The sequence below is a fragment of the Protomyctophum parallelum genome, assembly GCF_964188405.1.
Source record: "Protomyctophum parallelum genome assembly, chromosome: 14".
In the NCBI taxonomy this organism is placed as follows: Eukaryota; Metazoa; Chordata; class Actinopteri; order Myctophiformes; family Myctophidae; genus Protomyctophum; species Protomyctophum parallelum.
In genome coordinates, this window is record NC_139709.1 from 26,184,077 (window position 1) to 26,328,255 (window position 144,179).

Genomic DNA, 144,179 nt, shown 5'->3' on the forward strand with positions numbered 1-144,179 from the left:
GGGGGGGAATGGAAGGCGGTGCTTTTCAGAGTAAAATCTGCCTCTTATGCTGGGCACTCTAGTGCCTTTATTTTGAAAAATTCCGGGGCATAAAAAGTGTTAAAAAACGATCGCTGTTTCTTATTGCAGTATTGCAATACCGTACTTTAGATTTCTCATCTACAGGTTAACATGCCAAGAATGGAGCATGTACAACATAATTATTGCAGCCAGTGTTCACGTTACTGAATTGGAAATGGATCACACAAAGTATATTATTAGTTCAAAGAAATGAGTATATCGGTTCAAATGAAGCTTGAATTGAAGTGATCTTGGATAAGATGTAAGTTTATCAGTTTCCTACCTTGTGTCTCAGTGCTGGGATGATTCTTTCATAGAACTCAGGATGGGGATGAGCCTCCTGAAACACATGTACGTGTGCATGTACTGTAGGTTAGATAGATGATGATGATGCTATGATTATCAAACCACTCTGCATAAGAGCTAGCGACATTCCTACATTACTGTAAGTATAGGTTCAGGCATGGGTGGATCAATTATAAATACTGTACATGAACCAATTTATAGGACTCTTCAACTTATTCACAGGTACTGTATAAACAAATGGGTCAGACAATGGTGCAAGATGTTGCTCTATAAAAATACCTTAAAATTATAATATATTTGCCACTAAAGCATAAATCAGCCCTGAGACAACAAGCTTTGGCTGATCTTGCAAACAACAAGAGAGAGATCTAAATCCCATGCTGCTACATCAGATCACCACAAGAGCACAATGCGCCAGAGTTTGATTTGGTTCACTTCACTCCACTAGCACAGATAATTAGCATTACACACACAGACGCAAGACACACACAGACGCAAGACACACACAGACGCATAGACACACACAGACGCATAGACACACACAGACGCACACACACACACACACACACACACACACACACACACACACACGCAGCAAACACTCTCTGAAAGGTAGTTTTGTAATCTGTCTCAATGTCCCGCCCAAACCATTATTAGATTGGTTGAAATGTGGACAATGATGAACACAGGCTTTAACTAAACAATAGGTATTTTGTGCCTAATGCAGTTGACCTGTTCATCAAAACCAGAGGATAAGTACTAGAGCTGTATCAAATGTAATCTGTGACTGTCTTGTGCAAAATGTTTCATCACATTGCTGTTTTAAATAGTCTCATTGTGCCTTGGGTAAGGCTAAAGATACTCCTGCTTGCGAGTCAATAAGTTTATGTCTTGCGACTTAATGACCCGGCATGAGTCGATCTGCAAAGTTGCTGAGATTTTTATACTTTAGATCCTTGTGACGACATTTGGTTCTCACAAAGCAGTACAAGTCACGCACGCACGCACGCACACGCACACACGCACACACACACACACACACACACACACACACACACACACACACACACACACACACACACACACACACACCTTAATAAGCATATCCAGTTCCATTCTCAGGCTCATCACTTCCAGTGTTACTGTGGCAACCTGGCACACATCAGGCTCCATGACATCATCAGGGAAGCTGAGGCCATCTGGCTGCTGATTGGAGTAACCATAGAGACACAGCACCGCCCTCCCTCCCTGAGAAGAGGAAGATGAAGAAATTATAAAGAATGAAAGACTGTCTGCATTTGACACAAGGAGTCTCTGATATCCTAAATCTGACTAAAGCAACCGATTCCAAAATGTTCAGCTGGATGTCGCTGAAGCTAATTTGTAAAATAAATAAATAGATAAAAGATCTAACTTAAATGTGAAAATAAGCTCAAACAAGTAAAAGAAGAAACACAGAACTGTACCATGTTTCAATGTATGACTGATGTTAAACGAACAAATTCACTTACTGTAATGTAATGGTAGTTGAACATCATAGATTATCACTAACAAAATGTAAAATGAAATATAACTCATTCAGACTGAGCAACAGTAAGTAAATACAATATACTGAAGAAAACCACATAATTGGAAACAAATCTAAAAGCCCATAGGTTAACGGTAACCATGTACACCTTTCTTTTATGTGTGCAAACACAATTTATTCTTAAGATGTTAACCAAGAGAGAGAACACGCTGGGGGGGGCGTGTTCTCTCCTCCGTGTCATCAGTGCCCATACCCGAGGCGGGGTTGGCGAAAGGGCCTTTCTGTGTGGAGTTTGCATGTTCTCCCTGTGTCCCCTAGGGTAGGTACCCTCAAAAAATGGCGGAATAACGTGTTCCTTCCACACGCTACGTGGAAGGAACTCACCCTCCCTGTCAGGTGAAAAGAAGCAGCTTGGACTACTCATGCATAGAAGAAAGCATGAGGTCAGTCTGCTGCCCTCCCCAGGTTGGCAGAGGAAGTGTAGCGCCCAGGATTAGTTGTTAATTAAATTGTGGAATAATCCTTTTTTTTTAAGATGTTAATTGTTAACCAAACAGGAATTTCACGCACACGCACACGCACACGCACACGCACACACACACACACACACACACACACACACACACACACACACACACACACTATCTCACTCCAGTGTCTGTGCATTGAATGCGACAGACTGTACCACTCCTACCCTGAACGAGCCAATCATCAACGGACTAGAAGCTGATTTCTTACCTGTATAGCATCGACTGTTGCCCTGAACACTGGATTGTTGTGTTTCACAGTCCTCCAGTACTTTGGCCTGTTGGGGTTGGTAAGATTACATCCATATTTTTCAAGGATGTTCAACGCTGTAGACAATCTCTGAAGAGATGCCAAGGTCTGGAGGAGAGGAGGGGAGTGGGGAGGAGAGGAGTACAATTGTATTATTTAACTTAAATAATCAAATGCAGCCCTCTTTAGTATGACTAAAGAGTCTCCAGGATTGTTTGACAGGTGGCGTCAAATTAGCTCATGTCGTTGAGTTCAAGTGCACCTGTCCTCTTTTGTGACACTCAAAGCAGAAATGTCCCTCCTTATATTCTCACCTAAAACACAAAGCGTCTCACCTCTTTCCTGTTGCTGCCAAAGCTGTTTTCAATCACCATGGTCTCTGCAGCCATGTGACAATACTTGGAGCAAGGTGGCAGGGGCAGGTTGGCCATGGCTGTCACACCTACCCTCACCTCCACCACCGTACCTCCCGAGTACAGACAGGCCTCCGCTCGTGCCCGCACCTCCTGCAGCTGCTCTGTTAAAGACGCCATCCTGAGGACACACACACACACACACACACACACACACACACACACACACACACACACACACTTTAACTTTGTCTTTGGAACTTCTGTCTTGCATTCAATATCCAAGCCCAGACATCCCCACTACAGGCATGACCCTTGAACTAATACCCTTAGCCTAAAAACTATCTCTGAAATAGATCTGTGAAGGTACAATCCAAGTTGTATGACCACTCGGAGTCTCGGACTGACTCACTCTCCCGACAGAGAGGCAATTGCAAAGACATCCGGACTGCGATAACTGTAATAATAATAATCCAAGTAATTAGTTATTAGTATTAAGATATTTTTTCATTTTCGGCCAGCAGGTGTCCGTGACACCAGTGTTGCAATTTCTGGAAGAGTACTAGTGTATGGAAGCATTTTAGGGCCAAATGTTTTGATCATTTAACAGAAACCGTACACACGGGGGAAAATGAAATTGAAAAATAAGAATTTAACCTAGATATGCTAGTTATGGTATATTGTATTAACATAGGCCTACTCTAGTCTAGAGTATGTACAGTATAGTGAGGGAGTGACATTTTAAGTGAGAGAGACAGATGACATAATCAAGTCAACAGTTTCTGCTCAGGATCTCATCCAGTGGTTGAATGAAATTAATGACTGACTGATTTATGTCATATTGGGTGCAGTATGGAGGGATAACTGTAGGCAGTGATTTTTTTTCATCACTATATGGATACTGTATGTTTGATGGTGCTGAGGAGGAAAGCTTGGATACAGGAGATAATTCTGGTACATGGGACATCAGAATGCACTACTAAGTGGAGGTGTCATGACTTGAGCAGAGCTATAAAATTCATGGTAACATCTCATCTGTGGCAGATGTCACATACATTATAATAAACCCAAGCATCCAACTCATCAACCTCGTAGTATTACTCTCAAAGAGCACAAAAGGTACACATGTACTTTCAATACCCATCAAAAATAAATACAAATTTCTATGCATTATACATAAAATCTAAATAGGCAAATTTCCAAATATTTGTGTAGCTCACTGTGGTCAGATAGTGATATAACTCTGAAGTAATCCTACATATTTAAGGCATAAAATGAAATGTAGTGCTATGCTGATCTCTTCAAACGTAATCATAACGTACAGTGATTCACTTCACAGTTACAATGAAATACCATGCCATACATATCAGCTGCCTACCGACACAGCCGCAGTGAAAACACCTTCCTTTTCTAACTCACATTCATTCATTCATCCTCCAACAACGCCTCGATCCCTGCGTTAAATTGAATCCAAACGCAATACTGTGTTTCCTAAACATGCCTGACAAGGCGAGATTCGCCGACAAATTGTAAAAGAAAGGTTGGAGTGCAGGGACGATCAGCTGAGCACAGCCAGAGCCAGGCAGGCATGTTGTTGTAAACAAGAGGGTATAGTCTACATCCCATAGACCCGAGGGATGGTCATGCAGGGATGGTTATCGTGATTGGCTAGCTTGTTTTCGGAGGAAACAATTAATAATGTATAATAAATTAAATATAGTATGTACACATTTAACTACAACAACGCTAGAGATAGCAGATTATATACGATTCTGGCCATTTGTGGAAAAAATAAAATACGTATTTTACACATTGTTAGTTGGTTGATGTCTGTAAACTCGCCTGATATTCTACATCGCTATAAAATAGTATTAAATAAACTAGCGCGTTAAAGCGAGCTAAGCGCTGTTTGATCCAGAGAAGGCTATTTTGTGTCAAATTGAGAGCGCTGTTTAGAGACATTGGTATCTACTATCTAGTAGCCAATCACAGCGCGATCGTTCCTCCGGCCTGTGGGATCTAGACTCCAGCAATGCCGTATGACAACCGTGAAACGTCGTAAAGGCGGCTGTTGCTGGTGGTGCTGTTCATTTAAACTACCGTAATAAACTCCACTGACATCTACTGGTGAATGGTGATCAATACAATGCGTGTTCCCAAAGAAAGCAATCAAAGAAGCTAAAGAAGGCAAATAAATGGCCTACAATAAAGCTTAATTGTGTCCATTCCCAATTAGACTTTGACCATACACATACAGGCTTGGCTAGGGATAACCTAGCCACATACTTACTAACCACATACTTCCCACAGATTACAACCACACACAGAGATTTTGAAAACATGACCAATGACAAAAAACTCCCATATCTGCTGGGCGAAGTACAACAATGTGCAAACACAGCAGCAAGATTTGTGAGTTGCTGATGTTGATGCTGAGTTGTGATAGGAGAAGGATATCAAATGGAACACAACCACCGTAAAGTCTAATCATTGTGTATATGCCTGCACTATACCTGCATCGAGTGATCTTGGTACATAGAAGTTGATCTATTGAAGAATCTGACAAAGTACATAATTTTTGTTTTTGTTTTGATTGTATTGCTGTATTGTTGTACTGTTCTTTCTGCTTTGGCAATGTAAACGTATGTTTTCTCATGCCAATAAAGCCCTTTGAATTGAATTGAATTGATAACAACAGCCAGGATAGATATAGTGGACATTGCCATTGCATGGTACCAAGGAAGCAGAGGATGGAAGGATACATACTGTACAGGTGTGATTGTGATCTCTCAGTCTCAGCTGAAAGTAATGAAGGTGATTGGCTCCAGCACTCTCAGGTGAGGTGATAAGACTGAGTGGAGGATGATGGCTTGGCCTCATCTTGTGCGCACTCATCAACTACAGTGACAGTCCCCTTACATCACCTTTTTCACCTGTAAGTTTAATTATGTATAAGATAAGTCTAGATTTAATAATAGTCTGAAGGAACTGGGCAGATTATCTTTATCACTGCTCATATTTGGCAACACATTAATACAAAATATCACCACAAACAACTTAACAAGCATTCCTCATCCTCATAACAGTTTAGATATTCTGCATAATAGTGCATATAGGTTGCTTGTCATTATAGACTTAATACATTTAACTTTTTCTTTTTTCAGTTTTGCGGTGTATTTAACCTTGTCTCTCTGCCCCTGACAAAACAATGGCAGGCAAGTATGGCTATGAATGCTAAATTGTGTCCCTGTAAACCAGCTTTTTACTTTGATCTAATGAACTGACATTCCAGTTCTGTGTGTAATGTAATCCATCATTGGACGGATCACTTTTGGTGTCCCAAGCAAACATCTTCCCCACGCTGTTGATGGCAAATGGGTTTAAAACCAATCACAAAATATGGAGTCTCTATTGCTTATTGGTCCATGTTTTGTTTTCTATCTGCCTTTCTCTGTTCCAGACATGAACAATTTGCACTCTCCGGGAACAGGGCACCACCACCACCACCATCACCCCACCAGACCCTTTTCATATGTACAACCAGCCAATCAATCTCTCTACACATACCAATGGAACATGAATCCATACAGCCAGTATGGCCTATCTGGTAAAATAAAGTCTTCTATCTATCCTCCTCATTCTTTGATGCTGTTGAGATACAGGGATAGAGGACTCTGAATATAATAATATGAAAGAAAAATCCGTATCACTACTGGAGTAGCCTACTTTGAACTCTTTGTTTGTGTGTGCGCTCTCATGTTGACATTTTTGTACCTTGTCTCCAAACCTAGCTTTGCCATATGTGCGTCCGTATGTGGCACCATACCCATACATGTCTGGGTGTCCAGGATATGTGATGCCTCAGGCCCCTATGTATCCTGTTGACTACAGATGCATGTTGACCCCTCAGCATTATGCAGCTCCTTCTGCCAGTGATTTCCACTTGAACCATTATGTGCGTATAAAACTTGTTCAGACTTTGAATATACATCAGCATTATATATCTTTCTCATTTACCAATTGGTTTATTGAATCAAATATACGTCTAGTAGTCATTTACTCACTCACATTTAGTCACTCACTTCACACCCGTGTACTGTGAAGTGAGTGGTGAAACTCTGTGTGGGGGTCCCCAGAACATCAAGACCCCAAGGAACGTGCCCAGGGGGCTGGCCCGGTTCCGACAAGCCGGGCCATTTAGGACGCGGGCGTCCAACGAGCCGGGCTATTTCGGACGCGGGGCGAGAAATGACAGTTACAATGTGGGGGTCCCCAGGGGGTCCCTGTACTGTCACACGTGAAATCAATATAGGCTATACAGTTAATATGTGCGTGTGTTAGGATGCACAACAGTGACACTTGGTGGTGAAAACAAACCAAACGCTATTTCGTGCTCAGACAGACTCAGCCAGGGACCCAGGCAGGGACAAACATAGGAGTGGTTGCACCACTCAAAAATGATCATGTAATTTGTTCTTTATAGAATTTTAAGAGGGAGACGGCAAGTTCTGAGGTCCAAACGGAGCAGGACGATCCACTCAACAAGCTCATTGGAAGTCTGGATGGCCTCAGTACCAACGAGACCCCAGAGACGGATGAGGACCTAACCGCATCTGTTAAGGATCTCTGCCATCAGATGGAGTCTCCTCCTGACAAAGAAGTGAACAGGACAGGTGAGACATTCAAATTTCACTTAATTGATTCACTGATTGTGTGATATCTTTGTATATGACTGTTTGGTCAATAAGTGCTATATCAATGGCGTTTCTGTATTCCAGAAATGAAACCTCTACCACAGAGACAGCCACGTGTAATTGGACAGACGGAAGCCTTGTCTAATGACTGCATGCCCCAGCCACACGCTCATGAACCAGCTGTCGGCATAGACAAGGCAAGGTCCTACACACCAATCCAATCCCAGACGTTAACATGTCCCCAAATTCCACGACAACCCACAGCCAGCAACTGCACCACTCCAGAAGTGAACGGCCCAAACTCAAGTGGACAGAGTCTGATTGACACATCTTGGGCATCAGGGTCTGGAGCTCACACTGGGGATTCAGCCTCGCATGAAACCTGGTCCATGGGGTCAGGAATCGATGTGCTTCCCCTCGACAGTTCCTCAATCAACGGAGAAGACTACCGTCTTGAGACCGAAAATGTCACAGGTCGTGAAAAACTGGATTCTCTGAACGCAAATCCTGATGTGTCTTCAGATGAGGAGAACAGTGGACGGATGAAGAACCAGAGCTGGGACATTACTGAGAATTTGTCTGAGCACAAATTCCTGGCATCTGCTCAGTGTCTTCTTCCACAATTCCTCCACAATCAGGTTCATGAATGCAGTTATCGCTTTTCAATAATAGATAGATGGCAAACCTATTAAAATGAATAGGTGCATAAGGAAGGCCACATACTGTAGGTGAATCAGAAACCATAAAGTTGTGAAGCAATGGGTAAGAGAAGTTCAAAAGGGTAATATGGTAATCAAAGATTCTGTATTTGCAAATGCAGACTTTTATAAGTTTATTCAACCATCAGTCACTATAAGTTAATATATGATGTCTATTTTGTTTGGGCACAGAGGCATGTATGCTAAATGTGTCTTTCTTTCCTAGGATCAAATGCTCCACCTTGCTGGTTCACAAGATAATGTGATTGGTGAGGGAAACTTGGGGGCAGAACCTGAGAAGGATCTGCCCTATCGCATCCTTCGATTACCCTGTGACAAGGTGAGATATGATTAAACTATTGATCCCTGAAAGTTATGGCTTTCCAGCAGCCAGGAATAGGAAGTGGAATAGAATGCAAGGAAAAGTTGTTAAAAATGTTTTTTCAAAAATGTGTATTGTGGCACCCACACAGCAAATTTACATAATATATAGCCTGGCTAATAAGCCAGACCGAATCAGCTACATAATATATGCACAGCATGTAATGTACAACCAAATTCTCTGTGTACATGTAAAAGTATGTATTTATTAGATATATTTTTCAAACCTAATTAACTCAATGACACAATTATTACCACTTTAAATAATCAAAACACTGTTTGGCAAGGGGGAGGGACATTGCATATTTGAGTGATCTGCATAATGACCTTCAGACCAGTATATGGTATTCTATGAACATCCATTTGAGACCTCCCGATTAAGTCCATCCAAGTTCTGCAATTTGAAACGGGAATAGGTCTGCATGTAGCCGTATTTGGGAATAAATTGGTGAATTACTATTAAAATGGTTGGGTTGATTCCAGGTGACCACAGGCATGTTGGAGCAAGAGCAGTCACTGTGGTTCATTGACTCTTCAACCCCTCAGAGCTATGACTACTACTGCCATTCCACCATACAGGTCAGTTCAGTCAGTGTCATGTTGATAGGTGATGTGCTCAAGCAATTTTACGGTACCAGTGTTACTACAAGTATGACAGTTTTCACTAACTACCCTTTTTCACTAGATAAAAACAAACTAGATTAAAACTAAATACTAAGCTATGATGATGACTAAATATACCTACAATTTCAGTAAAACTAGACTAAAAGGTTAAGGAGGGGGCTAGTGGAGAACTAAGACGAGTGACTTTATGCTTGAAGGTGTTGCGCCTAAAATGGCTGATCTACAAGCTCACAACGTCTCAGCATGACAGGGTGATGACCTTATGTCAGACCTCCCGTTAGTCCGACCCGTGCAGCGGGTTACAAATCACCCGTGGCTAGGCTAACCCGTGAGGTTAGGGTTTGTAGGTTTGGTAATGGTCGGACTAGGTCAGACCAATGCCACGTGACATGTGAGCTTATAGATCTGCTATTTTCGGCAATCGGCACACAGCGCAGTTGACTAAAATCTTGATATTTTGTCAACTAAAACTAGACTAAAACAAAAAAAAAATACTAATACTAAAATGTGACAAACTACATGGAATTTATTCAAAAGACTGACTATATCTACATAAAACACTAACAATTTGTTGGATGTTGCAATCGTTCAACAAATATTTATCTCAAAAGCTTCATTGTTGGCTGTCGTATCCAAAACAAATAGTGATTTTGGAACTACTTTAGCAAAATCCCACGAGGAATGCAGTTTGGCGGTTGTAATTGTAAGCAGGTCACAATTTAGACGGTTCACTACACACGGCTGGTTAATGCTTGTGATTTATTATAGTCACTCAGGATTGATGTAATGTTTATAAACTAGCTTTAGAATAATCAAATGATTCCCATGGGCTAAGAAAGCTTATTAAATGGTCCTACATCATCAGGAAAACCTGCTAGTAATGTGTCCATAATCCATATGCAAGTACTATTTTGACATGCAGCAGATTCTGCATACTTTGAAGAAGCTTTTCTCAGAGTATCTTTTCTATTATCAGTGTGCATTATCTTTTTTAACATTGGTGTACAAACATTGGCACATAATACACCTTTTACATGGGTTCATGGCTGCTCGTCAACATCTGTATAAACACATGTGTTCAATGATTATTATTTTTAAGTAAAAGTCTTGGTACGTACTGTTCTTGTTTGGTTAACAGGGAGCTAATGAGCGCCAGAGCATTTTGAGTCTGTCCATCGATGAGCTGTCCTCCAAGGACGAGTACTTCTCTGCAGAACTCTGCAATGACCTCACAGGTGGCGATCATAACCCTTTGTCCGGCAAGCCTGTATACACAGGTGTTGGGAAAATGGCAGCCGAAACGGACTACTGCAGTCAAGATGCACGGTTGGACAATCGCTTTTGGTCAATGGCTCCATCCTTCAAACGGTCAGAAACGTTGCTTCATATCTGTGTTTGCTGTGGAACCAGTCTGCAGAAAAAGAACACAAGGATGGGAAAAATGGGAGGGAGTCTGCCGAGTCTAGACAGGTCAAATGAGTGGGCACAGCAGGGAGCAGAGGAGTACCGAGAGGATGAAGAATTGAGCGAAGAGATGTATCATACGCTCTCTGATCACTATCCTGGAGTCAGATCTCATGTTTACCCTCTTTATCCTCCTTACCATCACCCCTCTTCCCCATACCTATATCCAAGGTGATCGGGCGCTTTTACATTTTTTGGAGTTGGCTGTTTCAGATAATTTTCTTGATCTGTTGCCCATTGTCGTTTTTTTGTCCCTGAATGAAAGATTATTATTTTTTTGTAATGAATTAACAAAGATGTTCATAGGTCCAGGATTATGCATGATTATGAGGAGCGCAGAGAAGGACAAGAGATGGGTGTCCCTGATGAGCAGCAGGACCATGGTTATGCCAGGCACCCAGAATACCGCACCGCAGCCCCAAGGACAAGCAAAGCTGAAAAGTTTAAAGGGAAAAGGCAAAGAAATGGCCCTCCCAAGACTTATAATGGTAGGATTATTAGGTGTGACTATTTTAAGGATTTCTTTAAAGATGAATAACTGTTAAAAACAAAAACAAAAAAAAGATTAATAACTGGGAGGCAGAGTTCCCAGGTTCTCCCTTGGGCTATGGTTTGCCTTTACCTTTAAAGTGCAGTTTACTAATGTTTTCCGCCTCATTTCAACACCTAGAGAGCAAGACACAGAATCCAGTTAGAATTAATAAAGTGTTAGAAATTCACGTCCTCCCCAGAATACAGGTTCAAAGTCGTTTCATTTCTCTAATATTCTTAACCCTCTTTTACTGTATATAAAGCCTGGAGAGAACGCCCAGCTGCATCAGACCCAGACAGCTGTGGAGACAAATATAAACCCACGTTATCAAGGTCAAATAATGGGATGCACGAACAAGGTGAGCCTGTCGTACAGAAACGCATCAACTTTCCGAAGATTATTCTGAAATTTAAATTCAGTTTGGCTTCCTTTCTGCTCATTCTATCCATGCCCTGAAAGTGCAAATACCAAAAAAGTACTTGATAAAGTAGACTTGCACTCTACAAAAACTCTAAGGAAGACTCCTTGGACATACATTTTCATTTATGTGCTAAAAGATGCAAAAAGCGACAAACGTTTCTGTCATACTGTAGGACCTTCGTCAGTGCTATATGAGATAATCAGAATCAGAATCAGAATATCTTTATTGTCATTGTACGAGACAACGAAATTGATTTGCAAACCAGCTCAGTGCATTTAAAACAAAAGACATAATACTCTATATAAAACACAAAATACAAACATTTAACGCATATTGCACAGTAAGTCCTTCTAGTTCATAAAGTGTCGAGTGTCAGGGTTCAAGTGTCAGTGTTTAGAGCTATGACTGCTCTGGGGTAGAAACTGTCCTTCAGTCTATTAGTCCTTGTGTTGATGACCCTATAGCGCCTCCCTGAGGGCATGAGTTGCAGCAGGTGATGACCTGGGTGGGATGGGTCCTTGAGGATACTGTTGGCCCTCCTGCTACAATGTCTTTTGTAGAGGTCCTCCAATGATGGAAGGGGACATGCCATGATCCTCTGGGCAGTGTTTATGACCCCCTGAAGGGACTTTCTTTCTGCCGCCGTGCAGCTGCAAAACCACAGAGAGATGCCGTAGATCAGTACCGACTCAATGGCACATCGGTAGAAGGACAGGAGCACACTCTCCATTAGGTCCATTTTCCTCAGCATTCTGAGAAAATACAGTCGCTGTTGACCTTTCTTCTGGAGCGCAGTGGTGTTCATTTTCCAGGTCATGTTGTCCGAGATGTTCATGCCCAGGAACTTGAAGTCTGGGGCCCTTTCCACCTCCTCTCCATTGATGTGGATAGGCTGGATAGGCTGAATATTCTTCCTCCTGAAGTCCACTATCAGCTCCTTGGTCTTGGAGGTGTTGAGAATGAGGTTGTTTTTCTCACACCATTCTGACAGCACTTTCACCTCTTCCCTGTACGCAGTCTCGTCCCCTTCTGTAATGAGTCCCACCACTGTGGTGTCATCCGCAAATTTGATGATGGCATTACTAGGATGGATGGGAGTACAGTCGTGGGTGTAGAGAGTGTAGAGTAGGGGGCTCAGCACACAGCCCTGTGGAGCACCAGTGCTGATGCTGAGTGCTGAGGATAGATGGGGTCCTACTCTCACTCTTTGAGGGCGGTCTGTCAGAAAGTTTCTAATCCAGAGGCAGATGTGCTGAGAGTCCCAACTCCAGTAACTTGGGGATTAGTCTGCCCGGCACGATGGTATTAAACGCAGAGCTGAAGTCTATGAAGAGTAGCCTGGCGTAGCTCCTTGGCTTTTCCAGATGTGTGAGTGTGGAATGGAGAGCTGTCGCTATGGCGTCTTCTGTAGACCTGTTGGCTCTGTATGCAAACTGGTGGGGGTCAAGTGTGGATGGTAGACTAGCTGTAATATGTCTCCGGACCAGTTTCTCAAAACACTTCATGATGATAGGTGTAAGTGCCACTGGCCGGTAGTCATTTAGGCTGCTGACATTTGCCTTTTTTGGGAGGGGAATTATTGTGGAGGACTTCAGACAGGGTGGAATCACGCCCTGTTGTAGGGACTGGTTGAATATCTTGGTGAAGACACCCGCCAGTTGGTCTGCGCAGTCCTTCAAAACCCTTCCTGTCACACCATCCGGTCCTGCAGCTAAAACATAAACATAAGCATAAACATGGTGTCTTAACATGAACATCTGAATGTGTCCCGTCTCTTGTCTCTTCAGTGCACGTCCAGCACAAAAGGCCTCACCGTAAGACGTGGCCTGAACACGAGTACAAGGAGAGTGAGGAATCTCGCTCTCACAGAGGCAGAGGTAACTTAACCACATTCACTTTGTAAATTGCTTCCATGCATGTGTGAGAAAAAAAAAGATGTTTCACACTAGTTAGAAAAGGTTAATACATACAGCAACATGCAGTACAGCCACTAGGTCTAAACTCACTCCTTGGTTCGTTTGTTTACCAGATAAACACTAGTGTCCATATCCGGGAGGGGGGGGGGCACATTCAGTGAAAATAGATCTACAAGCATGCAATGCAGCACGTTGGCCTTTTTTAGTGGGGGGGGGGGGGGGGGGGGGAGGGGATAAAAGGTCTACAGTTTGTGTAATATACAACTACCGGTACACAACTTTTTGTTGTTTTGTAATTTGCTCATAGCGAAACATAACCTGTCACTTCTCACCCACAGGATCCACAAAGAAAAGAAGCACAAGATGTTAACTTAAATATTATATTCTAAATATTTATTATAAATGTATATCTTAATTTCTCACTAAGAAAAGCGCACAAAGCACTCTACTGTATTAACCTGACACTAATGATGTTGTAAATGGAGATTACAGAGTACAGATGTAATGGCAGTATGTAGTATTGTTGTAATAGAATAGATGCTGCGCTGCATTTTCACAGTTCATTTGTTGACCATTTAAAACTCTTATGCAAGGTTTATCTTGATAGGCTAAATCAGATGTTTCTACTGGACTACTGTATTTTCGGTAGGGGTAATCGGGTTTCTGCCAATTCTGCATACTGATTTCCCCTATCCTGCATCTGTAACATAAATAAGGTTTGAAATCCATATTGGTGGAATGCTCTCCCAGCATTGATCCAGTATAGATAGTCAAATCTCTAACTAGTGTTAATTTAACTTAAGAGTACGATCTCTGAATAGCAATGTTAATGGATGGCCAGTACTACAAGATGTCTTTGGTATTGTCATCTGAAGTTGAGCAATTTAACTACACCATGAATTCGAATTCAACTATCGGGGTGTAAAATGGACCCGCAAGAGTTGAAAGAAATCATTACTTTGCGTCTTTTATATATGAATACATGAACAGTGATTGCATTTAAAGAATGGGAAGCTTGCTTCTATTAGGTCAGTGTCCTTGCTTGCCTCCTCTCACAGTGTCTGTGTTAACAGAGACTTGGTCTGGAAGGTGTAGACCCAGCCTCTCTTAACACATAACACTCCTAGTTTAACCTGGCAGCACAGAAGGTCCTGGCCTGGTGGAAGAAAATTAGCCTCAGGCTGTATTGTAAAATGTGTACATTCTGCAAAAAATGACAGGCAAACTAAGTACCAGTATAGCGGGTAGGGTACAGTTGGCCCTGTCTGTGGGATCTCAATTTAAAAGTGTAAAAAACAGTAATTTGCTGTACATGTATGATGTAGACCATAACCAATCGTAATGTATGATTTCAAGCCAAAACAATATATGGTGGAAAGAACTGAACTTTTATTTATTTTTGAATCTTCCAGTTGATTATACTGTATCTGAACTGTGAAAATGCTGTTTGATGTAAATTTAAAAAAGTGAATGAAGTGTATCATGTGACTTGAGGTGTGCTCAATTTTAGTAGTCCCAGACTTTTTAATAGCTCCAAATGGAGACGCTGTGGGCTATATGACCACAAATTAAATTGCATCTCATGTTCCCCTCAGCCCCAATTTATGTTTCAGCAAAAAAAGAAGGAAAAAAAAAAGAGTGATGTGACATGACATGATCTTCATTTGTCAAAGCATAAAGGGGCCATAGGCCTTCATGTCACATTTCCATGTATCTAGAAAATGTGCATGGCTTTAATCTGTCTCTCGTATTAAAATGAGTCATGTCAAGCTTTTATACAGTAAGAGTGTCGACTTTCATCAGTGCAATGTTAACATGGGTGACATGAACTTGTCGGATGTTTGCAGTTGTATTGTGTGCCATTAAAATCCTTGCACTTTAACACTACCAAACTGGCTGTCCTTTAATATACACTGTTTTGGTGATGTCCACTCATGATACTACTATACCTGCACTTTTGTTTAGATTTGTTTTGTTGCTGACTGTAGGTGTGCTAAACGCTTGATATTTACATTTCTAGATAACAACCAATTTGTACTCTGCTCTAATGGATTTTAGACTGAGGTGTGTGTGTGCTCTTCATGTGGCACCCAAGTAAATAAAATAAGTCAGGACTGTTGTCTGAAAAACATCAATACAAATGTTTACTCTATGTTAAGTAGATTACTATAACTTTAACACAGAGCAGCTTAAGTATCTAAAACAATATAAAAAAAAATTGCCCCAATTGACCTTTCCTTCCCATCCCTCTATTTCTCTCAATATTCTCTCTTGCTCTCTACTCCCCCCTTCTCTGCAGTCTGCAATTCATCCACTCAACATTCACAGCCTTGCTGAACGTGCTGTCGCAGAGTTAAAGTGTGCTTCGTTGTGACATTATTCCATACTGGTGAAGAAATGTTAGGGTAAAGCAAATGACATGAGGTAATCTCGTTAGCTGACACTTCACTATCTGAGATAAAATGATTGATTTCCTGTTCTACCCTGGATTTGAACCCAGATCTCGCGCACGAGCTGCGCAGAGACTGCTTTCTCAGAGGAGAAATGTTAAAGTATTCAATGAAGACATTCTCTCAATTGTTTGTCAGGTAGAGCCACAATGTCTTTAGTTTGATAACAAGGCCACACAGAGGGGCCCATAGAGTTACAGTGACGTTGATTGGGAAGCCTTTCACAGAATATTCACAGGACAACAGCCTTTTACTAGTAGCAATTAGCCCTTCACCAAGTCCCTCCCCAACCCGTCCAATAAGCACGTTAGCAAGGAGACAGGACAAGCTGTCCTCACCCATTGAGATGCATGTTAAATGATGGGATTTCTCCATATAAAATAAACCTTCAAAAATGTCTTCTAAATCTAGTCAACCAGGCCTGCAGTAGGCTATGCACTGGACAAATGTGCAGGACATTATTTAAATAAACTAGAAATACGATGAAATGACAGAGGGAGAAATCAACTTTTAACGACCACCCGACATGTTTCATGGTAAGACTACGGTCATTAGTATTATTGCCAGATTCACCTTGGTGGGTCAGTTGTAAAAGCTCCCAAAAGAAATTATTGACAGAGCGGAAAACAATATGTTTTGGCCTCAGGGGCCTTCGTCAGCTACCTGACAGGTTTGCTTTGATAACAGCCGTAAATGAATTTGTATTGTTCAGTTTTATGTCTCACACCTTCCTCTTGACAATACAACCTATATTCTCTGTGGGGATCAGGTCAGGCCAGTTGGCTGGTCAGTTAAGCACAGTAATACCATGGTCAGTACACCAGTTACTAGTAGTTTTGGCACTGTGGGCAGGTGTAAAGGAAAATTAGCATCTCCATGAAGCTTGTCAACATACTGAAACACAGTGATGGCTGTGTGGCTGTCTAAAAAGATGGCTGTGTTGTTACATTTTCGATGATATGAAAAAACTGTGTTAGTTTATAAGTTCATTGAACATCCGGTACAAGATTGCCACCCATGAATGTCGTGGCACATGCCCAGCATCGATCGCACCCCTTCCAGTTCCTTGCATAACACCACTGGAACTGAAATGTATCTGCAGGGTTTAGATCAGGTCTTGCTTATTGCAGATAAGGCTTACACTTTTGATTTATAAATGGTGGCCTTTATTGTTTTATTTATTACTGGTAGGGTTATTACTGGTAAACTATGCGTACCCAGTGCCATGCCAAGAGTGTATCAGAGTGTTGTGTTCATATCTGATTGGAAGATTTAAGATTAACTAACCAATAGCAGCACAGCTATACCCCCAGTATATAGACCACACCCCTCACAATTAGCTACTTAAAATCAGGTGTAGCTTTTCTGCTGTTTGATCAAATGATTTCTGCATCATCTGAACTTTGAGGTTGATTTGGTGTTAAAAGGTAATTTATTTTCAGTTGCATTTGTTGTACTGTACATGCACCAATGGGAATCATAATGGAACATGTTGAGGAAGTGATGCGCACAGCATTTGTCTGAGGCTTATTTTTTATCTAATGGACAGCAATTGTTTGCCCACAGTCAATTACCAACCATAATTATTTAATTCAAAATGTTTATCATACATTATACCTATCACATTCTTTAAAGGTTATCATTTAGTCCTATGCCCAACATTACTTACTTACTTCAGAGTTATAAATGCCAAATCCACATTGAATTTTGGCCACATTTCATGTAGTGGATTCTTTATGCTACTAGAGCTCTGAGACTGAAGTTCTAATAAGTTCAATGTCCACTCCACATACACATTTGTTGCACTATACTTTAAATGCACTATATGCATTTTGTCTAAATCTCGTACGTCTTCTAGTAGATTTCCAAGGAATATTTGTAAATGCATGGTTTTACACCTTGATGTTTCTCTCACTATACATGCTGCATACTGTAGTGTACATAGTTACTGAATTCACTGACTGTCACATTTCATAGAAACAAAACACTTATTCAACTGTGGAGAAGAGAGAGGTAGAAGGATGTGATAATGATAAAAAAGAGAAGGATCCAGGCACACAAAGTTAATAAATGAGGAACGCCTTTATTTAATTAAAAGGCAACTGCCAACATGTTTCAATGTTTCAACAGGTCTTCATCAGGGCAAGAATGCCCTGATGAAGACCTGTTGGGTCGAAACATGTTGGCAGTTGCCTTTTAATTTAATAAAGGCGTTCCTCATTTTGTGTGCCCGGATCCTTCTCTTTTTATCTCTATCACTTATTAAACTGTATTGATGTAAACTCTGCATGGGCTGTAATTATAGGTTAATGTAAACATTAGGGTATTGACTACTTGTTCAATTTGGCCTGGTATTAACATGTGATCTGTATCCCACTATCCAGACAAACGTATCTACAGTAGGAAATGTCATTTGATCAATGTTTGCATAATGTTTGCTATCCTCATTTGTAATTTGGATCCATTTCTTTTGCACATGCAATGGAAAAGGGAGGTGGCAAGTCTGTTGACATAATGGTTAATTTCACAGCTTGTGGCCTACTTAAAGCTGCATGTACTGACGTGTGCTTTGAGGTGTTCTGTCAGTCATTCACTGTGTGGTGAGGAAAGCGGTGATAACAGTTGGGAGCAGGGATCATGTCTGGGTGCTCCTTGTGCTGACATTCTTGTCGAGGTAGCAAATTATCTTTGCGGTTATAGCACTAGCAGCCTTGTTGGATGTTACACCCAATACAATAGGCAGCTAATAAATTATCCCAGGCTGTAGATTCTGATTCTGTCAGACTGGTTGAGATAATGGGTGCCAATAATCAGTAGGTGCCAGAGGTTGCTATGCATTCTCCATACATACCAGGATAGTCAGGTGAAATGGCTTTGACATCATAATGCAGCTGCAGTCAGTCTGTAGCTCATCTAATTACTGGTATTTCTTTCTCTTTTTTTTAAGATTTATTTATTGATAATGCAGATATTTACCGCAATGAGTTACAGAATCATGATTTCTTTTAATTTTTTAAACAAGACAAGACTAACTCAAAAAAGAAAAGACAAAAACAGTAAAAACAAACCCCCCCCACCCACCCCCCACCCCAACCCCAGAAAGGAAAACTACACAGCTCTCATTACTCTGTATTGTACACAACACCTCTTGAAAGCAACAACTCGGATAAATACATGAAAATAACAATATAAATAAAAACTCAAACTAAATCAACCCAGAGGAGATATTGAAGGTAGAACCTCAAAGAACCTGCCCCATATTTTTTCAAAAGTAGCAGGCCTTCTTCTTACATTGTACAGTATCTTTTCAGTGGTACAGTATAATTACTGGTATTTCTAATAACACTTTGAACACTTTTCTTTGTAGGTCTGATATGGAGATGCCACGGTTTGCGAGCGCACTACCTCAATCTCATCCTGTACCAAATGGAGCAAATGCAAATCCTCAAACCCATAATGCTGTTGGTGCACCACAACATGGACAGCATGGCCCCCGACACAGTGGTCCAGATCCCTACGCGCCCCCGGAGCCCTCGGCTCCATTACCTTCTCATCCTCAAGCCCACCATCCCCGGCCTTACTTTTACATCCCCTCCATGCCTCCACCCCCTCTACTCCAGTACCAGTGGCCCATGCCCTACCCTTGTAACCCTTATTCTGGATTCCCAGGCTCTGGATTCCCAGGCTCTGGATTCCCAGGCTCTGGATTCCCAGGCACAGGATTCCCAGGCATGGGTGAGTGTTATTTCTTCCCCCTCCCCCCTAATTCTATGACCTATTCAAAAAGCATAAGAAAACACATCTGATAAACCTGTCATCCCTCTCTTCATTCTAAGGCTACGGTTTGGTCATGCCCCCATTCCTACCCAACCCCTACATGGAGGCTCCGGGCTACATGTTTCCCCAGTCGCATCATCTCCCACCAGTCGACTACCGGCGCTTTCACCAAACCCAGGTTCCTGGACCATACCACAATCCGTACCAGAACCGCCGCTTCCGCCCCCCTTCTTATGTCCCCAGAGAGATGGTGAACTCGGAGGTGCAAACTGAACCGGCATCGTCGGCAACATCAGCCAGAATTGGAGGCCTTTACACAGAAAGAAGCACAGAATCAGGACGTGGAAGCATAGCAACATCCTCCCCAGGCTCCAGCTCAGGAAGGCTGGCCTGCACTGAGGAGCAAAATGACTGCCCCTCTCCTGATCGCAACATCAAAGAAGACTTCCAGGTTGACGGGCAAGGTTGTGACAGAAGCACAGGCCTCGCAGGGGAGGTTTTAAAGCCCCGTTTGGCCAAGACTGGACACTCATCATGTGTCAGTAAACCTTTGGAAATGCAGAAAAGGAATAAAGGGAGCGTTTGTGAGGACATCATTGCCCCAAGTGTTCGTAGGAGCATCGGCAACTGTGATGGGTGGTCGGTGGCGTCCAATGACAGCTTGGTGCCTGTCTGTAGCTCCTCTGACCGAGAGGAGGAGGATGTCGTCGCCAAAGAAAGAAGAGTCCCCTCCACCACCCATTATGAGAGCAGGGAAAGATCTCTGGAACAATTGGTAGACCAGCTGTGTGAGAGTGAGGACCAGATTCCCACACATGACAAAACTGTGTCTGAGCAGGAAACCATGACTGTACATTCAACTGACGGGAGGCGCCATAAGTCAGTAGAAGACGATGATGAACATGGTACTAAGGAGAGGGAGCCCCTTATCCGTCACGAGAGTGTGTCTGAGAGTAGAAAAGCAAATGAGTCCCTGTGGTCGGTTAATTCTGTCACGTCTTACAACCCATGCAGAGAGAGGGTGCCCCAAAATGGATTTCTAGATCAACTTAATGAATCTCACAATGTCTTTAATGATGATCCTGGTTCACTTGAAGACTCCATAGATGTCCTTCCCCGAATATACTCTGAGTCGAAAAAAATGAATCAGTCTGTATGGTCTGTGGAGTCATTGGTCCCCTACTTCCCTACTGACGAGTGGTTGATGCGGAATGGCATGTTGCAGTCTGATAGAGTTGCTGAAGAAGTTGCAGATGAAGGTAAAAATTATCTGTTGACAAATGGCAGCAGCTTAAAAGCCAAGAGAAACAGAAGGCTGAGTCGTCGCTTTTCAATGTCGTCCGTCGAATCTGTCTCGGTGTGTTTGCCCTTGGCTGGCTGGTTCGATCAGTGCAGCCAAAATACGTCCCCCCTGTTATCCCAGCAAAATTTGCCTTTTATTAGCCCAGCCCATGAGTTGGGCCCACATAAGACGGCGTCTGAAATTAAACGGTCCGAAACAATAGTTGTGAACCCAACACGAGGCCTGAATATGGAGCCTTCAGAAAGGGAGGATTCTCTGGCATTGCCTGCTGTTGTCCCGAAAGAAATGAAGGCATCCATTCCTAGTGCTGAAGGAGAGCAGGATGTCTTTGAAAAAGGGTTTTCTGAACTGAAGCTGTTTGAAAACATTGTTGAACATATTGCTGCACATGTTTCAGAAGGCTCCACAATGGGCCACAATAGGGTCCCCCTGACCTCCCAGCAAAATGTTGATATTTGCATTACCCCAGCTGTTGAGCTAGGCTCGCATGAGAGACTAGAAATGGAGTCTGAACAGATTATTGAGAACCCAGCACGAGGCCTGAATATGGAGCCTTCAGAAAGGGAGGATTCCCTGGCTTCACCCGCTGTTGGCCCCAGCAATATAAATGCATCCATTCCCAGTGCTGAAGAGGGAGACGAGGATTTCTCTGAAAAAGGGTCTTCTGAACCCGAGGCTAATAAAAGCCCAAACCAGGGAGCTCTGAATGTTACAGAGCATGTGATGGAAAGTTCATGCTCTCCAGAGCGATTAGAATCCATGTTCCCCAACAATCCAGCAAAGGAGAAAAGCCCATGTGTTGGTCAGCTGAGCACCAACAATGAAGAAAAGGGACAAGACTTTTGGGAGCATAAGCTAATTAAGCTGGAGGTAATTGCCCAGAAATTGGACGATGTGTCTCCGTCTAAGGCGAACATGCATGACCGTGGGGTACAGACTGGACGCTGTATGGTACCAAAGCTCAAGAAAAATCCTGGTAAATGTCTTCCTATACTAATTATTGTTTTACTGAAGGTATGTCACATTTAAGGCAACTAGGAACAGGTTTGCCCAACAGCATGAGATTTCGTTGAACCAACACCTCATGAGATGAAGTTCAACGCTTTGAAAATGGAAGACCCATTAGCACTGAACTACAAAGCATTGCCTGTTGAAAATGCACTTTTTACCATTTCATTTTTACCTCTGAACTACATTATTTAAAAAAACCTTGCTGTCGCCCACAGACTCGAGGAAGATGCACAAGACAAAGGTTGAAGAGGACACTTATGAGACTGGACATGGGCAGAGAAACCCAAAGAAGCATGGGCCACGCAGAAACTGGTCACAGGGTATGCTGCCTACTGCATAACGTGTTGCAAAAATGTCATCTTAATGCCAAATGTAATAGATTAGCATGTAGAATTCTAGCTTTAATGTATTGGAAATTCTATGTAATATCTCTTCAATAGATCACAGCAGACGTTATGCAGACTGGAGCAGCCAGGAGGAGCAGCCAGGTTACAATGATCCCTGGAACAGACCTGGGAAACCAAGAGGTCAGTATTGCAGCCCCAGACCGATCCACTGACCACCAACCCTTAGTTTTTCCCGCGCTACACAGATCATATTTTCAAATACACAAACTGCTCAAAAGTTTGTCAGCATGATTACACTTGTATAGCTGACAAAATGAAGGAGCATTTCACCCATGTTTAACTTATTTTGTATTAGTGGTCCTCCTCCACTAATGCAGATCACAAAATGGTGCAAATGTTGATACAGATTAATGGTCACTAGATAGATTATAATGTCATGTCATGTGCAACATTCTTGGACTGCAGTCTGCAGTAGAGCTCAGATGTATCATGATTATACATGATACAAAACCACAACATTGCTGTAATTGTAGTAGGTAGGAGAGCAATAGGTTGCCTGCTACAGTGTTGCGAAACCGTCAGCAGGTTAAACTTATCATAAATCCACTTGCTTGTACTTTGAAACAAGGGCTGTTGCTGCCTATATGGCTCGAGTCATAAGTAGGCTATAGACTACAGCTATACAGTAAGCCTAACTTATTAGTGACTTTACTTACATTTATGGAGGTCAAATAGTTGCACTGTGAAGTGTGGACATGCCATTTTCAAGTCTGTTTTGGCAAATTCTAATCAATCGTTCTCATTACAGGTGGCAATAATGGACTGAAACAAAGATGACTGACCGCAGTGACACTGACTTGACATGATATCAGTGCACCTTTTTTATACATTTTAATCCTAAAACTAAAAATTAAATTCTATTAAAATGTATGCATTTTAACCCTAAAATGTAATGTCTAATTGTTTTCAATAAATTGTGTAATAAACCTTTTTGTACTAATGTAAACTGTCTGTCACATGAAGCTTTTACAATTTTACTTTTTGTTTATCTACATATTATGGTCGACAGAAGCTTATAATGTAGGCGAAGTATATTTACGTACGTACCTAGTTGGAATGGAAACGCCCCCACTGAAGCACACTGGTCTGAACAGCCTTATTTAAGGTGCGGCAAACTCACTCACTAGTCACTACTAGCCTACAGTCAAAACAACCGGATTGTTTTTGTTTTTACAAGGCTCATCTTGTCGCTTTGCATGGTATTAAAAGAGAAGGTAAGTTTGCGATATTGCTACTGCTAGGCTACTTTTGAAACCTAAGTGAGTCAGAGGTTATTGGGCTACTGCAGGACCGGCTGCATTTGATTTACAGATTACTTAACTTGAACTTGCAAAGTTGTACAGCGTAAGTGTTTGTCAACATTGCTTTAATGGGTGGGAGTCTGGGACTTCGTTTCGTTAATGTTTACCTTGATTTTGATAGGACATAGCCTACCTGCAATGTTGCCTCAAGAGATTTATCTGCTTTTGTTTTGTTATAAATTAAGAATAAGATGATTCATCATTCTCAAAAGATTGAGTTGACGTGGGTATACAGGAACTTACGATATTGCCATTGGAGTCTCCATTTCAGAATTAATTAATTTAATTAATTAATTTTGTTAGTAGCCTAGTGTGTAAAGAAATTGAATGTACCGGTAGTTTAGTTTCCTGGGTTCACATAACAGTCACTTAATGAAGTTAAATGTGGAGCTCATCATGTGAGCCTTAAGCAGCAGTACAGTTTATCCATTTTCACAAGGTGTTATGGCTCTTGACCAACTGGTTTGGTAAGTGCAAAGAAGTGTTATTGACATTGCACATAATGTATCTGTGGACTTATCATAACCTTACATAGTAATTAGCATATTTGTGTACAATTTACAATTTAGGCATTTAGCAGACGAGCGACTTACATTAAGCAAGAACAAAAAGCACTGTTTCGGTTTCCATTTGTATAAATGAAAAGTAATCATGTATTTTTACAAATTGCATATTTGTGTTTTTGTGCAAAACTTGAACAAGAAAAGGATCTTGTTCAATTAAAACTGATCCCTAGAATATAAGATACCATGACACACACACTTTTCTCTAATGCTGTGATCACTCAATTGGACTATTACATACTTACTATAATGTAGTTAATCTTAGTAATCAGTTAATCAGTATTAAGAGGGGAGTTCTGAAATGCCATTCACTGTTAGTCTTCTGGGGACATCATGGCCCTAACTCAACCAAAACCAGATGATAAACTCTTAACAAATTGTCATCAGCCATGATTTTCAGCATACAAAATAGTTTCTTGATGGTGCTTTTTTGATCATCAAACATCTGTGTGTAGTGTACTTTGCATGGATATCCTGTTGACACACAAAAATACAATTCATTTTATATCCCTGAGTGTCAGGTCTTGGGTCAGATGCCTGTTCTTTGTCATATAGTGGGGAATGTTACCTTTTGACAGTACACTTATCTCATCCACACTGTTTACAGGAGCATAAACATGGGATTAGGCTACACCACTGCACTGAATAATGGATATATCTTCTCTTTACTTTTGCAGAGCACAGTGGAGCCAGACAAACGTTTTACATGACATCAATTTGAAATGCTGTTTCTCTTCTCTGCTGTATTTTGAATCAGGAAACCATGAGACAAAAGGAGATAGAGATGGAATCTGTTTGAGACAGATGACACAACTTTATTTGATCCTGCATTTATCCTCGTTGGGAAATTGTCTCTATGCTGTCACAGAGCCATGCATTGAATAGCATTGTCACCTCATCAAGGACCTTTCAGGCCACTTCCCAGTTCTAAGTGCATTTGCTACACTAACTGTGCCTGCCCCTCCACCCACACCCCCACACTCCCAGAGCAATAACATCAGAAGGACAAAGTAATTGACCATGGAAGGTGGCCCCTGTAAATGGGAGTGTCAGATATGTCTGAATGAATATAGTCAGCATCGGCGGGCCAAGCGGCTGGCCTGTCGGCACACCTGCTGCTCGGCCTGCTTGAGCCGCATGGTCACCGTCACACACGCCGAGGTGAGGGTAGACCAGAGAGGCGCCGCTCTAACGTATGGACTCAGTCACACGGAGAACGCTCCCCACGCGCAGATTATTCACCGCTATTCAGAGAGCATGGAGGCCAACGGGAATGACGGAGAGGAGAACAGATGGCATGAGATGATGCGACGGAACGAGTCTGAGAGCAGCACCCAGCCCACAGATGGTCCAGTCAGAAACAGATCTGCGGAGGTGGCTGTGGACAGTGTGGGGACAGCGCAGACAACCAACATGACGAGGCCGGAGTTTCAGACTTCAATCAGCAATGACCAAATGATGATTGATCAAGGTGTGACGAACTTCAATGGCACTGACCTAACGGAGGATCAAACCGGGGAAAGGCCGGGTTTGAGCGAGATATGGCTACAACGTCCAACCGGAAATCAAACCACTCGGCTAGTCATCGTCTGCCCCTGGTGTCGTGGTGTCACAGTGCTTTCGGACGGTCCAACCGCCGACCGTCTCCCTGACGATGAGTACATAATGGGTGCTGTTCCCATGACGTCGTCCCTGGGACACCTGTTGGCACCAGAGTTCACCACTGTCTTTATGTTACTGTTACCCAGCACTAACTCCTCCCTCTCGGTGGGCAGTGACAGAGACCAAGTTTCAAACTCCGGTACAATCATGGCCGGCTTAAACCAGCTTCCTCCGGGTCCTATGAGAGACGCTGCCATGGGAACAATGCATTTCCACCGAGGCAGAGTCCTGGAGGGAGGGAGCGTCGAGCCCGGCCGAGCTGTGCCGTTTCTTCCAGGGGGATACAGATTGAGGTCCCTGCCAGGAGAAGGACACTCCACGATGTGGCGTGCGAGCAGAGATGGAAGGTGGACAGAGAGAGAGATGGAAGTCCAGAGAGAGCGACTGAGGGAGGACGAGGAAGGACAGAATGAAAGGACTGAAGAAGAGACAAAGTCTCGTAATATCTGGACCAGCATGTGCGCTGTAATTACTTTGGGCCTGGGTGTGTTCATGCTGATTTACATTGTCCTGCATAGCGTGACCTGTTCACCCAAGCCATTCACCATGATAAATTGCAGATAAGTTATGATGGTGGTGCCTCTCTCTCTGGTGCAGTTTACCTCTTACCACATCCCCTCCTCCCTTTACTGTTTACACATACTAGTAGATGATACTTACATAGGTAAATGTGCAATATCCTGTAAAGTCTTTAAACTCAGTGCAGTATTCAATGTTTGAGTAAAGCTATCATAGAGGAGAGAGGGAGATTGACAGTTCAAAGTTTGGTTGTCAAAGTAATCCTTAATAATTGCTACTGTACACATTATGATATACAGTAGAGTCCTCTGTCATTATGTTAACTGCGTTCCTCTACAATAGTAGTCAGAGTGACTGTGACTGTTCTTTTGATGGAATTACCCTTCTGTTCTCTGAGAACAAAAATGACAACAAGGCAGTGTCACATAATGGGCTGATGCATAGATAGGCAAGATAGGGTATAAATAGGAATAGACAGCAAACATGTTCCAACAACAAGTTTTTATTTAATGTTTTTATATATTTTTATTGAGGGCCTACATTATCTTGATAAAGGAGAGCACATGGCATCAGAAATCCAGCTTTATTTATAGAGCACATTTAAAACAACAAAATGCATTGTCAATATGCTTACACAGCTTAAAAGTGATTCAGTATAGTCATAGTATTATTATATTATGCACAGATGATGTGGGGATACATTTAAGTTAAGATGTCTGTCATTAACCTCAATATTAAAGAACATATGCCTACTGTATATACAGTACAGGGTATTGTATTCGATTTACAGTAGAATATCCATGAAGTTATGTTGGTGGTATATGTTACTGTGTATATATACTCTGGTATTGTGAAACCCATCTGCACTACTTTAAATCCACCATTAGATTATAGTGTTGCACCATAGCAGGAAATGAGTACAAAGCAGCAGTGAGTGAAAGTCTAGAATGCAGAGGTCAGAACTGGTGGCCTAAGCGTACGATTTCATCCAAGAGGAAGTGGACGTCTTCAGGCTGAGTAGCTGGGTTGGAGAACACACACCTGAAGAAATTGACTGTGGATCCAAACGGCTGGTATCCAATCAGAACCGTCCCCTGCTCCATCATCATGGCTTTGATGTGAGGGGCCACCTGAGGACATGTGTAATGTTAACCCATTCTGACCTGAGATCAGATTCTAAAAATGTCTTCTACGTCCTGACAGTTTTCATTCTGACCTGAGATCAGATTCTAAAAATGTCTTCTGTCAGTCACTCTTTGATTTTTCAAAAATAGCAGACCTACAAGCTCGTAGCGCGCCACTCGGTGGTGCGTGATGAGCTTGTAGATCTGCTATTTTTCAATAGCTAAAGCATAACATAAATGCTAACACCAAAATGGGTTCAGCCCTGTGGCTGCATTACTGTATGCCCCAATTACACGCACATCAACAGTGGGTGCTAGGCCAAAAAAAACGTTTCATTTTTAAAAGATAGAACCTGCACACACCGGCTTCAAGGCAAAGGATGCCTTTATTGAACGAGTCTACAACGTTTCAATCCTCGCAGATATTCTTCAGGTCATTGCCAATCAGGTAATGGCCAACTTAATAGATTGGCATGAGGATATATTCAGCATGTTATACTTATTTATTTATTTTAATCGAAAAAGAGGATTGCATCCTGTGCCAGAAAAATTGATTTCAATAAATTAATTCTAATTTGTACTGGGTGTGTAACAATAAGTGTGTTAACACAGGTATACCTCATTTAGTGTTACTTTACATCAAAGTGGAAAGACTTTAAGGCCATTTACATCAACAAGAGTTTAGACATTGCTTTCTGAGAGCTCACATGTTCTGTGACGCTTGTGTGATTTTATTTTAGTACGGCAGGTCACATGTGTTATATAACAAACTTTGTTCAAATTGAAAAATGTATCTATATGACATCACGCATTGATAAAGTACAGTAGTGAGCGCTGTACTGACCTTGTGTAACCTTCTGCTCCTGTCAGGGCCAGGTGGAAGCTTCTTCAGACTGGGTGGAATGTACCAAAAACACACATTACTGTGCTCTGGCTGGAACATGAACAACAGGAGAGGATTAGTGGGAGAGGTAGAAGAACACGGGATGGGTCGAGAGGGAGACATCCATTACAGCATGTGATTGGCTGAGAGGCCATGTGGAAAACACTTGATAAAAGTTATTTTTTAAGATGGGATTTCTTACAGCCTATATGTGCTTGGTTTGGTAACGTACTACGAAGTCTTACTTTGCTTTTGAACACCAGTTCAAAGTCGTCCCTCCTTTGGAGTTGATCATAAAGATACTCAGCATTCTCCAGACACTTGTTGACCTGGGATCCAAAACCCTCAGTGCCCTGGCAGAGACGAGGACAGAGGTAGAGAGAGAGAGGGAAACCAAAATGCCTGATTTATACATGTATACATTGTGCTTGTAAATCTGCACAACTAAGCCCAAATCAGGTGAAAAATGCTGTAAAAGTCACAGAGACAAGAATGAAGAGCAATAGAGTATATGAAAGGAGTACATGTTATAGCTAATAGAGATAGTACTTCATCACCTTTGCTTTCCACATGAGCCAGAGTTTGAAGGCATCTACGTGTCGGCCACACTGGATGGTCTTATCTCCAGTGTCATAGGAGACGTCATAGTGTTTGTCTGTCTGAAAAAGGTAATCGGCTCCAATCTGGTTACACTCCTGTAGCAGTCCCTAGAGGCGGCAGACAGGGATAGGGTCTATACATTTCACACAAAAAGGGTGAATTGCACATAATATCAACAACATAACAAAACTTTAAACGTATGTACATCATTTTGTCTATTCACTCTGCATCTCAGAGGTGGGCTGTGGACAGTTCAGAAAACTGTCTACCAATGACATCATCAGTGGGGCTAAGTTTGGATGCTCTGCTGAACAGGTCAAAAAGGTTGATGTCACCATTAACAGAGCCCTCCAGATCATAGCTGGTTGCCTGAAGCCCAGCCCTGTGTTTCACCTGCCAGCCCTAGCGAGAATCGCCTTGGCCAGCAGGAGGCTGCTATACCCTCTGCAATGGGAATTAATTCACCAAAGATGAAGGATTGACAAAGTTCTTCAGGGTGAAGTATTGAGAATTTATTCAGAAGATTCGGCAGAGTAACAACATACAGAGAGTGAGGAACAGGCCTCCTTGCCTATTCGTATTCCATCAGCCCATCCGGGCGCAAGCCTCCTCAACCCCATTCTCAGACAGTCCTTATAGTCTTGTCCTAACAGAGATGCCACACTGAATGTCCATATACGGATCTGCGCTAAACATAAGGGCGACACACAAATAAGTATACCTTTGCTGACAGTGTGGAGGAGTCAAGTCAGCTGTTTGATTGACAGCTGCATGAATTAGACTGAGCACATTGGTGAGCAAAGAGACTTAATGGAAGGAAGATGAATACACAATAATGCATATATCTGGCACTGTAGTTGGCATTCTAAAATTCCCATTACAGTACTTGCAATGGAAATTAATGGTCTCACTATTAGTAAGTAAACAACATCAGGAAGAACCAGGACTCAACCATCAGGATTCGGACTCCATTCTTTATTGTATATGTCATCACACCAGAGAGAGACTAGTGTCTCCCTCCAGAGCTTCCCTCCGAACTCCCCACACACATCCCCAACACATATTTTATCCTTTCAGCAGTGTACAGAGTTTTAGGAGTAACAAGAGATGGTCATTCCTTAAATGGACTCTATAGGTTCACATGAGTCAGCAGTCTCTAATGAGTGTGTCAGTGAGGAACAGGTGGTAATTAGAGGGTTAAGTATCATCTACTAGTAGGCTACATTCAATGAATCAATACCATAGTGTTTATATGCATTTTTGCCACCACACCTCGCATTGGCATCGCAAGCCCAGAAACATTCCTGACATGTCCTGCATGACACTACAACGACAAGCAGACTAAAGTGGCCTACCGCCGCCATACCTACAGTAATGCTGTTGCACCATCCAATGCGTTGCCACCATCCAATGCGGCAACGCATTGGATGGTGGCAGCTTGGAAGTTGGAAGCAGTAGTGGGGAAACAACCAGACCCACATGAATCCATCGCTACATCTAGGACCCGGGGGATGGCATCAAAGATGAAGATCTACCATGCCAGCAAGCAATGGCCCCTGATGAACCCAACCCACTGGGGTCGGAAACTTCAAATCATTCCTTGAAGAAGTGGGGCTTGGCAAATGGCACAGCATGTGAGTGTGGTGAGCTTGAGCAGCCTGCCGAACATAATTACCACCTGCCTCCTATAAAGACCAGCCTCTTCAACATAGGACCAGAGACGAGGGCATGGCTGGGGTCCAATCTGATTATCTGACGATACACAAAAGATGTGGAGGAATGCTGAAAAGCCATTGTTCTTGTATCAATTAAAACAGTTTTAAGTCTTGTTTGAAATTACCACTGAAGATGACATTAGTATGCACATTTTCGAGAACACAGTCGTCAACCTCTGAGACCCAGAGCATGTAGACAGAACAGAAATGTAATGTCCCACTCCCATAGTGAGCATTATTGAGCCATATATGGAGATGATTTTGAAAAGTTTCTTTATGTGCAGTAGGCTTTCAAGGACAAAAAATCTAAGAATTAATCCAAATATCTAATGGCCTATATGGTCGTACTCTAAATCTCTTTTTGATATTCAGTTGCTGAAAATCGCACCTAACAACACAATAGTTATCTAAAAGAACGCTTTATTTGTTGCTATAGGATGCTGATATAGGATTCTAGCCTAATTGAATTATATATATATTTTAAAATATTTAAAATATGGATCCATTGTTTAGCAAAGCAAAGCTGCCTGGAACTCTACACATACATAAATAGTAAACATAGCTAAATAAAATAATTGACGTAATTATTTCTCACTCTCTTCTTGACCAGAATGACGGAACATTGCAGGGGGACACCCATCATTTTGTGGGGGTTCCATGTTACAGACCAGGCGCTGTGGAGAAGCATGACAAAAACAATAGAAATTGTTAAAGTATAGGATTTCAATGGATATGGTTTAATAAAAATGTCTCTGGTTTGGATCATTTTAAGCAGACAAATCGTAGTGGTGATAAAAAACTGCAAATTCAGTCAACTCATATGAAACATCATTGGCAATGTTTAGTCTCTGAACTTGTCACTTCCTAAGTTCTTGCAAGCATACACCTTAAAGGTTAGGAAGGTACGGATCAGCCAGCTCACTGTGGGGAAGTATTTTAGGTGAAAGGTGACGCAGGTGTAATTACCGTTCAATGCCCTCAAGTTTGACCTGGTGTCTCTTTGACATCAGCAAGCCCCCGCCCCAAGCTGCCTAGAGGGACAGAGAAGAGAGCAAATGAGAAAAAGATGAGAATGAGAATGATTTGACTTTCTGTACTGATTTTCTTTTCTTTATTTCCCCAGTATTACAATCCTTAGTGGATGTGTAGCATATTTCAGTGTGTGTACTGTCTACTCTATCAGAATCAACTATATTGTCACATCACAGGTTTACACTACAGGTGTAGGTGATTTTTATTTATTATTAATTTCTTTGCACACTTTTTATTGTGAGAACAGAGGAGGATAGAGATATAAGAGCAGGAGAAAAACACAGGCTAGAAACAGGTCAAATACTCAAAAAGATATACAAATAGCATATGTTGCAACAGGTACATGATGTTTAGAACAACAGCATCATATGCAATTGTGTGTGTGTGTGTGTACATAAACGTGATGCCAAGGCAATATATATATATTTTTTAATAGCAGCAGGTGCATTGTTCTGCTTGAGTTGAAGCAGGGTGTGGTTTTCTGTTAGAAGATCCACTAGGTGGTGCTCTTGTCCAGCCGTTAACACATTTCAAGAATTGAAAAGACTGTCAATCAGACTTATGCTTATGACATCTAAATTAGTCTAATTTAGATGTACAGTACTGTATGCTCTTCTCTATATCATACAGAGAGACTGAGGTAACACAACATCAAATTGCTGTGTGAACATTTAATCCTGCAAAGAAACGTTTCACATATTGTGCTGCGCTGCATTATTTATTTTTAGATGTTGCTTTATTTGGGTAGGGCAGTAGAGAGACTGGAAAGGGCATGCAACACATCTGGATCGAAGCAGATGCATGCACCATAATTATATTTGCATGTGAAATTAGCCAATGCATGCTTGCAATGTTAGCTTTGGTCTAATCTAGACGTACAAGACAGCAATGTCTATTTGTGCAATGTCCAATGTGTAAAATGTGTGTGTGTGTGTGTGTGTGTGTGTGTGTGTGTGTGTGTGTGTGTGTGTGTGTGTGTGTGTGTGTGTGTGTGTGTGCGTGCGTGCGTGCGTGTGCTGAACGTCTGTAGCCTACATCAACATGCAGCCACAGTGAATGCTGTTGGCAGATATCGGCGATGGCGTGGAGAGGATCGAAGGCTCCATACACAGTGGTACCCGCTGTGGCGTTGACATAGAATGGATCCCAACCCTGGAGCCAGAGGGGAGTTTTTATACACACATTTATTATTCATTCATCTTACAGAAGTGCACAGTAATGCCTGACTTATGCTCTGTCAGCATTACGTTTACGCTCCGAACATAGCCGCATAGATACAATTATGTATCTATATGTATCTATAGATACAATTATGTGCTCTTTGGCTCAAAAAGGTGGAAACATCTTGACATTATGAACTATAGGCTGACATTAAAACGTTTATGTGGACTTTATGAAGAGTGGGACAGTTTTGTTTTTTCTTGGTTGATGGCAGCTACATGTATGCAACAGAAAATGAAAAGTCTCCATCCTCTACCTACCTTATCTTTAGCTGTCAGTATGGAAGCCTCTAGCGCAGCAGGAATCATCTTCCCTCTTAACAACACATACATGACAACAGTTTATTACAACTTTAGGAAATCTTACCTGGATGACCTTTTTCTCATCTGTTATTATTAGCTGTTTTTGTGTTTTTCTTATGAAAATCAATAAATGTCTATCCTACCCTATATATGACTGTACATTGAAGATCATCTACACAGCTAGTTTGGTATGGGAATTTCTACAGGGGAAAAAGGATGGTTCATTCTGTCTAGCCTCTAAATAAACACATCAGTACACAGGTAGACAAAGACACACACAAACACACACACTCCCATTACAGTTTCCTCCAACAGGTGTGCAAACATTTCTTTTGTTCAATATTGCTCTCAGTCTCCACTAACCTTTCATCACATGTCACCACCACCACATTCTCACTGCCAAGCCCCAGGGCTGCGGCTGCTTTCTTCACAGAGTAGTGGCTCTATACAGAATAGAAAGTAGGAATGATCATCGTCATTTGTTCCACTAGCCCTGTGGGGCAAATAATATCAATGCTATTCTTGGAACAAACAATAGGCACTTTTCTTTGATCTTAAACGTTCAAAAGACTTGGTGGAAATGGTGGAATTAGGCTACCTTCCCACTCCACATGAGTTAACCAATTGCACTTTAAACCTACCATCCCTCTTTTGGCCATATCATGACACATGTTTTTCCAAAAATGTCCACATTTTAAAAAATAGCAGACCTACAAGCTCACAATGCGTCACATCACAAATTATGTGAGGCACTGTGACCTTGTAGATAGAATATGTTCACTAGTCATTGTATGCAAAGTACAATATAATATACTGTAGCCTACTTTGGCACAGTGAAAAGAGTCAACTCAACACTTACAATGTAAACGTAAGGCAAGCTAAGCATACCTAAAAATAAATGAAACACAATACTTGTTACCACGTGTGTTATATTACATGTTCTGAGGTGAAAAGAGCCAGCCGAGGCAGTGCCCTCATCCCACTGGTCTTCACCTCTGGGTAGAAATGGTACCTGGCTACCAGGATGCTGTACAGGTTGGATATTGTTCCTCCTTTGGGAAAATATAGATATGGTTTTACAGTTATATCAGTGTTGAAATCATTATTTTGTTAGTACTGATACCTGACATTGAATTTAGATCAGTAATAGCTAATAAAAAAGTAAAACAGTACATAGACATCCAAAGCCTGTTATTATTATTACAGGTATTAATTATTAATCGCTATGAAATATTTAATTTTATGAATATAATTTACAATTCATGTGCAGGATTCAAAGGTAACCTTTACCAAGTAAACAACGTATTTGCACATATTTAATGTAGAGTAGTAGAGTAGAGTATCTTCAGCAAGACATTTTTAAGGTGTATCGTCATTCATCACATTTCCCCATTTGGGGTAGTTGTTGCTATGTACCAAGTAAACAACGTATTTGCACATAATGAATTCCTCCACTCATCCGTCCATCGGTCCATGTTTTACCTGGGCAGAAGATACCATCTCCCTCATCCTCAGCCCATCCCACAATGCTTTGCATCTTCTTCAGTAGAACTTCCTCCATGAGGATGAAGACTGGAGAGACTTCATATGTAAACCTGGTAGAATAGCTTTCATTAGCTCCAATATAGATTTATTCACCAGCGCGTTTCAACCCTTTGATATCAATTATTTATTCTGAGTTTGTTTTTTTAAATATATTTTTTATCCCACGATTTTGTAACCCATTTTTCACCCCTGTGTCAATCATCTAATGTGATCCTGGGCTCTACACACCCTCCACCAACCTAGTCCCCATATATGGGGGACAAGGGGAGAGCAACAGACTTGAACTCATGCTTCCTTCATGCCTGAGTGTCCAAGTTGCTCCTTTACACCTGACAGGGGGGAGTTTCCCTGGTTGGACGTAGCGCATGGAAGGAACACGTGAACCAGTTCCTTTCCCCTCCATCAGGCGCCCCGGCTGGCCAGGGGGAGGCAGTTTAGTGACCAGGATTACTGCATGTTTTTTGTGAGGGTACCTACCCTAGGGGACACGGGGAGAACATGCAAACTCCACACAGAAAGGCCCTTTCGCCAACCCCGCCTTCGGGTATGGGCACTGATGACGCGGAGGAGGAAACACGCCGCCAGCACCCACAGCGTCCCGAGCAGAAATCGAACCCAGGACCTTCTAGCTGTGAGGCGACAGCAGAACCAACTGTGCCACCGTGCCCCTATTATTCTGAGTTTGAGCCACAGACCACCATGAGATTTAGCCTCTCAGACCCAAAACTAAAGAATATGTTGGGTCCCTGGACCACTGGTTGAAAACCACTGATCTATACTCCATTTCTTCACAGGCATCAATATAGTTTAATCTTGTGTCTCTTATCTGTAGCTCATATCACTAACGTCTTTATTTCAACAGGAAGAGATCCTGTGTCTTTATCTTACATGTTAGTGTTGGCAGTAGAGGTCAGCCACTCGCCTGCTAAGCCAATCATATCCAGACCTGATGACAGCTGGTTGAAGAAGCGGGGATGTCCTGTAGAAATGGTCAAAAGGTCAAAGGTCAGAAATCTGCCCTCTATCATGGGAGGTTCACCTATGTTCCGAAACGTTCGAGTGAAAATAAATAAATCCCATTCCCTCATCATTACTGCTTCAGTTTGTGTTCGCTAATGGATAACAACACAAGCTTGGACACAAACACAAACACCTGGAAATTTGCTATGCACACACCTGTTTTGACACCGTACTTGAGTGTGTCCCTACAGTCGACCAGTATCTGCTCCAGGGCCTCTGGCTGGTCAGGCAGGTCCAGGCTGAAGCCCTCCAGACCTTCTTTCAATTGGTGGGGTTGATGAAAGTCCAGCACCTCGACACACAGGGAAGCGTGAAAGTAAGACAGTCAATAAGTGCTATCAAGATCCCTCGGGCCATTTCTCATTTGGAAAGGATACATCCTATCAACTCGTAGAGGCAACTCATTCAGGCAACTCATTCAATTATCAATTCTCTAAAATGTGAATGAACAATGTCCGATTTTCATTCAACAACTTTTATATACATTATACATATATACATTACCATGGCTTGTTCTGGTTCTGTGGCTCCAGCTACTCTGAGGAAGTAGTAACGGGGACGTTCACACAAGCAGATGCAAAAGATACAAGGCGCAAAGATAGATTAGATTATTATTATTATTTTGCAGCAGCTACAAACTCGGTTTTGCACTGTAGCTTCATATCGCTGGCTTCCATTGAAAATGAATGGTAGACTTCTTAGACTGTATCTTTGCATCTGCCTGTCTGAATGCAGTATAACTGTATAAGGCCCGCTGGCCTCTACTGGTAGCCTGTAATTGACTCCTCCCTCCTACACCCTACATAGTCCTGAGGACTCATCCCTAACCAGTTTATCCTGAGAAACCCTCAGCTTTTCCTGAATGAGTCAATGATTCTTGACAAGTACAGCTGAACTAGACTGTTCACCAGTATAGCCAGTCTCAAGTAGATTGGCCTTTGTGGACAAGAACATGTGAACCTTGAAGGACAGGTATGATGTCACCATGCAGTATGAATAAAAATGTATACCCATGTACCTTGGAACTCCTCTGACTGGATTTGCAAACATAACCCAGTAGGATATTCACCAGCTCCTGGAAGAAACATCTGGTCGCTTCTTCACCTCCTAATGCTGGGATGAGATCTGGGACCATGTACACGCACGCACGCACGCACGCACACACACGCAATCACAGTACACATACAAGACATTTTCACCTACTTTAAAAAGTAGGTGACTGACATCATAGACTGCCCACATAATGTCCAAGAGCTACATGGGAGTCATGTCATTATTGACCCGGTCTTTTACTTTGCTCTGTGGAGTTACAGTGTGAATTCAGGCTTGTGTTGTTATTGTTGTTGTTGATGTCATGATCATCATGTAATGTCGATAAGGGTGTCATTCTAACATGTCCTAATGGATGTCTCAACTTTACGCCAGAAAACCTACGCACGCACGCACGCCAAGCACGCACTCACTCACGCACGCACGCACGCACGCACGCACGCACGCACGCACGCACGCACGCACGCACGCACGCACGCACACACACACACACACACACACACACACACACACACACACACACACACACACACACACACACACACACACACCTTTGCTGTAGATGTTGCTGAAGTCCGTAGGTCTCTGGGTGTTTTTGCAGGCCAGTGATGCTTTGTGTTTGCCCCTGTCAGTTTCATTAGTGGAGCTATTGTCTATGATTCTTTCTAGAGAGAGGAAACGGAATGAAAACAGACTCTTTGAATAATAATAATAATAATAATAATAATAATAATAATAGTGTATAAACAACTTTATTTCTTCTTTTCCTTTCCATTCCTCTGCCTCCTCTTCTTTCAAACTGACTTTGTTGGAACTGCCAGACGGGAGGCCTCAGTTGCAACCTCAGCATCTGTTAATAATTCTGATATGTTGTTTACATGTCATGTCAAGTTGGCTACTCCATCATATTCTGTTGGTCAGCACAGACAGAACTTTAGCCCCGACCGTGTTCCAGATAGGTCATTCATATTGTCACCTTACTCTTCAGTCTTCATATCATCATTTTACCCTTAGTCTACTGCCTGTTTACTCCGGGTTGTTCTCCTTATCATCATTAATGTCATGTCATTCATGTTTATGGCAAAAATATGTTTTCATCTGTAACATTTAATATCTTGTTCAGTCGCCATACTGTCTCTTCTCAGTCACCAAGTTATGGTAGGCGCTGTTTTTGAATGTAACATGCAGCTGCCGTGTTAATTTATTTCTATTAGCATCCTTCTACCAATATACTCATCCCTCCTTTGTACATGTTCAAACCATCTCCGTTCTGGCATCTCTGGCTTTATCTCCGAAACATCTGGCATGCGCTGTCCGTCCCTCTGCTGAACTCGATCGTTCCAGATCCTATCCATCCTTGTGACTCCCAGAGAGAACCTCAACATTTTAGTCTCTGCTATCACCAGCTCTGCTTCCTGTCCTTTCATCAGTGTAACTGTCTCTAACGATTAAAGTGAACCGCATCCAACATAGCTGGTCACCACCGTCTTGTACACCATTCCCCTTCATTCTTTTCTCCACCTGTTACAACCTGCTTGCATTTGTTTATTCACCCCTTTCCCACATTCCCTGGAATGTTGACCCTAAGTACTTAACCCATTTTGACCTGAGATCAGGTCTAAAAATGTCTTCTACATCCTGACAGTTTTCTGAAAAAGCTTTCTATGTCAGTCGTTCTTCGATTTTTCAAAAATAGCAGACCTATTTTTCAATAGCTAAAGCATAACATAGTCATAATGCTAACACAAAAGGGGTTTCCGCCCAAAAGTCCTCCACCTTATTTACCTCTACTCACTAAAACAGAAGTTACAAAGTGGCGCATTTTCTAAGTAAAATAAACGAAATCCTAACAGATGAAACGAGGAACAACCTGTAGTCAGACATGCTACTTACTGTATTAACATAACATATTGGTTAAAATATAGCATTTTATTAAAAAAATAAAAGTTGAAAATACCAAAATCTAATAGAAATGTTTAACTCATTGTATGTCAATTACTATGTAACTTACATAGTAGAACATAATACATAATAGAACAGTCTTACCTGGCACCTGAAGGAAATCCATGATAAAGTATTTTACAAAATAAAAAACTATTCACTATTCACTCTTTTTGTACTCCTAATACCAGTTGAATTATGCAAGTGCCTTCGAGCAGAAAAGATCCTCAATCTGAAAAGCTTTGTGCATTTAAATAGCGTGGATGTGAGGAAGGGTGTACTACTGTTTGGTTAGGAGGGAGGGGTTTTGTGATGTTCTATATTGTCTGAATGAGCTTAGTTTGCATGCTAAAATGACGACTTATAGAGCTGTTTCACAGTACAATGCAAGTCAATGAGGAGCATCATTTGAATTATAATAATCACCTTTGGAGTTACAGTACATTATGGACGGCAATGGCAGCCCAACTGAAGCAATCATAAAAATGAACAAAAGGTCTTGCACACTGCTCTTGCGCAGCAGTATCAGTTATTTATTCAAACTAAAGTGACACTCACTTTGAATAACTGTACGTTTTGTTTGATTATGAGGTGTTTGAGAAACAGATTTCAACAATGAGTGGGCCGATATTTCTCAATCACAGGTTGATGTAAGGACACAACTCATAAACACTCGTGTGGTCCTTTAAAGTTTTGTTTTCATTTAAATACATAAATTGTTATCGTGTGACAATACTGCCATTTGACAAGCGCCTATGATAAAAAAATAAATTCAAGAAAAGGGCACATACAGAAACCTTTACTTTTTATTTAGCACACATTAAAAAAGTGAATCACACTATACAAATGTTTGTCTGCTAGCTGCAGGTAGCGGAGCAGAATACACACTTTTCCCTCTTTTACACTAGGAGGTAGATGCAGTAGAGGACTGTAGTGTCAGAGTCACTCAGACATGATATTGGAGGATGGACATTTCACTGTTCAGGTTTGTGACATGTTGACCGCTTAACACCACTCTGCAATCGGACTGCATTTGTACACGCAAATGTGTTGTGGCTGTGCCAATTCTGTCTTTTACCATCTCGCACTTTATGTATTATGAGATCTAACAGACCAGGATGCTGAAATGCTGCCTTCTCGGGACGTCAGTCTGGTGAAGTTTGGATCTTTATTCAATTAAAGACATTTCCAGTTGGGTTCCAGTGTGCAAGAAGTTAAACAGATTGCTGGAAAGTAATCAAATTAATTACAAATACTGCTTATCAGTCACAGTATTTATTTACAGGTGCCTTGTAATCTTTTTGCTTCAACCCATGGTTCATTTCAGTTTCTTCCTCGCTAATCTATGGCAATGCTGCTTCAATCCATCAGTATTCTCCTCCATTAAACCCAATGATGCGCATGATTCTACTTGTGACATGGCTTTCACTCGGTCACTTCCACACACGCTTAAAGCCGAGTTATACTTTCTTTTGCATTGTGTATCACACCAAAAATAGCTGCTCTACTGTGAGCTTGTTGGCTATTTTAGGCGCAAAGACACGTGTGCGTTCAAGTATAAAACAGTCATTAATTCAACTATACCCAAGGCATTGCAGAGATAAAGTGAATAATTGACGTCTTGCTTCAAATGTATGTAGGCAGTAGCATGCAAACCCCGTAGACTCAGGATACAAAATAAGGAAGATATTTTTGATTTGCAGGATTGATATTTCTTCTTTTATGTTGACTTGCAAGGTAAAGATAGAGGGGTAATGTCTTTGTCTGTACTATTTACAGATTTTTGAAACATGTTGAGATCTAGAGATGATCCTGAGTGGTTCTAATGAGATATGACTGACAGTCAATGACGGCACCGAGTTCTCTCAAGGGAGGGCCGGTTGTACAACCCTATAAGAAAACAGAACAGTCCTGTAAATTGCCCTCTTCAAGTGTGGGTGTCTTTTTAAAATTTCTGATACAATTTTACGTGCTTGCATTCCCGACATCATCGGCTAAAATGTCCAAAGGAATCATTTTCGCAAACTTCTTCGGGAGATGACCTCTGGAAAAAGCAAATAAAAACAGAACAGAGATGGAAAGATGAAGAGGAGTGGCTGGACTAAGCCAGGTAGCTGTAGGTGTCCTTTTCCCCGTCCACTCGTTCTAGGTATTCCTTCTCGATCAGGATGTCGATACATTTCTGCCGTAAAACAAGTCACCAGAAAAAGGAATGAACCAAAACGTGTTAAAACCAAATTAATTTCTGACAGTCCTCAATTATCAATCATTCATTGCCAATGACGTGTGTTTTCGGTGTTTACCGCTATATGGCACTCTTCGCTAACATATGAGTCACACAGAGATCATGTTAATTTCCTGTTTATTCCATTTTGAAAAAAAGCTATTTTTCTCCCCGCCCTGGATTTTTCATTCACGACAATCTGTTTGAAAGCTAGTAAAGTATAGAACGAGCGCTGTGTGCAGTTGTCCCATAGGAATGCACGGGAGTGTCACTTGATAAATTAGGTAATGACAGGTCCTCACCTTTATAACAGGGACTCTGGGTTTAAATCTTGAGGAGAGCTGGTTGAGGACCTCTGCCAGAAGCTGTTGATGTTTCAAGACTTTCCTCATCTTCATAATCCGAACAATAGCCGCCTGGACGGAGGGAGGAAAAGGAATATAGATATTAGTGAAAGAGGATAGCCAGCACATAGAAAGTCAGAGGGACAGAGGAAAAGAGAGGGTGAGGTGAGATTCACACAGTTTCTAAGGCCCTGTTGAATGAACAAAATTAATTAGGAAACACAATAGTTGAAAATTATCAACAACCTTTTTAGGTATAGCAAGTAGCAACCGAGGTAATTTTAGTCAAGAATGACAGGAAGGCATGGGCATTGATGGGGGATGACCATAGCCAAAGTGAAACAGTGATGTAATTCTCATGGTTTTCTCTGGTGCTTGCCTAAAATCTGCTCACTTCCTGGTCGCTTTTCAAGCCCACTGGCACTTCTTATTCCAATGGAGTAGCCAAGATCTATCACTACCATATACACCATGAGCATCATATTTACTTTTACAATTTCTGACAGGCTCGATCAATACATACACTCAATTGTTAGGGATAATTGTCTCCACCAGATCTGTCCGATATTTCATATTCGATCCTAATTGGCTAACATTGGTTTTCAAAGTTTGCAGGACTGGCCGTTTTGAACAAAAAGCCTCAAATCATGAACGCAGCGTGCAATTTATGTAAAATCTTTCACGCAACAGGTGAAGTTTTTAACAAAATGCCTCAAAAAATCATCCAATTGCCATCAAAGGCATAAAAACAAATGGCACCCTTTTCACATTGGCCTATTATAGCGCCACCAGGAGGCCACAACCTGACCTGCCCTGGTGGAGACCCGTGCCCCGAGGGGCACTTTTTCTAGTTTTGTCTGCGAGGGTTTGTTAAGCTTTGGGAAGTAAAATAAAAAAGCCCTAACCACACCAAAGGGTCACCAAGCAACTCTTTGGGTCCAAACGGTTGCAAGGAGTTAACGCTAAAACCGTCTCGACCCTTTGGTGTGGTTTGGGCCATTGAATTCCATGCGTTGAATCACTAGGGTCAACGTCCAACAAGACATATCACACCGCAGGTACAACGCTAAAACCGTCTTGACCCTTGTTGTGGTTAGGGCTTAAGAGTGGTCTGAGATAGCCTGGTTAATAAACCAGACCGAATCAGCCGTTGGCAAAAAGAAATTTGCCTGCCGGCGGATTACGGTCTGGAGAGGCTCAATTGTACGCCCATTTCCTACACCAGAGAAATGGGGCGGCCAATCGGGACACGGTATGCAATATGGGCGGGCTTTGGTACAGTGACTTTCAATGCTTGAGACCTTTGACTGACAGTAGCTCTGACCAATTGCGTCAAAGAGAAAATGTTTCAACCCGCCCCCCCTGGAAATGAAATCCAAGCTGAGCCTCCCCAGACCAATATCCCGCGGTCCGTGTGATATTAGTCTGGTTTATTAACCAGGCTAGGTCTGAGAGGCATTGAGTTTAGGTATAGGGTTAGGTTTAGGCATAGTTTTACTGATGTTAAGGGTAGGTTTAACCGTTTAAGCATAATTTACTTAGGTTACATTAGGAATACCAGGCTGTGCAGTTTTGCCGGCTGTATGCCCAGGGCGAGTTGGTAAAGGGGTTACTCGTTTGGTATTCGGCAAGAGTACTCCATAATGCTCCTGACATGGGTTTTATAGATGTTGGCTCTGCCTTCAGCATCAAGCTTGTTGGCCAGTTTACGCAGTGCTCCAAGACGTTGTCTAGCGCGTTTGCAGATGTTGGACGTTGGATGTTGGTGTAACAATATACAATTATAATAACACTTCACAATCATAATCCGTGGAGACCCTTGATCCACAGCCTGGGCGTCCACAATCTCCATTTAGATTAGAAGCTTGTTCACCTCTGATCCACCGACCCTGTATTTAAAGTCTTCCCTAAATGCTGCCACCTTTATGACTCTAATGAAGACCCCATAGGTCGAAACGTTAGTCGTTTTCTATACTAGCACCTAATAAAAAATACTTAAAATGTCTGTGCTGCTCCAGTGTCCTCTCCTCCTTCTGCAGCGGTATTAGTCCTTGCATGAACTAGTTACCTTGTGACAGTGCATTCCTTTAAATCCTGGCATGCTCTTTATCCTTATCTAATCAGTCTTCATATACGTACAATGTACATGATGGCTTATCTTACTTTTTTCATTGTCATGCGTGACATCACAACAACTATCGAAGCTACCTTACCAAGGTAGAACTTGTAGAACTTGATCTCCTGACCTCAAGTAACATGCTGCTCCAGAGTGTCCTCAGGAGCAAGCAATCTCTATAACAACCATATGACACACACCCACTTACCTCTGCACCTAAATGGCCCTTTGCTCATGTTATGTAACATGCAATGGAAGCACTAACTGTACTGATAAGAAATTATTGAAATCACAAATATGGCCACATTTAATGCCTGTGTTTCTTTTTTAATAACTTATATTCTAGTATCATTTTAAAAATGTGAGTTTATTATGTATTTCTGGTACAATTATTGATCACTAATTTTGTATGTCTGCAAAAATGAAATAGTTACCACTGGTCTAAATTAGAATTTAGTTTCCACCTGGGGTACACTATTCTGAAATTTAAGTTTTTATATCTTCTCTCAGTGCTCGATTCTTTATTGTGAAGCTTGGAACTTGGTATTGTATTTTATTGTTGATTAGTCATCTTTACAACAAGGTATAGCTTGTAAGGACCGGGCATTCTTGGAATGAGCAACACAGCTAAACTTGTGTCTAGTGCCTCCAAAACATTTGCAAAAATGGCAAATGGTTGGTATTCACACTTGTTTTGTGTTATGTAGTGCTATATTGGATCACTCCAATATATGACAGTTCCTCTGCTAGGCTGAGCCACAGAGCGGACTTATTATTCCCGTGCTATTACACAGGAAGTGACGTGCGAGCGAGCCGGGGCCACTTTTCCCCCGCACGTCACTTTCACTTCCTCTTTCTTTCCTCTGCGATTGATCTGAGTGGGCTGCAGAGTGGTGAGAGCTCTGTGTTTACCGTGGAAGTGTATAGCTCGCTCTGAGTAGCTATCCTGCTAGCCCCTCACTCTAGTGGGTTGCCTTCCTTGTCGCCCTGACTTCTGTGATTTTTCGACCTAGGGTTTTTTTGAAGCCAAGGATAAAAACACTCCGGTTCACCGTGCTAACGGTGATACGAGCCAGTCGTTTTGTGTTGCGGCGTCAAGAGGTTGCCCTTTGACTAGCTGTCTGTTTCTGTCTGTCTGTTTGTTTTACCGGTCCCTCATCGCTTTTCCGGGGAGAAAAGAGATGCCACGTGCGTTCTCCGCTCCCCCGTCTTGATGCTACAACTCGCTCTCCATCGTGAGCTGTTGTGAGACAACTCCAACAAAAGAAGAGTATAAAATCGACCATTAATACAGGACTAAACACTCGGCTGCAGTACTCATTCACATTTCAGTTGCACAAGCATCACATACAGTACTTGTTGTTTTATAATTATATATAATCTATATAGTATATGTTGCATATGTAAATATATATATTCTGTCCTGTCACTCCGTATAAAGCCAAGGGCTAATAAACAGACGGAAGTGTAAAAATGGCCAATGTGTGTTGTTTTCTTCCTTATTACTGTGGGAGAGTGCAATTATCCAATCCACTAAGCAACTCAAAGGAAGGGTGAATACCAACTATTTGCCATTTTGACAACTATTTTGGAGGCGCTAGCCACATATTTAGCGGTGTTGCTCATTCCAGGAATGCTCGATCCTTACAAGCTATACCTCGCTGTAAAGGTGACTAAACAAAGATAAAAACAATTTAAATACAATACCAATTGGTATAAATTAAGGGGAGAAATAAGTCAAATAATCGACCAAAGTTAAGTTTCCGAAGTTTCCGAGTTTATCATAACGAGCAGTTAGTAGTTAGTTAGTAACCCAAGTTTGTGCTGATCGTGAGATCAGGACCTGAACCTAAAATTTAACATATCAGAACATTATGTATCCTAAATGCACTTTGTATAGGCTGAGTGGTTGGAAAAACTTGACTTGAGACTTCAGTAAATACTGTTAACAGACCTTGAAGGTGGCAAGACTGTACCTGTATTAGCAACTTCCTGTCCTCCTCAATGTTCTTATGAGTCGTTTCCTGTTCCTGCTTTTGCTCAGTCTTCATTGGCACATTGATGTTCACCCGCAGTTTCTTACTGGGAGAGAAACAGTGCAGAGAGTAGGGATGACATCAGCACAGCAGGGACATTGAGATCCTACTGGTTAAGGCCCCTGATCCAATGCGTACATTAGAACTGAGTTGATCCAACTCCAAATATAGTTATGTGAAGCAGTGATACGCAATTCACAAACGGTATGAGAAATATTTATCAACCAGGATCCTAGTTAACCCTAAACAGGATCTAACCCTAACCCTAGACACAGGATCTGACTTTAATTTTGACCTGATGGTCAAGTTCCTGAGCAACCAGGCAGGCACAATGGTAAAATGTTATCACCCCTTGCATAGGAAACCAGGTTCAAATCCGGTGTAGAAGAGGAAAATTACATAGTGCAGAACCCTCACCCTCAGATGACATAGATAGAGCCCATACATCATAGTAAACAATGATCGGGTCCAATTCCAATATTCGATATCAGCTCGGGACATTCCTAATTTGGTAGACTTTATTGAACCCACACATTTATTTTCTATTGTGTATTTATTCATAAACATTTGAGTACAAAAAGCTAATGGTGCAAGTATTGTTGTTCCCAATAAAACATTAAGCCCTACTGTCAACTCATGTACTAACAATAATAATTGAAAACAACAAGAATCCTAACCATGCACGAGTTCATGAAGGACTTACTTCTTGTAACCCAGGAACAGTTTGATGAGAGTGTCTGGTTTGAACTCTGCCTCATCTATGTTGGCATTTTCATCCTCAAGCACCTGTACGTGTACAAAACATGTGGAATATTAAAGATATATAGTTATTCATGTTCAGTTGTATGAAGTCATGTAATCAAGGTGGTTTATAACACAATTAAGAGAAAGAATCACCAAAAGCAGAAAACCTGCAACACTCCAAATTAGATGAATAGTCTTATAGGGGCAAGGCTCAACAACGCTGAGGAAGGCCCATCAGGCCCAAACGTGTCCCTTGTCCGTCAGAGGTAAATAAACCATGTGATTTATTGTGTGGTGGCTATTCCTTCATTCCCATTTATAACACAATGGTAAAATTTGTTCAGTTCAGACATTCGAGACATCATCTACTTGCTTTGACTAAATATATGTCCATTCAACTAAAATGACCACTGAACATGAAAACATATCCAAGAATTACTAAAGCCATACAGAAGTCTATTAAAATGGCCATAGCTGAATGGGTACAGAGCCCGCCTGAGAAGCCTCTATAGCCTTTATTATTTTAGCCAACTGGCTGTGAACTTACCAGTAATTTAGACTTCAACAGGATTTGTAAGACTTGCACCAAGATGTCCTGAAAGCATAAGAAAATACATCAATATGTACTTCCTAAAAAGAAATGCACCAATGTGCAAAGAATTTGAGGTGATGATGCATTAAAAGGTACTGATTATGTTTTATACAAAATGTTTGGTAGCACTTTACAATAATGACCCGTTATAAAGCATTTATAAACGTTTATAAGCAGTTTGTAGACTATTAACAAATCATTAACAACCTGTTTGTTGACATTCATAAATGATTACTAAAACCGTTATAACTATGGTTACAAATCATTTATAAGGTATTAGTAAGTAGTAAACTATTTATTAATAAGCCATTTATATACATCTGTAAATGATTATTAAATAATTTGTAATGACCCCATTATAAACCATTTATAAACGTTTATAAGCCGTTTGTAGACTATTAACAAATCATTAACAACCTGTTTGTTTACATTTGTAAATGATTACTAAAACCTTTATAACAAATTTACAAATAATTTATAAGGTATTAGTAAGTAGTAAAACTATTCATGAATAAGCCAAGTATAATACATCTGTAAATGATTATTAAATCATTTGTAACTGATGTTATATAATATATACAAGCTATTTGTATATTACATGTTTAACATACTTTGTAAAACATTCCTAAAATATCTATAAATCCTTAGTACATGTTATTAAGTGGAGGAGGACAGTCATACTCGGATACGAGTGACCGCCGATGATGATGACAGTGACGACAGTTCATCATTTACAACTGTCTGTTAATGTTTGTTTGTTGTTGTTCATGTTTAACATATGCTTTGTAAAACATTCCTAAAACATAATTATATAAATCCTTAGTACATGTTATTAAGGTGCCTATAGTAAAGTGACGACAGTTCATCATCTACAACTGTCTGTTAATGTTTGTTCATGTTTAACATATGCTTTTTAAAACATTCCTAAAATATCTATAAATCCTTAGTACATGTTATTAAGGTGCCTATAGTAAAGTGACGACAGTTCATAATTTACAACTGTCTGTTAATGTGTTTGTTCATGTTTAACCCTACATCATTTTATGTTGAAGATGTTGTGTTGCATTGTGGGTAATCCTCAGTACAGAGGAACTCCATACTGAGGGTAAGATGGTCTCCTGTTTGCTCAGGCACAAACAAATTAATTACAAACATCTAAGCTTCATATAAGTGGCCAGATATGCACTCATGTTTACATAGTGTTATTCAGTAACATTCGTTTTTGTATGACATGGTATCATATGAGATTGTTTATTTAATTGTTTGAAAAACGGTTAGCATGTTAGCAAGCTGTTAGCTGTGCTGTGTAGCCTGTTTTACATGAGAATTCACTGACACTCCATGTAAGTGAATTCTCAAAAACAAATGTTACTGAATAACACTATGTAAACATGAGTGCATATCTGGCCACTTATATGAAGCATAGATGTTTGTAATTAATTTGTTTGTGCCTGAGCAAACAGGAGACCATCTTACCCTCAGTATGGAGTTCCTCTGTACTGAGGATTACCCACAATGCAACACAACATCTTCAACATAAAATTATGTAGGGTTAAACATGAACAAACATTAACAGACAGTTGTAAATTATGAACCCTACATAATGTTATGTTGAAGATGTTGTGTTGCATTGTGGGTAATCCTCAGTACAGAGGAACTCCATACTGAGGGTAAGATGGTCTCCTGTTTGCTCAGGCACAAACAAATTAATTACAAACATATATGCTTCATATAAGTGGCCAGATATGCACTCATGTTTACATAGTGTTATTCAGTAACATTTGTTTTTGAGAATTCACTTACATGGAGTGTCAGTGAATTCTCATGTAACACAGGCTACACAGCTAGCTAACATGCTAACCGATTTTCAAACAATTAAATAAACAATGTCATATGATACCATGTCATACAAAAACAAATGTTACTGAATAACACTATGTAAACATGAGTGCATATCTGGCCACTTATATGAAGCTTAGATGTTTGTAATTAATTTGTTTGTGCCTGAGCAAACAGGAGACCATCTTACCCTCGGTATGGAGTTCCTCTGTACTGAGGATTACCCACAATGCAACACAACATCTTCAACATAAAATGATGTAGGGTTAAACATGAACAAACACATTAACAGACAGTTGTAAATTATGAACTGTCGTCACTTTACTATAGGCACCTTAATAACATGTACTAAGGATTTATAGATATTTTAGGAATGTTTTACAAAGCATATGTTAAACATGAACAAACATTAACAGACAGTTGTAAATGATGAACTGTTGTCACTTTACTATAGGCACCTTAATAACATGTACTAAGGATTTATATTATGTTTTAGGAATGTTTCACAAAGCATATGTTAAACATGAACAAACATTAACAGACAGTTGTAAATGATGAACTGTCGTCACTTTCATCATCATCGGCGGTCACTCGTATCCGAGTATGACTGTCCTCCTCCACTTAATAACATGTACTAAGGATTTATAGATATTTTAGGAATGTTTTACAAAGTATATGTTAAACATGAACAAACACATTTCCCAAATATACAAATAGCTTGTATATATTATATAACATCAGTTACAAATGATTTAATAATAATTTACAGATGTATTATACATGGCTTATTCATGAATAGTTTTACTACTTACTAATACCTTATAAATTATTTGTAAATTTGTTATAAAGGTTTTAGTAATCATTTACAAATGTAAATAAACAGGTTGTTAATGATTTGTTAATAGTCTACAAACTGCTTATAAACGTTTATAAATGCTTTATAACGGGTCATTATTGTAAAGTGCTACCGATAGGGGTATCCAAAAGGTGAATTTAATTGTAAACCAGCGGAGGCAACACTAAATTAGTTAGTGCTATGTCAATGTATTCATTACATGAGTATTTGATTACATTGATAAATATTTCTCTGTCTCAAGGTCTCTATTAATGATCTTCTCTTCTTCGTTCATTCTGCTGATTACAGTGTAAACAACCAAAAATATTTTGGTTTGTACGTGCATGTGTGTGTAATCTGTGTATATACAGATACTTACAATTTTGATCTGCGTACTGTCTGTGAGCTGTTGGACAGAGTAGATATCCTCACTGTTGTACTGTAATAAGATGGCCATCTGGAATGTAGACGCCTAAAAAGACAAGACATAGGACAAGTTAGTCAAATAAACAAGATATCAAGCCATATCTTTTCCACCAGCATCATCAAAACAGTATCAACAAATAGTGTTGAAGAATATTACATCCATCTATCTATATATAAATGCACCTTAGTTAGTGTGTATGTGTGTACGTATTCCACGTAACTAAAGAACCATTTGCCCCAACGACTTCAAATTCGACACACACGTTTCACACCACCACAGGGTGTGCAGTGCCCAGCCTTGAGTTGGTCTGACCCACGGTTGTCCAGCACCGCCACAAAAGGCCTCTGCCCAGGCTCTGGACAGGGCCCATTTCCCCTAGATCTCCATATATGGAGCTGGCCTGTTCTGACATCACAATTATGTTCTGACATCTGCATAGATTTAGGCATGCCTGACAAAGAACTCCATATATGGGACACAGACATAATAACTGGGTGGGGAATTCATTTACAACTTGCATCGTTCCAAGTAGGCCAGTGGCCAACGGGCACCACTCTAGTTACAATTAATTGCAGGAATATTTATTTAAGTGTAGCAACCCACTTGAGCAAACCAGCAAAGGCACCATTGTTAAAGGCACAAACTACATATTTTGTCAAAATGTGGAATTATTTTCTTAAAAGATTCTCAGTAGTGATATAATGATATGATATAAAGAAATAATGTGACTCCCAAGCACAAGTGTACTAAGAGTAGTAATTTAGTGTAGCAGATGGATGTACCCTTGTGTTGTGTGTGTGTAGGTTTATGAGAAATACCTGCAGTGTGTATCTGTTCTTGAAGCAGTTGGTGACCAACTCTCCTTTGGAGAGGTGATAGAGCCAGGTTAGTTTGCGTCCACTGTGTCTACTGGCATAAAAGGCTGTGAAACGCTGGTAGCTTCGTTCTAACTGATGGCAGAAAGAGACGAAATGTTTGGTGCAAGAAAGGAAGGGTCAAAAAGGTAAAGTGGTGCATATACTGTATGCCACCTAACTTCTCCAACATGTTAAGTAGGACATCTATGAACACATTTTGCATACACAAGTTGTATGCCCTTCATAGTACACAGTAAAAGTGTTGATTTAACTCAGTGTACAAATGAAACCAAATATTTAAATAATAATAACCATACTACTACTACTACTACAAATAATAATGATAATATAAGCATTTATTTTATTTAACCAGGCTTTACCAGTGAAAAACACACTGAGACTAGTGTGAACTGGCATAAAGCATGTGCCATACCTCTGAGGGGAGAGCGAACGTACAGGACTGCTGGAACGGCCAAGAACCTGAACTCAACACCTGGATACTGAAGTCCACTACATCACCCATGTAAAGAGAAATCAAAATAGATATGAAGAGAGGCTGAGGAAGGAATGTTTCTTGTGTTAACTTCACATCCTAGGTGCAGTTGCCCCCCCATATCCCCCGCCCCAAACACACACACACATCCATATGAATGCACATTTACAATGTGCATAGTGAAGTGAGCATGTTTTCTGTTCTATAAATTGCTTTCTTTACATTTTCTTCCCTGTATCAGGCAACATGTTTGGTTCTAAATGAAATGTGTGACACAAATGAAATTTACGTTTGCCCTTTTAGCAATGCATGGACTGGCTGCGTGTAATTTAAGTGATATAGAATCATGAGAAGCAGGGCTGCTTACAGTCTAAAGGCTCTGAGTTGACGAGGTGCTTCTTGAATTGTTCATTGAGGTCTTTGCTCACTCCTATGTCCTGGAACATGCGCTGCAGTTTAGACGTGTACTCAAAGCCACATGCTTGCTGTGGGACAGATAAAGTACATGGAAGCATAAATTGTAGCTACCGATATAGTTACAATGTTTCGGCAACTATGAGAACAAAATGGGCAATTATTTCACTAGTTGCAGAGATTGTACAATTCACAAGAGGATGTACCTTGAGTTTGGAGATCATACTAGCCTCGGCATCATCACTAGCGCTGTTCTGGTGAACTAGTCTCTTGGCAAGCATTTTAGCATAGAACTTCTGGAAGACATCTTTATCTTCTATGTACTTGAACACCACCATCTGTCCGTGGGATGAGATCAGAACAAATATGTACCCCAGTCCGTTGAATTGATGGTTTTGATGTGATTAAAAGCAACACAGCTGCAAACAAAATAATAACAAAAAAATGATCTGTTGCCTTCCATATACTATATATTAATATTAGAACAATTAATATAAACAAAGTGAATTACAGGTGGTATATTTTTTCTTTTTAGATCAATGTCCAAGTACTTTGCAGCTTTCTCTGCTGAATTCTGCTCGGAATACGGCAAAACCTTCCCTTTGTATTCCCATCAAAATTTCCATCTGGGAGGCATATTGTTCACTCTTTACCATGTTGTGGAAAATTAATGTATGTTATCTGGGTATCATAATAAACATAGCCACGCTGTAGCACTTTTATATTACTACAGACCACCTGTTTTCTTTTCCTGGCCTGTATTAGAGACCGGCCGTTATTCATAATTCGTATCATTGATCAGGTACCCAGGAACTCACCACTTGGTTGAGTGTGTCTTCCAGTTCAGCCTCTTCTGGATTTTTAGAGCTGAGAAGACGATATATAAAATGACATTTTGACCAATCTGTACAGTAGAGTATATATATTTTTAAATTAAAGATGTGTTTTTGGCTTTTCTGCCTTTATTGATAGTATCAAGTGAAGATGGACAGGAAAGAGGGAGAGAGAGAAGGGGAGAGACATGCAGCAAAGGTCGTCATGAACGGGACTCGAACACACGACACGCTGTCAGGCCAAAGCATGTGGCATGTGCCTGGACCACTTGGCCAGCGAATGCCCCACAGTAGAGTGTTTTATAACTAACTCTGCAGTGGTGGAGGTGAGACTGGGAGGTGGTACTCTTCTAACGATAAATTAGACCCTGTGTTCAGGTAGGAAATCCACTGGTTGACAATTGGCATCGCCTGATGCTCAAAAGCACAATATACAGTATCCCTGTTTGTGCAGAGTATCCAGAATACAGTATAGATTTATAAGGACCAACCTACCTCTTCTTGAGCAGGGAATCACAGTATCTGGCCAGCAGCTCAGGTGATTTACTGGATGACTGAACCATCTTGGTCACAGCGTTATTGTTGATGAAACGACCGCAGGCCTGAGTCACAGACAAGAATGCAGCTATAACGCTAGTCTGAAAGAATTGTGTTTCATGATATAGGCACACACAAGGTTATGGCAATGTCTCCACATAGACATCCAGAAAATAGCAAAACAAGGTGTGATACTCGCTCGATTTTATATATCTCTGCTGTCGGGAGGAAACCTCATAACTCCAAAATGTTCATTTTTCAGGAAGTCAAGAAAACCTTATAATACAGCCTCATCAAAGTTGGTGTTATATATATAACTTTATATATTGTCAATTACTTCCATGAGAGGGGGAGAGATGGTGGAGTTAGTTGCTTTAGCAGACATTTTGAGGGTCCAATGGAGTTAAGGTTTTAATGTAAAGATATTAGGCAAAGTTGGCCGAACTTAGGCTAAGTTGGTCGTCATCAGATCTGATGATTACTGGAGACTTTAAAAGTTCCAAGTCATACGACAATACGACATCACTTATTTCACTACTGTGAGAGCAGCAAAGAGCAACCATGAGCAGTCTAACCTTATCAAGTGCAGCTACGAAGCCAGCATCGTTGTTAAACGCTGACATGACTAAGGCATTGTATTTCTTGTGGACATCGAGGATAGTCTGGACGTACATCTTAGGGTCCTGAAGGAGAAGACATGATTCCAAAGATGAAATCATGTTAGAATGGGTCCAATCACTAATGGGAAAAGCAATTGAATCAGATACACTTAGTTGACCTTACATTGAGAGCGGAGTCACCACACTTCTCGATTGCAGCCAGCCCCTGATTGTAGATATGCGTTTCTAGCAGCTTCTTCAGTTCCCCAAGACCATCGGTGATCCGAGAAACCAAGTTATACATGCGTCCCAGGTCTGAAGGAGGGTTGGAAAACAGAGAAAGAAAAATAAAAGATAAGGGAAGGAGAGAGTGAGCAAGAGTCTTTACATTCTTATTTCATACTTTTCCATTACTTGGACACTTATGGTATAACCTTCACATTTGATAGCACCAGTGCACCATTTGACAATAAAAAGGATAAAGAATCGAATAACAACTTGTCAACTGTAATCTACACTCAAATTGTGTGTTACACAGTTAAAGCACCAATTGACATGATTAAACAAATGAAAAGATTTTCCCCCAAAACTGTTGCTTATGCTTACATCTCAATTCTCAACATCCCATTACATTGTTTGCTTCATACTACTTTATTTGTTATTAGTTATTATTAATCCATTCCTCCACCCCCTACCTACCTTCATTCTTGTCGGCGTCAAGTAAATTCTGGAACTCAGTATGGAAGATCTCTAGGTGTTTCTCTATGAGGACCTGCTCACACTTCCTGGCCAGTTCATCCTGGGTGGACTCATGGAGGTAGACCTGAACACGCCGCTGCTCTTCTAGGAGGCGGCCTTCCGCCTGGTAGTAGAAGAGGAGAGGGAGAAGGGATGCACAGATTAAGATGCATCTGATATGAACTTATGTGGGAAACGGTCTGATTAAACTCATATTTATCTTTCTGTGATGTCCACGCCCCACCATTGCATAGTAACTCCCAGCACCTGAGCTGAGCTGATAGGATGCTCTAAGAGCAACTTGTTTGTCTGTGATATCAAAATAAAATAAATTGTATTTTCTTCTCAGTCTCAGTCTAAGGAGTATCCTTAATTTTTCATGCAGCGAACAAGTCTTTTTCTGCCAGTTTTCTACCACCACACCTGCAGTAAACCTGGAACAAAGGACAAAGAAAGGCGCAACAGTTTCCCTGTGCCAAAGGTCTGACTAAGCAAGACCACACAGTGCTTTTTCATCACTCACCTTCTTCATGTACTCAGTAACAGGGTTTTGCAGGAGGAATTCTGTGCTCTCTCTGGTGTAGAAGCGCTCTGTGTCTGCGAGGAACTGTATCTCAAAGAACTCCTTGTACACCGACAGTGTAGGGCCTTTGGCAAATGCATCGTCCTCATTTAGACCCAACTCCACTAGATACATGAGAGAGACAGCGTTGGTACCCCACCAAAAATGCAATAGAATTACAGACAGCATCATACATATACATAATGAACTAGAAAATTCGCAAATTAAAAAAATTGCAGAGTGTGGTTGCCGCAGTGGCTTACATATGCCCCTCCCACTAATATTGCCAGCCAATTATAATTTCAAGTCACACCTTAGATCATGTGTAAGTAATTCGGAGGGGATTTAACCCCCAAAATTGCTTTTAGAACTTGGTTGATTGAACCATCCCGGACATGTGATTCAAATTTGGGATGGATTGGACATTCCGTTCGTGATTTATGGCATTTTTTGTGATATAGGCCCCTTCTAACTTCGGAAGACGATTACGGCCGAACGATACGCACTACCAAAATTCTGCAGTTGGTGTTTTAATCGGATAGGTCCAGAGATCATGTGTGCCGATTTCTGTGAGATTTGGACAAAATCTGTAGGAGGACAAAATTCTAAATGGCGGAAAATCTATCATGACGGAAATGGGCGTGGCCTATATGGGGAGATGCGTCATGACCCAAGGAATCCATGGAAAAAATAATTTTGTATAGCGCAACCATGAGGCCGACCGATAAAATTTTAGTGTTAAATAATTTTAGTGATAATGTTGAATTTATCCTTTCAGTTAAGTTTAGCATGCGTGCGTGCGCTTGCGTGTCTAGCCTAATTGCACAAATAGCAGACCTACAAGACCTACGAGTCGTGTGAGCTTTCTAAAGTTTAAATCACGTTTATACGACAAAGTATGCCAGAGTAATGAGGCTGCAAAAGTGAGGTTGATTTAGAGATAAAATCCCATACATTGTCTATGGGAGGAAGAAATATAAATAAAGTTAAATATTTTAAAAAGTATAAACCTTTTCAAAACAACTTTTTCACCAATGAAAGTTCAAAGATAGATGAACATTATAAAGTTTAAATGAAGTTTCAAAGTGAAAGTATGACGGAGTAATAAGAGCTCAAAAAAGTTAACTGTGAAAAATGGGACCTTTCTTCCATCGACTCTCATTATAAAAAATGTAAAAAAAAGTTAAAAAGTATAAAAAGTATAAAACTTTGTGAAAATAAAAATACAAGCACACATCACTGCAAAGAGCTGAACAGTTTGAAGTTTTAACTAAATTTCTAGTGTAAAGTATGTGGAAGTAGTTAGGTGCCAAAAAAAGGGTGGAATAAAGAAGAAGCAGAATAAATATAGACTGGCAATAACTAGTGTGTGCTCGCTGTGGCGAGCCCACAATAAAAGGGTAGAAAAGCAATAGTATGGTTGCCCTTAGGGCAACCACACTAATAATAATACGGAATAAAGTGTTACAATTACTAGAGTCTGGTTGCCCTTTGGGCAACCACACTAATTAATCCAAAGCACTGGTTCTAAGCCAAACCACTTTGAGAAAGGGTGACCCCCCCCCTTCCCCGGTACGCCCAGTCAATGTGTCAAACTGTCGAAGTGTCCCTGAGCAAGATACTTAACTGCTCCACACTCGCTGTATTAATAGCACCCACTGCTCCAAATATTTCAAATGGATAAAAGCGAAGGACAAAGGCAAGTGTAGAGCGAAAGAATACCCCAGAAGCTAACTACTATAGCTAATAACCTACCATAAGACTGGACCACCCCGCTGATTAGTCTGGTGTTGATGGGCTCTCCATTACGTTCTTTCTCGATCAGGTTCAGAACAGCATTGGTTACCTGAATGAAAAATGCAAGAACTGTTTAACTGTATTAAAGCAACAAACAATGCACAAATAATCTGCACACAAAACAACACAAACTGGACTTAAGCACACAAAACAGAAAATAACAATGGTATTATAACATATTTTACTGACTTTAACAACGTAATTTCTCTGTGTAAGCAACAACAGCCAATACAGTGATTTGGTTAATGGCCTTACCTGTTTATTCAAAGGTCTAAAAAGGCATTCTCTCCACGTCACAAGAGCAAGCTGCGATGAGAGAAATCAGTTGTCAAGATCACAGCAAAATGCTGGACTGTCCACTATCTCAGTCTTTGTATTTCTGAAGAACTTTACAGGTCTTAAAGGGGATCTTGAGCTTTATGAATTGAAAAATAATTTCAGCATTCAATCTCAGTCTTTAAATGAAATGTCAGAAATGAGTCTCACTGAGTAAATTTCATAGATGCCCTTGCGGCCTTCGTCACACTCTCGTCGAACCCAGTGGCGGTTGAGGTAGGCACAGATCCCATTCAGCACCTTACTGGAGAAACGGTAGTCCTCCCACTGCTGTGTGTAGAATTTCAACACCCCCTCGTCCATCAAGTCCTCCCCATCCTGACCAGAGGGGGGGGGGGGGGAGATGAGAAGATGAAGGATTAGCAGCAATAGAGGAGAAGAGAAGTAAATGGATGTTGAGATGGAGATAGAAGAGGGGAGGAGAGAAGGAATATGTTGAAATCATTTGGGGGAAAAAGAAAGTGAAAGGAGAAGATAGACATTTCTCCAGTACGTTCTAGGAAGATATCCAACCAAATTGGCACATACCGGTAGTCAAAGTTTGCCAACACAATAGGCAATATTATCATTTAAAACACTGCATGCTTGTAGTTGATAGCAAAATATATCAAATTACATTTTTATATTGTTAATCACACAGGTTTAATGGGCAACTAGTAACACATTACCCAGAGCATATGAGAAAGATTTTTTGACAATGTGCATCCATAGCAATCTTTTAAACATAAGATGCTTCAGTGCAATTGTAGCTCTACCTAGAATGACCCAAAGTAACAATGTTGGAATAAGGAAGCAATCACTATTCTACCTTGAGGAGGTTGATAAGGTAGGTCTTGAGAAACTCCTTGAGCCTCTTGTAGAGCTCCAATCCAACAAACTGGGCTCCTCCAGGAGTGGTTGATTTTTTAGAAGGCTTGTTGGAAGATGGGGGTCCAGCCCCACGTGCCTGGTTTGACTGGTGAACACTCGTACAATAGTTATATACATGTCTAGGGGAGGATGCAGTCAGGGCCAAACAACCAAACATTATGGCAATAAGGATTTAAATATCAGCTAAAACCTTTTCTAAACTTTCTCTCTTTTAGTCCATATGTAATCAATTTGAAAAATACAATTTTTCTGATTACCTTACTACATTGGTCATATTCAAACTCCTGAACTCCTCCCATTCTGGGCAGGAACCCCTTTTGGTGTTCGAACCCTTCTGGACGGGAACCCCTCTTGGGGTTCTGTACAGTATTCAAACATTGATGCTGCTATATAAATATTTGACGTTTTTCAGCCTCAGTCCAAAATGGGTTAACATCTAAAATGGGTTCCCACATAATGTGCTGAAAACACTTCCCAAGATTCTAGTGAGCCCACTAGTCTAGGTGCGGCACAAACTCTATTGCGTGAAACAGAATTTTCTAGCACCTTTGTTGGCTTTAATACATATTACATTGAGGCCACATAATCAACACAAACAGTGTCTCTAAAACACAGTCTCTCTCACTTTGTCTTTTCTTGTCAGGCGTGGATAAAGGATACGTGTACAGTTCCATGTATCGTGACTTGGCCATGCTTTGTCTGGTGTAGACCTAGTTAAAAAAACACAACACTGAATAACAATTGAAAGGTATTGAACTTCAGACAGATCGTAATCCATTACAAACATTTTATCAAGCATTTATTTATTTTAATGAGCACAATGTCAAGATTAGAATCCAAACTAGGATATGAGGGATGGTAGGAACCAAACCAAGATGTTAACCAGGCAGCCGTTAAGCTACAGAGAGACACAAAATGATGACGACAGACCTGCTGTATTCCTGCCCTCAGGTCATCCCAGATCTGGTCCAGGCCGATCTGTTTCAGACCATGTGGGTTCTGGTTTCTGTTGGACGACATGGCAGCTTCCTCCTCTCCACCGAGTCCACTTTCTGAAGTCTTGGGAGTGAAGCGGTGTCTCCTTAGTCCTCCATAGGGGGCCAATAGGGAGAGGTGAAAGGACAGGTCTTCTTGGAATAACCCCTGACGTTCAAGTGGCTATCAGGGGCCCATGCAGCCTAGATAACTGGTAGATAATGGAACACATCACAGTTAGGCACCACTGATTGGTAAATGGTGCATTTATTTATATAGTACTTTTATCCAAAGCGCTTTACATAGATTGGGTGACATTCACCCACCGATGGTGGAGGAAGCCATGCAAGGCACCAACCTGCACATCAGGAGCAATTAGTAGGGGTTCAGAGTCTTGCTCTGGAATGCCCTGACCCCCTCCCTCAAAAAATCCAAATCACTTGCATCTTTTAAAACGGGCCTGAAATCCACCTTTCAGCAGGCCCAAGGGAGAGGAAATTATCATGATTTCCCTCATTGTATATACAGTGTTTTAATTTTTTACTTTGTTGTCATGGATTTGTTGTTTTTTACCTATACGATATTGATTTCTGTTGTTATTGTTCATGTCTGAGTGTTTGACTCTGTTGCCGTTTATACATAATGGGCTGTATTTTGCGTGTCTTAAGTACCAGGTCTTATTCCCTAACTTGAGTAAACTAAAGACCTGGAGGCGTGATCAATGCCATTTGGCTATTCTGAGTGGCCAAAGAGCATTGATCACGCCTCCAGGTCTTTAGTTTACTCAAGTTAGGGAATAAGACCTGGTACTTAAGACACGCAAAATACAGCCCTCTGTCTAATAAACTATTTAATCAATCCGGCTGCTCTACCGGCTACTCTACCCCTGAGCCACTCCCGCCCCAGGAGTGTCTCCTTAATTCTTAAAACTTCTGATGGGGTGTTACAACTTGCGCTTTCACACCGGACATGTTTGGTTCGTTTAAAACGAACCATGGTCCTTCACCCCTTTGGTTCGGTTGGTGTGAACGTGCATCCGAACTCTGGTGCGGATCAAAGAAACGAACCATGGTCCGCTAAAAAAGGCCGGACTCGGTTCGCTTCCAAACTAGCCCTGGTTCTTGACTATCGTATTCATACGAGTCAAGGCGTAACTGCACCCTGTTTTTTGCGCTCGCTACATTTACAAAGAATCCGTATATATAAACATTCGGATTACAAATATAAAGTACTCACAAGTACACACAGTTAGTTGCTGCTCCAGCGATTAGAATTGCTGCATCCCACGTTGTTTAATAAAAAGCATTTTTATCCGAGCTGTTATTTTGCCATTGGCTTTCAACTACGCGCCCCTATCGGTCGGGAGGAGGGTGGCACTCGGTGTGTTCGATATAGGTACGCTGACCGCCCTGCCAATACAGACTAATAGGCGAGTGCGCTCCCGGTGTGGATTTCCCAAACGAACCCCGTTTGAAAAAAGCTTTTTATTAAACAACGCGGGATGCAGCAATTCTAATCGCTGAAGCAGCAACTAACTAACACCCGTGGGATAAAAAGTGAGTACTTTATATTTGTAATCCGAATGTTTATATATACGGATTCTTTGTAAATGTAGCGAGTGCAAAAAACAGGGTGCAGTTATGTATGTTACGTAATGACTGTCATGATAATCGTCATGGCAGTCATGTATCAGGGCTACTTCCAAACGAACCACGGTGCGGTTTGTTAATGGTGTGAATGCATTCGGACTTTATAGAGGAATAATAGGCTACAGGACGATAGCCAAAATAGCCGTCGGCAGTTGTGAGGCTGCATTAATAATTAGTTGTAAAAGCATGTATTTTTTACGGGGATCACTATTGATATGACAGCTGACAGTCTGATTTTAATAGTAGACGCATATATGTCGAGGCGCACTGCGCAGCGCAAATGTAATGGCAGCGTGGTTCACATGCGCAAAAATAACAGATGTAGCCTACAAGTTGTACAGATGTACAAGGAATGGTATGTACGGTATGGTAAATTTGGAGCACATCTCTCTCTCTCTCAGCGCATGCAAGCAATTATATCTACAGGCCTTTAATATAGCCTATCTATGCGCTCTCTCTCTCTCTCTCGTAATGACAGCACAGGAAGACGCATGCAGCCTCTGTGCGTAATGTGACTATATTGTTAGATTGGAAGACAATACAGTCTTGGAAATGAGCGAGATATGCCTAAGTAAAATGTCAGTGGTCTTGGCAATTTGTGTGCGATCCGGGGCGACGGCACAATAGATTTTCATTCATTTCTCAGATCATTGTCATGTCATTGCAGTGCAAACCATTAAATATAGCCTATATTAACTTCATAGGCTATTGTACAATATGTGACATATTTCTTTCACCCGGTATTATTGATGTGAGTTGATCAAAATAGTATTGCCTAGGCTATAATGCTTGACTTGTAGCCTAGGCTATACAGTAGGCTATATAATGCCAGCACAGTCATTATTCTCTTTCTTTAAGACTAAAGGCAACCCTTGACTTGATAGTGTGTGTGTGTGTGTGTGTGTGTGTGTGTGTGTGTGTGTGTGTGTGTGTGTGTGTGTGTGTGTGTGTGTGTGTACATGAGGGGGAGAGACCCGATATATATGGGAGAGACGCAGAGACAGAGAAATATTTAATGTTAAATAGGCTATACACAGGTGGTCCCAAATGATAAATTGATTACATCACTATAGCAAAAGACGTAAAACTAGGTCAACTCAATTAGCTGCAGCGGAGCTGTTCTGACTTGAAGCTCAATACTAACTGACCACCTTCAAGTTTAAACCATAAGATGACATGGAAATGCCCGTTGATTTGATGCGCAGAAATATATATCTAATCGGGTTACGGTGCACACATGGAAGAAAAGTCCATTTTATCGGGGATACCTTGTTGTAGGCTATACGTCTCCGTGAATTGTATGCATCAGCAGCAAGCACATTATTGTTCAAACACCTGCTCCTCTGTTCATCTGTTGCTCTTATTTGGCTAATAAAATAATTAATATGAATGAATGCAATAGCAAGTTGTTGCTGTCATGTTGCTGTTCTCTTCTCTCTCTGTATGACTGAAGGTTGCCCCAAAATATGTAGACAGTGATTTCCCCTCATGTTCTTTTTCCCCTCACCATTTGGTTCGCTTAACATGTCCACGTGTCATTTGTTTACATATTTGGTATGCTTTACAAAGTCCAGTGTGAACACCAAACGGACCAAAATCAAAATGCAAATATTTGGTCCTTGGTCCTTGATCCGGACATTCTAAGCGAACTTTGGGTGTGAAAGCGCCCTTACAAGCATAAATAAAATGTTGGTGTTAGAAGATGCCCTAAACCCTGAACTCCTTTAACATCTAACTGATCTAACAGTAACAGATTCTGGGTGCAGACTTCTTATTTTACTACTTCTACTTCTTAGATTAGATTATTTGAAAGCTTTCCCCAAAAAAATCTGCTGCATTTCCTCAATATCACAAAAGCTTTTTCCAGCTTCACATTCAGCAAGGACAAATAAACACTTGCAAAATGAGGGCTCCAATGCAACAGATGCTTTATTGCACCACAAAAAAGCAGTGACGTTTTAAGCTCAAAGCTCTTGAGCGTTGTCAAGCTTTTTTTGGCTCTTCACACTGGAGCCCTTAGTGTGCAAGTGTTTATTTATTTGTCCTTGCTTACTGTTTGTCTCTCAGCTCAAATTTGGGTTGGGGATGTGCATGTTGTTTTCCTTTTTTTCCAGCTTCACATAGAAAATGAGAGAATAAAACATTGGCTGAAAATATAGGGATTATTTTGATATTGATTTGATGATATTGCCTTTTTAAGCAAATGTCGACCAAGCAACTTCTGTAGATGCTATCTGCATCCAGTTGCAATTCCCTCCCTTGATATCATAGCACATTTGCAAAACAGAAAAGTCCTACTCAGCAATATTGCAATATAGCTTTGGCTACCCTCTGTGTTCCTGTCAAGTCTTTGTTTAATAAACATCCACTCCAGAATTAAGTGTCTGGTGCTAGGAATCTGGTGCAACGCACAAGTCCTGGACCTGGTGAGAGCAGGAGTGGACCTTGTGAGACGTAGGAGGTGCCTGGACAGGAGTCAGTCAACCCACAGAGTCCCCAGAGGACTGATCGAGGGCAGCTACTGGGACGTAAGTCGGGGCTTGATCAGGTGATCAAGCCCTGACTTACGTCCCAGTAGCTACCCTCGATCAGTCACCTGAGTGAGGGGTATGTTGCTGCGAGACCCGAAACCTTGATGACCTTGGGATACATCACTGAGGATACGTTCCAGGTACATCCATGCGATGTTGTTTTCGTTCATAAACATCCACCATACCGTTATGACTTATGAGCAACCTTTTGGCAATAAAGACAGTGATATATATTAATTTATTTTTATGATAATGTGTTTAAGTTTGGAAGTGCTTGTTGTGCTTGCACCCATATTTGTCTAAGGTGAATTTTTATTAAACTAAATCTTGACAGATACATACAAAGAAGCAGTTCAAGCTGTTCATACAGGTGCAATATTGGAAGGTTTATTGGCTATAGACTTATACCACTGACTGGACAGGGCAACAACCAATTGCATCGGTATAAAACTACAAAATTAATGGTGTCATGTTTTTTTTAAGTAAACAATGACATTGAGAATGAGAATGTCCAAAAATGAAAATAACTTACAGCATGCATACTGCTATAGTTTCAATTAAGGTGTATGTAAAATTAGTTACTATAGATGTAGGCATACCGAGTTTGCACTCGTTCCTAACGAGAAGTCCTACTGACTAACTTAACAGTAACTCAGCAGCACTAACTCATCTTGCTTCGCTTGCATTTACTTTGTATTCGTAGTTCGTACTAGCTAGTACAGCCATTAAAAGTTAACAAACCAAGACATTCTATTCACCACATCACTATTGTCACTGGGTGAATACATGAGGACATAATAACAGGTAAAAACACCAAATAAAAGATACAACAAAACACCAAACAAGCAGAACAGGGGCCTATACGACACAATTTGTACCCCTTGTGCGACCCCCTTGACAAGAAGACGATCAAAATGCCACATTTTCGACAGAAAACGGCGTCGAAGGGGGTCGTGTCGATGATCAGTTTTAAAGCTGAAAATACGTCATTTTTCTCGAGCGAAAGGCTCGTGTTGTGACGGAGTACATTAGCCTTTTAAGGTGTTAGCGCTTCTTACCATTGTCCAGATTGTGTTCTCTCGGCGATCCGAACAAACACTATAAGGATGCGGATCGACTTAAATTCGATCACACTTTGTCATCCAAGAAAACGTGTTTTTCTGTCAAAACACAACATTAGCCTCGAAAATTATTTACTTTCACTGCCACAACAAAGCTGAAGGGTGCACTTCCCGGATAGTGTTCACAAAATGCATGTCCGTGTAGAAATCACCCTGGCTGGAACTTTGGTTCCGTGTCCCACGCGCATGCACACACACACACACACACACACACACACACACACACACACACACACACACACACACACACACACACACACACACACACACACACAACCAAACAAACATGTTTAAATTACTCCTAAACATTTTGCCAAACATCAAACACTCTCCTATCCTCCTGGTGGAGACCAGAAGGGCACTTTTTCTAGTTAATTTCTGCATAAGGGCCCATTTAACCATATAATGCATTTGGATGGCAAAAAAGGCAGATCTGCAAGTTCAGTGTCTTGTGCTGTGAGTTTGCATATCGGATATCCAAGCCGTGCATGCATATTCCCACTATAGGAAGAAATGCCACTTGACAGTTTTCAAATCAGCCTCATGGTGGCGCTACAACAGGCCAAGTTGCGTCTCTCTCTCTCACACACACACACACACACACACACACACACACACACACACACGCTATCATCAATGTTTTAATATGTTTCTCATATCACAGCCACCCCCAAGAGAAGTGTGTGTGTGTGTGTGTGTGTGTGTGTGTGTGTGTGTGTGTGTGTGTGTGTGTGTGTGTGTGTGTGTGCGTGCGCGTGCGTGCGTGCGTGTGTGTGTGTGTGTGTGTGTGTGTGTGTGTGTGTGTGTGTGTGTGTGTGTGTGTGTGTGTGAGTGTGGGGGGGGGGGGTCTGAGTCTCTTAATTAGGGCCTATTAAGATACAGTCCCCCTTCTCTCTCTCTTGAATAACCACCAATATAATTAATTAATTATATACCAGTATTTAATATTTTTCACAATGCTTTGTCCTTTGGCTGGCTTCCCACACCCATGGCCTGTACATAATACAAACACACACACGTATGTGTTTTCTCAGACGGGTGACTGGCATCTCCATTAGAGTCGCTGCTTCTTCGCTTGGAAAGGAGCCATGACATGAGGCAGCCACAGGTGATTCGGCTCATCTGGTTAGGATGCCTCTCAAGTGTCTCCCTAGGGAGGTACATGAATACACATATTTTACAACCGTTACATTTGTCTCTCTGACCATCATTAAAATGTTTGTTTTATAGGCTACTCTCTTAGAATATATTGATGTAGTTATTTAGGATGAAATAGGCTAATAAATAGCCTATTACTATTATTGTTGTTTTTGTCATTATTATTGCTATTATTTAATATGTATTATTACGGTATTATTGTTATTATTATTATTAGCATTTTTATAGAGACTTAATTTGTTCATAGAATCACATAAAGAACAGAACAGGTGACATGGAAAAATGTGTTGGAAATAGCATGAAGTCGAATCCAGTCGAATGGGATTATTGATCATGATCCAAATCTACTTGATCATGGGTGGGGCTTCCCTTGCTCGGATCCATAGCTCTAGCCTCTAATGCAAAGGGCATTAGAGCTATGGAGCAGAGCTAGGCTTCTCTGTTCGCCTTGTGTTTCACCGCGTACACAGTTCAGTTGAGTTTACACCAGGCAGGGACTTTGGCAGCCGCTGACGTTAACAAAGAAATAAAGGTTCGCGGCCGCGGTCACAGGCAGCTCATGTCTTGATGTCTATATTCTGCTCAAAATGCTAACAGATTAGGTTTTTTAGACAGTATCAACAAAACCAACGAACCAACATAACAGCGTGGTTTGCGTTGCAACAATGGGCGTTCTCTCGGAATTCGCCGTCGTAACATTCAGAGTAGTTTGGTCTTTCGTGCTGGCCGGTGTGAAGTGGCTTGTTGGTCCAAAGGAGAAGAATGTAACGGGTCAGATCTGTCTGATAACCGGGGCCGGTGGCGGCTTGGGGCGGCATTTGGCCACGGAGTTCGCCCGTCGGGGAGCAACGCTGGTTCTTTGGGACATAAACAGTAAAAGCAACGAGGAAACTGCAGAAATGGTGCGACAAATCCACGAGTTGATCTCCGTAGGTAAATTGCCTCATTGGAGACAACTTCTGAATTGTCCTTTTCTTTTTCAATGTTATTTAGTTCCTGAAATTGCCTGGGCATGTGTGAATGACAACGTAATAATATATTCCTCATGTTTCCCCCCCCCCCCCAAATGTAACACGTACGCGGACGCCCCCTGATGTCCCTGTTTGTACTTGAACCCATTGTGAGTTATGCAAAGGCTATACAAAGACAAGACAGTCTGACATTGTACTTGAACCCAATATGAATGATATAGCCTAAGCCTACACCCCCCCCTCTTAATTCATACCCCCCAATTTTCTTTTACCAAAGGCAAGATTTTGTTCTATATTTCAAGTCATATGGAGGCTAGAAGCAAGTAAGCACCCTACGTTTTTAACACTTTTTTTATCTCCTCCTTGAGCACCTGACTGATCTCTCTTTCTCTCACCAAAGACAATACTTTCACCAACAGTAAAATATAAAGGAAATAGGCCAATTATACCACAGTATAATTGGCCTATAAAAGGGGGAAAAGCGACCGATAAGAACACAAACAGATTATCTACATATTTATACAGTACTTGAGATAAGATATAAAGGTGCGTATACTGTGCATGATATTTGGACATATTTGGACGTGCTGCACAAAAAAGTTCAGTGCATTGTAGACTACATGGGATTAAAATGAAAAATGTCAGTGCGTGTCGATCAGGATTTTATTGTAACATAACATTTAATCTCATTTATACATTTATTGGCCTACAGTCAAGTGCCACACAGTACTGCATCACAATTCGCTCGATCATAAACATAAAATGGCACTTAATGCCTGGCAAACAGTGATAATTGTATTCTGGTTAATGCAGATTGCAGGGCTTTTCCTGGCATGAAATATTAGCTGATGCTCCGGTCTCAATGGTACACTTGGCCAACATATGATGTACACTACAGTTGAGTACACTAATACATCAGTGATAACTGAAACCAACACAAGAGGTGATGAATGCCGCCATGGTGCGTTTTTAATGGAGGGAGTGTCATACCTCCTTAGTGCTCCTTTGCTTCATTTCATTCTGTTGCCAATGCCATTGGTCAGAAATTGGTGCAAACACCACCAGCCACCATTGTCTCAAAGTGTCAGGTATAGTCAGTCCCCACTGGGTGGAAATCCTTCACCTACCAAATGGGGCCTAGTGAAGATGCTTGATGTGAACTTGTGAAGTAGCTGTAGACACTTACAGAGGACACTGTGTGCACCGGAGAGGAGACCCAAGGGATTCTTTCCTCCTTCAAACTGTTAAAAGTTAAAAGGGCAGGCACTAGAGATCACAAAAGGATCGAGCATTCCATTCCTGTAGAATAGATCCATGACACCCCTCTGTAAACATAAAGAAATGAAGGTAGAAACAGATTGTACACAGTATATAAACATGGCGCCAGGTGTTTTATCTGTCACAGAACTGGGAATTTCTGAAATCCTCAGCTACTCTTCTCCCTTATGGAAGTTACTCCATTTAGTCAAAACGTAAGTCTCAGCTCCCGTCATAGAGACCCAAACCACTGCTTCCACCAGCTATTGAATCATATTTAACTGGGTGTCACACTGTGGCTAAATTGGTCTTTCCAACATAGTTGATTAATTTCCATGGCTGTAGTTGAGATTCACTACATTAAATGGCAATGATTTGTATGTTTGTTTTTATCAGTGGTTACGACACAGTTTGTCTTGTTTGTAAGCATATACGGTTGTGCTTATTTGCAGATTCCCTAAATGCAGAAGATGGCCGTTTGTTTCAGCCACAGGTACACACCTATGTGTGTGATGTGGGCAAGCGGGAGCAGGTGTACCTGATGGCAAAGAAAGTGCAGCATGAAGTGGGAGATATAGATATTCTCATCAATAATGCAGGGGTGGTATCAGGGCGCCACTTGTTAGAGTGCCCCGACCATCTAATCGAGCGCACCTTGATGGTGAACTGCCATGCTCTGTTTTGGGTGAGTTGAGATTAAAGGGTCTCTGTATTTGTAGAAGAATTAACTTTCTACAGAGTAAAATGAGCTCACAGCAACCCCACCTACTATGCATGACTGCTGGACAGTAAAATACAGGAGTTCTTCAAAATTGAGTGAGGATAGAGGTATGTGTCAATAAGATATAGACCTATACTTCAACGAAAATCACTTCTATTTCTGGGCAGGAATAGTTTGACCAGCCACATTAAACAACGATTTAAACAGGGCTTAGTATTTTAGTGTCATGATGATTACCCTCTTATGTGTACAGCCCCTTGAAGAATTATTTCAAATTGATAAGATGCATACAAATAATTTCACTCCCAAAAATGTCAGTTATTACAAAGTACTAGTGTAGTGTAGTACTAGTGTAATTCTGCTACAAAATCAGGTATATTTTAGAATACTTTATAGTTTATACCTATTTTGCTCATGCTTCCTCTTTATTGAATATATGATCTATTCGTAATTTCAAGTTGTACATTTGTACCAAACAAAGCTTCTGAAATCAGTACTGAGGTCATACATCACATTTCTTGAACTACAGCTAAATTGAGTAGAATGGCATACTAACCAAGTATTCTTGCCTCTGCAGACGTGCAAGGCATTCCTGCCCAGAATGATGGAATTGAACCATGGACACATGGTGACGGTGACCAGTACAAAGGGACTCTTCTCTATGGCAGGGATTGAGGTCAGAATGTCACAATTTAATCTGCATTGTAGCTGTTTATTAGTAACGTATTTTCAAACATGTGACTGCATGGATTTCAATGGGTAACTACCAACTAATTATGCTTATATTTTACATATTCATTATATTGCTTAGTTTTAGTGACTAAAACTGTAGAATGGCCAGATTTTCACAGTGTATTATGTCTGTGGCATATGCAATGCAGTTCCCAAATGTGTGTGAAAAGTGTTATAACAGCAGTGGGTTTGATTTCACCCTTTGGACTTTTCTGTACCATTCCGAAATTGTAGTCTCTTTTTAAATGTCCACAGTAGGGATGCTTTAAAAACATGGAATCTGATCAAAAACCTGCTGTGTGTTGCAGGACTACTGTGCCAGCAAATCTGGAGCTGTGAGCTTCCACGAGTCTTTAAGTCATGAGCTGAAAGCAGCAGAGAAGGATGGCATCAAGATGACACTGGTTTGCCCCTCTCTGGTTGACACAAACATGTTCAGTAGATGCCAGAATAGGTAGGTGAATACTGAACAGAAGTAATTAAAAGGTTAAATTAGTGTGCACAAAAAGTAAAGAATTTTCTTTAATGAAATTGAATGATTTATTTTGTTTGATTCTAATGAAAACAAATGAAGACAGAGATTGATAAATAGCCTGTCCAACTATTTGACCTCAAATGGTCTTTTACTCATGACATCACCAGCAAAAGCTCTTGTTTCAAAGTACAGTACAGGTGAGTGGATTTATACCATGGAACGCAAGTTACGAATGTAACTATGGTTATGTGAATTCCTGGATGACTGCCAGTAGGCAGTAAACAATAGTGAATATGCCTCGCGCTCCGCGCAGGTCGAGTCTTTATATAAGCAAAGTCATGTGACGTGTAGGCTGCCCGTGCGTCCCGGTAGGCTATATAAAAACGTGACAGCCCACACCCGGCCTCTTAAGAATCTTTTCGCCCTGAAAGATTCCGAGTGACCGTTATTACTGGCAGTCATCCAGGAATTCACATAACCATAGTTACATTCGTAACTTGCGTTATGTTTCATTCCTTACTGACTGCCAGTAGGCAGTAAACAATAGTGGATGACTCATACCAGAAGTGTCACGAGGAATCGAACCCACCTACTAAACTGTCGTAGCAGCCAGTGGCAGGATCGCAGACGTCAGTGAGGATCCAGAGGCCACATCAAGGCGATAGAACCTCAAGAACGTGCAAGGGGCTGTCCAAGACGCCGCCGCACAGACGTCCGCCAGTGACACCCCTCTCATCGCCGCCCAGGACATGCCAATGCCCCTGGTAGAATGGCAGATGACATCGGAGGGGGCAGGTTTACCAGGTGCTTCATAAGCCCTTTTAACCGCATCCACTACCCAGTGGGATAGCCGCTGTTTAGACAGCGCGCCTCCTCTATTCCTTCTGCCGTAGCACACAAACAGTTGCTCTGAGCGTCTAATATCCCGTGTTGCCTGAATGTACAGTTGCAACGCGCGGACTGGACACATTAAGTGGGCCCTTTCCTCCACCTCGGATGTAAACGGGGGAGGATGGAATCCCGCCAACTCTATGGCTGGGTTAACATAATCGGGGGCAGAACCTTAGGCAAAAATGACACATTTGGCTAAAGTGTGACCCCAGTGCCGCTAGCCTTCCACCGAAGGCATGCAGGGCTAATAGAAAGTGCGTGGAGCTCACTCGCACGCTTAGCTGTCGTAACTGCTAACAGAAAGACAGTCTTAATCGATAAATTGCTCAAGGACGACCCAGCCATAGGCTCAAGGGCGCCCTGCTCAATGCCCGCAGGACCAGAGGTAGGTCCCAAGCTGCAGTACGCCTCACCCTAGGGGGGGCGTAACCTCTTGGCACCGCGCAGAAACTGTCACCCAGTAATGCGCACCAAATGACCTGCCATCAATATGGCTATGATTGAAGGATATAGCGGCCGTGTGCACCTTCAAGGTGGATGCCGCACGGCCGGCATCAAGTAGACACTGTAAATAATGTACGTGTTGTATAGGGAAAGAGACTGGGTCCAGACCCCTGTCGCTGCACCATGATGAGAAAGCAGCCCTACCCAAAGCTGAAAGAGGCTCGGCGATGGATGCCACAACTTCCTGTCCAGCTGGGACAGGAGGTCTACACTCACTGGAAGCTGCCATGGATCCCCGTCCAACAGACTGAGGAGCGTTGAATACCATATTCTCGAGGGCCACCTGGGGGCCACCAAGAGAACTTGTGGTCTGACGATCCCACCCTGTGAAGCACAGGCAACAACAGGGGGATCGGGGGAAATGCATAAAGGAGCGTTCTCGGCCAAGCGTTGGCGAGAGCGTCCATCCCGAGTGGGGCACTGGTCTCTGCCAGGCTGAACCACATAGGAAAATTAGTCGTGCCTTCTGAGGCGAATAGATCTACGTAGGCTACCCTGTGCCGATCCCAAATCAACTGTACCACCTGGGGGTGCAATCTCCACTCCCCAGGGGGCAGTCTCTGACAAGACAGAAGTCTGCCACAGAGTTTGCTCTGCCTGGCAGGTGCATAGCCCTCATCGAGGAAAATAGAGGATAAGCCCACGTCCACAGGCGATGGGCTCCCCTCAGGGACTCCAGAGACCTGATGGTTGACATGAAACACCACTGAGGTGCTGTCCGTCTGAATGAGCACGTGCTTCCCCCTGAGAGGGCAAGAAGTGCTTCAGCGCCAAGGAAACAGTCCGGAGTTCTAGCACATTGATATGGCGTCCTCTCCATCGAGAGCACCATACCTCCTGGACTGACCTCCTCTGCCATACCGCGCCCCATCCTTGAGGCGAGGCATCTGTTGTCACCACCTCTCGTCTCGCCGGGACCGAGCCGAGAGAGACTCCACTCAGCAGGAATGCATTGTCCCGCCAGCGGCGGAGATAACCAAGGCACCTGCGAGTGACTCTGACCTTGACCCGCCTGTGTAGACAGGGGTCCATGTGAAGGCCATTGAACCACCTCTGTAATGGGCGTAGATGTAACAGCCCCAGAGGAGTGATTGCTGAGACTGCGGTCAGCATGCCGAGTCTGAGCTATGTTAGGACGGTCAACTTCGCCCCTGGGCGGAAAGACCGCAGGAGGTTCTGTAATTCTCTCCACCCTCTGTGCAGTAGGTCGTGCCTGCATCGATACCGAAGCTAGGGACATGCCGAGGAAGGTGGTCTGTTGCGTTGGGAGCAACGAGCTCCTTTCGAGGTTTACGGTCATGCCCAGTACCTCGACGTGAGCGAGGACTCTGGACGTCACCTGTTCCGCCTCCCTGAATGAGGGGGCGCAGATGAACCAATTGCCTAGGTAGGGAAGTATCTTCACTCCCGACCGGCATAGCGACGTTAAGGCTGCCCTCATACACCTTGTGAAGATGCGGGGAGCCAGAGACAGGCCGAACGGCCAACTGGTAGACTTTGCCTTGAAATGCAAGGCGGAGGTACTTTCTGTGCTCTGGATGTATAGGCACATGAAAGTAGGCATCTTTGAGGTCTATTGTGGTGAACCACTCCCCCTGTGTGATAGCCTGTAGGACGTCGACTGTGCGAAGCGTCCAAAACGGAAGTACCTTGAGGTACACATTTAACCCTCTCAGGTCTAGTATAGGCCTGAGAGACACCTCTTTCTTTGGGATCAGAAAGTAGGTGGAGTAGAACCCATTGTTCTGTGAACGTGGGTGAACCGTTGCTATTGCTCGTTTGTCCAAGAGCTTGGTCACCTCTTGAGACAAACACTGGGCCTTCACTTGGGTCTATGACTGAAGTCACCCTGAGCCGTGAGCCACATCATTAAAGTCGCCCAACTCACTCCCTGGCCCACTCTCCAAGATCTTGGACTGGGCGAGGAGCACAGAGAGAGAGAGAGTTCCCCAAATGGGCCATTGTGCAGCAGAACCATATGCCCTTGCCAGCAGGTCATCAGTGCTGCACACTGCACACTGAGACAGCGGGTTCTTGCCTTCAGTGCCTCATCTGGAGAGAGAACCAGCGCCGCAATGCACTGGTCTACAGGAGGCATGCGAACCAGTCCATGCACTTCTGCCTTGTCCATGGAGGCCAGGGTCCTTGCATCCTTGCCTCGGTGGGCAGATGCACCCGGCTCAGCCCAGCACTGCTTCAGCTGACTTAGGTAGTGAGGCGAGGGTGGGACAGCAAAGGGTGGCATTTTAGTGGCGGCAGCTCGTTTTAAGAACGGGTTACTCGCCCCCTGAGCGGCTGACGGGTCGTCCAGCTCAATCTTAGCCAGGGCAGCACGCAGCGTTGAACGCAATGTGCAGGGCCCGATCCCCAGCTCAGTGCTTACCGAGCTTCTGCGGGAAGTCTCTGAGCCAACCTCAGCCTGCACACTATCCACCTGGGGATCACCCTGAGACCCCCGTTCGGGGGAGGGGTCCCCCTGGGGATATCATCTTAGTCATGGAACATAGAGTCTGAAGCTCTAGTTGACATGGCGTCGTCATCATCAATCATAATCTAATTCTAGATGACTATCGCCCTCCGGCTCCTGGACCGCCTGTGGCGGAGGAAGCGGTGGCCGTACCATTGCCTTAAGGCGCTCCATTTCCGCCCGCAAATCGTCCATTTCATGGCGATATGGAGCAGTCGTGACAGCCGCCGTTGACCTTGCCAGGTGACCGCGCTCTGCGCGAGACCCGCGTTTGCGCTTCACCTTCTCATCAGAAGGGACCCCAGCGGGGACCCCAGAAGGTGGGAGGTTTCCCTTGAACAGGAGGTTCTCCACCTCACGCAGCCTAGCCTCTCTCACAGAGAGTGGCAGAGTGCCACAGTTCATACATGGGTAAGTCAGGGCTTCCCTGAGATGCCCGACACCCAAGCATGATGATGTCGGACACAAGTCATGTCCATCGTCGACTTGGAGCTGAGCGCTACAGGACGTACACGCCATAGCTCAGTAGTCTCAAGCCAGTTGTATAGCCAGGCAATACCAGCGAGAACTGTACAATCACAGAACGCGTCAGTAACCTCCAGCAAACCGAACAGCTAACTGGTCAGGCTAAATGGCCTGCTGTTAGCTTAATGTCAATTAGATACTTAACTGGGCAATCCCCGCGAGAGCTGTGCAGCCACAGAATGCGTGGGAACCTCCAGTAACCAAAGTTTTTTATTTTATTTTTTAACAAATTAAGTTATTTAGATGAATTAATTAATTAATTAGATTAACCATCAACCAAAAATGTCAATGGGACATTCAACTAGGCAATCCCAGCAAGGACTGTGCAGGCACAGAACGCATGGGAACCTCCAGTAATCTGAATTTATTTATCTATTCTTAATCAAATTAAGAATTAGATAATATTAGTTTAATTATCAAACAAATGTAATCATAAATCTAACTAGGCAATCCCAACGAGGACTGTGCAGGCACAGACCATGTGGGAACCTCCAGTAATCTGAATTTATTTATCTATTCTTAATCGAATTAAGAATGAGATAATATTAGTTTAATTATCAAACAAAAATGTAAATCAGACATTCAACTAGGCAATCCCAGCAAGGACTGTGCAGGCACAGACCATGTGGGAACCTCCAGTAATCTGAATTTATTTATCTATTCTTAATCAAATTAAGAATTAGATAATATTAGTTTAATTATCAAACAAAAATGTAAATCAGACATTCAACTAGGCAATCCCAGCAAGGACTGTTCAGGCACAGACCATGTGGGAACCTCCAGTAATCTGAATTTATTTATCTATTCTTAATCAAATTAAGAATTAGATAATATTAGTTTAATTATCAAACAAATGTAATCAGACATCTAACTAGGCAATCCCAGCGAGGACTGTGCAGGCACAGACCATGTGGGAACCTCCAGTAATCTGAATTTATTTATCTATTCTTAATCGAATTAAGAATTAGATAATATTAGTTTAATTATCAAACAAAAATGTAAACTAGGTATAGGCGAGTGCTGTGGGAAACCAGCAGCCTGCGGCCAACACCCACTGTGTGGAGGAAGCCCTTCAACAACACTACTCTATGAGAGTGTTTGTAGCTAGCTTAATGTCAATTACATACTTAACTGGGCAATCCCAGCGAGAGCTGTGTAGCCACAGAACGCATGGGAACCTCCAGTAACCAAAGTTTTTTGTTTTCAAATGAAGTTATTTAGATTAATTAATTAATTAGATTAATCATCAAACTAAAATGTCAGACATTTAACTAGGCAATCCCAGCGAGGACTGTGCAGGCACAGACCATGTGGGAACCTCCAGTAATCTGAATTTATTTATCTATTCTTAATCAAATTAAGAATGAAATAATATTAGTTTATTTAACAAACAAACAATTATAACTACTGTAGGTAAACTAGGCGAGTGCCGTGGGAAACCAGCAGCACGCGGCCAACACCCAGTGTGTGGAGGAAGCCCTTTAACAACACTACTCTATGAGTGTTTGTAGCTAGGGATCCTCAAGACAACCAAAGAGAAATGGTGATAATTTGACAACCACAGCCTTGAGAGGACAACAATTTGCACTCTCGGCAACAGCCACAGGCAGGATGTCAACAACACGACACATATAGTGTCTTAACAACTCTTTGGACCTGCAAATACAGAACTAATGTACAGATTCTAGGAGCTATACACTTACCTACGATACTCACGTCAGGTAGCGAGAAGTTCAAAGAGGCCGGGTGTGGGCTGTCACGTGCTTATATAGCCTACCAGGACGCACGGGCAGCCTACACGTCACATGACTTTGCTTATATAAAGACTCGACCTGCGCGGAGCGCGAGAGGCATATTTACTAGTGTTTACTGCCTACTGGCAGTCAGTAAGGAATGAAACATAACCGGCAGTTTTCAACATTGTGTATTGCTTTCCTACATTAACAGCCATATTATGGTTCATGTTATGGTCATTATTATACATGACTTGATACATCTTCTGAGTTGTTCCAGTTCCCAGTACCCATGTTCTTTGCTATTTTACTGTCTTGTATGTTGACATTGTATAAATCACAGATGGACCAATAATATTGATATTCTCAGAATGTCTCATAATTGCTGCTTGCCGCTGTATTTATCAATGCCATCATCCTCACAAACTCATTTGTAAATGCATATCTTTTTCAGGAAGGAGATAGCCCCACTGCTAGCAACACTGAGACCAGAGGAATGTGTACAGAGAGCCATGAGGGCCATTCTGACCGAGGAACCCATGATTTGCACACCGCGGAGCATGTACACGGTCAACTTCCTGAAGGCGTGAGTACACAACTACACTTACCGGGGTTCTCCCTTCCATTTTCTTGTTAGGACAACGTAAGACAGTGTCTTGCTTGAAGCTCTAATCTCTTTGAATTATGGCTGAGAGTTGATGAAAATTCCATGGCTTTGGGTTTATCGATTCATTTTAGTGTTTATTCAATCATTCAGTGTGCCCTGTACGTAAATATGTTCATGAAAAACATTTGTAGTTTTGCCTTTTAAGATTTTCAAATTCAGTAGCCACAGAGAAAGTATATTCTATCATTTAATAAGTAATGTTGATTCTGCAGTGATGAATCTCATCTTTTTTGTTCCTGGTTGTTTTTCAGTGTTTTACCTTTTGATGCCGTTGTCTGCATGTATCGTTTTCTGGGTGCAGAAAAGTGCATGCACCCTTTCCTACAGCACCACGGGGAAATGACCAACAACAACGAATCCCGGCTGGAAGACTAGCAGGCTTAATGACTTTTCAACCTGGCTTGTGGTGTGTCCCTATATTGGGCATCATGTAATTATTATTGTCAAAAATGTCAAGAAATGGCCAAACTAGAAGCTCAAAATGCATTGCAGTATAATATGTTGTGAGCTTGTAGATAGCCTTTTTTCACTATTCGTAACTAATAAACTATACTTCATTTTTTACTTTTTATACATCCTTGAATAGTTTTTTTTATGGGTGGATTGGGAGAGTGTCTGTAATTCGCTGTAGTTTGTGCACAATAATTTGTTTTTAAATGTGAAGCACGTTTGAGTTTACCTGGTATGAAATGTGCTACATATAAATGTACCATGACTTGACTTTAACATTGAGAGCATTGGGTTGGTGAGTGGTGACATATCAGGGTATCTGGAGAACTTCAGGGTATCGGGGTAGCTGAATAACTTCCATAAAGAAGATAATTGCTGACACTGCATATAGGATTGTGTGTCTGTCTGAAGCCTAATTCATGCTTCTGTAATGCACATTTTCAATGGAAAAAATGTAATGAGTCATGTTTCTTCTCTTGTGAAGTTATATTTATTGACACTCTGTCCTACTAGATCAACATTCCTAGGATTTATTAACAAAAGGGCTTTAAAGATCATCACACACAAGACCTAGACATAACAGGATTGTATTTAAGACATTACATATGAACTCTCTTTAACAGGATTATTAATTTTGGTGTTTAATGTTCCCTTTTCTTCTAAAGACTGGCAGTAAACTATAGTATCCCTATTATGGGTCATTAATGTGAACATTTTGTGAACTGAAAATGGCAGATCTAAAGCTCACAACGCGATGCGTTGTTAGCTTTAAATGTGCTGTTTTCATTAAGTGGCTAAGCAAGACTCCTTCACGTTTCCTACTTGAGAATGGGATTAACAGCACTACTGTATTCTGACAACTGAAAACATATGTTTTGAATTACAAGACTTAAAAGATGTTTACATTGTGTTCACTTTATATCTTTTAGTTTTGTTTTTCAGCCAGCCAGTACTGTATACCATGGAGCTGCATACCAATACAGAGCCTAAATAGCCACCATGAAACTAGTGGTTTCTTATTTAGATCTGATCACCAAACAAACTTGTAGACGAATACCCTATACCACATAAATACATTTAAATATTGTGAAAACTACAATGTGTTTGTACCATTTGTGTTAACAAAACCCAACAATGGGGGCTAATACTAGACTGCCACTAATGCATAATACTGTGTAGATGTAGGATGGAGACTTTTTCAAAGTTTAAGGGTTTAAACTTTAACTCGAGTTTATTTGTTTAAACTTTCATTAAATTCCATCTAAATTGGCAGTACGTACTGGGTGGTGCATTTGTGTACTTGGGCTGCACATACCCATGTATAAGGATTGTGTGTTCTATCCAAACATATCCAATCGTTACACCATATTTATTCACCATATATGTGTATGTATGAGCGTGAGAGTTGAGATGGACTAGGAGACCTGTGGTAGGCTGTCATGTGGTTGTGTAGGGGTGTGGTCATAGTCTCTGTTTAAGCTCAACTTTCCATACAGGGTCTCTAATGTAGCCAACACTCTGTCTTGGATAGAGTTGACCTGCTCTGCTGGACAGTACTCATCTAGACTGGACCTGAAAAACACACACATGCACGCACAAAGTTCATAAGCTGTTGATAAGGTCAAGGAACACATGAGAAATGTTGTCTAAAGTACTCCAACTTCCACCTAAACATTAGTTCATCAAGACTCTTCAGCTCAAGATTGACATTTATTGCAAAGCTATTGTATTTAGCTCGTCGGTATGGCTCTGCTCATGTGATATTTACAGATTACCTGTGCAACAAGACATATTCTGATATCAACACAACCCCCAGAGCAGAGCACGAGATACAATTATTCCATGAACAATTGAACATTGATACAATATAATAATCATTCTAATTCTAATAACGAGAAACTTTAATACAGGCAGTCGTAGGCCGGAAAAGTGGGGGAGATTTCACACCGACGCTGTACAATCTGGCACTATACAACCTGCTTTGACAGCTAAGCATGTAGACTAAGCAGAGAACTGAGGCTGCTTAAAAAGACCACCTAATTTGCACAGAGGGAATAATGCGCGTGAATGAGAATGTATTGTAGATTGTAGAGAATGAGAATGAAGAGAGTTGACATGGAAAATGCCTGAAGTATGCTCCATCCTATCAGAGTGCCTTTATGACATTAGAGAAAACGTGTTAATTATGTCATAATTATGAACATTATGAAAAACTAGCCAGATCCTTTTACTTTTCATAACAAAGCCTATTTTCAATTCTAAATGATGAGATTGAAAATTAGATTGTTATGTACAGAAAAAACTTCCATAGTGTGTTTTTAGTTACCTGGACATGGTGACCATGGTGGGTTTGGGCAGGGCTTTTAGGATGAGCTGGACAGCCAAGATGAGCCTTTCTATCTCCTCGTCAGTGCTGATGTGATGGGGCAGCTCGGAGTAGTCACATGTCAAACCTGCCTGATGCACCTTGAGACATTTAAATGATTTAAAGATTGTGTAAGTGATATTATTTTATTACCATTTTTTTGTTAAAAGGTTAAGGCTCTATACTGTTACTGAACAAACAAAGTCTCGAGCTGAATTAAAACAGTTGCACTGTGTTTAAAAAAGTCACATATTACGTAAATTATCCTTTCATTGTCAATGGCATTTCATGTTTGTGTTGACACAAAAAGCCGATTTGTTCAGACATATGACTTCCTTTCATTGTCAATTTACGTAAATACTGGCTTGAGTCAAATCTAGTTGTACAATAGCTGAAAATGTTCAAGTTTAAATGGAGTGTGTAAGTTAAAGCACATAGAAGTAGCAGGATTGCAGAAAAGGTGCAAGAAAAATATTATTTTAACATTCACCCCGATATACAAAAAGTATAAAACATTTCAAAAAGTTGTATTGAAGCCCACAATTCCAAATGGGACTGAAACCCTGCCAAAATATGGAAATGCCTGACATCATAGTACAGCACAGTGTTCAGAATCAGATGTTTGCGCATCACCCAGCAAACACCTGCGGCTGAAGTGGTGGTGGAAGGAGATCGCTCCTCACATCCTCTGCAACATCATAGTCAATTGCTGATGTCCCAGGGGCCGCGATGGGATCTTGCGTCTCTGATGAGAACCGATGCATATGTTCCTGCACCTCGTGCTCCACTCCGTCAGTCCAGTCAATGAGATCACTCTCCAGCTTCTGAGCACCCTCCATGACCTGCTCCTGTTGCACCCCCACCTCTGTCAGCAGGTTTAGTCGCTCATGTGCCTCGCTCAGAGCTGTGCTGCCTAAGGAAGCGACGGATGTCTCTATAGCCTGTGGCTGCTGTGGAGATGCCTGGCCAGATATATAGAGCTCAAAATCCTCAGAGCACAGGTTCAAAGACTGGCCATCTATCTTCTCAATGAAGGCCACTGCACAGCACAAGTTTGTGAAGTAGTAAGCATCTTCCCCAGTCAGGAGCCTGCTAGGGTTACAGAAGCGGGTGATGTACTGGATGTTGGAAAACAGTCGTGGAGGATTTGCCTTCAGCATAATGTAGATGAGAGTGGGGAGGAAGTCGTCTGCAGACCCAGCCTCTTTTTTGGTGGACTTGATGGCTTTCAAGATGTGCTTGCTGCAGCGAGTGATACATGCTAGCTTGTCCTTAGGTACACGCTTTGAGTCTATCTCATTGACATCTATGATGGCCTCAACTACACTATCTGACACCTCTGGGATGTCCTCATCCACAGGAACACACAGCATCTCAATGGTGACCCAGTGCAAGGCCTTAATTCTCTTCTGGATGGTCAAGTCATTCTTCTCGTCATCTGTAGTGTCAGGACAGAAGACTTCCTCATACAGATGAATCATCATATACTTCTCTACTTTATCCATAATGCTCTCTATGTGATCCGATGGACCTTCAAACTGGGCATGCAGATATTCTGAGAGGTTCTGGTAAAAGTCCTGGACACATTCTGATAACTCATCAACACCCAGACGTCTCTTGTAAACCATACTCTTAGTGAAGGCCAAACACCTTTTGAAGATCTCCCTACCTGGCTTCAGAGGTTTGAGGAAGTCAATGAATTCCTGAGTGGTGTGGTCTGTATCTATAAAGGGCCAGGGTTGAGTCACCACAGGGTGAAGGTCTCTTTTAGGTGGCAATTTTGTGTAAGATGTAAAAAACCTTATGACCTCCTTGGTTTGTTTTTCCGCAAAAGTTCTGACCTCCTTGGTTTGTCTTTCCACAAAGTCTCTGAAGGGCGTAATGGTTGACTGTGCTCTTTGGTGTCGGCTGGTATAGGACTCTTTCTGAAATCTTGCAGCCAGTTTCCAGTCTTCTTGAATTTGTTTCTGTCTGGATTTTAGATTTTCCTCTCGCCAGCACTTTGAGCACAGCCCATGCCAGGCTGTATTGCCAAAGAAACCGCATCCCTTTTTGCACAATAGTTCTGACTGGTCCAGATGGAAGCCACGGCGTTCTGACAGCTGGCTCATTATTATCCCTTTCTCAAATCTCTTCAAGTCCTTACAGATAATCTAGGTGCTGCAAAATGTGTTTCTCACACATTGGGTTGTCCACAATGTCAGCTAACTGTACGGTTTCTCCCGCCCAGGCATTACTAGATGCTAACCATTTGGGGTTAGTGCGTTAATATGTGCTTCGTAAAGCATGCACAACATGGCAGTGAAGCTAGCTGTACAGTTGGGTAGCAGCTGGCAATATAAACAGAAGTAAATTAAATAAAAGGAGAGCTAACACTGTTTTAATAGCTTACTACTGACATTGTGCATGTATTAATTACAAACCCCTACAGAAGTTATCTATGACATAAAGTGACGTCAGCCATGTCCATATTTGGACAAGGTTTCAGCCCAAGCTGCCTCTCCATTGACATCCAGTGTAAAAAGTTGAATTATGTTTAAAAAACCTATAATAATAATAATAATAAAAAAGAAAGATAAAAAGATATAACATTAATTTTAAGACCCCTCTTGTAGCTCCAATTTTAAAAGAAATTGATCGACAGTAAATGCCTCAGACAAAATACCGACACATTCACATCCCTATTCTACAATGTTCAAGTTGTCTGTCTGTAAATCTGTCTGGACAGATTATGCTCTTTATATGGACATGTATGATGTGTCATACGTTTGTCGGATAGCCTGGCAACGCAAGCCCAGAGTAATCTAGTAAGAGTGGCAACACTAGCGTTGACTCCCATTGTAACAATGGAATGCGGAAGTGCTCATTCTATCTCAATGGGATAGTTCCAGCCATAGGAGCAATGTTTGGAACTATAGCCCATAGGCACCCGCTTTGCGGCGAGATCAAAGCGTGTTGCTACTCTCCTACTCGCCAGCGCCAGCGAAGCTAATAATGTGGCACTTCTTGTATGTACTGTGTGTACAGTTGTAAATATCAAGTATTGGGTAACCGTGTGCATTGAATCATATAATAATGTGTGGTGTGAGTAAGTTGATGTGTGTCTATGCCTATTACCATTGAACCTATAATTCCCATAAAGCTACAATTCATTATTAATAAATATTATTACCATTTCATAATCAGGTGACTGGTTTCTCTTCTTCAGACTTGATACCAGGTGGGTCAGGGAAGTCATCCTGAAATATGGAAAACATAGCGAGATACTACAAAAACTAAAAAACACACGGATGCACAATGTGCAACTCTGTAATCAAAATCCCTTTTACCAGATAGGCTTTTAATAAATCCTACTCATTATTTGTAGACTTCTTTATATAGTATTTCATTTGTAAAAATAGTTTCACTGCAAGGGGGAGTTACATGACAGAACATGAACCCAATATTATTTCATTTAGCAGTCCAGCGTAGAAGATAGAAGTGTAAATGCAAACATTCTGGTTATCATAGATAACCATAAGATAACCTGATAAGGTCATTTCCTATTAAAACTATTTTTGCATTTGAAGACCGTGTGGCATTTCTTTCTTGTACTATGATCGGCCCTTGGTTTTTGCTTAATACGCACCGATCACTTTGTAAGTATGCAAAAGTCTGTTTTAGTCACCGGTCTAGCAAAACCATACATTAGATTACCCAGGGTTACTGGCCCAGCGTGCGACGGTCTCGTCGCCATCATCCTCTATGAGATCAGCAAACGTTGCCTCTAGGTCCTCCAACTGATGTGTACGATGATACACACACTCGCTAAGCTCCTCCTGGTCCAAACACACATTTTTGCATTACTATACTGTGAATTCCTCAGTGTTCATTTAACTGAGATTGTACAATGTTGTACAAACTGATACATTGACACAGAGGACAAAGTGTGTATACTTCTGCAGACGCGCAGTGATTCATTAATTCACATTCAGGACATTATTTTAATTATTTGATGTGACAGCTGGTGCAGCTAATGGTACTCATACAGGCTATCCCTCCAATGCATTGCATCACCTCACAATCACAGTAAAGTATGTCGTGGGTGTTTATCACTGTACTGAAACTCACCTCGGCAGCGTTTGTGCTGGGTCTTCGAAAGCTGTAGAGCTGTTTAAGAATGGTGTATTCTTCCTGGAAAGCACAACCATCATTGAAACCTCAAGTCAATGCAATGTGCAGTATAATAATAATAATAGTCACAGCCACCCATGTTAAAGGAATAAAGTACACTGTGAAAAAGTACACAAAGCAAACTGTGTCCTATGTAAGACGGCTAGCCTGAAATGAATGGTGCTTTACAGAAGCTGTGAGATGCTAGAAAAATAATTTACTGTGTGGCATGACAGAATATAGAGAGGTGTACCTGTGTGTATAACTCCTTGAAGGGATTCTTACAGGAGAAGAAATCCAAGTCAATGTCCAAGATGTATGGCTCTGACTCTTTGAGAAGTGACAATAACTTGTTTACAGCATAACGGATTGAGCCTTCATCATCAACATCACCATCATCATCACCCTCCAAGTCTGTTGGTTTACCAAGCTGTTCTTGCACTTCTGTTGCATTATGGTTGTTGCTGCTGCAAGACTCTGTAGCTATGCTGCCCTCCGTTGGCTCTTTCCTGCCTGAGCAAGTGTTGCTTCCACTTGCCCCAGGCATGGTGCTATAGAAGGGCTCAGGGTGGCTTCCTTCCCCAGTCCCCTGGAACACTGTCCTGGGTTTCTTAGCTCCGCACATTTCCCTCCCAATCTTCCTCTCTAAAAAGATAAACACAACACCATAGAGCAATGTTAGGCTGGACCAGCTTCAGTTAGTTAGTTGCCTTGTTTGTAAAAAATAAAAAGAGAAAACTTGAGAAAACTAACTATCCATCCAATGTCCCACTTTGATAGTCATGCACAACTCTGGGGTGACCGAAATGTAATTCAAACCGAGGAGTGACAGACCAATCTATCCAGGGCTATTTCTTTTTTTGCTGTGGCAGATTTGTCAGTTTTTTGGCTAGTTTATGTACAGTAGGTACCTGTGTATTTCCTGTGGTTTGGTTTGACTGGATTGACTTTGACCACATCCAGACTGAGTCGTTTAGCATTCTCCAGTTGTTCTTCTGGAACATACAGGCCATCACTGAGGAAGTAGTCATCTGTACTGGTCACCCTGCGGAAGCAGAGAGAGAGGGGTGAGGATTAATACTAATAATTTATCTATTTATTATCCTTGGAGATAATATCAATAGCAGTCATAGGCAAGCATACAGCTGTATCAACAATGGTGAAAAACATTAGAATTATTTTTTATTATTAGCAATATTTTTTGTTTCAGATTTTAAATATCTTATCAATGGGAAGTGTGTTACCTGAGAGTGTTGGTGGATGTGTCTTTACCTATGGCCATTCTGTGCTCTCCTTCCCTTATCTGCTGGGCCCAGTATGGATGTAGCCAGGCTACAGAGGATATATGGTCGGCATATACCATGGGCATTATCCAGTTCTCAATACTCAACTCACTGAAAAACATAAAACAATGCGGTGGCTATCCGGGGGTATATAGACCATCTCCTGCAACATATCCCTTACAGTGCGTTTTAACAGCGGGACACATGAATTTCATTGGCTATCACCTAATCGCCAGCTATCACTGGACGATGCCACCCAAAAGATAAATTATTTTCATCTTTTCGGGAGACGTTCTTCCGCCCCCTTTTCGACCATCGCCTGTTCGCCTGCTATCACCAGTTGACAAATCCCATCCCATTGACAAATAATGCACTTCAGGAAAATCCGTCTGGCTGTCATAGATAAACATATCATTGTGATCATCATCTTTGTGTATAGCACCTTTGTGACAGTTGAAAATCCTTCATATAAACAACATAATTAGATTATTATTAATAATAATAATAATAATAATAATAATGGAAGTAAAATATAAAAGCAAATTAAGTCTGCAGAAAATGTTTTAAAGGACTGATTTAAAAGAGAATACTATTGAGTTTAGAAGGCCATGAACAAAGGGTTGCAAGACAGTTTGTAGTGCCCAGAAGGGCCATGCCAGATGATATTAGGAAGTGTTCTGGCTCATAATTCATAAGGGGTTAAAGATGTAGTCAAATCCTGACATCAAATTGGGATGATGTGCTTTGCACAGAGTAAAATCCAGTTTCAAGTCGTCAAGTCTGAGTGTAAAAACAGTCCCATACACATACAATATGCTTTTTACAGACACATATAGGCCGCTTTTCCACCAAAAGAACTTTGATTCAAGAACTGGTTCCGTTCTACATTCTTGTGGTGCTTTCATGGAACCGGCGGACATTTTTTGGTTCCAGTTCTGGACCAACATTTAGGGTTCTGACCCAATTCATTTTCAGTGGAAACACTGGTTCAATATTAGGCGAGGAAAAAGGACCGAACCGGTACCATTCAACCCCAGTGGAAGAGGCCACAGGGTGGTATTTAATCTATTGCTGTCACGATTCTCCAAACATTTTAATATCACACACCTGCAAGCTATTAAAGAAACTAACTTCTGCCATGTTCTGTTTTTATTGCACTGTGCACTCTTCACCTCAAACTGCTGCTAACATGATTGCACTCATTGCACTGCTCATGATAGGTCTCTGGAGTCTATTCCATTTGATTTGACGATTTTGATTGATTTTCTTTTTTTTACGATTTCGGTCAATTTATGTAATGGAGCTCAGTGGGCCAATTCTAGAGTTGATATGTGTGCACTGTAGATGGACCAGACAGTCACCAGTTAGTTTTACAGCAGGAATACAGTCAGTGTTCGGAATAAAATAAGCAGCCTTAGCCTAAAACCTTTATCAAGGCCAACCTGCCACGCACATGCTCATAATAAACTATAGCCGTTATTAAAAGGGCAAAGAGAAAAGGTCCATCTATTCTCTAATCTACTGTACTGTACTGTAAAAAAAGAAAAAGAAAAAAAAGGCATTGTACCTGAGTAGAGCATCCTTATCAAATACCGTGTCCGCTGGCATGTTGACAGGGATAAGGAGATCAGGGTGGGAGTCCAAATGAACCATTTTAATGTTCTTCAATGGGAGATGTCTGGAAGCTATGGCACGATAGATATGAGATACCACCTGATAAAGTAACAGAAGAACCAGACAATTATATACATAATGTTACATATCATAATTCATATATCATAAATGTAATATAAATGGATGCAGTGCATCTGCACACATCCATTCATTCACACACAACGATGGACAGTGGACAGCCACTGGCACTCTGGCAGCCAGGATAGCGGTTCAGTGCCTTGCTCAAGGACACTTCGAGATGATACACAGAGTAGCGGGCTGCGGGCATGTGAGGCTGTGAGCACTATCCGATTCCCACCGCTCACACACCTCCTATGTAACGAAATCAACCAGTCAATGAAGACAACGAATATATCTTTATTCTATCATTATTATTATTATCACTCACGTCGTGGTGATCTTCAACAATCCACACGGGTAACTCTGGGTAGACCCTCTTCAACGGGGCGACATTCATTTTTGAACAAACGTTAACGTTGATAATTAGCCTACTGCTGACAAGAGATCAAATGAAACACAATCGAAGCTACTAGCATTTAGCAGCAGCCGACCACAACATGGGTATTGGGTAGCTTTCTTCTTCTGCTTCACACAAATGTGTGGGTTGTACTAGGTGCATATCGCCTCCAATCGGTCATACATGGGATCATCATGTAGTGTGTGTGTGTGTGTGTGTGTGTGTGTGTGTGTGTGTGTGTGTGTGTGTGTGTGTGTGTGTGTGTGTGTGTGTGTGTGTGTGTGTGTGTGTGTGTGTGCGTGCGTGCGTGCGTGCGTGCGTGCGTGTGTGTGTGCGTGCGTATATGCATGTATTTATGCAAAACAGCGCCCACTCGTGTCGCATGATTCGATGTGTGGCCAATTTTCGGTGTAGCTGCCAGCCTGCCGTCTAGTCTATATTATTAGAGGGCAGAGCGCACCTGTGCAAATATACACCTTATACGGTGCATGCCTGAGGTACGCCGTCCCTCCGAACCCTCTCTACTGACTGACTGACTGAGCTGACCCAGTGTTTGCTGATGGAGCCTGCAGAGAATGCAGCCGCCGGTGGAGTTCAAGTGAAAGACGAACTCGCGGAGAAATGCCAGAAATTATTTTTGGAGTTCCTGGAGGAGTAAGCACGCGACACATGTAGTCTTGATTTAACTAAACATATGCATCATTCATTCATCACATGATGAGGAAACTATGTGCCATCGATGCGCGTCTGATATCTTGAATCATTGACATAAATAATTTATATAGGCCTATATATATATATATATATTTTTTTTTTTAAATCAATAGAATCGTTTGAAAAGAACAAGAGCAGCTTGGGGGATTTTTGTTCATGATCATGTAGCCTTGTTGAAGCCCAAACACAGTGACAGTAGGTAGGCTACCTAACAGGGGTCCCCACGCCTGCACGTCCATTCCTCCAGCTCTTTAATAAACATATTTAATCTGTTATTAAAGAGCTGCAAGCTGGAGCTTTAAAAATACATTTTCAAGTGGGTCACTATCACCAATTTCATCCAGTGTGGGGAGAGACCCCATTTAGCAGCTTCATAGTGTTCCAGTCCAAATTGTGTGTACTGTAGGCTACTCATTTATTTGTTTCATTACTACCACCAATGCCACATATGTAGGATGTTCTATCTCATGATTGGATAAAATTGTTATCCAGAACTGAGCAATTATTTTCTGTTTACTAAAGAGCTGGAGAGACTGTGAGCCCATCTAAAGTAGCAATGATTACTAGATCAATGTATCAGAATACATTGCTATTTTTGCACAAATTTTAACAACAAAAAGGATAACCTACTCTTAACCTATTACGTTTTTGGTTTCAAGATTTCAAGGCCCGACTGGTGAGATATTGTACCTCCAGGACGCAGAGGAACTGATTAGACCCGAGAGGAACACCCTCACTGTGAGCTTCACCAACATCGAACTCTTCAACCAGCAACTTGCAACCACCATCCAGGAGGAATATTACAGGTAATTGAATAGAGTCCTGGACCAGTAAGTAGTCCAACCGTTTCTGCATGTGTTCCAGTCTCCCTGTAATGTAATTTAAAACTAAAGTAATACCTGTCTGTCTATGCAGGGTCTATCCATATTTATGCCGGGCTGTGCGTCACTTTGCCAGAGACCACGGCACAATCCCTCCAGCCAAAGAGTTCTATGTGTCCTTCTCTGAATTTCCATATAGGCAAAAGTAAGTTATTCCAGCCCGGTGAAACCTGTCCAGTTTAGCCATACAGTATGTCTGTTATTTTGGCTGCAATAGGTTCAGAACAGTTCAGCCCTACTGAACTGTACTGAATCATTAGCTATGATTGTGGTGGGAGAAGTGGTGGAGAGTTCTTCATGGAGTGATGATGGTGGGGGTTACCTTCAGGCAGCAAACCAGACATTTATTTTATGGAAAATAATCCTTAAATGATTATTGGTCACCTTATTGCCCTATTATTCAAGTGTCATTGAAAAAATGGCAGCTCAGTGTGTCACTTCGTGCCACGCTGCAAGTTTGAACATCTGCTATTTTTCAACAAAAATATATAATCTTGAAAAAAAAGTTTGAGAATTACTGATTTAGAAGGCATTTGTAGAATCGGCCTCGGGTCTTATTCAGTTATAGCCTGATTATCAGACTGTAGCTTTCTTGAAGCTTCAGTCTGACATTGTCTCCTGTCTGAGCGATTTCAAGGGGGAGGGGATTAGAATTTCCCTCAACCAATAGCCATTGTTGTTGTTTTTCCCTCCTTCCTCATGTGTGTTGGCTGTGTGATGATGGTGATGACGCTGAAAACGGGCCTCGGCGCTGATTGGTTGTACGTTAGACCCACCCCCACCACCGATTCTCATTGGATAATACATTTTTGTACTGAAGAAATTATAGGTTCACAGCACAACACCATCTGGATCCAGGCTAATTCAGTTATACGTGCCCCCTCTTTCGCAGGATCCGAGAGCTGTCCACAGCACGTGTTGGCACACTGCTCCGTATCAGTGGGCAGGTGGTGCGGACTCACCCCGTCCACCCGGAGTTGGTCAGTGCAACGTTTCTCTGTCTCGACTGCCAGTCCATCATCAAGGATGTGGAGCAGCAGTTTAAATACACCCAGCCCAACATCTGCAAGAACCCTGTGTGTGCCAACCGAAAGAGATTTTTGCTGAACCCTGAAAAGTCTCGCTTTGTTGACTTTCAGAAGGTATTGTGTCTGCACGTTGTATTTGGTTACTTTATTTTATTAGTGCAGTGGGAGGCTCTCCCAGCACTCTGTGAGAACCCACAATGTGCAGAGATTTGTCTATGGTGAAAGCCTTGAGTCATTGCCTAGTCTACTCTAAACTATGGAGTCAGAATATAACACAAATCGCCATTGTGTATAACTGATTACCGGGTAACTGTAGTCCCAGTTTTCAGAAGGTGACATAGCCGTTTCCTGTTCCAGTTAATTTCCCCATAGCTTTGTTTGATTGGCTCAGCAGCAGGTTTGAACCGGAAACGCACTACACCTTTTAACCAACTGCCACTAATCACATGTGAACAGATGCATAAACAATATTAACCATTCCTTTAAATTCAATTTAAAATGAGTTTGCATCCGTTCCTCGTCCAGGTACGTATCCAGGAGACCCAGGCAGAGTTGCCCCGGGGCTCCATCCCACGCAGTGTGGATGTCGTTCTGAGAGCAGAGGTCGTGGAGATGGCACAGGCTGGGGACCGTTGTGACTTCACTGGAACACTCATAGTTGTGCCTGATATAGCCATGCTGCATTCAGGTACATAGACCCTACCAGTAGAAAAAGTAATGTAACTCTAAACCTAATTAATATTTGTTGATAATTTTCTCTCTGCTCTGTATCCTCTCCATTCAGTTACTCGTTCAGAGAGCAGCAACAGAGTGGCAGGGAGGGAGGGATTTGAGGCAGACGGACTCCAGGGACTTAAAGCTCTGGGAGTGAGGGAACTGTCCTACAGACTGGCCTACCTAGCCTGCAATGTCGCTCCTACCAACCCGCGGGTTAGTATCAAATGCAGTTAAGACAAACAAACGTTGTTTAAGTTTGATTCAAGTTGAATCTTTCCTCGTCATTTGTAATGTTGGGTAAACTCAGCACCTATGCCGTTTGATTGCTTCACATCTCTTCCACATGCATACATGCTTTTTGTCTTCTGGTGCCCTGGCCAAAAGAATAAACCCTTTAGCCATGTAGAGAATGAAGGCTTTATTAGCTAAACTGTTTGTCAGCTTGGGGGTAAAGAGCTGCCGGCGGAGGAGCAGACGGCAGAGAATGTAAAGAAGCAGATGACTGTTGAGGAGTGGGAGAAGGTGTTTGAGATGACTCAGGACAAGAACCTCTATCACAACCTGTGTACCAGTCTCTTCCCCACCATCCATGGTACGCCATACTATTGTTCTTCATCAAATCAAGCTCCCTTGAATCAATTTCACCATTTTAAAATGTTTTTCAAAAGGAACGGTTTTGAAAGTTTCCACTTTCCACCTGACATGACAGCAATGGTATCGTATATTCCATGGGTCAGAAATCACTGATCATGTGGCTGTGGCTACATTTTTATATCGAATTGAACTGCTTCATGGGATCAAAATCTTGCACTGTGTGTTCTGCTTGCTAGGTAATGATGAGATCAAGCGAGGCATATTGTTGATGCTTTTTGGGGGCGTCCCCAAGACTACTATGGAGGGGACATCCTTGAGGGGGGACGTAAACATTTGTATTGTTGGAGACCCCAGCACATCAAAGAGCCAATTCCTCAAGTATGTTCACAAAACTTCACACCAACGTACTGTACACATGCCATGCCTTTATGACATTTACCATCAACTTAGTTGTCTTTGCTTCCTAAAAGCTAAGCTAATTGTATCTTGTAAGTCTTATTGTATTGTTGACTCATACATATCCTTGTATGAGGATCCTTGTATACAACTCTAGGTTGCTGTTATTTATGGAGCTCCCAACAGAGTGGGACCTAACCTGAGTTGACCGGAGTTGGTAATGCCATTACATTTTACGGTTGTTGTCTATTGTGTATCTCAGACACGTGGAAGAGTTTGTTCCTCGTTCGGTCTACACCAGTGGGAAGGCGAGCACTGCTGCTGGTCTGACGGCAGCTGTGGTCAGAGATGAAGAGTCAGGAGAGTTTGTCATTGAAGCAGGGGCTCTCATGCTGGCAGATAATGTAAGAAGATTGTAGTGCTGCAGTGGATTTTCACAGCCATTACATTTGTGTCTTTCACACGTTTTTAATTTTATTTTTTACTGTCCTAGATTAAATGTGCATGATTAGTTCCAAAGAGTAGCTGTCTTGAATTGTTCAGTGTGATTGGGTAAGAGAATGTGAATTCAGTGGTGCAATGACTAATATGCTACAAAGTCTCTAAATATTGCTTTGTCAGCTAAATATCCCCTGTTTGTACTGGGAATTGTTATACAAATGAAGTCTCTGTTTCTAGTCCATGTTGCCACTTGATAGCAGAGACAGTGGCATGAGTTTACCTCTCAGGATCAGCTTTTGTTGTGTTAGCTCTCAAAGTCACTCTTTTAGCACAAACTGTTTCCCCATTATTTTTATTTCTTAATTTACTAAATAACTGCACAACGGAGCGAAATAATTCATGGAATAGATTAGTTTGCTCATAACAAGGTAAGAAAACGACTCAAACCTCTACAAAAGTGGATCTTACCCTTAAGTGATTTTATACCGTAGATTCAGTTAACGCAAATAACACATCGGCCCAGCTAGGAGTCAACCTCCTGGCATGGAATGTGTCTTTTTACCTGATGCCATCCCCTGTGTTTATACTGTCTTTAAAATCCGATGTCTTAATATTGCCTCTTTCCCTCATAACAATGTCCACTGTTTATGTGTGTGACTTGGCCCTCAGGGCGTGTGCTGTATTGATGAGTTTGATAAGATGGACCTCAAGGACCAGGTGGCCATTCACGAAGCTATGGAGCAGCAGACTATTTCCATCTGCAAGGCTGGAGTCAAGGTTCTAGTCATAGTCACACTTGTTTTTGTAGTGGTGGTTTAATCAGAAAATATAATTTAACATTTGAATACCATTGATGAAAAAGGTTGTTCATGGTCCAGTCTGGAGAATAACCCACATTTCCTATCCCCAGGCCACACTGAATGCCCGTACGTCCATCTTGGCTGCGGCCAACCCCATTGATGGCCGTTACAATCGCGCCAAGTCTCTGAAACACAATGTCAACATGTCTGACCCCATCATGTCCCGATTTGACCTGTTCTTTATTCTGATAGATGAGTGCAATGAGGTAAGGCATTCCCTAAGCAGTCAATTCAACACCTTGATACATGTCTCCTAACCCCCCCCCCCCCCCCCCCCCCCCAAAAAAAAACATTTTCATCATGCCCTATTGACTTTAACTTCATTATCACTGTCTGTATGTTTAAAACCATCTCTGTCTGTATTTACACCTGCATCAATATGCTCCTTGAAGTCCAGTTACCCAGGATGCATTGATGGGAAGGCATCCTCATATGCTATGTTTGTAGTATTTATTTACTAGAATACAACGGTTTTGTGTGTTCTTGCAGGTGACAGACTATGCTATAGCCCGCCGTATTGTCGACCTCCACTGCAGAAATATTGAGTCTATAGAGCGGGTCTATTCTACAGATGAGATACAGAGATATATACTGTTTGCCAGGCAGTTCCAACCCAAGGTCAGTGTCCTGAGCACGTTTGGTTCATTTCTCCTATGAGGAAACATTCAAGGACACATCAAAGCTAAAAAATAAAGTTATAAAAGATATGGACCCAGGAGGACTTTTATCACATTATACCCAATTAGCCATGTATTCTGCTTTTCTATGCCTCTCCACAAGTATGCCTAATAAACGCACGCAATAAAATACTGCTGCTGTCTGTTATATTTGATAAGAGATGTTACATTTAATGCTGTCAATAATCAACCGCTGCAGAGTCGACGCACCTGAATAAATGTAATCAATGAATCAGTGGTGCTTGGATTCCGTATTCAACAAGGCAGGCAGGCAGCCATATAAACAAACATTTTGCAGCTTAACGGTACAATAAAGAATGCTTTTGAAAAGTTTGATCTGGTGTGTTTGATGCAGATAACACCAGAGGCTAAGGAGTTTGTGGTGGAGCAATACAAACTCCTGAGGCAGAGAGACAGCGTAGGCAGCACCAAGTCAGCCTGGAGGATCACTGTTCGACAGCTGGAGAGCATGCTGAGGCTGTCTGAGGCTATGGCTAAGCTATACTCCTCTGATGAGGTACTGTATGCACACCAGCCTACACAAACTCATTCAAATATTGTATTGCATTACAGTGTCTGAAATTGTGCAAAACTGAGGTGGTGGTCAGGCGCTTTACCACTTTGCTACCCAAGTGCCTACTTTATTTGATTATGATGTTTTCCTTAAAGCTAATTTATGGCATGAGTGTCGAACGGTATGGTATGGTATGGGTGTCGAATGTTTTCGCAGTCCGCCGACTATGTCGTATAAAATCAAAGTTCTGTTGTGTACTCTGATTGGTTCCAAAGACGAGCTAATCTCCACTATTGCAGAGATGTGAGACTATATTCACTTTCTTATTTACATTTTCGGGCGAGGCTGTCGGCAAGTCACAAATGGTATGAAGGCTCAAATTTCAGAACATGAGAGACGCAGTGTGACATATTACTCCAAGCATAAATTGGCCTTTACTCTGCACTGTCTCAGTCATTACTACTGTTTATGACAGTTGTAGGACTTGTAGTCCCAGATGTAGTTCTATAGATGAGCTCCCAGACTCAACGTGTCACTGTCGGTCCTTAACTACTACTGTAATAATCCTCAGGTCCATCCAAAACATGTAAAGGAGGCCTTTCGTCTAATCAACAAGTCCATCATCAGTGTGGATTCTCCTGACATCAATTTTGACCAGGATCTGCAAGACGACCCAGACATGAACGGTGACTGATGGGTTAGCGGCCAATGGGGAGACTGGTTGGACTTGGGAGTTGGGACCTAAAAATGTGTCCATAAACAATTTTCCTTCACGACATGTGCTTCAAGAAACCAGGCAGTACATGACTGTAAAACTGATTACTACAATGCACTGTCTGCAATGCGCTGTAAAATGGTCCACAATCGATTGCTTTGAGGGGGGATGCCTCAGCCTAAACTAAAGCATCCCCATTTTAAAACTTTTAAACATTTTAAAAAGTCTTTCATCCTCCTTTATGACACTAAGATATAAGTGTACTTGTAAGCCTATTTTTATATATTTTCTCATATTGAAGAACCGAGTGCATATGGAGGTCTCATTTTCTAAGAATGCAGTACATTAATGGATATTATTGGTTGATAGTCCAAAATATGTTTGAGATTGTTTTTTTTGTTTTGTTTTTTACTTGTCAAAGGTTTCACCTATAATTACATGCCTGGATGGATGCCATGTTGAACTGTGATTTCAAACTGTGCTCATTTGTACAGGCCAGAATGGCATACCAAGAAAGGAAGTGAACGGAACCAATGGGAACAATGCAGAGAGTATGGACACAGAGCCAATCAAAGAGAAGACTGCTGCTGCCAAGGCTGTCCTGAAGATGACATTTTCTGAGTATCGTCGGGTTTCAAATCTCATAGTACTCCACATACAGAAGTTGGAGCAGAGTGAGTGGCCGATCCAAAAGATCATGTTCTAAAAAAGAGAACCTGACCTTTTATCAGCCAGGAATTGGACATAAAGCAAGATTCAAATAAAACCATATAGATGCAGTCCATTTGTATTTTGTTTTGGTGACCATTTTCTTAGCAGTGCTAGTGCAAGGTAGAAATGAGTAAGAATAATTATTCTATAATTCTATTCTATATCTATAATAATAAATCTAATTCATGTCACATAAAATTTCCATTCAGCGGCTCAGAAAAAAATAAGTATTTTTATTTAGAGTAGCTAATAATATCTTTACTGCTTTCTTTCCTCCCCAATTTATATTAGTCATTATGCTAATGAAGTCCTCCCACACATGTCTGTGTTGTCACTGCTATTGTACCGTCACTTATTGGCTAAACTACCAGTGTGGAGCCCCCACCTGGAGGACGTAGTGCCTCCGTCCTACTCCTCCCGTTCCACTGCCCCAGCCCGTAGGAATTGCAGCAACAAAGATCACCCTTCATTCCTGGCTTCCCTCCACTGATCCTGGAACAGTTGTTTGTATATAATAGGGCTAGGGTTAGGATGCACTGCTGTATTTGAAGTTGAACACATAGGACTTTACCCCTGCGCCACCCGCGTGCCTATTACATTATTAAAAACACTTACTTGTGGTAAATACCAGTCAATCCAAAAATATAGTTAGGATAGGCTTCTAGGCATCGGCCATAACGGGAAGGTATTGACACTGCAGTAGTTGTAGAACTGGCTGCATTTAGACCATGATTTATTTGCTTGTTAATGGATTTTGAATAAAATGCTGTTTCTTTTCCCCCCTCCTCCTCAGTGGATGACGAAGGTTCTCTGAAGAAAAGTGATCTGATAAACTGGTACTTGAAGGAGATGGAGGGTGAAATTGATTCGGAAGAGGAGTTGATCGCCAAGAAGTCCATGATAGAAAAAGTCCTTCACAGACTCATCCATTTCGTGAGTGTTTTATGTTGAAAGCTCAATAAGTAAAGATTGTGTGCTTTACAAAAATGTGTCCTCAACCCACTGGAAAAAGTCAAAGAATATAATATACTGAATAAAAATAAGAAATTGCAGCACATCCTATACATTATGATGACCGATCACGCACTTTAAATCAGATAGTTATCACATTCACGTAGATCGGCTATTTTCGATGGCATAACACCGGCATGCAATTAAGTATTGTATAAATCACCCTTTACTGTAGCTTACACTGGCACTAATTTTACATGATACAAGGAACAGGCAATACTAAAAATGGATAAAGGCTCTGTCCATGGTTCTGAATGATGCTGCACCTATCAAAGGCTAATAGTCTATTATAGAATCAGAATTTTAGAAATCAATAATTCATTGAGTCAGTACATCAAATTAAATGGTATTAAACTTAAAATGTGAAATTAGTGTTTTTTTCTTATGTTTCAGGACCACATCATCATTGAACTGACGAAGACGGGGCTGAAGAAGATTGGAGATGGAGAGGAGAGAGTCACAGAAGATGACCCATTCCTAGTTGTTAACCCAAACTATATAATAGAATGATAATTAATTGTTTCTGCTTCTACACCTCATATCTGTTTCTGCATGGTTTTAACACCTAAATACAATTTTATGAATGGGAATGCTTTTTGTCACCAGCACTTTTGACTGAGTGTAACACTGATTGGTAACATTTTGCAGAAAGTATTCTAGGATAATTTTGTATGTGTATGTACATAGTCGCTTGTAGAAAATGCAGTATGTGAATAAATGTATTTGTGGCATACTGGTATGTGTGGTGTTCCGAGTCATTTCCACGTTTCTCGAGCCGAGCTGGGGCAGTGGAAGAACTGGGGCAGTGTAGTCACTTCCTCTCTCTTCCTGAAGTCTGAAGACTCACTTATTCAGACTCTACCTTAACTCTTGCCCTAGCCTTGATGACCATGCAGTCTTATGCAAAGTCTAAAATGTCATTTAGATGGCATGTTATACAGTAAGTAGACTAGCCAGGTACATTTGTAGACATGGCATCCTATAGTGTACAGTATATAGTTTCAATGTACAGATATATATATTTTTTTACTTTAGACTGGTTTGTTTACCTAGCCATGACCCTAGATTACCATTTCTATGCATTACCTTGTATCTCCCTGTCTACTGTAAATCGCTCTGGATTGGATCCATCAATCTTTTTAGATTTTCAGGGATTCAAGCTGATGAAAAATATTCCTATTCCGACTCATGACAATGCCATTCTATTAATCTTGCAGTTCACTGACTCCTGTGCTTGTTTGACCAGATGATGGCGCTGTGCATCGAGTTCCTGATATGTCTAAAGCCCAAACCACACCAGTAGCACCGTTTAAAGGTCAACCACACCAATGCAACTCCTTGAGTTGCAAGGTGGGCTTAAAACCCCAGCCAAACCAAGTGAAGACATGAACAAGCACATGCAATGTCCAGTGGCATTAAGCCTGTGCTGATTTTATTCTTCTTTGGCCATTTTGTTTGTTTTATCAGCATGGCTACAATGTGGATAAGAACCAGGCTGTGACATTGGCCATCTCATTATCTATAAAGTACGAGTCCAGATTTGGGCAAGGTTAATGGATAATTCAGTCCATAATAGGATCAGGGAGGGATAAGAGGACCTCATACCTCGTTGACCAGGGTCCTCCAGGCGTCTATTCTTGCCCCCCCTCATTTTCTCCCTCACCAAATGTCTCATATCTCAAAGTCCCATGTGAGCATGTTTTTGTGACATGACCAGAATTGGGACACTGGGGTTCTCTACCTTTTCTGGATCAGGGGCCCACTTGAAAAAGTGTTCGCACTGCCCAGTGCCCACAACAACTGACCACTTCTCATAAGTGTTTATTCTAATGATTCATGGATTGTTTGTTCCAGCTTTAAAAAGACTGGTAACCGAGGATAGGATCAACTAGAAAATTCGCAATTTAAAAAAATTGCAGAGTGTGGTTGCCGCAGTGGCTTACATATGCCCCTCCCACTAGTATTGCCAGCCAATTACAATTTCAAGTCACGCCTTAGATCATGCGTAAGTAATTCGGAGGGGATTTAACCCCCGAAATTCATGTTTTTGCGACAAACGGTTACATTTCTCGCATTTGCAGCGCCCCCTATGGGTATTGCTTTTAGAACTTGGTTGATTGAACCACCCCGGACATGTGATTCAAATTTGGGATGGATTGGACATTCCGTTCGTGATTTATGGCATTTTTTGTGATATAGGCCCCTCCTACTAACTTCGGAAGACGATTACGGCCGAACGATACGCACTTTCAAAATTCTGCAGTTCAGTTTTAATTGGATGGGTCCAGAGATCACGTGTGCCGAATTCTGTGAGATTTGGACAAAATCTGTAGGAGGAAAAGCAAAAAGTGTGTTTTGGACAAAATTCAAAATTGTGGAAAATCTATCATGGCGGAAATGGGCGTGGCCTATATGGGGAGATGCGATGAAATTTTAGGGTTAAATAATTTTAGGTATAATGTTGAATTATCCCTAAAAGTTTTGTAACTATAGTGATTACAGTCTTGACCAGTATAAATGACCTTGACCAGTATGCGGTCCGTGACCATGGACTATAGCCTTTCTCTTTTCCGCGATTTTCACCTTTTTTTTTTCAAATCCTCCGAAAAAAAAACGACATACTATTGTATGACCTCCGAGACCATGGATTAATGACCTTGACATGTATAAATGACCTTCACCAGTATAAATGACCTTGATCAGTATAAATGACCTTCACCAGTATAAATGACCTTGATCAGTATAAATGACCTTGACCAGTATAAATGACCTTGATCAGTGTAAATTACCTTGACCAGTATAAATTACCTTGACCAGTATGCAGTCCGACACCATAGACTATAGCCCTTCACTTTTCCGCGATTTTCACCTTTTTTAAAATCCTCAACAATGATGAAGAATCGCGCACTATAGCGCGCCGCTCTAATGACCTCTGAGACCATGGACCAATGAACCATGTAAATACAACACATTGAGCAGGGCACTGCAGGGAGTTGAACCCCGTTCAATGAACCATGTAAATACAACACATTGAGCAGGGCACTGCAGGGAGTTGAACCCCGTTCAATGAACCATGTAAATACAACACATTGAGCAGGGCACTGCAGGGAGTTGAACCCCGTTCAATGAACCATGTAAATACAACACATTGAGCAGGGCACTGCAGGGAGTTGAACCCCGTTCAATGAACCATGTAAATACAACACATTGAGCAGGGCACTGCAGGGAGTTGAACCCCGTTCAATGAACCATGTAAATACAACACATTGAGCAGGGCACTGCAGGGAGTTGAACCCCGTTCCGGTAAACCAGAAGTACGACACCAGTGCCTTAGGTTTTGTGTTGTCCTTTACAGGTCCTTTCGTTGAAATGTAAATTTTACATTTCAAACAGTAAAGTAATGTATAAAGAAGAGAAACACAAAAGCACAAAAATAAAATTTTCGAATTACCTTTGCTTTGATTTTTTAAACTTTCTCTTTTGCCGACCTCCCACATTTCATTCGATGATTAACAAAAAACAGTGTTGGATCTGTAAGGATCCATTTGGTTACACGTGCGTGCGTGTGTACATGCTTCGATAACCAGTGTTGGACCTGTAAGGGTCAATTTGGTTACATGTGTTACACTCTCAGAGTTAAAGACCTGTAAGGGTCTATTTGGTTACATGTGTTACACTCTCAGAATGACAGACCTGTAAGGGTCCATTTGGTTACATGTGTTACACTCTCAGACTTACAGACATGGACCAAATGGTCCATTTGGTTACACTAGACCTGTACGTGCCCGTCGGCCACCATATATACTCTCAGAGTTAGAGCTGTAAGGGTCCATTTGGTTACATGTGTTACACTCTCAGAGTTACATTTGGTTAGCGTGTGCATGCACATGTGCGCCCGTGCGTGTGTAGGTGCATGTGTGTGTGCGTGCGTGTGTGCACGCTTCAATGACCACTGTTGGACCCCATGGGGATCAAGGACCTCAGGGAGCCACCCATAATTCACAACGATCACAGCGAACTCTGTTGCGTCACAACTGGTGGCCAACAGTCATAACCAACACCGCCGCCGACCCACAGGAGAATACCATTGCACAGTGGTATCAGACCAACCACAATCAGCCAGCCCTCAAACCAAACCCTTCGACCTAGAAGAACTCGAAACTGCAATGGGAAAGTTGAGCACCTGGGACCTAACGCAAAGACCTGGCTCGTGGGGATACTGAATAAATGCATGGCACAGAAAACCATCCCTTCTGTCTGGAGAAAGGCCAAAGTGGTTGCAATCCCCAAACCTGGCAAAGACCCATAATCCCCAAAGAGCTACCGACCCATTTCCCTCCTCTGCATCACCTACAAGAGAGGCTGCTACTCCAACGCCTCATGCCACTCATAGACACCAAGCTGACTAAAGACCAAGCTGGTTTCCGTCCCGGCCGCTCCTGTGCTGGACAGAGCTCAACCTCACCCAACCTCTGGCTTGCTCAGCTCGCATTCTGAGCTGGCTGGCTTGCCAGAAAGGCTGGTTCTGTTGCTGCAAGGCAGGGCGGAGCAGACTGGGCCAGGCAGACAGAGAGCCAGGCCTCGAGAGAGGCCTGGCTGAGCTGACTGAGCAAGGCTAGTATGGCTGCAGTGGCTGACTGCAAGGGCTGATATGCTCTGGCTTGGCAGCCTGACTTTCTACACTGGCTGACTGGCGGAGCTGACTGGCTGCGTTCGCTGACTGGGCAGGCTTGCTGGCTAGCTGGCTTGCTGAGCTCCCTGAGGGAAGCTTTGGGATGGATCTCTAGGGGCATCGGCTTGTGTTGAGCCTTCCAACGGCGTCTACCTTGATCTCCGTCCTAAGAAAGAAAGACAGAAAAAGAAAGACACGGTTTTCACAAAGACACAAACCCAACTATGCAGCTTCCACCTGAGGAACCGAGACGCAAAAAAAGAACTGAGCGTCACTTGGGATGGTCACAAACTCTCCAACCATACCCACCCCATGTATCTTGGAGTTACACTGGACAGGACCCTCTTCTTCAAAAAACACCTGGAGAACACAAAAGCCACGGTCAACACCCACAATAACATCGTGTGAAAACTAGTGAACTCCAAGAGGGGCGCAGACCCACAAACAATCCGTGCAACTGCCATGGCCCTGTCTTTCTCTACAGCAGAGTATGCCTGCTCAAGCTAGAGCCGATCACGTCACACCAAATTGGTCGACACAGCCCTAAATGACACCTGTCGCATCAACACGGGATGCGTCAAGACAACACCTGTCCCGTGCCTTTATGCACTAGCCGGCACCTCCCCCCGCACATCAGACAACTGTGTATCGCTCAAGATGAATGGAGAACACAGGAGATAGACAGTGAAGTTGGGAATGAACGAAGGAAAGTCTGGAATTAAATGATAGAGAACACCTCACACACACATAGTTTCCTTTCATGGCTGTTTAGATTCGAGGGTTGCCGGTCCTCTCGAACGGAACAGTTTAACGTCATGCCCAGGACGAAAAGATATAGAGAACACCAACATGACAAATAACAGCAGGAAGGCATGGGCCACAATCCACCGTCTTGGCAAAGACCACACCACCCATAATTCACAACGGTCACAGCAAACTCTATTGCATCACAACTGGTGTAGTTATTGGATGGAGCCCGCACACCACCAAAAATAGAAAAACAACATACTATAGTATGCCCTCCGTGACAATGGACTTTAGCCTTTCGCTTTTCTGCGATTTAACCTTTTTTCAAATCCTCAACAATGATGAAGAATCGTGCACTATAGCGTGCCACTTAATGACCTTGACCAATATCAATGACCCTGAGCAGTATAAATTACCTTCAATAAGACTAGTAAATGACCTTGACCAGTATAAATGACCTTGACAAGTACAAATGACCTTGACCAGTATAAATTACCTTCACCAGTAGAAATGACCGTGACCAGTATATGACTGTGACCAGTATACATGACCTTCATGAGACTAGTAAATGACCTTGACCAGTATAAATGACCTTTATAAGACTAGTAAATGATCTTCACCAGTATAAATTACCTTGACCAGTATGCGGTCCGTGACCATGGACTATAGCCTTTTGCTTTTCCTTGATTTTCACCTTTAAAAAATCCTCAACAATGATGAAGAATCGCGCACTATAGCGCGCCGCTCAATGACCTGAGACCATGGACCAATGAATGAAATACAACACATTGAGCAGGGCACTGCAGGGAGTTGAACCCCGTTCCGGTAAACCAGAAGTCCGACACCAGTGCCTTAGTTTTTGTGTTGTTGTTCATTTAAAGGTCCAGGTGTGCATACGCATGTGCGCCTGTGCGTGTGTAGGTGCATGTGTGCATGTGTGTGTGCACGCTTCAATGACCACTGTTGGACCCAATGGCGATCAAGGACCTCAGGGAGCCACCCATAATTCACAACGGTCACAGCAAACTCTGTTGCATCACAACTGGTGGCCAACAGTCGTAACCAACACCGCCGCCGACCCACAGGAGAATACCATCGCACAGTGGTATCAGACCAACCACAATCAGCCAGCCCTCAAACCAAACCATTCGACCTAGAAGAACTCGAAACCCGGAAAAGCAGCAGGGATTGATGACATACTGGCAGAAATTATACAGCACCTGGAACCTAACGCAAAGACCTGGCTCGTGGGGATGCTGAACACATGCATGGCACAGAAAACCATCCCTTCTGTCTGGAGAAAGGTCAAAGTGGTTGCTTGCAATCCCCAAACCTGGCAAAGACCCATCATCCTCAAAGAGCTACCGACCCATTTCCCTCCTCTGCATCACCTACAAGATAGAGGCTGCTACTCCAACGCCTCATACCACTCATAGACACCAAGCTGACTAAAGACCAAGCTGGTTTCCGTCCCGTCCTGTGCTGGACAGAGCTCAACCTCACCCAACACATTGAGGATGGGTTTGAGGGAAAACAAATAACTGGAGCAGCAACTGGAGGGCGAAGCAAGCACCCAGGCAGCTTGTGCCTGCCTGCGTGCCTGCCTGCCTTCCTCATGTGGAAGCTGCATAGTTGAGTTTGTGTGTGTGTTTCTTTTTCTGTCTTTCTTTCTTAGGACGAAGATCAAGGTAGACGCCGTTGGAAGGCTCAACACAAGCCGATGCCCCTAGAGATCCATCCCAAAGCTTCCCTCAGGGAGTCCAGCAAGCCAGCTAGCCAGCAAGCCCGCCCAGTCAGCCAACGCAGCCAGCCAGCTCCGCCAGTCAGCCAGTGTAGAAAGTCAGGCTGCCAAGCCAGCGCACATCAGCCCTTGCAGTCAACCATTGTAGCCATACCAGCCTTGCTCAGTCAGCTCAGCCAGGCCTCTCTGTCTGCCTGGCCCGGTCTGCCCCGCCCTGCCTTGCAGCAACAGAACCAGCCTTGCTGGCAAGCCAGCCAGCTCAGAATACGAGCTCAGCAAGCCAGCGCAGCTGGCAAGCACGCAGTTAGTCTAAACCAGTTTCAGACTGGCAGGCCAAGGCAGACAGACAGGAAGACCGAGGCGCCTAGGCAGGCAGACAGGCCAGGAAGGCAACAAAGTGCAGGCAGGGGGACTGTCCGGCCTAAGGCTGCGCTGCAAGGGTTGGAGCCTGGCCAGCTCCTGCTGGTCTAGACTGAGTGGCTGTGGCTGCACAGTAAGGCTGCGGTAACCTAGTCTGGGCTTGCTGCTGCACTGGCTTGCTCAGCTCGCATTCTGAGCTGGCTGGCTTTCCAGAAAGGCTGGTTCTGTTGCTGCAAGGCAGGGCAGGGCAGACCGGGCCAGGCAGACAGAGAGCCAGGCCTCAAGAGAGGCCTGGCTGAGCTGACTGAGCAAGGCTGGTATGGCTGCAATGGCTGGCTGCAAGGGCTGATATGCTCTGGCTTGGCAGCCTGACTTTCTACACTGGCTGACTGGCGGAGCTGACTGGCTGCGTTGGCTGACTGGGCAGGCTTGCTGGCTAGCTGGCTTGCTGTGCTCCCTGAGGGAAGCTTTGGGATGGATCTCTAGGGGCATCGGCTAGTGTTGAGCCTTCCTATGGCGTCTACCTTGATCTCCGTCCTAAGAAAGAAAGACAGAAAAAGAAAGACACACAAACCCAACTATGCAGCTTCCACCTGAGGAACCGAGACGCGAGAAAAGAACTGAGCGTCACTTGGGATGGTCACAAACTCTCCAACCATACCCACCCCATGTATCTTGGAGTTACACTGGACAGGACACTCTTCTTCAAAAAAACACATGGAGAACACAAAAGCCACGGTCAACACCCACAATAACATCCTGTGAAAACTAGTGAACTCCCAAGTGGGGCGCAGACCCACAAACAATCCGTGCAACTGCCATGGCCCTGTCTTTCTCTACAGCAGAGTATGCCTGCTCAAGCTGGAGCCGATCACGTCACACCAAATTGGTAGACACAGCCCTAAATGACACCTGTCGCATCATCACGGGATGGGTCAAGACAACACCTGTCCCGTCCGTGCCTTTATGCGCTAGCCGGCACCTCCCCCCGCACATCAGACGACTGTGTAACGCTCAAGATGAATGGAAAACACAGGAGATAGACAGTGAAGTCTGGAATGAAATGATAGAGAACACCTCACACACACAGTTTCCTTTCGTGGCCGTTTACATTCGAGGGTCGCCGGTCCTCTCGAACGGAACAGTTTAACGTCATGCCCAGGACGAAAAGATATAGAGAACACCATAATGACAAATAACAGCAGGAAGGCATGGGCCACAATCCACCGTCTTGGCAAAGACCACACCACCCATAATTCACAACGGTCACAGCAAACTCTGTTGCATCACAACTGGTGTAGGTATTGAATGGAGCCCGCACACCACAGGTATAAGAAAGACGTGATGCAGAGGAGGGAAATGGGTCGGTAGCTCTTCGGGGATAATGGGTCTTTGCCAGGTTTAGGGATTGCAACTACTCCAGCCTTTTTCCAAACAGAAGGGATGGCTTTCTGTGCTATGCATGTGTTCAGCATCCCCACAAGCCAGGTCCTTGCGATAGGTCCCAGGTGCTGTATCATTTCTGCCAGTATGCCATCAATCCCTGCTGCTTTTCCGGGTTTCAACTTTCCCATTGCAGTTTCACGTTCTTCTAAGTCGAAGGGTTTGGTTTGAGGGCTGGCTGATTGTGGTTGGTCTGATACCACTGTGCGATGGTATTCTATGTGGGTCGGTGGCGGTGTTGGTTACAACTGTTGGCCACCAGTTGTGACCAAGACCGCCACCGACCCACAGGAGAATACCATCGCACAGTGGTATCAGACCAACCACAATCAGCCAGCCCTCAAACCAAACCCTTCGACCTAGAAGAACTTGAAACTGCAATGGGAAAGTTGAAACCCGGAAAAGCAGCAGGGATTGATGACCTACTGGCAGAAATGTTACAGCACCTGGGACCCAACGCAAAGACCTGGCTTGTGGGGATGCTGAACACATGCATAGCACAGAAAACCATCCCTTCTGTCTGGAAAAAGGCCAAAGTGGTTGCAATCCCTAAACCTGGCAAAGACCCATTATCCACAAAGAGCTACCGACCCATTTCCCTCTGCATCACCTACAAGGCTATATGAGAAGCTGCTACTCCAACGCCTTGTTGCCACTCATAGATACCAAGCTGACTAAAGACCAAGCTGGTTTCCGTCCCAGCCGCTCCTGTGCTGGACAGAGCTCAACCTCACCCAACACATTGAGGATGGGTTTGAGGGGAAACAAATAACTGGAGCAGCATTCAGAGATCTCTCTGCTGCCTACGACACTGTCCAACACCGCACAATGGTCAGGAAAAGCCTCCTCAACAACAGGCGCTTCTATGTCCAGTTAAATGACCAGAGGAGTAAATAGAAAGCCCAAAAGAACGGCCTCCAACAAGGTAGTGTGCTCGCCCCCCTCCTTTTCAATATCTACACAAACGACCAGCCACTACCCAATGCCTAATGCCAGCGTTTCATCTACGCCGACAACCTCTGCATTACGACCCAACAAGCAGACTTCCAGAAGATTGAGTCTGTCCTTGAAAGTGCCCTCCAAGAAATGTCAAGCTACTACAATACAACCACCTGAAACCCAACCTATAGAGAACACCTCACACACACATAATTTCCTTTCGTGGCCGTTTACATTCGAGGGTCGCTGGTCCTCTCGAACGGAACAGTTTAACGTCATGCCCAGGACGAAAAGATATAGAGAACACCAACATGTCAAATAACAGCAGGAAGGCATGGGCCACAATCCACCGTCTTGGCAAAAACCACACCACCCATAATTCACAACGGTCACAGCAAACTCTGTTGCATCACAACTGGTGTAGGTATTGGATGGAGCCCGCACACCACAGGTATAAGAAAGACGTTCTTTGTTGAAATACTGACAGCGTTTCGATCCATTTGATCTTCATCAGGTCATGTGTACACAAAACATACACTTTTATACTAAGGGAGTGCCCCCATTAAACAATCAAAATACCACATTTTGGTGCCCCTCCCATCACTGCAGGTGTGACACGTCAACCCTGAGTGAGTAGGTGGGGACCCAGACATATTGATGTAAATATAGTCTGTTCAGAAATTGTAGTGCCTCTCATAGAGCTTGTAGGTGATGCAGAGGAGGGAAATGGGTCGGTAGCTCTTCGGGGATAATGGGTCTTTGCCAGGTTTAGGGATTGCAACTACTCCAGCCTTTTTCCAAACAGAAGGGATGGTTTTCTGTGCTATGCAAGTGTTCAGCATCCCCACAAGCCAGGTCCTTGCGATAGGTCCCAGGTGCTGTATCATTTCTGCCAGTATGCCATCAATCCCTGCTGCTTTTCCGGGTTTCAACTTTCCCATTGCAGTTTCACGTTCTTCTAAGTCGAAGGGTTTGGTTTGAGGGCTGGCTGATTGTGGTTGGTCTGATACCACTGTGCGATGGTATTCTATGTGGGTCGGTGGCGGTGTTGGTTACAACTGTTGGCCACCAGTTGTGACCAAGACCGCCACCGACCCACAGGAGAATACCATCGCACAGTGGTATCAGACCAACCACAATCAGCCAGCCCTCAAACCAAACCCTTCGACCTAGAAGAACTTGAAACTGCAATGGGAAAGTTGAAACCCGGAAAAGCAGCAGGGATTGATGACCTACTGGCAGAAATGTTACAGCACCTGGGACCCAACGCAAAGACCTGGCTTGTGGGGATGCTGAACACATGCATAGCACAGAAAACCATCCCTTCTGTCTGGGAAAAGGCCAAAGTGGTTGCAATCCCTAAACCTGGCAAAGACCCATTATCCACAAAGAGCTACCGACCCATTTCCCTCTGCATCACCTACAAGGCTATATGAGAAGCTGCTACTCCAACGCCTTGTTGCCACTCATAGATACCAAGCTGACTAAAGACCAAGCTGGTTTCCGTCCCAGCCGCTCCTGTGCTGGACAGAGCTCAACCTCACCCAACACATTGAGGATGGGTTTGAGGGGAAACAAATAACTGGAGCAGCATTCAGAGATCTCTCTGCTGCCTACGACACTGTCCAACACCGCACAATGGTCAGGAAAAGCCTCCTCAACAACAGGCGCTTCTATGTCCAGTTAAATGACCAGAGGAGTAAATGGAAAGCCCAAAAGAACGGCCTCCAACAAGGTAGCGTGCTCGCCCCCCTCCTTTTCAATATCTACACAAACGACCAGCCACTACCCAATGCCTATTGCCAGCGTTTCATCTACGCCGACAACCTCTGCATTACGACCCAACAAGCAGACTTCCAGAAGATTGAGTCTGTCCTTGAAAGTGCCCTCCAAGAAATGTCAAGCTACTACAATACAACCACCTGAAACCCAACCTATAGAGAACACCTCACACACACATAATTTCCTTTCGTGGCCGTTTACATTCGAGGGTCGCTGGTCCTCTCGAACGGAACAGTTTAACGTCATGCCCAGGACGAAAAGATATAGAGAACACCAACATGTCAAATAACAGCAGGAAGGCATGGGCCACAATCCACCGTCTTGGCAAAAACCACACCACCCATAATTCACAACGGTCACAGCAAACTCTGTTGCATCACAACTGGTGTAGGTATTGGATGGAGCCCGCACACCACAGGTATAAGAAAGACGTTCTTTGTTGAAATACTGACAGCGTTTCGATCCATTTGATCTTCATCAGGTCATGTGTACACAAAACATACACTTTTATACTAAGGGAGTGCCCCCATTAAACAATCAAAATACCACATTTTGGTGCCCCTCCCATCACTGCAGGTGTGACACGTCAACCCTGAGTGAGTAGGTGGGGACCCAGACATATTGATGTAAATATAGTCTGTTCAGAAATTGTAGTGCCTCTCATAGAGCTTGTAGGTGATGCAGAGGAGGGAAATGGGTCGGTAGCTCTTCGGGGATAATGGGTCTTTGCCAGGTTTAGGGATTGCAACTACTCCAGCCTTTTTCCAAACAGAAGGGATGGTTTTCTGTGCTATGCATGTGTTCAGCATCCCCACAAGCCAGGTCCTTGCGATAGGTCCCAGGTGCTGTATCATTTCTGCCAGTATGCCATCAATCCCTGCTGCTTTTCCGGGTTTCAACTTTCCCATTGCAGTTTCACGTTCTTCTAAGTCGAAGGGTTTGGTTTGAGGGCTGGCTGATTGTGGTTGGTCTGATACCACTGTGCGATGGTATTCTATGTGGGTCGGTGGCGGTGTTGGTTACAACTGTTGGCCACCAGTTGTGACCAAGACCGCCACCGACCCACAGGAGAATACCATCGCACAGTGATATCAGACCAACCACAATCAGCCAGCCCTCAAACCAAACCCTTCGACCTAGAAGAACTTGAAACTGCAATGGGAAAGTTGAAACCCGGAAAAGCAGCAGGGATTGATGACCTACTGGCAGAAATGTTACAGCACCTGGGACCCAACGCAAAGACCTGGCTTGTGGGGATGCTGAACACATGCATAGCACAGAAAACCATCCCTTCTGTCTGGGAAAAGGCCAACGTGGTTGCAATCCCTAAACCTGGCATAGACCCATTATCCACAAAGAGCTACCGACCCATTTCCCTCTGCATCACCTACAAGGCTATATGAGAAGCTGCTACTCCAACGCCTTGTTGCCACTCATAGATACCAAGCTGACTAAAGACCAAGCTGGTTTCCGTCCCAGCCGCTCCTGTGCTGGACAGAGCTCAACCTCACCCAACACATTGAGGATGGGTTTGAGGGGAAACAAATAACTGGAGCAGCATTCAGAGATCTCTCTGCTGCCTACGACACTGTCCAACACCGCACAATGGTCAGGAAAAGCCTCCTCAACAACAGGCGCTTCTATGTCCAGTTAAATGACCAGAGGAGTAAATGGAAAGCCGAAAAGAACGGCCTCCAACAAGGTAGCGTGCTCGCCCCCCTCCTTTTCAATATCTACACAAACGACCAGCCACTACCCAATGCCTAATGCCAGCGTTTCATCTACGCCGACAACCTCTGCATTACGACCCAACAAGCAGACTTCCAGAAGATTGAGTCTGTCCTTGAAAGTGCCCTCCAAGAAATGTCAAGCTACTACAATACAACCACCTGAAACCCAACCTATAGAGAACACCTCACACACACATAATTTCCTTTCGTGGCCGTTTACATTCGAGGGTCGCTGGTCCTCTCGAACGGAACAGTTTAACGTCATGCCCAGGACGAAAAGATATAGAGAACACCAACATGTCAAATAACAGCAGGAAGGCATGGGCCACAATCCACCGTCTTGGCAAAAACCACACCACCCATAATTCACAACGGTCACAGCAAACTCTGTTGCATCACAACTGGTGTAGGTATTGGATGGAGCCCGCACACCACAGGTATAAGAAAGACGTTCTTTGTTGAAATACTGACAGCGTTTCGATCCATTTGATCTTCATCAGGTCATGTGTACACAAAACATACACTTTTATACTAAGGGAGTGCCCCCATTAAACAATCAAAATACCACATTTTGGTGCCCCTCCCATCACTGCAGGTGTGACACGTCAACCCTGAGTGAGTAGGTGGGGACCCAGACATATTGATGTAAATATAGTCTGTTCAGAAATTGTAGTGCCTCTCATAGAGCTTGTAGGTGATGCAGAGGAGGGAAATGGGTCGGTAGCTCTTCGGGGATAATGGGTCTTTGCCAGGTTTAGGGATTGCAACTACTCCAGCCTTTTTCCAAACAGAAGGGATGGTTTTCTGTGCTATGCATGTGTTCAGCATCCCCACAAGCCAGGTCCTTGCGATAGGTCCCAGGTGCTGTATCATTTCTGCCAGTATGCCATCAATCCCTGCTGCTTTTCCGGGTTTCAACTTTCCCATTGCAGTTTCACGTTCTTCTAAGTCGAAGGGTTTGGTTTGAGGGCTGGCTGATTGTGGTTGGTCTGATACCACTGTGCGATGGTATTCTATGTGGGTCGGTGGCGGTGTTGGTTACAACTGTTGGCCACCAGTTGTGACCAAGACCGCCACCGACCCACAGGAGAATACCATCGCACAGTGATATCAGACCAACCACAATCAGCCAGCCCTCAAACCAAACCCTTCGACCTAGAAGAACTTGAAACTGCAATGGGAAAGTTGAAACCCGGAAAAGCAGCAGGGATTGATGACCTACTGGCAGAAATGTTACAGCACCTGGGACCCAACGCAAAGACCTGGCTTGTGGGGATGCTGAACACATGCATAGCACAGAAAACCATCCCTTCTGTCTGGGAAAAGGCCAACGTGGTTGCAATCCCTAAACCTGGCATAGACCCATTATCCACAAAGAGCTACCGACCCATTTCCCTCTGCATCACCTACAAGGCTATATGAGAAGCTGCTACTCCAACGCCTTGTTGCCACTCATAGATACCAAGCTGACTAAAGACCAAGCTGGTTTCCGTCCCAGCCGCTCCTGTGCTGGACAGAGCTCAACCTCACCCAACACATTGAGGATGGGTTTGAGGGGAAACAAATAACTGGAGCAGCATTCAGAGATCTCTCTGCTGCCTACGACACTGTCCAACACCGCACAATGGTCAGGAAAAGCCTCCTCAACAACAGGCGCTTATATGTTCAGTTAAATGACCAGAGGAGTAAATGGAAAGCCGAAAAGAACGGCCTCCCACAAGGTAGCGCGCTCGCCCCCCTCCTTTTCAATATCTAAACAAACGACCAGCCACTTGAAACCCAACCCATCAAAAACCCAACTATGCAGCTTCCACCTGAGGAACCGAGACGCAAAAAAAGAACTGAGCATCACAAACTCTCAAACCATACCCACCCCATGTAACTTGGAGTTACACTGGACAGTTTAACGTCATGCCCAGGACGAAAAGTTATAGAGAACACCAACATGACAAACCCTACACTTAAACCCTCTATATTTAATAAAAAAAAAATCTGGACAGGAATCCTGTATTGCAGGGGTGCCCAAAAGGTACATCGTGATCTACCAGTAATCACAAAGGCTGTGCAGGTAGACCATATGGCATGCCCCTGTATATAATCTATCACTTGAATTAAGGTGACTTGACACCAGCTCAAATGTTGCACACAAACATCAGTAGCAAAAGTACAAAGTTATTGTGACAGTAATAATTGCTATAGTGTGTGTTCAGTAACAGGAATATTCCTGTCTCTCCAGCTCTTTAATAAATAGAAAAGGGTTTAATCAGGAGTTGTAGTAGCCACAGGATAATCAAAGCGGTGGATATTGCTCTTGTCTTCATGTCTTTATGTATGTAAACTGTCTTGTTGTTTGTGTTATGTCAAATGCGTGTATACGTGTTCTGCATATACTTGGCTGCTGTGTTGCAAGATAATGGGAGTTACTGATACTATGGGACTGAATGGGAGTGAAAGGGAGGTACTGTTACTATGGGACTGATACTATGGGAGTGCATGGGAGTGGATGGGAGTGAATGGGAGGTATTGTTACTATGGGACTGATACTATGGGAGTGAATGGGACTGAATGGGATGTACTGTTACTATGTGACTGAATGGGAGTGAATGGGACTGAGTGGGAGTGAATGGGAGGTACTGTGACTATGGGACTGTGTTTAACAAAAAACTGGAGAGACCGGGAGACCTCTGTTACTGAACAAACACTATAGCAATGATTTTGTCACAATATAGAGCTATTTAACACTGTTACTGAACACACTATAGCAATGATTACTGTCACACTATAGAGCTATTTAACACTGTTACTGAACACACACTATAGCAATGATTACTGTCACACTATAGAGCTATTTAACACTGTTACTGAACACACACTATAGCAATGATTACTGTCACACTATAGAGCTATTTAACACTGTTACTGAACACACACTATAGCAATGATTACTGTCACACTATAGAGCTATTTAACACTGTTACTGAACACACACTATAGCAATGATTACTGTCACACTATAGAGCTATTTAACACTGTTACTGAACACACACTCTATAGCAATGATTACTGTCACAATACAGAGCAATTTAATTTAGGTAACCAAATTGACCCCAATAGTAGATATTTACACTCTCAATAGTTCAATTGTTGTTAAGCATCTGCTTAATTTCCAAAAAACCACACAATTAGAGAATGTAGAAGATTGCTACTTTTGATCCTTGGATTATATAATGCTGATTGTAGCATAGCGATAGTGGTTAGTGACTGAGCTTTGTTAACATGAGTGCCCGGGATCGTTTCCCACCAATTTCAAAGAATGTTTGTTGCTTCGTGCCAATTTTCACAGAATGTTTGTCCTTTTACCTACCAGACAATACTCTTCTCACCTCTAGTCGATTATTTATTCAGCGTTTGAGCCACGGACCAACATTTGAGGCCATCTAGTCTCTCAGACCCATTTGAGCCACTGACCACCATTGTGAGTCTATTAATGTGAAATGGTGGTCCGTGGCTCAAACATGTTATCACTTTTGAAGTTACTTGTTGTGTTTAGATATGTAAATACTACTCTTTAAAGCCGTGTTTCGGTAGTCGAGTGGGTACTGTCGACGGTTAGTAAACATTGAGGCCGGGCATAGTTGTTTATAAACCTTCGACACTAACCATTCGGCTACTGAAACACTGTTTTACAGTTTCGTACAAACATCATTTATAAACATCATAACAAGTAACTTCAAGTGATAGACGTTTGAACACACAAACAACAACAGCGTTAAGTATTAAATAACATTTAATCACTTACTTGCTCCGAAGACGGACCCGCGATGGTGACGTGGCACGTTCCAAACAAACACTGACCAAACCTACCTCCACGCGTCTCTTCCGTATTTGAGGGCGGCGGCACTTCCTTCCGGTGTGAGGCCACGCCCGCGAGATTTAACCGCGAATCTATTGTAGTCCTCTTACGTTACATCCGGGTCCCTTGGTCCCATCCGCTTCTAATGCAAAATAGCTACATATGAACGCGTGAATCTTTTTTTTTTTTTTTTTACAATAACGTTATTTGTCAGAAAGGAAGCCATTGAGGGTTAAAATGGGTCTTAATGCTTCCAACTCATATAACTGTCACCAACAACACTTTTAATGATATTACATGAAGCAGACAGCCCTGTGATGAAACCTTTAGCATTACACTGTGGTTAATACGTTTTTATTCACAATGGAATGTTATTGTACTCTTAATATATCATGGTGTAGCACAGCACAGTAGATTCATATTTCAATCGATCTGGGATGTTAAAATTGTGCAAAACTCTGTTCAATGAATGGCCTCTTCTGCTACATTAAACATTACTAAACATTAAACGTTACTTATACCTGTTATTGAGACTCCTATAGAGCATGTTGACATGGATAGCTTGGTTAGTAGTATCTCTGTTAGTTAATGCAGTTTGATTGATTAAATTAATAGCCTATTTTATTAGACAAAAATGTAGAACAGTAGTGTCATAGAGTGGAAAATGCCATTTGGTTTAATGTCACAGAATGCACAGTGCCACGTAGAGCAGCATGATAAATGGTTAACTTTATAGTGTGTTCAAAAATGGCAGATCTGCAAGTTCAGTGTCTTGAATGAGATGTGCTGTGAGTTTGCATATCTGCTATTTTCCAGCATAGGACCGTTGCACAGTGAAGTATAAACAAGGCTTTAGGATTTATAAGTCGTTTTTAGAATCCTCCTCCTCAGGAGCCTATCCACGGATATCCATCCCACTAGTTTTGTCACAAACTGATGTCATTTTGAATTCTGCAATTGACAGTTATTACCACAACGTGGCAGCAAAGCCTACTTTTTGATTCAATATTGCAAATGGGGCTTTAAAATGTCTGCGGCAATGTCAGTTTTAATTGGTTGGTTAATTGGTCAGTTATTTATTATAAATAAGTGCATTTTATTGTTGGTGATAATAAAATAAACTACACTGGATCACGCGCGCACGCACGCACGCACACACGACATACACACACTTTCTTTCTGACAGAAAACATTACACCGCATTATACCACTTTAAGAATGTTTAACATGTTTTATCATCTGTGATTCTGTGCGAATAATGACATTAATAGCGAGCATTATAACTGATATTTTCCCTTTTATCATTCAACAGCTTTATTGAACGTAGATTCAATTACATTTGTCTTGCTGTGTTTGTTTCTGCTCAGCAGATACAATTTAAGTCATATCAGATCATCGGCATTAGAAAGATATTTAAAAAACAAAACGTTCCACACAGAGAAAAAAAAGCCCTTTAAATACAAATATAAAAAAAGAGTACCGGTATATAAACAGACCCAACTTTTCAAAATAAAATAAAGCACATATGACACTAATGACCTAAGCATGTGTGACGATCGTTGTATGATTGATTGCAGCTGTTATGCGGCACAGTGGCAGATTTATCCTGACTGGCTAGGAAGCTTCTATCATTTTAACAACACAGATGTGGAGTAATGCTTCAATTATGCTCCGCCGCTAGCTCTGGTCCATAGCCCTAATGCCCTTTGCTGCCGTTGCATTAACTAAGGCAATGTGACTCTTGTCTTCCTGCCCTCGTATGAAATGCAGACCAGCCTCTCCTCCTCTGCTTGCGAAAATAAAAAGAACGTTTTACCTATACTCACCAATACAAAGGCGGCTTGTGTTATTAGAAAGCTTACTTCCCTTAGTGGACGCACTCGGAGCCCCCCACCACACGTACACAATGCACAAGAAAAATAATTTGAGTTACTCTAGCGAGTTTCCTGCGAGGGCAAGTCACATAGCCGTAATGCAACGCAGCAAAGGGCATTAGGGCTATGGACCAGAGCTACTCCAACGCATGCCCATATCGTGCGCTAAAGATTGCCGCTCCACAAGCACCTTATAGATCGGCTATTTTTGGCCGATCTATAAGGTGAGTCGGAGCATAATAAGCATTACTCTACAGCTGCTGGCGTTGGACGTACAGTATGTATGTAGATCGGCTATTTTCAGCTCACGGCACCGCCAATACGACCCGAGTATACGTGTAGATTTATTTTAGCTTTAGTAATCAATCATGTCATCATCCATGCCGATCTCCAGGTACTGCTGCGTGGGCTCCGACTCGTAGCTATCCACAGGAAACCACGAGTCGTACCAGGAAGTTGTACTCTCGGGCGCAGGTGCTGTCGTCGTGGGCGCCGCCATCGTCGTTGTCGTCGTTGTGGCTTCCGTCGTTGTCGTCGTGGAGGACTGTCGTGCTTTCTGAAGGCGGAGCCGGCGCAGGCGCATCTGCCGGAGCCTCCGGAGGCGCTCTGCGTTGTGTGACTGCGAGTCAACCGCCGTCCCGTCTTCCTCGCCTCCTTCGGTCCGTCTCGCCGCGCCACCGCCACCACCGGCGCCTCGTGCACTCGTTGTCGTCGTCGTCGTCGTTGTTGTTGTTGTCGTTGTAGTGGCGGTCGCTTTGGGCACGAGTCGGATGGGTCTCTTTCCATGGAGCGCCATGATCTGCTTGATGCGGTCCCAGTTGGACTTGGCCAGGTGGAAGCCGCACTTGGTGGCTCCGCTGTCGTAGCCCACCATGCACAGCCGGGTCTGAGGGGTGTGGCCGTCAGCCTTGGCCGTCACCCGGTACTCCCCGGGGTTCAGCAGGCGCCAGTAATCACCGCCGGCAGCTGGATGAACACACGGAGAAGAAGGGCACAGACGCAGAAATGTATAGGGTGTGTTCCAGTGTTGTACGTTTCGTCGACTAATACTATGACGTAAAAATGTTCGTCGACTACCTTATTTCACTGGCGAAAACTGAATAAAAAACTAAATGAAAATGAAGCTATAATGACTGAGTAAATGTTAGGGAAGGACTAGTGGACAAGAGATCCGGTTTAAGTTATTTTATACTTGGTTGCATGCTGAATTTTGGACCCAAACTAATATTGCCTACATGATTGTTTATTCCAATTCAGTCTGATCGTTTAAACCTTTTGATGTTTAGATAAAGAGGAAATTATCAGCAAGTAAACAGTTAGTCCCATTGTTTCCATCTGGTTGGAAAATTTACCAAAAATAAACCAGGCAGAAGCACTTTGTGCCAAATGTCAAAAGTAATATTCAGATTAAATGTTTTGAGGCACGTGTAAAACTAAAGGAGGATTACATGTATTTAGTTAAGAATATGAATCTCTGATCGAAATGATTTCATTCTGTATGAAGCAATATTGTCCATGATGCCAACACACTCTGTCGGATGAAAAGGAAGGTCCAACTTATTGTGTTATGGTTATGGAGCACATACCAGTTTTGACATCATGTTTGATCCCCTCCACTGACACGGTGGCGTTTGCTATTGGATTCCCCTCCATGTCTTTCACTGTACCCTTTATCCCACGATGCACCTGGGCAAAGGACACAACCCTTTAGAGATCACACAGCGAGCAGAATAAAACCTATATTACACAGTATATGGTTGTATTTTCTGTTTTCGCTATAGGCCTACATTAAATATCTTCGCTGAAAATAGTCGATCGACAAGCTTGTCGATCGGCTATTTATAATACAAGTTTCAAGTGGTTAAGACAAAATACATTTATTGTCATGTCAAGGACCCCAAAATTTATGTGTATTTGGCAGCGGACTCCTAAATATGTTGTTGTGCCAGGGAGGCACCCCAACATACAAGATTTGTGTTTTTAAAATATAATCCAATGTTCTTGTAATTCTTTTTCCAGATTATTAAAAAAATTGCAGATCTACAAGCTCACAATGGGGCACATAGCAACACACTGTTAGCTTGTAAATCTGTTATTTTCGGACCCCCTTGGAACCGCCTCAACTCAAGGACCCTGGAGCCCACTTTGAGAACCCCTGGTTCTAATGGTAACAGTGGTAGTCTCTTACATGGTTCTAATGGTAACAGTGGTAGTCTCTTACCTGGTTCTAATGGTAACAGTGGTAGTCTCTTACCTGGTTCTAATGGTAACAGTGGTAGTCTCTTACCTGGTTCTAATGGTAACAGTGGTAGTCTCTTACCTGGTTCTAATGGTAACAGTGGTAGTCTCTTACCTGGTTCTAATGGTAACAGTGGTAGTCTCTTACCTGGTTCTAATGGTAACAGTGGTAGTCTCTTACCTGGTTCTAATGGTAACAGTGGTAGTCTCTTACCTGGTTCTAATGGTAACAGTGGTAGTCTCTTACCTGGTTCTAATGGTAACAGTGGTAGTCTCTTACCTGGTTCTAATGGTAACAGTGGTAGTCTCTTACCTGCTCTATGAAGGCAACAGGGACTCCCGGTTGTTTTCCCACTCCAGAGGCAGCTCACTCTCATGAGGGAACTTGTCACAACCCACGAAGATGGACAGCTCGAAGCAGTTGGTGTGCAGGTAGCTGAAGTCATTCATACCTGGAGTGGATCATGACCGTTATATAGACAAGCATAGAGGAGGGTTTTGGTTTAGGAATGCACTAATCGGTTCATCCTATCTGAGCAATATTATCAGTCATGTTTGTGTTTGCACAAACACTCAAAGCTAGCGCCCCTCAAATATTTTGTTGAGGTGGCCTGGGCTGGCTTAGCGGTCCAGGCACCTTGGCTGTTAATTAAGTGTGACAGTGTGTCGTGGGTTCGAGTCCCGATCCTGACAAACTTTGCTGTGTGTCTACTGTCTACCCCCCCCCTCCCCATCTCCCTCCCCGTTTCTGTGATTATCAATAAAGGAAAAAAAGCACCAAATATATTTTAAAAAAATTGTTGAGGGAACCAACGAGGGCATAACGAGGAGGGAGGGAGGAAAAAGGTGTAAAAAAGCCAAAAACAAACAAACTCACTTCCCACCACAGGTTTCCATCCGGCTCTGTTGATGATGCCCTGCCCCCCGGTGAGGTCGTCGGTCTGGCAGGAGGTGCGGTAGGTCTCGGTCATGGTCAGGTGGCTGTGGGCGTAGGACATGGCCAGCCAGCGGAACATGGTGTCGTCGGCCGTCTCCCTCAGGTGCTCCACGCCGTGACGACCGCCGTGGCGCATGTCCGGCACCTTGGGGCCAGAGTAATGTAGTGAGAGACTGGCGACACTAGCGTTGACTCCCATTGTAACAATGGAATGCGGAATTCTATCTCAATGGGATAGTTCCAGCCATAGGAGCAATGTTTGGAACTATAGCCCATAGGCACCCGCTTTGCGGTGAGATCAAAGCGTGTCGCTACTCTACACTCTGCTTGGGACAGCGTCACGGGATGATGTTGTGAGGCAGTGGGTTTTCAACGCTTTTTCATGTCAAGGACCCCCAAATTGACACTAATTAGCCCCACGGACCCCCATTTGAAAAGATATGCCAGGGACCCCCATAAGAGAAGATTTTTACGGCTCTAGCAGAGATTCTCAACCCATTTAATTTCAAGGACCCCCAGTTTGAAATGCATTATTAGTCTAGGGACATTTAGAGTGTACAAATGGAACGAAATGGTTCAATTTGGTTCCATTTGTACACTCTCAGGAACAAAATGGACCCTTATGGGTCTGTAAGTATAACTATCATTTAGCTAGGGACCCCCTGGAACCACTGATGTAAGGCAGTAGTTTTCAAAGCTTTTTCATGTCAAGGACGGTCCATTATTACTTGCGCAAGCAGAGCGCGCAAGTAATCGGTTCGCCCGGTCTCCTTCGTCGTGACAGCTGTTCCGCCATTCGAGGCTTACGCAGAAAAACATCAAATATACAATACAGACATGAGTCCCTTTCCTGGCAGCGTCCTCAGTGGTCTAGTGGTCTAGACGCCCGACTTCTTAATACAACTTTATAGAACTTCACGGGTTCAAACCCCTTTGATGTTTTTCTCAATCATTGATTCACAATATACCAGAATGCACGTTTAATCATAATACATAAAGCAGACAGCCCTGTGATTAAACCTTCAGCATTACATTACACTGCAACCCCACTGTGGCTAATACCTTTTTATTCACAATGCCAAGTTATTGTACTCCTAATAATATATCATGGTGTAGTCTAGCTCTGGTTTGATTGATTGATTTAAATATTTTATTAATAGTTTGTAGAATTACAGTACATTTCAAGCACAAACTCAATACAAAGACTGTTAACTGTGAGTGGACGACCCAATTAAGCATTACACTTGTTTAAGAGGGTCCACATTGTTCAATTCATCAAAAGTCCACATTGTTCAATTCATCAAAAAACTACATTATTACAAACCTACATTATGTGGGATCCTTTAGCTTACAAACGGAGTGACATTTCTGGCCACAACGTGGGTGTCGCTGGGCTGTGGCGCTGCCAACTCACTTTTGTGTTTCCCTCTGCTTCATCACCTTTTAGTTCCTTTATTACAGCGAATCAAAGGTGTGTGAAATACTTCTGTAATTAATGACTTGCTGACTATCTCGCGATTTTAGCCTGGATTTAGTGTTCACGCCACATAGGCTATACATTGAAGACCACATAGGCTATAGCCTACATGAAGACCCGACTCCAGCAGCAGAACTGACAGGTAGGCTACAGTAGCCTACCAAAAAAAAGCCCTATCTTGACCACAGAAACGCCCCTAAAAGACACGGTATCCTACTGTCGGTATACTTGTAACATAGTGTGTATAAATTGGCAGATTTTATTTTTTATTTTGCACGTCACTTTCTGACTTTCCAAAGGAAACGTTTCAATGCCTTATTGCTGTGTTGTTGGTGATTTGTGGATTCGTTTTTAGATCAATCAGGGATCTGTTAATAACTTAATACTGTACTGCAGTCTGCAGTTGTTCCCAAATCCACATTTGTTGAGCCCCCATTAGACCCCCATTAGACACTACTTGATATGTATCAAACAAATTTGGCTAATAATAAATTAATTAACATAATTTCAAACATTAAACCATTTAAACTTCTTCACCTGAACTGAACCAGCTCGGTGAAATAACTCAGTACTCAAAACATGTTAATTTATATCAATTTTATTTATAACTGCCAATGTCATGTAAATGTACAACGCACAAAATGTATGTCACCATAACCAAACATGTATTTCTACTTGATAAACCTTATTTATTGGAAGACGGAGCACTTGCAGCATGTATAGATTTTGAGTCTAATTTTGTTCTAAATACCTGCAAATTGACAAATTGTACATAACTCCTGTACTGGACGCTTTATCGTATAAAGTAAAGAAAATAAAGAACCAGACCACGTGATTAGACAAAAAGTCTCTGCAAGCTGATAAAAACAAACAAAAAAAAAACAGTTTCTTACCCAAACTTACAAGTGAAACTTCAGTAGTATTTAACCCATTCTGACCTGAGATCAGATTCATACGAGGTTTCCACATGGACACACACTGGTCTGATTAACCCATTCTGACCTGAGATCAGATTCATACGAGGTTTCCACATGGACACACACTGGTCTGATTAACACGGTTCTGAATGTGAAAATCTGACATAACATTTCTATGTTCCGCATCTAGAGCCATACTGTAAAATAGATTCCAGCCTCACAAGAACTATGCATAGCCTACATTTCACCTGGGCTGGTGGTGATTCACATTAAATGCCGGCAAAGCCATCCATCCTTTAATCACTTGAAACATGTGAAATTATCCTTTACAAATGTTCAAAAACAGCCTCACAATGCTGTGTTGTGAGTTTGTAGATCAGCCATTTTTACAATTGAACATTGTTGTGCGACTAAGTGTATATATTATGTAGGACTTAAGAGGTTAATTACAAAATGATGTAACAATAACTGAACGACTTCTACAAACATCTGTCAAAGGCATCACAAACTAGAAAATTCGCAATTTAAAAAAATTGCAGAGTGTGGTTGCCGCAGTGGCTTACATATGCCCCTCCCACTAGTATTGCCAGCCAATTACAATTTCAAGTCACGCCTTAGATCATGCGTAAGTAATTCGGAGGGGATTTAACCCCCGAAATTCATGTTTTTGCGACAAACGGTTACATTTCTCGCATTTGCGGCGCCCCCTATGGATGAAAATGGAATTGCTTTTAGAACTTGGTTGATTGAACCACCCCGGACATGTGATTGAAATGTGGGATGGATTGGACATTCCGTTCGTGATTTATGGCATTTTTTGTGATATAGGCCCCTCCTACTAACTTCGGAAGACGATTACGGCCGAACGATACGCACTTTAAAAATTCTGCAGTTCAGTTTTAATTGGATGGGTCCAGAGATCACGTGTGCCGATTTCTGTGAGATTTGGACAAAATCTGTAGGAGGAAAAGCAAAAAGTGTGTTTTGGACAAAATTCAAAATGGCGGAAAATCTATCATGGCGGAAATGGGCGTGGCCTATATGGGGAGATGCGTCATGACCCAAGGAATCCAGGGAAAAAATAATTTTGATTTTACGACCTACGGTTCAAGAGTTATAAGCCAAAAGGTAAAGTGGGCTGTTATAGCGCCACCATGAGGCCGACCGATAACATTTTAGGGTTAAATAATTTTAGGGATAATGTTGAATTATCCCTAAAAGTTTTGTAACTATAGTGATTACAGTCTCCGAGGAACGAATACTTGAATGTGAATTTTTGCCTTTTCCCATTCATGTCAATGGGGAAATTTAATTCACTAATAAATTCATATCAATTAAACTATACAACATTTCTCTTAACAAAATACAAGCACACGATTCCCGATTTTTTCGGTCAATTTGACATATGGCTCAAGTGCGTACAGCGTACAGTGTGGGAGGTATAAAGCGTCAAAATAAAGACTACTCCAGTGAAATAATAAAGTGTCACAGTTACAAGAGTCTGGTTGCCCATTCGGGCAACCACACTAACTAAGAAAGTAACCTATCACTGCACTAGGGTTCAAGTGGGAGTCATTAGGTCAAAACCTAGTATGAAACAAAGAGAACCGTTTCCTCCAATCATAGCGATCAGTGGTGGCAGTAAGCCAATGGGAGAAGGACCTGTATAATTATGAATAGTCACGCAATTCTGCTGTGGGATTACTGGCACTTTAAGACCACCCCTCCCAGTCCCAGCTGTCACTCTGCATCAGTGGCTTCCACAGTGTTTGTGTCTGTTTAACTTTACATCTATATGATCATCCTGAGTATGATCGTCTGGATGGACTGTGTGTGTGTGTACAGTACATATATAATGGATTGTGTTAGTACATAGTACAGTATTTGCGTGATGCCGTCTTCACTCACATCCTGAGTCACACAGCCTAATCAAACATTTAGAGGGAAGCCAACAGGGTGAAAGTGAAATGCAACCGCAGACACACTTATAGGGATGGTGGGATGCTTTGTGGTTTTCAGCTCTTTGTCTAGGTACAGTAAATGCATGATGGGAAACACGTTTTTCATGCTGAAAAAGATTAATGCCCCTCATTTTATCCCCAATAACACTACCCCCCCCCTTTCATGAATCTTAACAGGCCTATTTAATTTATTTATTTTAATAGCCAAAAGAGCTTTTATAATAGTCACTCATTGAGTGAAACTTTGTTAATTTTAGTCCAAAGTCCAAATACTTAGATTTTGTTAAGGTGTAAGGTTTTAATACAGTAAAGCTTCCTAACAACAGTGGTTAACTTAGTTTAGTAATATGTAACTTCACAATAACAGAAGCACTAAATAATATGTGGTTTATTTATTGTTTTGCAAGGTGCAAGATTATTTACACGGCATCATCTGCCAACCAGCAATCACATGGCAAGATAGAAATAGGACAGAAGGAAAAAAAAATCCAACGATGATCCCCAAATGATCAACATTAACAATGAAAATATCTTTCCCTAATAACTAAAAGTTACAATACAAGGCATTAGGAGCATGTGTGTGTGCGTGACAGATCTATCTACTAACAAACAGTTCCATGTAGCCAAATGGATTCTAAATCAGATTCAGGATAGCACATGTGGTCGTGCTAACATTTTCACTCGTGAAGGGAACAAACATTACGTGACAGTTATGAAGTTTAAATCCACCAGGCCACTCAATTCATTTTTCAGAAATATGACTGGAAAATTCTCTCTCTCTCATATTTTCCAACTCATATTCTAATTAAAATGACTTTGCCTACTTTAGAAAACGGACAGACCAGATTAAGGCTAAAAGGCTTGGAGAGTACCTAGCATTCCACTTGAGCTACTCATCATCCAAACATTCAGGGGACTCACTCAGTGCATCAGTCATGTTATTATTCTGTCCAAGACATTTGTTCAGAACTTTTATTTAGTTATGATCAATCCTTCACACAGCTCCCATGGTGTCCTGTGTATTTGGTGTTCCTTACGGTAAAGGTCTTCCCTTAATTCAACTGGGGGACGATGGGGAAACCAATCTATAATCCCAGGTTATGCCTGGTGACGTCTACTTGAGCAGCTTTGCCGTCGCGCTCGCCATGGAGCTAATATTCATGGGCGCCACGGTGATGTCTTTGAAGATGGGCTGCATGGCACTGGTATAAGCTGGTTTATTCTGACTCAATGTCTCTATGATCATCTGACGCATGTCCCGACTAGCGTCACCACGCACTGCCAACAGAGCCACAATGTGTTCTTCCCTGTGGACACAAGAAGAGTTGGGAAGAGCCTTATTGTTATGTGTTACGGACCATGGATGAAACGTTGCATGCTTCTTGCTAATGCAGCCATATTTACATTGAATCTTCAACTTGCTTTTGTATAACGTGTTCATAAATATGTGCTAACGCAGCCATATTTACATTGAATCTTCAACTTGCTTTTGTATAACGTGTTCATAAATATGTGCAATTCAAGTAAAGTAAAGATGTTGCGCTTTATATTCCCTTCAAAGATAAAGCATCATATTTTGAGTCAAAAACGCCTCAAAGCAGTGTGAAAAACAAAAAGCCTGGCATGGCCAGACTAATATCACTGGGTAGATATTAGTCTGGAACCTGCATTTCCAAAAAGAAAAAAAATGCCTCTGGTGATGAATGAAAATCTAATCACAACTGAGCGGTGCGAGGCCAAATCTTGTATGGCAACAACACCTTGTGGGTGAAAGTATCTGCATGAAATATTAATATAATATTAATATTAATATAATTTGCCGTTTAAAGTGGGAAAGACTGTCTGTTTGATGCCCTGCCATGACACGTGTCATTTAATATGGTGTTATAGATGCTGCTTGAACATTGAATATTTTGTTTATGATATTTTCAAAGCAGCTTCATTATGTGCGCGTGTACCTGATATCGGGATATTTGGACACCAACGTGGAGACCTCTAGATACAACAGAGTTGGGTCAGTCAGCTTGAAGACTTCGGCTATGGCAGCTATGGCGTCACAAAGACGATCTGTGTCTTCTCCCTGAACCCCAAGTAACACAACAAGTACACATTGTTCATATGCTGGATTCATCTTGTATACTATTACTTGCTCTAAAAATACACACACACACACACACACACACACCCACACACAATGTGCAGCCTAGATGTATACTTACGGCGGTGAGTTTCCTGAAAAGGAACTTGAACTGTTCCGCCTCTTTGATCATCCTCTCGGCTCCCTCCCTCCTCTCGTCTGCGTTCTTAAACATGATCCTCTTCGCCATCACAGCCTTGATGTATTCCACCACCACCCTGCGATGGGCTTCACTCGTCATCTCCTACGAATAAAATCAAAATCAAAATCAATGAAACCACTTTACCATAATTTATACTTCCATCTATTTGAATCGGCTAGTACACCCAGCTCTTTTAGATTTTTATTTTGAGAAACACAAATTATTGGGGGCCCTGGTACAGATGAGGGTCTGCTGTACATGAAAATGTTTGAGAATGACTGCATTAAGCCCTCTAGCGTGAAGCCTTTAACTACCGAGTGCAGTGTTTTTGAGTTCCATTGAGGCACAAATTAAATCTCCTGTGTAAAACAGATTGAGAACCCCTACAGTAAAAACAAACAATGCACTTAGATCGTATTTGTGTACTGTATCAATCACCTTCAGAGTTCTTTATTTTTACTGTGAATGGACGATGCTCCTTACCAGGTTGTAGGGTTTCTTAATTTTGTTGAAGTCATTGAAGTAGTCCTCTACTGTCACACAGATGGTGTCCACAGCATGGGAGCCCATCAGCCACTTTCTGGTCAGCAGGTCATTTAGGTGGTGCTGGGGGAGGGGCCGGGCAACATTCGAAGAAAATATATTTTATTCAGTGTCTGACAACATTTCTTTTGTACTAGTACTGTACTTAACCAGTACATCTTTGTTGTAGAATGGTGTCATATAAAAGCGGTAAGAATGTGTTGCTTGTATTAACACAGTACTAGGAAGGAACTGACGCTTATACTATGGGCCGCACTTGGAGCAAGACACGGGAGAGTCAGCAAAATACCTAAAATGTTTAATGTAAAATGAGTAATGGGGTGCTGGCGTCTCGCTCAGTGCATGTGTACTAGAGTACAAAAAGAGTCGGTCTGTGGACATAGCCGATAAAGGCGATGCAGAAATACATTTTGTCTAAACAAAGCCGGTCTTACGTCTAGGTCTAGGAAGACTTCATCCAATAGGAACTGGCATCCCTCCTTGGCAACCTCGTTGAGCGTCTTCTCAATGGCTGCGTCAACGTCGCTGAGCTCTGATGAAGTACGGGAGTACTTCCTCTTCAGGCTGTTGATGGACTCTCTGAAGAAGACACATGCTATGTTCAGACTTGCAGCCAAAAATCAGATTGTTTTTTTTATCAAGTCTAACGGCAGAAAGTCCACATGAAAACTGATCTGTGCAAGTCTGATTTGAACCACATTTCTAGGTGGTTTGACACACAGCAGTGCAATGTTTGTGTTTACACAAACACTCAAAGCTGGGCATAGGAGGGGCTAGCGCCCCTCAAAAAGGTGGGCCAATGAAAAGAGACAACCAACTAGTGTGATGAAAGTCCTCAATATATGAATCCCAGTCTTGTTCAATATTTACTATCTTATCAGTAGCCAATAGAAATGTACAATAGAGAGTGAATTACACTCTCTATTGTCATGTTGATTCTTTCCATCTGGCTTTTGAAAGTCTACAATTTTCATTACTGGAAGTTCCCCACAAATAACTATTATCTGTGCACAAACTTGTGCTGAGCGCAGTCAAAAACAAACATGCTGTTCATGCTGCCATATTGATCACACTAACATGCATAATGAGTAAAGTATTCTAAAATACTGGTATAGCAAACAATTTTCAATGTCCAAGTTCCTTACTTGAACGTTTGACAGTTGTTGATTATGGCGATCATGTACTGAACATAACACTGAGGCTGTTGTCTGTCTCTCAGGTGGTCCTCTTTGTAGACAATGGCTTCTTCCCTGTACCTGCCGAGGGAGAAAACTCAACAATTATATTATTAATTTAAGCCCCTAAACCCTATGACCCTGACCGGGGTCCCCAGGGGTCCATCCTTGGCCCACTCCCTTTTTTCCTTGAACACCGAATCTCTTCTACAAGTTTAACGCATTTTAAGCAAAATTATTATTCTGCACTATCATTTTACGCTCGTATTTTTCTGTTTTATTTTTACTTCTTTATTTTTGTCCTGAATACGCGGATGCATCTTTTTTTCCCCTCGTTCATTTTTACTATATTCAAATGTCCTATAATGCGTTTCCCTTCTTTGCTTAATTGTTTATGCAAAGCAAATTGAATTGCCTTGTTGAAATTGCCTTGCCTCCCCTTTCCTATGTTCCATATTGTGAAATTGAAATGTATTTTAGTTTTGAGTGCAGGGTAAATAAATTGAACGATTGCAATAGCAATAGAATGGCCAGTTAACATGATTTTCATCATCAATTAACGGGATTAATTGATGATGAAAATAATTAACACAATACACACACACAGTTTTGAAAGAAGTGATATGAAAAGTAAAAAGATTCATGAAAAATGTACCTGACGAGGAAACTGCTCATCTGTTTGAGACAGAGCTTCAGAACCTGCTCTTTAAAATTCTCATCTATTTGAGCTGCCACCTGCAGATTCTGTTCAAACATCTGAGGGAAGAGGGAGAGGGAGGAAGTGCAATACATACAAACATCATAATACACAAAATACCACAAAGGTAAAAAAAATTAAAAAGTAAAACCGCATTAGTAGCGTATTAGTACACTATGTATGCGTTACCTGGAAGACTATAGCAGGCAGAGTGGTCTGGTAGTATCCGTCTTGGTCAGCCTCAGGCTCCGTTTCTTTCTGCCAGTCCTTCTTGTCCGTCTCCAGGGCCTTCCGCAGCCAGCCTGTTATATTAGACTGCACCCATGGACACACTTAAGACACACTGAAGGCTGTGTATCGTACGCACAATTAATATGAACTAGGTCCAAATTGAGAATATTTTGAAACCGATATTTATGAACCAATAGCCAACTTAATCTGGCTCGTGTAGGTTAATTGCTTAATTGAGAATCAGGTTTCTTGGGGGGCGGTACTTATTTTTAAAACATTTCTTATACTGTATATCAATGAATCGACACAAGATTTGTTTTTAAATAAACTAAATCGGTTATTCTGTTATACAACACATGAGTTTTGAGCTTGTAGATCTGCTATTTTATATAAATAGTTTTACATTTTTGAAGTCATATCACTCTCAGCCCATGTCTCTTCATTGGCGTGTGTGTGTGTGTGTGTGTGTGTGCGCATCCTACTCACGGTAAACGTCTGAACATATTTACTGAGGAGCTGATCCACAACTTCCTGCGGCAACAGGGGCTCCAGCAGGTTGACGTCACACTCTGCATGCAGCTCTGGGTGGCCCATCATCTCCTCACTGACGCACAGTCACAGATATTTGTATTACAGTACCTATTCCCCAACCCTTAACTCATAAATAATTTATAAAATGCAAAATTTGTATAGTAGTAATGACCATTCAAAGAAAGTATGGGGGAAAATATACATTTAGTCCATATCAGCAAATAATTTTATGAATACATAGCAGGTGGATACATTTTACTAGCATCCCCGTTTTAATTCCATACAATCTTCTTATTTCCGTTTTATCAATTTCAACAGTCATGTACAGTATGCAATTCCCATGATGGTACCACATACAGCCAGAATCTGTATGTGTACGTGTCTGTGTGTGTGTGTGTCTCTTTGTGTTTTAAAAGCCCATAGGGAGCTGTGCATTAATCTTCTCAATCCCTGCAACTGCACGCGATGTGTGAACACACATACTCACAAAAACACACGCATGCCCCCAGCAAGAAAGGTTAGGAGTAGCATGCGATTTAAACAGTGTGACTAATCCAATGACAGCACATCACTATTACAGTACACATTGCGTGCTGAAACTGTGTGTGTGACTGTGACTGTGTGTGTGTGTGTGTGTGTGTGTGTGTGTGTGTGTGTGTGTGTGTGTGTGTGAGAGAGAGAGAGCAGGGTTAAGCTTTTAATATTGATTTAATTGATTTACGAGGCATGCCCATATAAGAAGAGACAGTAGAGACTTCCTTCCTTTTGTCTCATGCATGGAACTGGTGTGGTGAAGGCTTAGGGAGAAAATGATAGCTGCAGGAAATATAGATAAGAGTAGTACATGCACAGTGCACACCCCTGTTCGTGTACATGCCATGCACGCACACACACACTCCATGCTGTGACCAAAGCAGCCAGCATTTAGCTTCTCCCTTTTCATACAATGTATGTAGGACTTATTTGTGGCACTGCAGTTTAGACTTGTACCTCTTATATGTGTTAAGGACCCAGGTGAGCATGGAAACGATTTCATTGGCCTCCAAGTCTTCAGATGCCAGTTCTTGGACACGAATTGACACAGCTTCATGGTATAGACAGAAAAACCTGGAAAAAATGCACACACACACAATCTCGATTATAAAAATGTATTAACATTTAACAATTATGATAATCATCCCCTTCGTTATTTGTTTCACAGTTATTTTTAGAGACTTTACAAAGTTTGTTTTTACAACCAAATGTGTGCAAATATATATTACTACAATACATTATGTAATGATAGAATCACTATAACTACTAACTAGAGAAAGAAAGAAAGAAATATATTATTATATAAGACAGATAGATCAAGAGATTCATAGATAAGACAGACAGAAATCGTATTATGCGTGTTATGACATGACATCAAAGCAGATTCCATGGTGTTACTGTACCTTTGGAAGGTGTTGTAGTGTGGGGGAAAGCACTGCACCATGAGGTTCTTGACAACGACGAGGTCGTCCAGAACATACTTCCGGGTTATCTCCAAGAGCCGAACGAGCCACATCTTATCAGACTCCCGTGTCACAGACTGGGTCCCCTCGATGCGGGTGCTAACAGTGCCCTCCAACACCTAAAAAGAGTGTGATTGGGTGGGTGTGTGTGTGTGTGTGTGGCATTATTATTTAGTATTTATATTCAGCTCTGTATTTTAAACAATGGGTTAGTTGCTGCTCTTGGTAATTCTATGGTTTGTAGTCCTAAAATCCGTAGCAGCCATTGCAAAAATCAGTTTGCAATGGCTTATTTGTATTTATCATATGACTATTCATTACAGTTCCCATGTTATCACTTTGGTTAGAAAAACATTATACAGCATATCTGGAATAAGACCATAACTGTCATATACGACGTCATCCCTCCATCCTCATCCTATTACCTCAAACATCTTCTCCTTCCATTGTTTAGGTCGTCCCGGTGGGATGAAGCCCGTCTGCTTCTTGCGGTCCAGCATGCGTCGGTCGATCTTCTCCTCGCGCTCGATGATCCGCACCACAGAGACCAGCATGGTGGGGTCACGGCGAACCGTTACCATGGCACGCTGGAGCACCATCCACAACTGCTTAGCTAGTTCATCAGACAATGACTGCACCTAGGAGAAAATGCATTAAATTATGAAAATTCATCAGCACACCTTGCTCTATTCAGTTAAGACTACAGTTGATTACAGTACGTGAATATTACATTTGTTCAAATATATATATATATATATATATATATATATATATATATATATATATATATATATATGAGCTTGTAGATCTATATATATATATAATGCCAGTAGACAGGGTAGGTATGGAGTGACAGGTATGGAGTGACATTTTGCTTTTTTTTTTCTTCGTTTGTCGCATTCCTAAGGCAATAATTTGATAACCAGGCAGCAGTGAATCCTCAAAGGAGACTCTTTGAGTCTCTTACCGGATACACTGCTTCATATTAACACTTTGTGCCCTACCACTTTAAAGATTTTTTTTTTTTGCCTTCTTTTTATTGATAAAGAAGGCTGAAAGTAGGCTGACAACAGCAAATGGGGAGAGAGATGGGGGGTGACACGCAGTAAAGGCCGTCGGGATCGGGAGTCGAACCGCGGCACACTGCCAGACTGGATTACCAGCCAAGGTGCCCATACAGCTACAACAGCCACCCGGGCCATGCCCTACCACTTTAACCCACAACGTGGCGCCAGTGCCAAAGAAATCCACGCTATGAGCTTACAAAACACACTTCCCTGCCCCAGATATGATAGCCGTCCATATTGGAGCTAAATTCTCAGCCAAATTCTCAGATCCGTGTGGAGGCTGTAAAAAAATGAGAAAAAAATAATAACGGATTAAATTAGATTAAAGAAAGACGTAATATTACGTTCTGGCACAGGCGGGAGGAGGAGAAATTAACGTAATACTGCGTTCCTGGTCTTAATTGAGTTAAACTGCATCATCAAATTATTGGCTTAGGAATGCGACAAAAACTAATAAATCACCATGAATTCAAGGTTCCATGGTGTGGATAATCGATAGAAAATAAGTCATTTATTGTCCATCCTAGGTGAACTTACATCTTCAAAGTAGTTGCGGATGAGGTTCATGTCGCTGGTGTTCTTGCTGTCCATACGGTACTGCTCATACATCAGGTCATCACGGGAACACTCCAGGTCCATCAGTTTACGGTGGGCCTGCAGCAGCTCACCCTCCTCTATCAGCTGTTTGGTGTCCTCCACTATCTCTGGTACTGGAGAGACACATTTTGAGAATGTGAGCGCATCAATAATAAGATAGAACAATACGCCTGCACGCTGTATACTGCTAGAGGACAAATTAGTGAGAATGTGATGGTAACAGAGAGATTGAGTATTTGTGTGTGAAGGGGGATAGAAATAGCCAGGGGCAGAGAGAAATGCAGATAGCAAGTGGAAACTTAAGCAAAAATATTCAATAGAGAGAGATTCAAGAGAAATATATTGTCACAATGTAAGATGTATGCACAAACAGAAGGCAGTAGGTCACAGGCGCAGCAACCTCATTTTAGACATACAGTATACACTCTTTAAATGTCATATACCTGAGAAGATGTTTTTAAGGTTCTCAACAGCAGACGCTAGCTGACTGTGTTGGACCACCGCGTCCTTCACGTCTTTCAAGTTTTCTATGGTGTTGATGCTCTGCCTCCAGTCACTGTTGACGGCCGCCAGGGAAATCTGGATGTCTTTAACATCCACCAGGGCGTTGTGCAGCTGTGTGAGTCCAGTGCGAACTCCATCTAGCTGGGACTGGATAGCTGCCTACACGGTATTGGCAACCAAGAAAAGATGACTGGGTTACTGGCTGTACCAAATGAGAACTGTTGAACTTCATTGACTAAAACAAAGACTAGAACTGTAGTTATGGTCTATGGGGATATAACACAGTTCACACTTTCCAGAGCATTTAATTAAAAACTAAGTAAACACTGCAGCCTGCCAGCCTAATTGTTCATAAGAAGGTCAATTTCATTTCAGAATCAGGATGAATACTAGTATAAAGAACTAACCAAGGGCAGTAAAACAAACACACTGTAGAAGCATTAATATTCCAAAACGAGGTGCTTGCTGAAGTCAGAAATGACCACAGAACATCAGCGTTATGATCAAACCATGGAGAGCGCCTTAGATTTAGAGTTATGAGCAACTTTTGCCAGCCTGTAAACAAGGAAGTGAACGGCAGTGCGCATGCACGAAAACGGTCTAGGATCGCTGAAGAAGGAAAGGCAATTTTTTTTTATATGGTTTGATACCAATAAAAAGGAAGACGTGTATCCACATCATTAAAATAATGTGTTAAATATTATACCGACAACATATTACAAACGAGGGATACGTCACCTTGAGCCTTGCTTCCACTGATGCCTTCTTGCGGGCCTCTCTCCGTCTGTACTGCTCCACCTTGTCCAGCTGGTCTGATCGCTGGAGCATCCCTGCCACACGCTGCACTGCCGTAGCAACCGCCTCCCGGTTCGTCTCCTCCATGGCAGTCTGTGACACTCTACAGCAGTCAGACAATGACTGTTGGGCAAGTCAATAACACACAAACCTCCAGTTACAGAGGCAAACCACATGGTCATTTTCCCCAGCAAATAAATTATGTTTTTATTTGCAAATAGTTGTGCTTTAGAAATCTAGCTATGAGGGCAAAGAGCTTGATACCTCTTTTGATGTGTGTGTGTGTGTGTGTGTGTGTGTGTGTGTGTGTGTGTGTGTGTGGAGGGGGAAGGGGTATTTTCTGTCTTTATTCAATAGCACAGTGAAGGGAGACAGGATACTGGGAAAGAGTCAGTAACTCAGGATTCAAACGCAGAACACACTGTCGGTGGTATCCGCATATGCAGCACATAATACTTTTGCCCTCTCTAGAAGCATTGGCTACAGTCATGCATCTGTTATTTTGCTCAAGGTTTATGGTGTAAGCAACCCAACATTACTTTGCAAATTTCAGATTTAATGTAAGTAATAATAATAATTTCACATTTCCAATGAAACATTGAATGGAATTTATCTTGGAGTGTGCAGCCACACATGCATTAAAAAAAGACAAAGCAACACACTTATGGAATGAATCCTCACTTAGGGAATGCATCTTCATCGCCATCTGTAACAATGTGGTCTCTTAACACTTAAAAAGGGCCATAGGTGTAGCTGTCCCAGTTATGGGTATGCTGTAATATTTTATTTAGCTTATTTTTCTGAAAATGCATATGGTATTTTTGTTTTGGGCAACAAACTGTATATTTTGGTATTTGTGTGGTAAATGCATGGTGAGATAGTGCCATCTACTGTGCTCTGTATTTGTGGTCTGTTTCATGGGCAGGTTGAATTAGGCTCACCTAAGCAGCTAATCACCTCATTTCAATCACCTGTTGGGTTTGGGCATGTTTTGGGCAGAACAACAACAAACAGCAGAGGTGAAGAGAGGAGCTCTTTCATGTCAGAGAGTCTCCACAAAAGATAAGAAAGAAAATAATATAAAAAAGAACAAGAACTTAACTGAACTCCTAAAAGTTCTGCCCTCCCTCTAAAAGTATGTGCAGAAGGCGCATAGTACGGTATGTTCCCAGTTGTTTTGTTTTGTGTCTGTAAAAGTTAATTGCCATTGTATCGTGTATTTGTTTGTGACATGTGGACATTTCATTGTGAGAATATGGACAATTCTTAGTCATTTAAAAGGACAGCATGACTGACTGACAAGGGCGTTCATAATTTCATGTGGTAATAATTCATTGTGGTTAAAAATTATGTGATTTCTTTGCAGTTTTTCACGTTGTCGCTTGGGATAAATAAAAACCCTCGTGATATCAGTTGGGACGTTGTCTTATTTCTGCACCAGATGAAGATGGTTTAGGAGCAGTTACAATAGGTCATATGGTAGGAGAATTACAGTAACCTATATAGCCTAAGATGAGTTGCTACGACAGTTTATATGGGTTTTTGTTAAACTGACATAACATTAATCAGCAACACAGCTAGCAAGTTAATGCTACATGCTAGCTAGTGGTCACCCCATCTTCATATTGTACATGTACGTATGACACGACAATATTATAGGACAGCACTGGTTACTGGAACAACAAATAGCAGCTGGGCAGACTGAGTCCTTCGTAAAAATCTGCTGTACAGTAACATAGTCATATCCTTCTGACTTTAAACGTTAGCGAGCTAAGCTAACAACAAGCTGGTAAAATGACACGTACGGAGACTTTAGAGTAGAGTAGACGCATGTACTGCCATCAGTGCCATGCATACTTTCGGTGGACGAACGAACCGAGAAAGTACTATTCTTACCTGGTATAACAATAAACGCCCAGAACGTGTAAATCGATAGTGTACGTGTTACTTATTTTCTTGTGTTCCGTTTGCTGACAGCTTCCACTGCACACAGTTCCTGGTGCGCGACCACAACGCCCCACCCACCAGCAGCTGACTACTGTAAGGACATCACGAGGCTAAATGTTGATAATGAAATAAATGTAATAAATAAGTAGGCAAATGAATAATTATATATTATTTATTATTTGAGTATGCAGAATAAATTGAGTACATAGGACTCCAAATGGAAACCTTAGCTGCCTTTCTTGAGTTCAATCTTTTTAACTGTAGGCCTACTCTTGTATTCATTAGGGCCCCAAATCAGTATTTAATCGTTTTTTGACTGGGGGGTCATATTTGGCAGTAACTGCATGTCTGTCATAATTTCACCCCCTCCCTATCTAAGTATTGGACAGTATTAAGATGTTGATATTACTTTTCGTATTCATCTTATAAGGCCCCAGCTGTCCTTTAAGTGTTTTTTGACTGCCAGTAACTGCCTGTCATAATTTCACCCCCCTCCCTAAATAAGTATTAAGATGTTGATATTAGTTTTGTATTCATCACATTCAGGTGTTTTTTGACTGGGGGGGTCATATTTTGACGGCAGTAACTGTTTTTCAGTTATTGTTTTTCACCCCCCCTCCCTAACGAAGTATTGGACAGTAGGCTATTAAGATATTACTTTTGTATTCATCCTAAGGCCCTCAAGGCCCCAAATCACACCTTAGAAAGCACGAGTGTCTTGACATATTTTGACAGCAACCGCCTGTCATAATTTCACCCCCCTCCGAGTCCTTACCCTCAACCCTCAAATGTTTTTCTCCTTTTCTCCCTCTGCCACCCAGGTTGAAGAGCACGTCACTGCCTGCCTGGCTGCTATCTTAAAGCGGTTATCTCTTCACCACCTCAAGGAGACTTCAATGCAGACCGTACTAACTCTTCTTCCCAGGTAAGTCCTGCCCGCATTGCCAAATGGGGGATCTCACCATTTCCATCCACAACTCCCTGGTGGCTTCTGTTCCAACTGGGTGCCTGGCCTGGGGGTTGTCCCTGACAGTCAGCTGTCCTTCAAGGCACACATATTGTGGCGGTCTGTCTGAGCAAACTGACTGTGAAAAGTGGACTGACTAAGTAATCAAATGGCAGGTGTGGGGTTGCCATGGCAATCAATTGGCTAAGGCAGGAGCTGGCCAGTATACAGGTGAGGGGACTTAAGCTCATTAGGCCCACTGGCAGAGCCTGACCTGAGCCTTTTGTGGCGGTTCTGGACAATCGTGTATCCCACCGACTCAAGGCCGGGCAATGCACTGTGGTGGTGTGGAACTAGTCAAATTTGTTCTCGAGTTACCTGGATTACAGACGTACGTACATACACAGTTACACACACATGTACAAAGACGTGGTGCATTTATTATAAAGGTGGTGCATTTATTGTAAGATCCAGCACATATTTGATTGGTTGCCTCTATGAAACTTTAGTAGTCATAATGTAGTCTCTCAAGACAGACTGTTGCCTCGAGGAACAACAGGGGTCGCTGTTTTCCCGAATATTTGACGATGGGATTCTCAGATTTGTCATAATGTGCATATTGTTTTCCAGGACTACTATATTAAGAAGAGTATCTCCTCTGACCCCTTACATGAATAATATCAACTGTTGCCCTCCATGAGGCGGTTTAGAGTCCCTAAATCTAAGAAAAACAGGCTAAAGAACACTTTTGTACACCAGTCTGTTCTGCTTTTAAACCAAAATCAGTAAACCAGAGGATATGTTCTTGTTCATGTCTGTTTCTGTGATATGTGTCCTGTAATGTATCTTTTTGTAATGTATTGTGTCTGTCTTGTCTGTAACTTCAACTGTGATGTCATGGACGCAAAACAAATTTCAGTGCAAGCTGACAGTAATGTCGTATCGTATCGTAATATTGAACAATACAAGTGTAATAGGCCTACTGTACCATTAAAAGCCTAAAACTGGAGTATGAATAGGCCTTTACAAATGGTAATTAATGAGTTATAATAACTAGCCTGCTACCTGGCTGCTAAGTGCATTCAGTGGCTGATTACCCAGATGTTCCACAAGGTCATTATGCTAGATATTTGTGGATCTTTATTGTACATTTTAGTTATTTCTGTATTTATTGTTTATTGGATTGCAGTATTTCTGTAGTGGTATTGCATGTTTACTTTGTAGTAGATTTGGCGGGCCCCTTTGCACTATTTATGTCCTCTCAAAGTGTGTGTGTGTGTGTGTGTGTGTGTGTGTGTGTGTGTGTGTGTGTGTGTGTGTGTGTGTGTGTGTGTGTGTGTGTGTGTGTGTATAACAAAACAAATTTGGAGGCAAACAAACAACTGAGAGAAATTGCTGGATTTCTTTGATGGAGAGAAGTCAACTGTAGGGTAGGTAAACTGCTTCTTCCTTGATTTCCTGTATTTGCATTTTTCCTCCTTTCTGTTTCTCACACACTCAGTAGATCAAAATAGTAATTAAAATGACATTGACAAATTTGTTAGACAACTAATTAATGTAAAGAAAATTGTCAGGCAAACTCAACATTTTATTTGTAAATAACTAGTGACTAAAGTGATATTAAAATAAAACATTTCTCTCATGTATGCAAACAAGGTTAAGGAAAGTGGGGTGAAGACGATATTGAGCACAAAGAAGTGATTCAAATCAATGTTCCACTTCATTCTTCTTGGTCATCAATACAAAAACACAAACTGAATTATTAAGGATGATAAAATATATAATACCGTACAATCCACCTAATCCAGTTGAAACAATTCTAAACAATGCTAAAATAATAACGTTATACAAACATTGGTAGAAATGTACTGTATATACAGTGTAGTTCTAGAACGAAAGAAAGAAAATACCTGTTTTCTAACATTTTACTTTTATATGATTTGGTACATCCATATTTCTTATTATATTCTTCCAAGAGATCAGAATGCATTCCCGCAATGAAATGTCTTGACACAAAATGTAGAAACCCAAGAAATGTCAAATATTATTGCAATCTTATTATCTTATGTGCTTAATTAGTATTATTAGTAACAAACAGTACAGACCCAGTGGGAAATACATGATGCTGGCTGGCTTACACCATAAACCTTGAGCAAAATAGCAGATAAATGAATTTAAAATATACACGAAACCAAAACATGTGAGCACAATTTAACTGCATCGCCATCGAGTGAAGGTGACATTATTCTTAAGGGCTTTTTAGACGGGATAGGATGCAATGGCCTCATACAAGACTCACTGCTTCTCATAGCAAGAGACAAAACCACTGAGACCAGTCAAGGAGATGGACACAATGCACCACTGTTCAACTGCTGTCTTTTGAATTCATTACCCGACACATTCACTCATGCACCCGCACTTGTAATTTATACCAGTACCAGTAACTTTACTTTAAAAAGCTGTTATAAACTTTTAATAAAACAGACTGCAACAAATTTGCTTTTCCACCAAACCATTTTAAGTCAGTGTACAGTAATTGATCAGTTGTATAATGAAACTCTGTTCCAGATTGACAAAAGTTCTGGACGATTCATATCAGCATTGCAGACAAGCAGGCGAGAAAAACGCCATACTTTAATATGCATGAGCCTGTTTCCTGCTCTGGTCTCCAGACGGACACCTCCATTGTAGGGAACTGATATCTAAAAATCCCTTACGCCAGATGACCAGTGACAAAAATGACATTCAAACATGGAAGTTGAACTTTCTCCTACCGTATATATTTTACCCTGGTCTGAAATTATCTAAAGGCAATTTTACACAATTTAAAGCAGAATCCTATGCCAAAATGTTGACAACTGAGCATTCTGCCAATCATGTACTTGTATCCCCCCATTCCACCCAGCTCCTCACGCTAAACCAGAACATTATAACTTCAGTGAATACTTGCTACTCTCATCAGCTCAGGACAAGTTGGTCAGAAGTGGATATCACCAGTGTCGACACATGAGTGTCACAAAGAAATCATACAAATCATCGAATGTTCCTGTTCACCTACTGCATGTAGGTATATGGGTTTGATTTATGCGCTAATGTGTTTAAACCACAGTTGGGCACCAACATGCCTCTGTGCAACTGTCCAATGTCCTGACTGTTGGTGTCTGACCATGATGGAGAGTCCAAGGGTTCCCTCTTTATTGCCTGGACCAGGTTTTGGCCTCTGAACTCATAGTCCAGTTGTTTCTCTGCCTGATTCATGCTTCCATTATTATAGGCTTTATGGTCCATGTTGCTGTTCTCATATCCATGGGTAAGGCAACTTTCTCCTCCAGACTTGGGTAGTCTGCTTGCGGCAGCAGCGGCATACAAGTATTTCTGGTGTCCATTGATTGGAGAAGGACTGAGGCTGGCCCCGCCTCCATTTTCCCCTTTGTTTCTGTGGCAGTTGTTGTAATGGTTGTAGTGGTCTGTCTCCATTTTGACGTCGTGGCAGGGGTAGTGCTCTGCATACATGGATGTAGCATAACGATGTTTCTCCCATGCCCCGTTGTGTCCGATAGTATACAGGCTCCCACCTGTAGTCTCAGAGTCTGAGTCTTGTTCAGTCTTAATGGCGCTCCCAGGTAGCGTCAAGCCATTACAGCAGTCTAGACCAGATATGTACTTGCCATCTGCCTTCATCACACCTGCATCTTCAAAGTAGCTCTCCACATCGCTGGGAGGACCTTCATACACTTTACCCCCTTCCTGTCTATACCCACTGAAATCTTTTCCCATGTGGGAATGGGTGTACTTGCCCTGTTTACCCGACAGGTAGCCAGCCCCTGCTGGGTGCTTCCGAGCTGAACCTGCCTGTCCCCGTTGAGAGTCCCAAGGATGGGGATGTTCCAGGAGGCCGCCTGAAGTTTTGGGCACACCGCCCGTGGAAGATAAGCAGAAGTTGAGGGGTTCATCCTGTGGATAGAATCCATCATTGCAGTAACGCAGGGCAGGATCTTTAGAGAGTGGAGTCCAGGGGGTGTAGTGGTGACATGGGTCACCTCGGGCCGGAACCGAGCTCGTCCAGTTGAAAAGAAGGAAGTCGCCACTGTCACATGATCCCCGGGAGGCGCGGAGCTTCTTGTCGCTACGGGAATGAATATAGGACCAATCAGACATTGCCCAGTTGCTCATAACATTACACAGATCATGGTACACATTACATTTTTATAAGGTACCGTAAATAGTAATGGTAATGGAATATTTTTTGAAGAACTTATCCATACCCGTTCATAGAGACTTGAGTCTCTTTATTTTATTATTATAACTTGAAAATATACTAATACTATACTATAATATAATATGTACTACAATATTATATTCACCTATGTTCCAGTGTGGCTACAATTCCTCCCTTGGTCTTGCTGCGGACAGCCATTCCCTTGAGCTTCAGATCGGTGATTGAGGGCACCATGAGTGGCACTGCCACACAGAACAGTGCCAACTGGGGGGGCACCTGCACTCCTGACTCTGTCTTCTTCTTTTGGCCCTGAAGAAACTTGAGCCTGCCCTGGAACTGCATACTCTGGAGCAGCAGGAATAATGCAGCAGTTAAAGGAGGAGCACCTCAACCATTTCCCACCTTATCTTCATATAAGTCCTTACGAATTCTCTTTATAAGATGGCACCATGTCTGTCAAATCACTCTTTAGCTCAGACATCATTGGTGGTCATTTCAAACAAGAGTTCAAACTTTTTATTTTATTTTTTAACAACAATGGCTTCTATTTCAGCATGATAACTAAGTAAAGTAAGGTTCCAGAACATTCCACATCAAACCTTTGAGACAGAAGTGGACAGAAATGAGCATTAGTGAGGAGTAACTATATCTACACAAGGTAGTGATACTTTAACAGCTTCACTGAAGGACAATGCTTTAGTGGTTTTAAAAACATAGCACAGTGACCGCCTTTTTAAATGATAACTTTACAGATTTTAAACCTGAATCCTTTTGGTTTATTGTGACATGTGAATATCTGACATAACAGTTCCCAGGGCATTCTGTGTTGAGAGTTCTCTCTCTCACTCTCACCACCAGCTCGTGTAAAACTCTTTGAAGCGTGTTGTTTTGCGTAGGCTGGCAGGGATCTTCCGGCCTCACAATTGAACAATAGGAGAGAACAATAGGAGAGTGACATTAAACAGTTAAGATGTTTTAGTAATGAAAGTATGACTTTCATCAATTTCATGCATGATTTTAGATCTTGCAGTTTGTACTATTCTGCTTTATGTTTGAGCTGCATGATTGTGTACAGTTCATGGCACTTATTAAATTAATCTAAAGGACCAAAATGTTTAATGTAACGTATAAACTGAAGGCACCATTATCCCTCGATGATTACACATCATATAAATGCACACGCATGGGCATTGGGCATGCGCCTGTATACACACACAGGCACTAGCTTTTTCTTACTATTTTCTATCTCAATAAACCCTTCCTATGTCCCAACATGGGATAGTAAATATAGGAGAGTACAGGCAGAGGAACACGTGACTCACCAGAAATCCTGAGGTGCTGTCCAGGAGGCAGCGGACACGAGCAATGAAACAGCGAGATAGGAATGGAACCAGCTCTGACGGAACACCATCCATCTCCTGAGCACTGAATAGACTGCCCGCCACAAAGTCATCACCTACAACACACATAAGATGCAGTACATACACAACACATTGAATTGCCTCCATTGAGGCAAAAAAGTCAATTGAAGCTATCATCATCAATAACTTGTCAACAGTGAGTGAGCTTGAGTGCATTGACTCATTGTCAACGAACTAGCCTGATTATGAGCAGGATCAGTCAGATAGAGACCAGTGAGTGATTCATCCCCACTAACGTTAACTCTGTCAGGGATTGCTCATGAAAATAGTGTGTTCCAAAATGATTGCTCTCCATGGTGCTGAACCCTTAAGGCCTATTCATAGTCTGGATATTCGTTGGTGAGGTGACCACCGCTCCGGTGGTGAGCTGACCACCGGAGCTGAAATAACATTGAGCGGTGGTGAGTAAAAACAGAGAGAAGGGCTGGAGTGGTGGCGGTGGTTTGCTCTTCACCGCGGCTCGTGACGTCATGTTGTAGTGTAGTGTAGACTATGTATGAGCCTTTAAGCTGCATTCATACTCCAGTTTGAGGTGATAGCTTATCACCGCGGTGTAGTTTTTTAAGGGTTCGAAAACTACAACATTATGTTACTGTCAGACAAGTCCTTTCACTCTGGAGCTATCACCCCATTCACTGATTGGTCTAGAAGTTGGGTGGGCGGTTTTGCAGGCACGCGGGTTTTGCATCTGAACCAGAGGGAGGCGGGGTCAATGCTTAAGGACATCACCGCGAGTATGATGGCCTCAACTCATTATGAAGGTGATAACTTATCACCTAAAACTGGAGTATGTATGAGCCACCTGCTTTTAGTTTGTGTGATGTGTTTGATTGTTGTAAAGCGATGTAATTGAACTTGACTGTGTGGAATGTAGCGCCTCACCTATGGTGCTGGATACAGCAGAGTCTGGGTTGGCAGCTTGTTGATGGGAGGTGGTAGTCTCAGGAGGGGGACACATGGACCAGTGGAGCTGACGTTTGAACTCCTGTCTCTCCTCCACATGGATGTAGTCAAACACATTCTGGTGCATCACATCTGTCTGAGAAATAGAGAGCGGTAGAGACTAAAACTCAATCTGGTTCATTACATCTGTTTGAGTAACAGAGTACGTACAGTAAGTAGGCCTTACAGAGCCCTGAGGCCCATAGGGCAGGAGCCTATCTCCAGTTTCCTTAGCGTAAAGCAGCTTGATGAACAATACAGTATAGTATACCACCTGGACATGACGCTAGTACCCGTGATGCTGTGTGCCAGTCAGGGAGTCTTTGGTATGAACCGGCCAGGGATCGAACCCTGACATCCCAATCTTAGGGCGGACACTCTAAATTCAAGACCACTGAGCTCGTAGTGAGAAACTGAGTAAGAGAGAGTGAGTGCGTGCGTGCGTGCGCGCGTGCGTGTGTGTGTGTTCGTGCGTGTGTGTGCATGAGTGGGCAAACACAGTGACATAGCCAGGATGGAGGGTCTTGACCCTATTAAGTGTTAACATCAGGGAGTCTTTATTGTGTGTGTGTCAGGAGCGATGACCTCTCCACTTAACCTGCACCACGCTCCACTTCACTACAAGCAAACTACACTAACGGACACACCACAAGTGTCAGGGCCAGACGGGTAGAGTGAGAACTATGGCACTTGAGATGGACAACACAGCCAGGGGAGGGCAGGGACTTTGTGTGTGTGTGTGTGTGTGTGTGTCCCTTTCCCCCCTTTTGTATTTTCATCCTTATTTTTCCCTTTCTATCTCAATTACTCCCCCCCACCCCTCCTCTCTCTCTCTCTGTGTGCTTCGCGTGACTCTAGAGCTGCTCGCATGACGGCAGACATTCTCCGCTGATGAAAAAGCAGGCAACCCCAGAGCCAACACTCGTAATTCCTCTCCTCGTTCCACACCCTCCCTTTTTTCCATCTCCAAGTCTTTAACTCCCCCTCCCTTCCCGAACACCCACCCCCACACACACACACACTCAAATATTCACCCTCCCGATAATATCCGTGTCTGCAGACACGCAAAGGCTTCTCCTCAAAGGCTCCTCCTCAGTGCCACTGAGAAAAAAAGACACGCTTGGTTTATGACCTGGTACTTTAGCTCTGTCTTCCATGAAAGAATTTGAGAACTATTGTTTCCAGGATTTCAGAACTGTACTGTACTGTATACGCAAGCACACACACACACACACACACATTCCATTGGCCTTTTTTTTCATCTCTCGACTTGGTCAACCACATATACTTTTCATTCAAGAGCCTGGTCACCAGAGAACATGTTGAAAAACATTGCTGGAAACGGGGGGAAAAAAACCCAAACTATATTTCTTCTTTCTATAGATGCGGATCATGACGACTCAATCCTAGATATTTTTGTCATTTAAAGTACATCATAACTGAGAGTGTATTATTTACTGTTCTGTGCCTATCAACATGGAACTGAGCGGTGCTGAGTCGGCAGCGGTGGGCTTCGCTCTGCATGCTCAGTGCGGCCACTCGCTCATTTAACGCCTCACTCAGGGGCACTTCACAAGGTTCAATCCTGCTGCTGTCACGTGCAAATGGGTTTGTTCTCTGGCAGAACTGGAATGACATAGATACAGTAACCATATAGAATACACATACACACAGTAGGCCAACAGAATATCAGTGGAAGTTACCTGATGGAAACCTAGGTATTCAACG

The 144,179-nt window shown here is 42.3% G+C and overlaps 10 protein-coding genes across 14 annotated transcripts in view; 2 read left to right on the plus strand and 8 right to left on the minus strand.

The window, feature by feature from the left end:
* rnf31 (ring finger protein 31) overlaps window positions 1–4,582 on the minus strand; it is a 19,778-nt gene extending 15,196 nt beyond the window's left edge. For all 3 annotated transcript variants that reach the window (XR_014570236.1, XM_083781639.1, XM_083781638.1), the window contains exons 1-5: window positions 4,444–4,582; window positions 3,007–3,205; window positions 2,633–2,779; window positions 1,459–1,614; window positions 344–400 (exon numbers count right to left, since the gene is read on the minus strand). Coding sequence is in view for 2 of the 3 variants with exons in the window: in XM_083781639.1 (XP_083637765.1) it covers window positions 344–400; window positions 1,459–1,614; window positions 2,633–2,779; window positions 3,007–3,205; window positions 4,444–4,445 (561 nt within the window). In the remaining variant the exon portion in view is untranslated. The remainder of the gene's footprint in view (window positions 1–343; window positions 401–1,458; window positions 1,615–2,632; window positions 2,780–3,006; window positions 3,206–4,443) is intronic.
* Window positions 4,583–27,500: 22,918 nt separating this feature from the next.
* Window positions 27,501–36,146, minus strand: gad3 (glutamate decarboxylase 3). The gene is made up of 12 exons (XM_083781270.1): window positions 36,058–36,146; window positions 35,107–35,219; window positions 34,561–34,676; window positions 33,988–34,067; window positions 33,583–33,637; window positions 33,137–33,253; window positions 32,036–32,100; window positions 31,665–31,743; window positions 29,312–29,461; window positions 29,000–29,107; window positions 28,716–28,805; window positions 27,501–27,877 (listed from the first exon to the last, which is right to left on the minus strand). The coding sequence occupies exons 1-12, from the start codon at window positions 36,105–36,107 to the stop codon at window positions 27,704–27,706; spliced, it is 1,197 nt and encodes a 398-aa protein (XP_083637396.1). The 5' UTR covers window positions 36,108–36,146; the 3' UTR covers window positions 27,501–27,703.
* Window positions 36,147–39,964: 3,818 nt separating this feature from the next.
* On the minus strand, window positions 39,965–64,756 carry LOC310870063 (cullin-1). Its single transcript, XM_083781085.1, has 23 exons — window positions 64,587–64,756; window positions 59,304–59,559; window positions 59,034–59,083; window positions 58,312–58,492; window positions 57,654–57,821; window positions 57,423–57,473; window positions 57,126–57,216; window positions 55,332–55,495; window positions 54,770–54,932; window positions 54,255–54,385; window positions 54,047–54,154; window positions 53,430–53,536; window positions 52,920–52,968; window positions 52,308–52,439; window positions 52,055–52,172; window positions 51,628–51,704; window positions 51,156–51,287; window positions 50,290–50,382; window positions 47,192–47,239; window positions 46,604–46,686; window positions 45,841–45,946; window positions 41,707–41,820; window positions 39,965–41,362 (listed from the first exon to the last, which is right to left on the minus strand). The coding sequence occupies exons 2-23, from the start codon at window positions 59,391–59,393 to the stop codon at window positions 41,282–41,284; spliced, it is 2,337 nt and encodes a 778-aa protein (XP_083637211.1). The 5' UTR covers window positions 59,394–59,559; window positions 64,587–64,756; the 3' UTR covers window positions 39,965–41,281.
* Window positions 64,757–66,226: 1,470 nt separating this feature from the next.
* Window positions 66,227–77,436, plus strand: LOC310870261 (retinol dehydrogenase 10-B-like). The gene is made up of 6 exons (XM_083781420.1): window positions 66,227–66,740; window positions 68,488–68,720; window positions 69,334–69,432; window positions 69,797–69,942; window positions 76,538–76,669; window positions 77,002–77,436. The coding sequence occupies exons 1-6, from the start codon at window positions 66,473–66,475 to the stop codon at window positions 77,123–77,125; spliced, it is 1,002 nt and encodes a 333-aa protein (XP_083637546.1). The 5' UTR covers window positions 66,227–66,472; the 3' UTR covers window positions 77,126–77,436.
* Window positions 77,437–77,467: 31 nt separating this feature from the next.
* cUnh5orf22 (chromosome Un C5orf22 homolog) lies at window positions 77,468–87,222 on the minus strand. The gene is made up of 10 exons (XM_083781419.1): window positions 87,063–87,222; window positions 86,568–86,713; window positions 84,962–85,111; window positions 84,629–84,762; window positions 83,971–84,362; window positions 83,676–83,738; window positions 83,262–83,383; window positions 82,738–82,804; window positions 79,527–79,666; window positions 77,468–78,772 (listed from the first exon to the last, which is right to left on the minus strand). The coding sequence occupies exons 1-10, from the start codon at window positions 87,129–87,131 to the stop codon at window positions 78,616–78,618; spliced, it is 1,440 nt and encodes a 479-aa protein (XP_083637545.1). The 5' UTR covers window positions 87,132–87,222; the 3' UTR covers window positions 77,468–78,615.
* Window positions 80,195–81,676, minus strand: LOC310870505 (rab5 GDP/GTP exchange factor-like; the record flags this gene model as incomplete). The annotated part of the gene is made up of 1 exon (XM_083781741.1): window positions 80,195–81,676. One exon carries the CDS (start codon window positions 81,674–81,676, stop codon window positions 80,195–80,197), a length of 1,482 nt encoding a protein of 493 aa, XP_083637867.1.
* A 468-nt stretch (window positions 87,223–87,690) lies between the features above and the next one.
* mcm6l (MCM6 minichromosome maintenance deficient 6, like) lies at window positions 87,691–96,900 on the plus strand (the record flags this gene model as incomplete). The annotated part of the gene is made up of 17 exons (XM_083782697.1): window positions 87,691–87,785; window positions 88,505–88,651; window positions 88,761–88,871; window positions 89,619–89,868; window positions 90,280–90,442; window positions 90,539–90,684; window positions 90,913–91,063; window positions 91,302–91,443; window positions 91,724–91,865; window positions 92,572–92,679; window positions 92,813–92,968; window positions 93,252–93,380; window positions 93,795–93,956; window positions 94,525–94,639; window positions 95,163–95,342; window positions 96,173–96,312; window positions 96,784–96,900. 17 exons carry the CDS (start codon window positions 87,691–87,693, stop codon window positions 96,898–96,900), a joined length of 2,454 nt encoding a protein of 817 aa, XP_083638823.1.
* Window positions 96,901–116,157: 19,257 nt separating this feature from the next.
* LOC310871207 (adipocyte enhancer-binding protein 1-like) lies at window positions 116,158–118,905 on the minus strand (the record flags this gene model as incomplete). Its single annotated transcript, XM_083782698.1, has 5 exons — window positions 116,158–116,284; window positions 116,323–116,497; window positions 117,118–117,236; window positions 118,101–118,221; window positions 118,647–118,905. 5 exons carry the CDS (start codon window positions 118,903–118,905, stop codon window positions 116,158–116,160), a joined length of 801 nt encoding a protein of 266 aa, XP_083638824.1.
* A 4,533-nt stretch (window positions 118,906–123,438) lies between these two features.
* Window positions 123,439–134,997, minus strand: exoc3 (exocyst complex component 3). Of its 3 annotated transcripts, none has more exons than XM_083781642.1 (16): window positions 134,873–134,997; window positions 132,920–133,099; window positions 132,121–132,340; window positions 131,618–131,790; window positions 130,439–130,651; window positions 129,954–130,132; window positions 129,508–129,624; window positions 128,473–128,590; window positions 127,945–128,070; window positions 127,714–127,814; window positions 127,029–127,139; window positions 126,318–126,462; window positions 125,824–125,946; window positions 125,281–125,442; window positions 125,020–125,141; window positions 123,439–124,368 (listed from the first exon to the last, which is right to left on the minus strand). In XM_083781642.1, exons 2-16 carry the CDS (start codon window positions 133,061–133,063, stop codon window positions 124,176–124,178), a joined length of 2,247 nt encoding a protein of 748 aa, XP_083637768.1. In that variant the 5' UTR covers window positions 133,064–133,099; window positions 134,873–134,997; the 3' UTR covers window positions 123,439–124,175. The 3 variants fall into 3 exon arrangements, with proteins under 3 accessions (XP_083637768.1, XP_083637770.1, XP_083637769.1); XM_083781644.1 differs by having other exon boundaries at window positions 132,920–133,079; window positions 134,873–134,974; XM_083781643.1 differs by having other exon boundaries at window positions 132,920–133,127; window positions 134,873–134,949.
* Window positions 134,998–138,923: 3,926 nt separating this feature from the next.
* ahrrb (aryl-hydrocarbon receptor repressor b) overlaps window positions 138,924–144,179 on the minus strand; it is a gene marked incomplete at both ends in the record, with an annotated part of 24,900 nt that continues 19,644 nt past the window's right edge. Inside the window, 5 exons of the mRNA XM_083782699.1 lie at window positions 138,924–139,995; window positions 140,234–140,433; window positions 141,411–141,544; window positions 142,392–142,548; window positions 144,155–144,179. The exon at window positions 144,155–144,179 is cut by the window's right edge and continues 65 nt beyond it. Coding sequence (XP_083638825.1) covers window positions 138,924–139,995; window positions 140,234–140,433; window positions 141,411–141,544; window positions 142,392–142,548; window positions 144,155–144,179 — 1,588 coding nt within the window. The remainder of the gene's footprint in view (window positions 139,996–140,233; window positions 140,434–141,410; window positions 141,545–142,391; window positions 142,549–144,154) is intronic.

What these genes read in the sequence shown, in the direction of transcription:
- LOC310870261 (XM_083781420.1), top strand. Translation starts at nt 66,473, where the DNA reads ATGGGCGTTCTCTCGGAATTCGCCGTCGTAACATTCAGAGTAGTTTGG. An exon ending in TCTCTATGGCAGGGATTGAG is followed by an intron (nt 69,433 to 69,796) that starts GTCAGAATGTCA and finishes TGTGTGTTGCAG; the next exon opens with GACTACTGTGCCAGCAAATC. An exon ending in ACGGTCAACTTCCTGAAGGC is followed by an intron (nt 76,670 to 77,001) that starts GTGAGTACACAA and finishes GTTGTTTTTCAG; the next exon opens with TGTTTTACCTTTTGATGCCG.
- exoc3 (XM_083781642.1), bottom strand. Translation starts at nt 133,063, where the DNA reads ATGGAGGAGACGAACCGGGAGGCGGTTGCTACGGCAGTGCAGCGTGTG. An exon ending in TTAAGAAACCCTACAACCTG is followed by an intron (nt 125,443 to 125,823) that starts GTAAGGAGCATC and finishes TTTTATTCGTAG; the next exon opens with GAGATGACGAGTGAAGCCCA. An exon ending in TCCAAATATCCCGATATCAG is followed by an intron (nt 124,369 to 125,019) that starts GTACACGCGCAC and finishes TTGTGTCCACAG; the next exon opens with GGAAGAACACATTGTGGCTC.
- cUnh5orf22 (XM_083781419.1), bottom strand. Translation starts at nt 87,131, where the DNA reads ATGAATGTCGCCCCGTTGAAGAGGGTCTACCCAGAGTTACCCGTGTGG. An exon ending in TCAAGGAGTTATACACACAG is followed by an intron (nt 83,739 to 83,970) that starts GTACACCTCTCT and finishes TGTGCTTTCCAG; the next exon opens with GAAGAATACACCATTCTTAA. An exon ending in CCAGCACAAACGCTGCCGAG is followed by an intron (nt 83,384 to 83,675) that starts GTGAGTTTCAGT and finishes TGTTTGGACCAG; the next exon opens with GAGGAGCTTAGCGAGTGTGT.
- LOC310870063 (XM_083781085.1), bottom strand. Translation starts at nt 59,393, where the DNA reads ATGTCGTCCAACAGAAACCAGAACCCACATGGTCTGAAACAGATCGGC. An exon ending in TTACTGAGTACATGAAGAAG is followed by an intron (nt 54,933 to 55,331) that starts GTGAGTGATGAA and finishes TTCTACTACCAG; the next exon opens with GCGGAAGGCCGCCTCCTAGA. An exon ending in TGACGCCGACAAGAATGAAG is followed by an intron (nt 54,386 to 54,769) that starts GTAGGTAGGGGG and finishes ACCCTCCTTCAG; the next exon opens with ACCTGGGACGCATGTATAAC.
- gad3 (XM_083781270.1), bottom strand. Translation starts at nt 36,107, where the DNA reads ATGATTGGCTTAGCAGGCGAGTGGCTGACCTCTACTGCCAACACTAAC. An exon ending in AGATGGTATCTTCTGCCCAG is followed by an intron (nt 34,677 to 35,106) that starts GTAAAACATGGA and finishes ATTTTCCCAAAG; the next exon opens with GAGGAACAATATCCAACCTG. An exon ending in GGAGCAGAAGGTTACACAAG is followed by an intron (nt 27,878 to 28,715) that starts GTCAGTACAGCG and finishes ACATGTCCTCAG; the next exon opens with GTGGCCCCTCACATCAAAGC.